This window comes from Sorex araneus, chromosome 6 (assembly GCF_027595985.1).
Source record: "Sorex araneus isolate mSorAra2 chromosome 6, mSorAra2.pri, whole genome shotgun sequence".
Lineage (NCBI taxonomy): Eukaryota > Metazoa > Chordata > Mammalia > Eulipotyphla > Soricidae > Sorex > Sorex araneus.
Window position 1 is genome coordinate 163,510,462 of NC_073307.1, and position 134,684 is coordinate 163,645,145.

General features: G+C 59.9%; 8 protein-coding genes across 13 annotated transcripts in view; 1 reads left to right on the plus strand and 7 right to left on the minus strand.

Moving 5' to 3' along the window:
* The window catches only part of MAP4K2 (mitogen-activated protein kinase kinase kinase kinase 2), an 11,562-nt gene extending 11,367 nt beyond the window's left edge, over positions 1-195 (minus strand). For all 4 annotated transcript variants that reach the window (XM_055142380.1, XM_055142379.1, XM_055142378.1 and 1 more), the window contains exon 1: positions 38-195. In XM_055142380.1, coding sequence (XP_054998355.1) covers positions 38-133 — 96 coding nt within the window. In that variant the 5' untranslated portion in view covers positions 134-195. The remainder of the gene's footprint in view (positions 1-37) is intronic.
* Positions 196-401: 206 nt separating this feature from the next.
* Positions 402-5,562, minus strand: MEN1 (menin 1). 2 transcript variants are annotated; one of them, XM_055141700.1, is made up of 10 exons: positions 5,414-5,562; positions 4,632-5,092; positions 3,745-3,953; positions 3,464-3,592; positions 3,261-3,301; positions 3,068-3,155; positions 2,373-2,509; positions 2,100-2,232; positions 1,635-1,799; positions 402-1,547 (listed from the first exon to the last, which is right to left on the minus strand). In XM_055141700.1, coding segments are annotated over exons 1-10 (1,842 nt in total). In that variant the 5' UTR covers positions 5,416-5,562; the 3' UTR covers positions 402-1,070. The 2 variants fall into 2 exon arrangements, with proteins under 2 accessions (XP_054997675.1, XP_004618452.1); XM_004618395.2 differs by having other exon boundaries at positions 5,402-5,553.
* Positions 5,563-13,298: 7,736 nt separating this feature from the next.
* Positions 13,299-31,624, minus strand: CDC42BPG (CDC42 binding protein kinase gamma). Of its 2 annotated transcripts, none has more exons than XM_055143251.1 (37): positions 31,149-31,624; positions 28,980-29,071; positions 28,806-28,889; positions 28,361-28,456; positions 28,041-28,189; positions 27,667-27,760; positions 27,314-27,514; positions 26,971-27,219; positions 26,543-26,622; positions 25,831-25,907; positions 25,643-25,723; positions 25,346-25,425; positions 25,082-25,261; positions 24,741-24,833; positions 24,547-24,668; positions 24,403-24,475; positions 24,011-24,117; positions 23,807-23,921; positions 23,435-23,583; positions 23,259-23,347; positions 23,098-23,150; positions 22,916-23,011; positions 22,769-22,828; positions 22,531-22,636; positions 22,254-22,387; positions 22,004-22,143; positions 21,839-21,920; positions 21,324-21,540; positions 20,507-20,569; positions 19,822-20,421; positions 17,893-17,990; positions 17,723-17,807; positions 17,491-17,611; positions 17,213-17,330; positions 16,887-17,010; positions 16,695-16,780; positions 13,299-15,174 (listed from the first exon to the last, which is right to left on the minus strand). In XM_055143251.1, the coding sequence occupies exons 1-37, from the start codon at positions 31,306-31,308 to the stop codon at positions 15,118-15,120; spliced, it is 4,611 nt and encodes a 1,536-aa protein (XP_054999226.1). In that variant the 5' UTR covers positions 31,309-31,624; the 3' UTR covers positions 13,299-15,117. The 2 variants fall into 2 exon arrangements, with proteins under 2 accessions (XP_054999226.1, XP_004618571.2); XM_004618514.2 differs by having other exon boundaries at positions 25,346-25,437; positions 31,149-31,623.
* A 5,554-nt stretch (positions 31,625-37,178) lies between these two features.
* Positions 37,179-54,424, minus strand: EHD1 (EH domain containing 1). The gene is made up of 5 exons (XM_004618398.3): positions 53,751-54,424; positions 50,521-50,618; positions 41,115-41,527; positions 39,065-39,229; positions 37,179-38,765 (listed from the first exon to the last, which is right to left on the minus strand). The coding sequence occupies exons 1-5, from the start codon at positions 54,152-54,154 to the stop codon at positions 38,241-38,243; spliced, it is 1,605 nt and encodes a 534-aa protein (XP_004618455.3). The 5' UTR covers positions 54,155-54,424; the 3' UTR covers positions 37,179-38,240.
* Positions 54,425-67,725: 13,301 nt separating this feature from the next.
* On the minus strand, positions 67,726-81,615 carry ATG2A (autophagy related 2A). Its single transcript, XM_055142859.1, has 41 exons — positions 81,206-81,615; positions 79,684-79,849; positions 79,436-79,588; positions 79,250-79,352; positions 78,804-78,939; positions 78,615-78,713; positions 78,157-78,253; positions 77,913-78,068; positions 77,682-77,822; positions 76,982-77,237; positions 76,752-76,896; positions 76,573-76,665; positions 76,130-76,291; positions 75,792-76,035; positions 75,551-75,647; positions 75,310-75,469; positions 75,091-75,233; positions 74,868-75,007; positions 74,613-74,773; positions 74,340-74,490; positions 74,023-74,222; positions 73,855-73,935; positions 73,660-73,766; positions 73,480-73,572; positions 73,005-73,075; positions 72,798-72,874; positions 72,531-72,701; positions 72,322-72,448; positions 72,041-72,246; positions 71,637-71,845; positions 71,415-71,550; positions 70,775-70,984; positions 70,494-70,595; positions 70,327-70,411; positions 70,126-70,243; positions 69,966-70,038; positions 69,783-69,865; positions 69,571-69,692; positions 69,338-69,492; positions 68,443-68,595; positions 67,726-68,333 (listed from the first exon to the last, which is right to left on the minus strand). Exons 1-41 carry the CDS (start codon positions 81,374-81,376, stop codon positions 68,097-68,099), a joined length of 5,790 nt encoding a protein of 1,929 aa, XP_054998834.1. The 5' UTR covers positions 81,377-81,615; the 3' UTR covers positions 67,726-68,096.
* A 5,921-nt stretch (positions 81,616-87,536) lies between these two features.
* PPP2R5B (protein phosphatase 2 regulatory subunit B'beta) lies at positions 87,537-94,418 on the plus strand. Its single transcript, XM_055143054.1, has 14 exons — positions 87,537-88,340; positions 88,632-89,096; positions 89,479-89,675; positions 90,090-90,191; positions 90,639-90,731; positions 90,847-90,977; positions 91,578-91,637; positions 91,738-91,846; positions 91,987-92,040; positions 92,121-92,171; positions 92,274-92,393; positions 93,157-93,284; positions 93,419-93,520; positions 93,705-94,418. Exons 2-14 carry the CDS (start codon positions 88,898-88,900, stop codon positions 93,853-93,855), a joined length of 1,497 nt encoding a protein of 498 aa, XP_054999029.1. The 5' UTR covers positions 87,537-88,340; positions 88,632-88,897; the 3' UTR covers positions 93,856-94,418.
* A 92-nt stretch (positions 94,419-94,510) lies between these two features.
* On the minus strand, positions 94,511-95,661 carry GPHA2 (glycoprotein hormone subunit alpha 2). The gene is made up of 4 exons (XM_055143055.1): positions 95,627-95,661; positions 95,310-95,431; positions 95,042-95,226; positions 94,511-94,939 (listed from the first exon to the last, which is right to left on the minus strand). Exons 2-4 carry the CDS (start codon positions 95,404-95,406, stop codon positions 94,838-94,840), a joined length of 384 nt encoding a protein of 127 aa, XP_054999030.1. The 5' UTR covers positions 95,407-95,431; positions 95,627-95,661; the 3' UTR covers positions 94,511-94,837.
* Positions 95,662-97,222: 1,561 nt separating this feature from the next.
* On the minus strand, positions 97,223-118,008 carry MAJIN (membrane anchored junction protein). The gene is made up of 7 exons (XM_012934952.2): positions 117,908-118,008; positions 116,114-116,159; positions 108,464-108,555; positions 106,220-106,283; positions 99,528-99,600; positions 97,863-97,980; positions 97,223-97,328 (listed from the first exon to the last, which is right to left on the minus strand). The coding sequence occupies exons 1-7, from the start codon at positions 118,006-118,008 to the stop codon at positions 97,283-97,285; spliced, it is 540 nt and encodes a 179-aa protein (XP_012790406.1). The 3' UTR covers positions 97,223-97,282.
* Positions 118,009-134,684: the final 16,676 nt, after the last annotated feature.

Genomic DNA, 134,684 nt, shown 5'->3' on the forward strand with positions numbered 1-134,684 from the left:
CCCCCCACACACCCCGCGCCCTCCCCGCCGCGCGCACCTTGTACACGTCGCCGTAGGTGCCGGCCCCCACGCGCTGCAGCAGCTCGAAGCGGTCCCGCGGGTCCTGCAGCGACACATCCCGCAGCAGCGCCATGGCCCGGCGCCGGGCGGCCGGCGGGCGCGAGCGGCGAAGCCGGCGCGGGCGGCGCGGCGCGGGGCGGGGCGGGGCGGGACGGCGGCTCCGGGGCCGCGGGGGCGGGGCCGGGGCCCGGGGCGGAGCCGCCGCCCGGCCGCGTGGGGGCGCCCGCGGGACCAGCCCTGCGCGGGCTCCAGGGTCCCGGAGCCCCGGACGGGGAGGGGAAGGGGAGACTCATCCCCGCCCCACCGGCCGCTTCCCACAAGAAACACAAAACTTTTTTTTTTTTACAAAATGTATTTATCTTCCTTAGAACTGAAAAATAAATCTATGTACAAAACAGGAACGATCCGGCTCCCTGCACCCAGTCACCCCCCCCCCACCCCTGCAGGTTTCTTCCGGGGTCCTCGGAGTGGGTCTGGGCGGGGGAGGTTCCCAGAGCGTGGGGAGTGAGGTCCGTGCTGATGTGGGGCCAACTAGGGTTCGGGTGCGGGGCTTCAGTCACATGGGGGGGGAAGGGGGGGCATTGCGGCCCAGGATCCTGGCACCGGGTGGGGGAAGGTGGCTCCCCAAAGTCTGGAAGCACGCCCCAAGTTCCTTGGGGAATGAGGGGCTTGGTAGCCAAGTGATGGAATTCCGGGGTGCAGAAACGTACTCCTAGGGCGGGGTGGGGTTCTGGGGTCCGGCCGGACCTGTGCTTCTGGGGTGAAGGATGCCGCCCGGCCCCGCAGGCTGGGTGCTGCCCTGAGCGACACCGGTCGGGGCTGGGAATAGCAGCAGCTGCCCGGGGCCCGACTTTCCAGTGGCGGCCGCGAGACCGAGGCCAGGCCGGGGAGGCTGTTTGGGGCCCCCTGGGGTTCTGGGGTGGGGTGAGGGGCAGGGCCCTTGCCCGGGACTGGGGGTCCCCTCCCTCGTCTCGGATCCAGTCGGGGCGGGGGGCGTCAGAGCGGGCCCTTCAGAGCCCCTTGCGCTGCCGCTTGAGGAAGGACAGCGTGTAGTCGCTGGGCGTGGACACCTTCTGCTTCTTCATCTGCACCTGCGACTGCGCTGTGAGCTGCAGCTTGATGGCACTCGAGTTGATCTTGGTGGCGACCAGCAGCTCCTTCATGCCCTTCATCTTCTCGCTCTGGAAGGTGAGCACGGGGCCTTCGGGCGGCGGGGAGGCCGAGGGCGCGGGCGCTGGTGCTGGGCCGCTGCCTTCTGGGCCCCGGGCTGGGCCGGGGACTGTCCCGGGGGGTTTCCGAGGGGGTCCCTGCGCGGCCCCCGGCCCCGGGCCCTTGTCCAGCGCTGGCTTCTTGGGTGGCGGCGGCTCCTCCGGTTTGGACTCACGGCGCGGGCCCCGCCGCCGGCCTTCCCGGGCCTCCTCGCCCCACGGCTCCTCGGCCTCCGCCGTGTCGGCCTCCCGGCTCACAATGCGGACCTTCTGCCTCACCTGGCAGCGGGAGGGCTTCGGGGTCACACCCGCCCCACCCCCACCGCCCCCGCCCCAGCCCCCTACCCAGGGGAGGCGGGTCCTCACCTGGCCTTCGAAGCGGCCCAGGGACTGGACCAGGAAGGTGGCCCAGCCCACGTGCAGCACGGGCGTGGGGCTCCCCTCCTCCCACTTGCAGATGCCGTCATAGAAGCGCAGCAGATGGGCGAAGCACTCGGGGTCCTGCAGGGCGGAGCCCTGGCCCGGGGGGCCCTGTGGGAGGGGGACCCAAGTTGGACCCCTCGGGCCAGGAGGCTCGGCTGGCTGGAGCGCAGGCTAGTGGGCGCCAGCCCGGGCTTGGCCCCGGGACAGGTGGAGCCGGAGCTGACAGGTGTGACCCTGAGGCCGAGCCACGACACCGCGGCCTTGGGCTCGGCTGTGCCCGTGTGGGTGGGGGGCAGGGGTCCTCCCTCCCCTCACCCCAGCCGCTCACTAAAGCAGGGCACGGCCAGCAGTGAGAGGGTCGTCCTCTCCGGGGGACCCCCCCAGAGCCCCCCCCGCAGGCGGCTTCACCTGGCTCTGCTCCGCCCGCTCCTCGCCCGCCTCCAGCAGGCTGGCCGCCTCCTTCAGCAGGTTGGGGATGACGTCGTTGGCCACCTCGAAGAACTCCTTGTAGATCTCCTCGTCTTCTCGGCAGTAGTTGTAGCTGCGGGAGCACGGGGCACTGAGGGGCTTCCCAGGGGGCACCCCGCACCTTGTGGGGACTGTCCCCGGGGGCTCCCCGAGAGGGTGCTGTGTCAGCCCGGGGCGGGGGTGGGGCGGGAGGGCGGGGACAGAGAGCCTCACTCCTGGATGACTGTGGCCGTGTCCGCCCAGGCCTGCAGGGCCTCGCGCACGTTGCGGTTGCGGCAGTGGAAGCCGGCCAGGTACATGTAGGGGTAGATGTGCTCGTCCCGGTAGTAGGCCTTGGCCGAGGCAATGCCCTGGGGGAGGGACGGACGGAGCAGGGGTCTCAGGCATACATCCCGCTGCCCACACACAGCGGCACAGGAGAAAGACCCCCAAGCCCCCCCTCCACCCCCCGGTCCCTGCCGGTCAGCTTTGCCACCAGGCACTCCTGCCTGGCTCTCAGACAAGGCCCGTGCCAGGCTGCAGGGCTGGGGACCCCATCTGAAGTCAACCTAGGGGATGGGGGGCCGCAGGGCACACCCCAGTCCCAGCCCCTGTCCCTCTCCCCTCCCCGCACAGGATGCTCACACCTGACCGAATCCTCTGCAGCAAGGGTGCTGAGAGGCAGCAGGAGGCAGGAAGCAGGGTACGAACCCAGGCTGTGACCCCGGGGAGGGGGAGCCCAGAAAACAGCCCCTGCTCCCCAGCGGTCATTCCCCTGGGGTACCATGTGGTAGGTTTTGGGGGGCTGGGGCTACGATCATCATCCACTCACCCTCCACCCCAACCCACCACGCTGCTCCTCTCTTCACCTGTCCCCGCCCTAAGTTGAAGGCCCCTGCGCCCCCCCACCTCAGTGCAGCTGTGCCCACCTTGTGGTAGAGTGTGAGGGGGTCCGGCCGGCCGGGGGTGGGTTCCAGCTCCTCCAGGTCCGCCAGGTTCCCCAGCGCCATGGGGTACCTGGGAAAGAGCCATGAGTGAAGCTGCACCCCCCCCCCGCCCCAACGCTGACCCCGGGCTGGCCACGACTCCCGCCGAGCGGCCTGGCCGCGGCTCCCGACTGACCTTTCCAGATGTCCCAGGTCATGGAGCAGCCACAGCAGCTTCTAGGGGCCGGGGAGAAGGGTTGGATCAGGGGTGCCCGAGTGGCGTGCAACACCAGCAGGGCCCGACCCCCGGAAGCCTTCCTGGGCCCCCTCCGGCCTTCCCAAGAGCCCCGGCAAAGGGGGGGGGGCACCATGAACTCCGGGCACAGGGGCCCCCCTCACCTGCTGCAGCTGCAGCAGCTCCAGGGAGTCGGTGTGGAGGTCGATGGACGGGTTGATGGCGCACACCATGAAGGCCACCTCCATCTTGCGGTCACAGCGCATGTAGGACCCTTTCAGGTACAGCCAGCTCTAGGGGAGACGGAAGCCGGGCTGGGTGCCGCGCCGGGACCCCAGCCCACACGGGCTCTGACTCCCTCCCAGGCACGGCGAGCGGCCGGCGGCGGGAGCGTGTGTGGCCGGGAGAGCGGCCAGGAGAGCACAAGGTGGGGGACCCCCCATACCCGCTCAGCCACGCCCGCGTTGACCGTCTGGCCCCTGCGGTCCTCGTTGCCCTTGCCATGCCAGGTGACCTCTGCCGTCTGCTCGCCGTTGGGCCCGAACACCACCCAGGCGTGGTCCTCGGACAGGGCCAGGTGGACGTCGCGGAGCCCCAGAGCCTGGCAGGCACCCACCACGGCGAAGGCCACGCCGGAGCTGTCCAACTTGGTGCCTGCGGAGGAGAGAGGGCGTGAGTGGGGGTCCCTCTGGACGCCCACCTGCACCCCAAAACCTCAGCTACCCCTGTCCACCATCCCTCCTGGCCCCCAGGGCCCTCCCCCCAGCTGAGGGTCCATCCAGCCTTTGACGCTCCCCGCAACCAGAGCGGTACTGCTCTTACTTTGGGGGCTTTCTCATTGTGCCTGGAAGGGTACGACAGGGCCAGCAGAAACACTGCCACACCCCCTAGTGGGGACCGGAACTTCTCTGCAGGCCTGTCTGGGCTGGGAAGCACCTGAGATTCCTTCCCAGCGCCCCCCCCCCAGCCCCCAGCCTGCCTGGAGCTCCTGGGACCCGCCCTGAGCCTTTAGCTCCTGGAGGCCAAATCTCCACCTGCGTCTTTTCAAAACACTTTCAGAGCTATTGTTCCATCACCGAAAATGTGGCCAGCTTTGGGTCCCTTAAGCCCCCCAAATCTGCTTCAACCCTGTTCCTCTGGCTGGGAGGACCTGCAGTAAATGATGGGGAGCGGGGGGAAGTCCCCAGGCCTGTCCTGGGCACCCAGCTTCCCATCTGGTGTCCGCAAGGGCGCTACCTGCAGAGGCGGGTGGCCAGAATCACCCCTTCCAGGGCCAGAGCCGAGGGGGGAGCCCGTGGGGGGAGCCCGAGCCGAGGTACCCCGCCCCCCCACCTGTGATGAAGCTGAAGAGGGACTGGATGTGCGCCCGGTCTTTGAAGTAGGAGCGGCTGAGGCTGTTCCAGATGACATCGGAGACCTTCTTGACGAGCTCGCGGCTGGAGACGCCCCCCTCGCGCGGGTACAGCGACAGGTCCACGGCGCCCCGGATCTGCGCGGTGAAGCGGGCGTAGAGGGCGGCGATGATGGACAGGTCGGCCACGGGGAAGTAGGTGAGGCCGCCGGGGGGGTCGGGCGCGGGGCTGGGCTGGAAGGTGAGCTCGGGCACGTTGGTGGGGATGACGCGGTTGACAGCCAGGAAGTGCTCCACGAAGCCCAGCACCAGGGACAGGAGCACCAGGTCGGGCTCCTCCCGGCCCAGCTCGGCGGCGAACAGGCGCACCACGTCGTCGATGGAGCGCAGCGGGAAGAGCGTCTTCTGGGCGGCCTTCAGCCCCATGGCGGCGGGCCTGGGCCTGCGGGAGGGCCGGGCAGGGAGGGTCGGCGTCCCCGCCGCGCTCAGCCGCCTCCCATCGGCTCCCGCACTCGCCCCGCCGAGCCCCTGCGGCCGCCGCTGCACGGCCTCCTCCCCCCCACCCGGCGCCACCAGCCGCGGCTGCAAAGGGGGTGCGCCCCTAGGACGCCCGCGAGCACCCTCGACGGCCGCCCCGGCCCATCTGCACCTCCCCGGGGCCCCGCACCCCGACAGGCCGCCCCGAAGGCGCCCCCCAGGCCGAGCCCCCGAAATCCCAGGGCGCGTCCTGGCCCGAGGCCCCCGCGCCCACCTCCGCGCTTACATCCCACACAAGGCACCGCGGCGCCCGCCGCCCGTGGCCTGCTGGGAAATGGAGTTCCGCCCCGCGGGCCGCGCTGCCTCCCGGGAAGTGGAGTCTCGGGGCCGCCCCGCGGCGCCCGCCGCGACACACTCGGCGGCGGCCCGGCCTGTGCGCGGGGGCTGACGGGAGAGACGGTCCCGCGTGCCGGGCGCCCCGGCGGGAGGACGAGAGGAGGCACCGCCTTCCCGGCGCCTCAGTGATTGGCTCCCGCGACCCACGCGGACGAGGTGGGCCGAGGCCCCGGTGCATTCTGGGGAATGTAGTCCGCGCTCTGGCCCGCTCCCAACAGTAGGTTATTGTGCGGCGTGGGGCTGAAGGCTGCCTTCCAAACCCGCTGGGGCTACTGTGTTCAACCTCTGAGTCGGAGAGATGCAAATACAAACCCTATTCTAGGTCTAGCAATTGGGTGGGGGATGAGGGGGGCTAGCTATTGGGCCACACCCAGAGGTGTATGGGGGCTTGGTGCAGTGCTCAGGCTTCAGACCTTAACGCGGGACTGTTCTCTCTGGCCCCTTCCCAAATTTTCATGAGAAAACTTAACACGTGCAGAGAAACATCTAAAAGACCATGCTGGGCCGGAGAGATAGGCAGCGGGTAGGGCGCTTTGCATGCCAGCAGCCGCCCTGGGTTTGATGCCTGCTTTGATCCCCTGAGTCCCACAAGGAGTGATCCCTGTCACAGAATCAGAAGTCAGTCCTGAGCACAGTCGGGCACGGCAAGACCATTGTTGGGGCGCCAGAGAGCTCAGCCTGCTGAGAGCATGCTTTGCATATGGAAGGACCTTGGTTAATCCTCTGCACCCCTGGTTCCCTTCTGCCAGGATAGAACGGGAATAATCCTCAAGCATGTCTGGGTATGACCCAGAAAACAAACAAAATAGGACCATTATTGGAGCTCTTCTGGAATGGCCCCCATCCCAACTTTGGGGTGAGCTATTTCTTTTTTTGGTTCTCTCTCTCTCTCTCTCTCTCTCTCTCTCTCTCTCTCTCTCTCTCTCTCTCTCTCTCTCCCCCCCCCTCTTCTTTTCTCTCATCCCACATTCACATCCCACATAGAATTAATATAAGACTATTTAACTTCAAAAGAATAAATAAACAGGGGCTGGAGCGATAGCACAGCGGGTAGGGCATTTGCCTTGCACGCAGCCGACGCGGGTTCGAATCCCAGCATCCCATATGGTCCCCTGAGCACGGCCAGGGGTAATTCCTGAGTGCAGAGCCAGGAGTAACCCCTGTGCATTGCCAGGTGTAACCCAAAAAGAAAAAAAAAAGAATAAATAAACAGACCAGATAAAGGACCATTCTCAATAACGGTAGAAGTTTGAAGAGAGGGCCGGAGTGATAGTACACGGGGAAGGCATTTGCCTTGCACACCACTGACCTGAGTTCAATCCTCAGGATCCCATATGTTCCCTCAAGCACTTCAGGAGTAGTTCCTGAGTGCCCAGCCAGGAGTGACCACTGAACATCACTGGTTCAGTGATGTTACAAAACAAAGAAACCAAACGAACAAAACCAGAAGGTTGAACCGAATAGCGCAGTACATGGAAAGACATAGTTAGGGTGTATCGTTGCATAAACAAAAGCGGCTGAACTCTAGGTATGACACAAGAATATTTGATTACATCTTATTTGCTTTAATTTATTTAACCAGCCAGATGGCAAACCCAAGGCCTCACACCTGCAAAGTGTTCTGTGCCCTGCTGCTGTGCTATATGCCCGGCCTCAGCGTTAGTTCGGGTTTTCGGGGCTAGAGCGAACTGGGGGGACTGGAGCACCCAGCGTCCAGGAGGCCACAGCTCAATGCCCACCACATACATTCCCCGGGGTACTGGCCGGAGTGACGCTGAACACCGAGCATAGGGCGGGACAGTAGCTCCTGAGTCCCCTCATACCCAGCCCCCCAGCAAAACAAAGTGAAACACAGGGGCCACGGCCTGGGGTGATAGTACAGTGGGTGGGGCGCTTGCCTTGCACGCAGCCAACCTGGGTTCAGTCCCCATATCCATATGGTCCCTTGAGCACTGCCAGGAATAATTCCTGAGTGCCAAGCCAGGAGTAACCCCTGAGCACCGCTGGGTCTGACCCAAAAAAACAAAGTAATTTTTTTTTTTTTAATTACAGAGGTCAGTAAAGTAGTAGAGTGGTCTGTTTTGTTTTTCATTTTGTTTGGGGTCAAACCATATTTGACCATGCTTGGGAACCACTCCTGGGCCAGTGCTCAGGGGTTGTGTTCAGGGGGTGCGGCAGCAAAATTTAGGGGACCATGTGCAGTGCTGGGGATAGAACCAGGGGCTCCTACATGCAAAACATGTCCTTCAGTCCCTAAAGCTATCTCCCAGCTGGTGATTAGTTGCTACTTTTTGATTCAGGTTTTGTTTTTTGTTTGTTTATTTGTGTTTTGCTTTTTGGGTCACACCCGGCGATGCACAGGGGTTACTACTGGCTCTGCACTCAGGAATTACCCCCGGCAGTGCTCAGGGGACCCTATGGGATGCTGGGAATCGAACACGGGTTGGCCACGTACAAGGCAGACGCCCTACCTGCTGTGCTATCACTCCAGCCCCTGGCGATCGATATTGAGAATGTGCCGTGATTAGTCCAAGGCTGCCCTTTGGGGGAGCTGGATGAGGGAGTTATGGGGGTCTGCTGCCTCCGAGCATCTTGCCAGTCTTGTTGTCATTTTCCTTCCTCCCATTTGTTTGTTTGGGGGCCACTCCTGCCCTGCGCTCAGGGCTCGCTCCCTGCGGTGCTCAGGGGATCTGATGGGGCGGCAGGGACGGAGGCCTGGTCGGCTAGACAAGCGCCTCACCTTACCCGCTGTACTCTCTAGCCCGCTCCCATTTTTCTTGAACCCAAGCCCATGAGCTTTTTCTCCCAAACGGCTCTTTTTGTTGTTACTGATTTGGGAGGCTGCACCCAGTGGGACCAGGAATAAGGGCAGATGGCTTGAGCTCTGCGGAGATTCTGGGTGGTCATGTTAGGGGAAGTTTGGGACCCTGGGAGATGGTTCAAAGGGCTGGCGTACATTCTTTGCATGTTGCAGGCCCGGGTCTGGTCCCTGGCACTGCATGGGAGCCCGGAGCTGATAAGAAAGAGCCCTCGAAGGGGCTAGAGAGATGGTACAGGGGTCAGGCATTCGCCTCGCATACAGCTGACACCAGTCTGATCCCTGGCCCTGCATATGGTCCCCCGAGAACTGCCAGGAGTCACCCCTGGAGTGAGCCTTGAGCACAGCTGGTGTGCCCCCACGCCCCATCCCCCCAGAAAAGATGGCTCAAAGGGCTGGAACATATGTTCTGCACACAGGACTCCCCTCCTCCCAAGAAAAGAAAATGATAATGATAAGACAAATGTTTCAGGGACAGGCTGGGGCGTAGCTCATGGTAGAACACTTGCTTTGTGTGGGCAAAACCCTTGGGTTCATCCCTAGCATCAAGAAATAATCATAGTAATAATTAAAAACAAGGGGCTGGAGCGATAGCACAACAGGTAGGGTGTTTGCCTTGCATGCAACTGACCCAGGTTCGATTCCCAGCATCCCATATGGTTCCCCAAGCACCGCCAGGAGTAATTCCTGAGTGCAGGGCCAGGAGTAACCCCTGTGCATCGCCAAGTGTGACCCAAAAAGCAAAAAAAAAAAAATGCATTTTGGGAGCTTTGCAGTTGAGGGACAAGAAGAGTAGGAGTAGTTGGGTAGTTGGGGGGGGTGCACGGAGTGACAGTACAGCAGGTGGGGTGCTTGCCTTGCACACAGCCCACCAGGGTTTGATCCCCAGCACCCCATATGGTCCCTTAAGCATGTCAGGAGTGTGTCTGAGCACAGAGGCAGGAGTAAGGCCTGAGCAACACTGGATGTGGCCCCAAACCAAAGACTGGCGGCTGGAAGGGCGTGTGCTGAGTTGTATAAATAGGACAGAGGCCAGCCTGTGGCGTCCAGATAAACAGGGTTCCCCAGGGCCAGCTCTGGCCTGTACTGGGGGTGCCAACGGGGCTAGCCACAGGAGCGGAGGCCACTGGGCACCCGCAGGGGCAGCACTGTGCTATTGTCCCCTGCCTGTCATCCTTGCACGCCTTTTTTCAGCTCAGTGACGCTGGGCTGGGCCTGGGCCGTCCACACTCAGTCACACGCACCGGGCCAGAGAGAGAGGACAGCGGGCAGGGTGCTTGCCCTGTGTGCAGCTCACCCTGGCTCAACTCTGGCACCGCATAAAGGCCCTGGAGCCCCAGCAGGATTGATCCTGAGCACAGAGTCAGGAGTAAGCCCTGAGCACCTCTGGGTGTGGCCTCAAAAAAAAAAAAAAGAAAGAAAATCACGTTTTGCAGAGACGGGAGAAAGAGAGAGCTTTGCATGCAGGAGACCCCGGTTCAACCCCCTGCCCTGCACAGTCCCCCCAGCACCACTAGATGTGACCCTCCCACCCTGGGTCAGGAGAAGCCCCTTAGCACCACCAGGTGTCCCCCCCAAATGAAAACAGAGCAGACTGCCCCGCCCAGGCTGTTGGGGTACGGCCCTCTTTTTCCTTTTGCTTTTTGTTTTGGGTCACACGCAGCGATGCTCAGGGATTACTCCTGGCTCTGCGGTCCTCAGGAATTACTCCTGACAGTGCTCAGGGGACCCTGTGGGGTGCCGAGGATTGAACCTGGGCTGATTGCATGCAGGGCAAGCGTCCTCCCCGCTGTACTGTCTGCCCCTGGGGGATGTTTGGGAATTCTGGGGACTTAAACCCTGGGCCATGGCCACAAGAGGCCTGTGCTTCACCGCCCAGTGGCACCCCAACCCTAGGAACACAGTTTCACTCAGTTCCATGCTTAGCAGAGCGTTAACTCCCTCTACAGGGTGCTCACCTCACCGCTATTGACCTGGGCTGGGGAGCGCCTTGGAAGGTTAGCAATCCATGTTGCTAAGAGCACCCCTCGAACCCCATTGTGACAACGAGAAACGTCTCCAGGCATTGCCAGATGCCGCTGGGACCTCAATCCGAGCATACGGTGTAACAGGTCCTGGGCAGATCGGCCGGGAATGGGTCAGTTGCACTCTGGGTGTTTTGGGTTTTGGTTTTTGGGTGAAACCCGATGGTGCTCAGGATGTGCACTCGGGAATTAATCCTGGCAGGGCTGGGGACCACATGGGATGCCGAGGATCAAATCTGGGCTGGACAGATGTAAAGCCAGCGTCCTGCCCCCTGTACGCCCTCTGGCCTGCATCCTGGGTGTTTGACAAATATTTGCTGAGGAAATAAAGATGTTCACTTGAAGGGAGCCTGTGGTGGATCTGGAGTTGGGTGTTTTGGGGGGGAGGGAGCACAAGAGGAGGAGGAACAGCCCATGTGGAAACTGGGACCAGGATGTGGCTTTCAGGTCGTGACTATCTGACATGTGAAGCTTGGGTTGGCACCTGGTATTGCAAAACAAACAAAAAAAAATGTTTTGGGCTGGAACCATAGTACAGCAGGTGGGGCACTTTGTTTGCATGTGGTGACCCAGGTTTGATCCCCAGCACCCCGTCTGGTTCCCTGAGAGCACTGGGAGAGACCCCTGAGTGCAGATCCAGGAGCAATTCCTGAACATCCCTCAATCCAAGCATACAGAATAACTGACCTGGGGACCGTCTTCCCGAGAATTTCAGTTCACGGATCTGCCTGGAATGGATCCTGTTGTATGCTGGGTTTTTTGGGTGTTTTTTGGGGGGTAAGTTGGGGGCCACATATGGCAGTGCTTAAGGGCTTACTCCTGGCCCTGTGCTCACAAGTGATCCCTGGCAGTGCTTGGGGAACCTGCACCAGGAATCAAACTGGAGTTACCTAAAAGCAAAATCAAAAGGCATGGATGGACCTTAGAAGCAGGAACCCGGGTTCCACCCTGGCTCTGCAAAAAAAGAGGAGCTGGAGCGATAGTCCAGCCGGGAGGGCCCCTGCCTTGCCTTCAGGTGCTGCGGGTTTGATCCCCGGCTTTCCAGGTGGTCCCCCAAGCCCACCAGGAGTAATTCCTGAGCACAGCTAGTGTATCCCAAAAACTACAAAAAGAAGAACAAAGAAAGTGGGATGAAAAGGTGCAAAGAACTGGGGTTCTTGCTTAGCCAGTGAGAGCCCACAGCTCTCTACACGGTCCCCCAAGCCTGGCAGGAGTGAGCACTATGCTGGGAGTATTCCCCTCTACGCGCTGCTAGGCGTGGCCAGAAACCAGACAGACAACAACCCCATGGGCCTGGGGCTGGAGAGGAAGTACACGGGCCAGGGCTTGCCTTGCCTGCCACCTCCCCTGTCTGTCCCCAGCTCTGCATATGGTCCCTCAAGCACAGCCAGGACAATGGTCCTTTCTTACTGTTTTTAGGGGGTCACAGGAACTATGCTTTGTCTGGCTCCTGGCTCGGCACTCAGGGATCACTCCTGGCAGGACTTGGGGGCTTACATGGGGTCGGCTGTGTGCAAAGCAAGTGCCCTACCAGCTTCACTACTGCTCTGGCTCCAGGACCGGTCCCCAAGCACTGCCAGGCAGGGCCCAAGTCCCCTCCCCAAACGCCCAAATGAAACAAAAGTCCCACAAGTCAGAGACACAGTACAGGGGCTAAAGCGCTTGTCTGGCATGTGGCCAACTGCAGTTTGATCCCTGGTTCCCCAAGCATGGCCGGGGGTCACTCCTGAGCAGAGGGCCAGCCAGGCATAGCCCTTGAGCACCGCCACGTGTGTCCCCAACTCCCCCAAGTGCCCCAACGAAAAATGATGGTGCTTGAGACTGAGTCTCAGGACAGATGATGAGGCTCAGTGGACAAGCCCTGTCTCCATTCCTGAGCTCAATCCCTGCGGACTGGAAAGATAGTACAGTGGGTAGGACACTTGCCTTGCACACAGCTGACCGGGGTTCGATCCCCAGCATCCCATATGGTACCCCTGCACCACCAGGAGTAACCCCGGAGCAAAACAAAACAGAGAGAGAGGCGGGGGGAGAGAGAGAGAAATATGATTCTTAAAATAAATGAAATATAGGGGCTGGAGCAACGTACAATGGATAGGAAGCTTACCCCCATGTGGGTGACCAGGATTTGATCCCAGCACCTCGTAGGGCCCCCTAGCCAGGCAGGAGAGATTCCTGAGCGCCGAGTCAGGACTAAGCTTTGAGTACTACCAGCTGTGGTCCAAACCTCCCCCTTCAAAAACGATATTATGAACCACATGTGCAGTTTAATAATGCTTAGCAGCTACATTATGAGAAGACACAAGTGAGATTAATTCTAGCAATATAGTTTGTTTATTGCCAACAGATGCAAAATGTTACTTCAGCATAGAGTCAGCATAAAAATTTAGTGCTAACTTTTTTTTTCCCTCCACTTCTAGTGCGCGAGAGCCGGCAGACAGTTGCTACTTACCCTCATCCCCTGAGGTGCTGGTGAACAGCAGGAGCTCCCGACCTGAGGGGTTCAGCTCCTCAGTATGGGGGCAAGAGTGAGGGGCGGGGGTAGGTGGGAGAACTGGACCATGGCAGAAGGCCCAAAGAATGGAGCAGAGCCCGAGACCACCTGACTTGCTGACATTTGGTCACAAGTTCAAATCCCTGGCATCCTACATGAGCCCGCCCTGGCAGCTGCTGTCTGCAATTCCTGGTGCCGTGATTGATTATAAGCGTCATAAAAAAGGATGTGAGGGGCTGGAGTGATAGCATAGCGGGTAGGGCGTTTGCCTTGCACGCGGTGGACCCAGGTTCGATTCCCAGCATCCCATATGGTCCCCTGAGCACCGCCAGGAGTAATTCCTGAGTGCAGAGCCAGGAGTAACCCCTGTGCATCGCCAGGTGTGACCCAAAAAGCAAAAAAAAAAAAAAAAAGAAAAAAAAAGAATAATAATGGAGAAGTGTCTTGTTCGTGGGAAGAGGGAACTGAGAGGCACGCTCTGATCAGACGGGGACGGCGGTGTACCAGTCACTTGCGTTCACTCCGAGCGTCTGCAAGGGGGCTGTGGCTGCCGTTTGCAGCTCGCAGGCAGGCCAGTGGGGAGCGGGAAGCCTGGGCGCTCCCGCAGGGGGAGGGCAGGGCTGTGGCCTGGGCAGAGGGTTAGGGACTGTGAGAGGTGGGTGAAGAAGTGTGTAAAGGAACCGCTCTTGGGTGAAGGTGGGACTAGTCGGGAGGGGCAGCGTTGGCAATGGAACTGCAGGGGCCTAAGGCCCAAGGTGAAGGGATGCAGGTTACAATCCTGGGAGGCTCTCAGGAGGAGGGGGTTCAGGGCACAGAAGGCAGGAAGACAAAGGGTACAAAGGGCTCTGAAGCCCTTTGGGGAGGATGCCAGCTTAGTCCTCACACTGGCTCTGCACTCAGGGATCACTTCTGGCAGGGCTTGGGGGACCCTAGAGGGTGCTGGGGATCAAAATGGGGTAGGCCACGTGCAAGGCAAACACCCTCCCTACCCATGATCTACCCCTTCAGCTTCTTCAGTTTTGTTTTCAATGCCAGATTTTTTAATTTTTTTAAATTTTTGGGTCACATTGGCAATGCACAGGGTTGCTCCTGGCAGTGCATGGGGGGACCATATGGTATCCTGGGGATCGAACCCGGGTTGGCAGTGTGCAAGGTACACAGCTTTCCCGTTGTACTATCACTCCAGTCTCAGAGAATATTTTTTATTTTGGACACAGTTATAGCCAGATGTGTGTTTCATCCTGATCCCCCCTGAACCCCGGGAGGAGAGAGGCAGGCAGGGAGGAGGATGGCTTCGAAAGTTCTTTATTGTTTCCATACTGCCTCATGGAGTCAGGCCTGATCCCAGCTGGGAACAGAGTGTCTGAGAGGATAAATACTTTTTTTTTTGCCCCCCAGTTATCAGTAGGGGAAGTTTAATAAAAATAGCAATATAATAACAATAACAATATGATCAATAATAAAATGCCCCTAAGGCTCCCTAATACACAGTTGGCTGAAGCTTGGAAAGGACCGCCCATTTCTGGGAAGGCCAGATATGCCCGCAGACCATCAAGGATGCCCGTCTCCCCACAGGCAGCCCTTATAAATACCCTCCCATGCCCTTGCGTCCCGCCCTGTCCTCTGGGCGGATGGCAAACAGTCATAAGCCCCGATCTCCCACCCCACCAGCCGCTCCTCTCCTGTTCCCCGTCTTCTCTCCTCTTCTTCAAGGTCCCCCCATGTTCCTTTCTCCTTCCTCTTCCTCCTCCTTCTCCACCTCGTCCTTCTCCTTCGACTTCCGCCTCCTCCCATCACTCTCCCTTCCCTCTCCTTCTCTCTCCCTCCTGACTCACTTTCCCTTCCCTCTTTTCCTCTCCAGCTCTCTCCTCTCTGGGCTCGGAGCGTGGCTTCTCCCTGGCCCTGAGCAGACAGGGATGTGCCCTAATGTGGCGTCAAACATGGCTCGACAGTCCTCAGTCAGGACCCCCGGTTGCCCCGGGAACCCCATCTTTGTCCACCCTGACTCTTAGAGGCCTTCTGATACTTGGCACTGGACAGCGGGCCCCGCTCGGGTACCCGGGCCAAATGGGGGCGTATTCTGTCCCCAGCAGCGGTCATAGGTGGGGGCTGAGCAGAGGGGAAGGAGCCAGCCCCGAGTCCTGGGGCCCCAGCCCGTCTCCCTGTCTCTCGTCCGGACCCGCCGGATTCCGGCCTCCTTCACGCTCTCTGCTCTTTCCGCGCTCTGTTCAGGATTGGGGTGGACCCTGCAGCGCAGATCAAGGGGAGCTCTCGGATTCGGGGGCCGGGGGGAGGCTCCGGGGCCGTTCGGAGACCTGGAGGAAGGGGAAGAAGTGAGGGCTGGGGGGTGTTCCGCGCCCTCCTCCGTAGCAGCATAGTGACAGAAGAACCTGGGGCGCCGACATGACCCCGGAGTCCACATCTGAGCCCCGTCCACCCCCACTCCCTCCCCTGCAATCATCAAACGTGCTGTACTCGGTAGCACAGTGGAGAGGGCGTTTGCCTTGCACACAGCCAACCTGGGTTCAATCCCTGAGGATCTAAGATCTCCTGAGCACTGCCAGGAGTCATTCCTGAGTGCTGAGCCAGGAGGAAGCCTCAGCATCGCCAGGTGTGACCCGAAAAGCCAAAACAAAAAACAAAAACCAAAAAATAAAACCATGCTATACTCAAGAAAAAAAAAAACCAGAGTCCAGTGGCCAGACGCCCCATGAAAGCAGGAGCCGTGAGGACGGGGCTGGAGCGAGTAGTGTGCCCAAGGGGGCAGCGGCAAAGCAGTGAGCAGCTGCCCGGGCAATGAGGGCAGCCTGGGCGCACCGCTGGAGGGAAGGGGGAACGGCACCCTGTGTGGGGGTCAGCAGGGCAAAAGGCTAAGGTGAAAAAAAGTAAAGCAAGTCCCAAGGCTCTGGGGGCCGGACGGGCTGAGAGCAGGGGTGGTGGCTGACACCGTGGCACCTCCCAGCAGCGATTTCTGAGCCCCTCATGCAAGGGGCTGCATCCTCCTGTCCCCCACATCTCTCTCAGGGGCTCTGCTGAGGATCCCAAGTAGGGGGCTGCAGAGAATTCAATGCATACTCAGAGTACGCATGCTCCACACCGCATGGTCCTCAAAATGACCCCTGGGCACCCCAGAGTGTGCCCCAGCCGCCGTATAAAAGCAGCCCAGAATTCCTCCTCTGTGATATGTGCGGCTGGCATTACCCCCGACAGGAGTCCTAGTCACAGGCTCTTTTTTTTTTTCTTTTTGGGTCACACCTGGTGATGCACAGGGGTTACTCCTGGCTCTGCACTCAGGAACCACCCCTGGCGGTGCTCAGGGGACCATATGGGATGCTGGGAATCGAACCCGGGTCGGCTGCGTGCAAGGCAAATGCCCTCCCTGCTGTGCTATTGCTCCAGCCCCAACAGGCTCATCTTTTTTTTTTTTTTCTCACACCCTGCGGTGCTCAGGGGTTACTCCTGGTTCTGCACTTAGGAATCACTCCTGGCGGTGCTGGATGTGTGTGTGTGTGGTGGGGGGAGGCGGGGAAACCATATGGAATGCCAGGGATGGAACCCGGGCCAGCAGAGGGCAATCCACTAAACTATCTCTCTGGCCTGCAAGCTCAGCTTAAAGATGGGACCAGCACAGGGAGGGGGGGTGTCCGCCCAGGGACCCTCCAAATCTGAGCGGCCCCACAAGGTTCCCACCTCCAGGCCCCGCTGGGCGCAGCTGCTAAGGTAAGAGTTTCTGTCCCTCATGCTCCCGGGCAGAAACTTGGCTTGGCCAGGGTTCGGCCCTAGGTGGCAGCATGGCAGAGTCCCAGGACAGCGAGGGGATGGCCCCAGAGCTCACCTGCACCAGCGACACTGCAGGGCTCAGAGACGCCTGGGGGCAGGACACAGACTCGCTGGACAGAGACGTCCAAGGCTTCCGTTTCACTGTGCCAGGAGTAGGATAAGAGGGTCAACACGCAAGGTGAGATCTGGGGGAGCCAGAGCTGGTCGGGGCTTCGCTGGGGGTTGGGGGGTGTGGGCTGGTCCTTACTCGAGTCGGCAACGGCGCTGAGCATTTCACTGCCCATGGAAGCTGGGCGCCGCGGGGCTTCCGAGTAGCTATGGGGTCGCTGGGAGCCTGAGCTGCGGCCACCTCGGCCCTTCTCTTCAGGAGCCTGTTGGGGTGACAACGCGAAGGAGCTGGTCAGGCACGACTGACCAGGGAAAGGAAAAGGCAAGGCGACCCCCAGCCCAGGTGGGCGAGGCACGGTCCAGGCTTACAGGTGACCTGAGGCCTGATTGGTTGGAGAGCACCTGCGGACCGGTGATTGGCCCAGCCTCACAGAGGGAGCTCGTGATTGGCTCCCGAGCACTCACCGAACTCAGATTCCTGGCGGAGGACCTCCCATCATTAGGGCCCACATGCACCAGGTGGTTAAAGTTGGTGGGCGCTGAGATGAGCTTAGAGCGAACAAATGGGTCCTTCAACATCTCCCTGTGGGGCGGAGGGGGTGGAGCAGTGGGGATACTTCAGGGGCCTCTCCTCTCCCGGGACCGGTCTGTCCGGAGGCGGGGTTAGCTTTAGCCCCGCCCGGACATAGCCCCACCCCCACGCGCAGGCCCCGCCCTGCAGCAGCCGTGACCCGCAGGCACACCTGCGCTGCTGCTGCCGCTGCTCCTCAGACACGCGGAAGGAGAAGCGGCGCTTGCTCTTGGTGCGGAACAGCTGGCGCCGGCTGTTGTCCGTGAGCTCGGGGATGTCGAACTCGTCCTTCTCTGGGGGGGAAGCAGAGAGCTGGGCGCTGCTCCCAAGCCCCCAGGGGGACCCCGTCACCCATCCCCTCCCGGCCGTGTTGCCCCCGTCGACCCGCTCCCACACCCCCTCACCTGCCAGCTGGTTCCTGAGGTAGGTCAGGCGGACCTTCTCGGTGCCGTAGAGGAACAGGGAGCCCTCTGGGTTCAGGGGTCGCACCTGAGGCAGCGGCCACGGAGGTCACGCCCGGCTTGAGCCCCGCGCGCCCACCCAGGGCCGGCGCCCGCCCGGGGACCCCCCTCACCTTCTTGAGGGGCACGGTCTGCACCCATTCTGCGCGCCTCACGTCGAACACGTCGATGGCGTTCTCACTGAACACTGTCAGGTAGGGGACCGCGTAGCCTGCAGGACGAGGCCACCCCTTCCGGTCACCACGGCAACGCCCCGTGCCCCGCCAACACGGGCACCTCCCCAGCCCTTGGACCCTGGGGGCCGCCCCACCCGAGGTCACGCGAGCTCAGAGATAACCGTCCTGAAGGGCTCACGGACCGGGCCGTGCCGGGCATAGTTCTAACCACTCGGCATACTTCCCTCAGGCAGTCTGGGGACACACACACACACACACACACACACACACACACACGCTCACACACACACACTCACACACACTCTCACACACACTCTCACACACCTCCCCCGCCCCAGAGAAGCTGGTGCTGCAGACCCAGCCCATCTCCTTCCCAGTCTGCACACTTGGTTGTGTTTTTGTTTTTGTTTTTTTTTGCTTTTTGGGTCACACCCGGCCATGCACAGGGGTTACTCCTGGCTCATGCACTCAGGAATTACCCCTGGCGGTGCTCAGGGGACCATATGGGATGCTGGGAATTGAACCCGGGTCGGCCGCGTGCAAGGCAAACACCCTCCCCGCTGTGCTATCGCTCCAGCCCCTTGGTTGTGTTTCTGAGCCGGCCCTGGTGGTGCTGAGGGCGCTGTGCCGTACTAGGGATGGAACCCGGGGCCTCCCCGCTAAGCGATCGCCCCACATCTCCTCCCTCTCCTGCACCAGTTTCCCCTGAACACGCCAGTCTCCCCCACTGGTCCATGTGTCTGTTCATTCATTCATTCATTCATTCATTCATTCATTCCTTTAGAGGTCCAGTGTGTGCTGCCCGGGCTGGGGACTAGCTGTGAGGGAGGCACTGGTGCGGGTCCATTCTGCAGGCTGCAGGTCACCAGGGGGCGGGGCGGGCAGAGGTGGGGGAGCGGGGGACAAGTGACAGGCAGTCCAGGGCTGGCATCAGGAAAACAGTATAGACACGCAAGGCCTGAGGGCAGACACACCTGAGCACCCATCCAGGGTAGTTTTGTTGTTGTGCAAACAGTGGAGTCTATAATTACACAGAACCAGACCGGACGGGACCGCCTACCACACACCGGAACTCGGAGACATGGGGCAGAGGCGACCACCATGCCCATATGCAGGACACAGTTAGCCGAAACAGGCGCAGTGATGCCAGACCATACTGCCAACCAACCACAGCACGGGCTGGGCCGCACCCTGTAGTGTGCAGGGCTGACTCCTGGCTCTGTGCTCAGGGATCACTCCTGCTGGGAGTGCCGGGACTGAACTGGGTTGGCTGTGTGCAAGGCAAGTGCCTTAACCCCTGGACTCTCTCTGGCTCTGGTTCATTTTGCTGGTTTGGATTTCGAGCCACCGTGGTGCTGGCGAGTGAACCCAGGCGTCCCTACACGCAAAAACCTGTGCTCAGCTCGGCGAGCCCCTCCCCACCCCTGCCAGGCCCAGGATGTAAGCCGACTCGGTGAGGAGTTTGCCAGGTACAAAAAGAAGAGGAGAAGAAGTGGCATAGAAGGGCATAGCATAGGGCACAGGAGGACAAGAGCCAAGAGCAAGCCCTGAGGGGCCGGAGCGACAGCAGAATGGGCAGGGCTCTTGCCAGGGTTGATCCCTGGCACCAGATACTGTTCCCCAAGCGCTGCCAGGAGTGATCTCTGAGCACAGAGCCAGGACTGAGCCCTGAGCACCGCTGGGTGTGGCCCCAAAACAAAACAAACAAAGAAGCTCAAGCCCTGGCAGGGGAAACTCAGGCTGGGAGGACACAAGGGCCTTTAAAGCCACTTTCAGGAGTTTGGGGAAGACCGAATTTTCCTCTGACATGTGGAACAACCTGCTGGTATCTAACCACCCCCAAACTTCCCCCAGAGCAGGTCTTACCCCAGCCCGTGGGTGCTGCCGGCCATGGCAGTTCATGGGCTCGAGACTTGCGGCCAGCGCTGTCCACGTAGACCCCGGCAGTGGTGAAAAGCAGCAGAAACTCGCTCAGGCTCAGCTCCACAGCGCCCAGCGCCTCGCCCAGGCCCCCGCGGGACGGTGGCAGCTCCTCGGGCACTAGCCCGGCTCCCAGAGCGATGGGCGCGGCCTCATTGAGCAGCGGGTAGAGGGTGAAGGTGCCAGCCGCGCCCACGCACAGCCGATCTCCCAGCAGCCCCAGGCTCTGCACGGGCGCTGGTGCCTGCAGCTCGCGGATGCGGCGCTGCCAGGGCCCCGGGCCCGGGCCCAGCTGGTAGCACAGCACCTGGCGCTTGACGGCCACGCAGAGCACGGGGGTGCGGGCCTGCAGGATGCGCCCGGCCGCCAGCGCCTGGCAGCCCCGCGACTCCGGGATCTTGAATCCTGCTGCGTCTGCGCTCTCCAGCTCCGTCAGGGCAAAGAGGCGGACGCTGGGGCCGCGGCCACAAAGCACTGCCAGCAGGCCCGCCGTGGGGCTCACGGCCAGACGCTGCACCCGCCGGCACTCTCCCACCTGGAAGATGTCTGTGGGATCACAGCAGGGGGTGAGGAGGAGACGCCGCAGCACTGGCCCCCGGGGCACCCCTGCCCGGGCCAGGCCGGCACCTACCATTGCTGCGCAGATGGACGACAAAGAGCCCCTCCTCGGTGCCCAGGGCGAGTCGGTCCTGGTCTGGGGGGACAGGGGGACGAGGTCAGAGGCCGGGTGGCAGCCCCCACCCATGCTACACGTCACCTTCTCCTGCAGACCTGGGAACAGTGACCAGTGTCCCTGCGACTCTGGACCCCTGTCTCCTTCTGGCTCTAGCAGGGCAGGGCTAGGGGGCAGGAGAGAGGGCGACCAACCACCCCAGCTGGGAGATGCCCCCTCTCGGGCCTCAGTTTCCCTGGATGGAGAGTGGGGACAATGGGATGTGTTCCTCAGAGCTGCTCAGGCGGCACAGGAAGCGGGCACACGTGGGCAGAGCCCCTCACCTTGCTTGACCTGGGGGCCCGGCCCCCCCCTGCAGTGTCCCTTGAGGCTCTCGTCCTGTGGGCTCGCCCAGAGGGGCCCCCACTGGCCAGGGCAGAGGCTGCCTCAGGCACCCACTGCCCTCTCTAGCCTCCCAGTTGAACTGGCAGCCCTGTAGGAGCCAGAGTTGGGGTCCCCGGTTACCCCACAGCTGAGGCACAGAGTCACTCCTGGTGACAGCCGGGGCCTGCTCAGGTCCAGCAGTGCTGGAACAGAACCCGGGGCCCCCACATGCCAGCCATGTGCTCCAGCCCCTGGCATGGTCCTGCCGCCCAGAAAGCCACTCTCGTCACTCCCAAGGCCTCTGGGGACAAGCTGAAGCCTGGAAATGGCTCGTGGGACCCAGGCCTCCCGCGCCTGGACCCCCGAGGAGAGCGGGGACAGCAAGGGGTGGCGAGCCCGCGCTGTGGCTCACCGAGCACGGCGGCGCAGAGTGTCTGTGCCAGCAGCGGGAGCCCATTGTCGTAGGCCTCCTTGAGCGCGTACACGGGCCAGGGCCGTGGCCGCGCATCCTGCAGCAGCCGCCGCAGCTCGCCCAGCACCTGCAGCCAGCGCTCCCGCTCCTGCGTGCTCTCGGCCAGCAGCAGCACCACGCACGCGGCCGGCGGCACCGTCAGCTGCGAGGCTGCCACCTGCGGGCAGGATCCAGGCCAGTGGATGCCGGGGAGGGGGCCAGACAAGCACCCGAAGGCCCCCGAGGCTTGTCGGGGGCCCCTCCCCCAGGCCCCAGGGTGCCCCCCAAAGCAGAGACATTCCAGCCAGGAGGAGTGGGGTGACCGGGAGGAAGCGGGGAGCGGGAGTTCTGAGCAGAGGGAGCGAAACCCAGCAGGCAGGATCAGAGAGTGACCGGGGGGCGGTCACTCAGAGCAGCGGGGTGCTCACAGGGGCGCAGGAGGAGCCAAGGGCCAGCGCTCCCCGCCCCACACGTACCCTGAAGATGCGCGGCACGTCCTTGGTCTGGGCGTGGATGACGTCCGAGGCCAGGACAGGGGTGGCTGAGAACTGAGGGTCTCTGTGAGGACCCCAGAGCGGGTCAGAGCCGCTGGCCTCTGGCCACCTCCCTGCTTCTGGCGCCTGCCCCGGCCCGGCACCCACCTCAGGTCCAGAGCCTGCAGAAGGGCGCCGCTGGCCGGGCTGAGCCGCGAGTCGGGGGCATCGAACAGCAGCAGGCGTGAGTCGCTGAGGGTGGCGAACACCCGCTGCCAGCCCCGCCGCACCCCTGAGGGCCGGGGCACCTGCAAGGAGCGCCGTGACGGCTAGCCTCCCGGCGGCCCCCCCCCTGACCTCTCCATGGTGTGTACCACCCCAGCCTGACACTTGGCCAGCCCTGCTGCCCCCAACTCACCGACAGGAAGCCCTCGTAGGCTGTGCCCGTGCCCGTCTCAGGGTGCACTCCCAGGCCCGTGCGGAGGAGGTCGGGGGCCACGGGGCAGGGGGGTGCCTGGGAGGCACAAGCCCAGTGACAGAAGTAGCCGCAGACTGCAAGGAAAGGGGGGACAGGGGGGTGGCGTGTGGCTGGTGGGGGCCGCGCTGGCTCCAGTGTCACCAGCAGCTGGGGTGAGACCAGAGAATCTGGATCATGGTGGGGGACATGGGGCCGGCGGGGGGGGCGGGGCGCTCACCGTCACAGCCCAGGCCCTGGCGGGCCAGGCCCAGCATCAGCGACGTGCAGCGCAGGCACTTGGTAGGGGCGGGGAAGCTCCGGGCGCGCAGCGTGTGAGAGCCGGGCTGGGGGGCAGCAAGTCACGGCCCTGACGCCTGGCCACCCTCCCCCACCAAGCCACCCCAGGGGTCAGGCAGGGAGGGTGACCCCTCAAAAGTCCCCTCCTCCACCCTGTACCCCCCCCCCCCGGAGCTCACCTTGGCGGGGAGACTGTCTGTGGGGGTGGTGGCCGAGGCCGGCGCTCTGGGCAACATAGCCTGAGGGATCAGGGGTAAGCAAAGGGGTGAGGCGGGCCCTGGCAGAGGGGAGCCGGCCCCCCACCGCGGACGCCCTTCTGTCCTCACCCCCAATCGCAGGCTGCGGCGGCCCTCGGGCCTCAGCTCTGGCTCCAGCCCCTTCGGGGACTCTGCTGAGACGCCGGGGTCCTTGGAGGTGTCTTTCTGCAGAGGGCCAGGGCGAAATCCAGGACCTCAGGCTCCTTTCCGGGACGGGCACCCCCACAGCCAGCCCCGCGCTGGGGTCTCACCTCCGAGTTCCGGAAGGTCAGGAAGGGGATCAGGGCGTTGAAGGGTCTCGAGTCTGCGGAGAGAGGGTGGGGTCACTGCTGCTCCTTCTGGGGAGCCCGGGCACTGCCACCTGGGCCCGGGGTAGGGCTGGCTCTGGGACGGGTGTGCCCACGCTGCTCACCGCCAGCCCCGCGGGCCCGCAGCTCCTCCCGCAGCGCTGCCAGTTCCTGCTGCAGCCCCTGGTTCCGCTTCTCGGCCTCCTGCAAACGGCTGTGGCGGGCCAGGTGGTCAGGGCTCGCCCGGCCTCGCCGGGGTCAGAGGGTCCCTCTGCAGCCCCCCGTCGGCCTCGGCCCTCACCTCTCGCTCTGCAGCTGCGCCTCCTGCGCCCGCGTCAGCCGCTCCTGCAGCGCCTGCTTGGCGCGGATCTCGGCCTCCAGGGCCGACTGCAGCTCCAGCCGGGCGGAGGCCTCCATCTTCTGCAGCCGCCGGGCCTTCCACTGGTGGTCCTGGGGGCCAGTGCACCGCGTCAGGCCCCGTGCTCCGGAGCACATGGCTTCTCGTGGCCCTGGCGCCTCCCCGCGCCCAGGGAGACAGCCCCAAGGGTGGAGCATGGTGGTGGCCCACGGTCTGAGCACAACCTGGAGCGGCTCGAACACCCAAGGCCTCGGCCCTGCTGCCAGCTGGAGCTCGGGGTCCCGCCACCCCCTCCACCTGGGGCGCGGGGCTCACCAGCGGCCGCGAAGGGAGCGTCTGGGTGCCCACGTTGCGCAGGGACTCGAGCTCCTCGGCCATCTTGGTGGCCAAGGCCTGCAGGTAGCCCCTGGACACCTTTTCGTCATTCACCCTGATGGGAAGGGGCAAGGGTTAACGGGCCGGGCCGCTTGCCCCCCCCCGCCCCCCCCCCCCCCGCCCAGCCGCGCCCACCCCACCCACCAGCTGAGGATGTCGGCGATCTGGGCTTCCCAGTTGCTCTCCGTCTCCTGCCGCTCGCCCTCCAGCCGCTGTTTGCTCTGCTGCTCCCGCTCCAGCTCTTCTACCAGCTGGGGGCCGGAAGGACATGGGGCTCCCAAGGGTCCGGCAGCCTGGGGACACCCCTGCTTGCCCACCAGCCACAGGCACTGCCGGGTGGACACAGCCTGCCCCAGGCACCCCGAGCTGTCGGCCTCTCCCCTCCGTCCCTGTCCCGCCATCTCTGTGCCTCTCCCCTCTGTCCCACCACCTGTCCCCGCTGTCTCCCCTCCCCCGCTGTCCCACCGTCTGTCCCCCCCCACCCGTCCCACTGCCGTCCAGTCCGTTTGCCTCTTGCCCCCACCTGCCCGGCTCACCCGTTCTTGCTCCCTGCTCAGCCTCCGGTTCTCCTCCTGCAGCCGACACAGGGCCTCCTCCTTGCCCTGGGACCTGGGGAGCAGAGGGTGACTGCCTGGTCCCAGCCTGGCTCCCCCTGCCCGGCCTCCAGGGACCCTGCTCACCCCTGGCCGCGGGCCTCTTCCAGCTGCGTCTGCAGGGTGGCCAGCTCCCGCCTGAGCTGGGCTTCCTGGGGGCCACCCGGGGCGGCCCCTGTGCCATTGGTCTCTGCGGCTGTGTGCACGGTCTGGAGGACACGGCGCGCAGGGTCAGGGGCCTGGCCCGGAGGGACATGTCCCGGGCGGGGAGGAAACCTCACCTTGGCTGGCGTGCGCTCCTTCTCGGGGCTTCGCTCCTTCTGGGTCTGCAGCTGCGAAACCTCCCGACTCAGCGTGGCCACCTGTGCCTGCAGCTGTGATGGACAGGTCTCCAGTGCGGGGCTGTGCCCTCTGCCCGAGCCTGCACCCCGCCCGAGTCTTACCGCTGAGCCTGCCCCCCCCACCTGCTGCAGACTCGGGTGGGGGGCATGACCCTCTGCCCACCCCACCGTCCCCAGTGTCCGTGCCTCAGGAAGGAGAATACGCAGTCCCCCCAGGCAAGAGCCCTGGCTTCCGGCCGGCCACCTGCCACCAGCCCCCAGCCCCTCCCCCCAGGGCTCACCTCCCTCCGGGCCCCCTGGGCTTCGTCCAGCTGCGAGCTCAGGGCCTGTGCGCGGCTGGTCGCGGCCTCCTCGCGCTCCTGCGCCTCGCGCAGCCCCCGGAGCAGCTCCTCCTGCCGGCCGAGAGCGCCGCGGAGCTCCTGCGCCTGCGCCCGCAGCTGGGCCTGGGCCTCAGCCAGCTCCTGAGGGACGGGACACCGAGGGCTCAGGGCCTCCTGGACCCGCGACAGCGTGCCCAGACACTCAGCCCGCTCCCCCCGGCTCACCTGCCGCAGGTGCTCGTGGCGGCCCTCGCCTGGGCTGCCCATGGGGGGCCGCTCGCTCTGTGGCCCGGGGGTCTTGCCGTCTGTCAGCGTTTCTGCCAAGAATCACCCCTGAGGCCCACACACCCTGACCCCCCCGGGCCTCAGCCGGTTCCCCCTGGTGGAGTGGGGGTGGGGAGGGTGTCCCGAACCCCCTTCTACCAGCATATTCTGGGAACAGAAGCCCCGCCCGCAGCGCCGAGCCAGGCCACGCTCGTGGACAGGGGCCCGCCTGTGCGGAGTGGGGACGGGTGGGGGTACCTGGCAGCCTGTCCCGAAGCCTCTGCACCTCCTTCCGCAGCTGCTCCAGCTCCTGGCGGTCTGAGGGGCTCTGCAGGGCCTCTGCAAGGAGGGGCGCCCCCAGCTGAAAGCTCCCCCGTGGCAGCCCGTGCCCCCCGCCGCCCCTCAGGGAACCTCCGTGCGGCCATGGCCTGGTCGCGTGGACGGACCTTGGGGCGGGTGGCCCAGCTCGGCCTTCTCGTGCTCCGGCGTCAACACGGGCTCCGAGCTGCTCCTGGGGCCCAGGCTGGGGAGAGAGGACAGGGCGAGGCGCTGGGTGGACACCCCCTCCCCCCGTCCGAGGCCACCCCGCAGGTGACCACCCAGCATGGTTTCCCCTGGCCCTTTATGAGTCCTGTGAGCCCAAATGGTTCCCCAAAGCTTCAGCCTCAGTTTCCCAAAAAGAAGTCCACGTCAGGAAGCCCTTCTCACACGAGGCTCTGTGAGGTGGGGGTCAGATGAACCCCTGGCACACTCCTCTCCGAGTCGACCCCCCAGGGTTACAAATGAGCGAACGAGGGGGCTGGAGCGATAGCACAGCGGGTAGGGCGTTTGCCTTGCACATGGCCAACCTGGGTTCAAATCCCAGCATCCCATATGGTCCTCTGAACACCGCCAGGAGTAATTCCTGAGTGCAGAGCCAGGAGTGACCCCTGTGCATTGCCGGGTGTGACCCAAAAAGAAAAACAACAACAACAACAAAAAAACAAAAACAAATGAGCGGACAGGGCACAGAGCGAGGCTGAGCAGAGGGCACAGCTCCCCGAGGTCAGCCTGGGGGGGCGTGCTCTGTGGGGGCACTCGGGGGCACTCGGAGGCAGAGCCCTGAGGGGAATGGGCCCAGCTTCAAAGGCCACCCTGGTGCGGGGGAGCTGTGCTCACCTGGCAGAGGTGTAGGTGAAGCCGACAAATGGCAGTTGGTGGCCGGAGAAGGCCCCATGGGACGGTGGTGGCAGGGTCCCCTGAGCGACGAGAAGGGAGATACAGAGTGAACGGGCCTGAGGGGGCATCCTGGGGGGCCCAGTCCCCTACCACGCTGCGTGGCTCTGAGGCTTGAGGACGCGCCTCCCAGGCATGGCTGGCTGTCCTGCCCCTTCCCCAGCTGCTAATGGGGACGCTAGGGTCAAAGGTCACCCACGGCCCAACCTGTATCAGCTCAAGTGAGCCAGAACTCCCAGGAGCCTCTGGGGTCCAGAGGCCTCATCCCAGCCCAGAAACGGCTGTGGGGACCGTGTGCGATGCGGGGGACACGGCTGGTGGGGGAGGGGGACGGGGAGGGCCCGCGGTTTTCCAGAGGGACCCGCACTCACCGGGGGGCTGACAGTGTCATCATCCACGTCAAAGTTGGAGGTGTCCATGGGCCCCTGTAGCTCGGGGATGTAGGGGGCGGTGCTGCTGGCCAGCCGCTCCCAGTCCACGCCCTCGAAGAAGGGATGCTTCCGGAAGTCGTCCAGCCCCCCTCGGCCCAGCCGCTCCTCCTGGCGGCACAGCAGCTGGCGGATGAGGTCTCGGGCGCTGGCTGGCACGTCGGGCATGTCGGGCGGGAACTGCAGGTGGTCCTGCGGGTTGGGGCCAAGCGAGCGGTGATTGGAATCCGGGATCCCCTCCTCCTCGCGGGCCCCCCCCCGGGACCCTGGAGCCCCCCCGCCAGACCTCGTGGTTCATGATCTTGCCGTAGGTCTCCACCAGGGACTCCGCGTAGAAGGGCGTCTCCCCGAAGAGCAGCTCGTAGGCACAGACCCCCAGCGACCACCAGTCACACTGGGGCCCGTAATGACCTTTGCCCTCCTCCATGGCCTGCAGGATCTCGGGGGAGATGTAGTCGGGCGTCCCCACGGCCACGGATGAATCCACCTGTGTGGGTGATGATCATGGCCCCGGGGCCCTCACCACAGCCCGGACTGGGTCTCACCCCCACTGCCCCGGGTTGGACAGCCTTTCTCCCCCTGGGGGTCTGCACCCCACAGCCCGCAGGAGCCCCCCGGGGCCCAGGGTGGGGTTCTCACCATGCCACTGTTGTTGAGGCGCAGGCAGGAGCCAAAGTCGGCCAGGCGGATGTGCCCGTTCATGTCCAGGAGGACGTTATCCGGCTTGACGTCCCTGGGGGGAGGGAGGGAGGGGGACAGCAGGGGAGGGGCTTGACCCGTGTGTGGGCTGGTGGGTGGCACCTGGCACAGGTGGGGGTGTCTGTGGTCTGTGGTCGGGCCGGGCCGGGCCGGGCCCAGAGACGATCCCGCCCCACCCCGGCCAAGTTGCCTCCCATCAGGCACGTCCCTGGGCTAAGCTCTAACCTCAGCGGCCAAGCGAGCACCCCCCACCGCCCCAAGCCCGTCCCCAGCGGGGAGCGCGGCGGCTGCTGGGCTGAGGCCACTGTCCCCACCTGTGCACGTAGCCCAGCTGGTGCAGCGAGTGGATGGCCAGCACCATCTCGGCCAGGTAGAACTGCGCCAGCTCGGGCGGCAGGCGGTCCTCGAAGCGGCTGAGCAGGGTGAGGAGGTCCCCGCCGGGGTAGTAATCCATGACCAGGTACTAGGGGCCGGGCCGGGCGGCAGTGAGGGGGGGCATCTGCCTCGACCCCCTCCCGCTGCCGGCTCCGGACTTGGGGGGGAACGCGGCCCTTCAGCGCCCCCCCACAGGACGGGGCTCTGCGCTCTCCCCTCGCACCCGGGCTCCCCCCGCCTCTGTCCTGGGCTGCCTCACCAGGTATTCCTCGTCCTGGAAGGCATAGTGCAGGGCGGTCACCCAGCGGCTGTCCCCCTTCACCAGGACATCCCGCTCCTCCCGGAAACAGGCGGTCTGCAGCAGGCACGAGAAGCAAGGAGGACGGGGGTCAGCCAGGAAAGCCCCCGACCCGCACACGGCCTGGACAACACACCTGATCGAGGAGCCCAAGTCAAGGGGGCCTGTAGGAACCCAGGGCCCTGCCTGTGGCTCTGGGCCACAGTGTTCTCGCCAGGGAAATGGGAGCAAAGCAGCTCCCTCCCAAGGAGGGCTGACTGGGAGCCAAGGAGGGAGGAGGTGGGTGGGCATGGGGGGGCGGCTGCTGCCCGGTCCACGTCCAGCCCCAACCCTGAGACCTCGCGGGCAGCCTGCCCTCACCGCCCACTGCTAGCAGCTACCGCGGTTTGCGGACCCCCAGACTGACCTCGGCCCTCTTTAGCATTTCCCACTTGTGCAGCATTTTCATGGCAAAGATCTGTCCGCTGTCTTTTTGCCGGACCACCGCCACCTGCAGCCAGAGACGCCAGGTCAGCCGGGGCTACCCTTTTACTCCCTCCGGCCACCAGCCGCCCCCTCCCCTCCCGGCCCCCACACTCACCTCCCCAAAGGCCCCTCGGCCGATGACCTTCAAGATCTCAAAGTCATCTCTCTGGAGCCGGAGCTCTCTCACCTTCGACACGAAGGGGCCAGCTGGGGGGCAGAGAGGGCACTCAGGGACCCTGCAGTGGGGGCCTGGCAACCCGCACCCTGGGGGAAAGTCGGGAGCAATTGCCGGGAGGGCCGGCCTGGGAGACGCCCCCAGGGGCGGCTGGAGCGAGGCCCCTTCAGTTCCCACCAGGGGCTGTTGGGGTGAGCCCGGACCTTAGACCCCCCCAGCCCTAGACCGTGCGCGGCCTCCGCACCTGGGGCGCTGGGCCCTGGACCGCGGCCCAGCCTGCTGCCTGACCACTCGGACGAGGGGGATACTACCGCACCCCAGCTCACGGTTCTAGCCCCCAGCAGGTCCACACTGAGGCCTGTCTTGGGGAACTGGACAGACAGCATTCCTGGTCCTCGGAGACCTCCCTGCCGGCGGGCGGCATGGGGGCAACCCTGCGGCCCAGAGGCGCCCGGCCGAGGCCAGGCCAGGCGGGGGTTCTGCAGGGCTCCCCACGTGCCCCATCACCGGGCAGGGAGACGTCTGCCCAGGTTCTCACAAGACTCCAGAAACGGAGCCAAGGGTGTGGGTGCCCGCAAGCAGGTGTGGGGGGGCCCCGGCACCTCCTGCACTGGCCCCTGCTGCAGCGGGGGAGTCAGTCCCTCCAGCCCCCCTCCAGGGCCTCCCTCGGAGGACCCACGAGGCCGAACAACAGCGAACAGCTGAGTTGGGCCCCAGGGGCCATGGGACTCCCTGCCTCAGTTTCCCCTGCCAGAAGGGCCACTCCCTGGGAGCTGGGCGGGTCTGGGGGAGGGAGAGAGAGCGGCCCCACAGGTTTGTCAGGCAGAACCCCCGCAGCAGGGGCGGTGTGCACACCTCATTACCAGAATTAATCGTCTCTCGCTGCTGGGGGACAGCCGCCCCCCTCCTGGGGGAACCCAGGCCGGGCCCAGCACCAGGGAGGGGCGCAAGCCAGGGGCCCAGGGCCGGGGACCCTCAGGCCAGGCTCCCTGCTTCCCTCGCTGGCCCCCGGGGGCCCAGGGGCTCCGGGCAGCCACAGGGACAAGTTGGGGCAGCAGAGCGTGAGTCACCACAGGCGAGGAGTTACTGGGGAGATGTCAACACGGCGCACCCCACCCCCCGTGCCGGGGTCCCGCACAGGCGCCCGGGCAGGCAGGGAGGGGCGCATGTGGGCATGTGTGTGTGCGCACACGGCCACACGCGTGTGGGCGTCCCAGGGTGATGACAACACGGTCACACACACCCCTAAGGAGCAGATCCCCCCAACCGGCAGGACCCAGGGGCGGGGCCTGGGAAAGCCTGAAAATGGGGCCAACTTGTCGGCCCGTCGGGTGCTCCAGCTGCTCAGGGAGCCGGGGAAGCTGGTGGCCCCCTGGGCACACACAGACCGTCCCCCCACCCCCGTCCGCGGGGCCAGCTGGGTGTGACCAGGGAACCCTGAGGCTGGCACCGGAACCCACACTGGGTTCAGGGTCACCCCGGGCCAGCCACTCCCAGTGACTCAGAGTTAACCAGGAAGGGGCACAGACCCACCCCCAGTGAGGCCCCCCCCTCCACCCCACCTGGCCCTGGGGATCTGCCCGCAGGAAGCCTGGTTGGTGGCCTGATCCGAGGGACTGAGGTGGATCTGGAATCGCGTCCGGGCGGCTCTGTCTGGGGGCCGAAGCGCCCTATGCTGGGGGGTGGGGGTCAGGCGGAGCGGGGAGGCCTGTGTGGGTCTGCGAGTGGCAGCTGGGCTCCGTGTGTGTGTTTGCGGGGGTCAGGAGGGGTGATCTGTCAGTGAGGAATCCTCTAAGTGACTCTGGAGGCGATCTGTCTGTCTGGGGCTGTGCCCGGGTCACAGCTGTGTGTCCGCAGAGCTCTGTGCTCTGGGCACATGCCGGGGCTGCAAGCGGAGGGAGGGAATGCGTGAATCTGAGGGAAAGCTGGGTGCGGGGTCCGGGGGGCACGTGTCAGGGCCAGGACGGGGTGTCTGCTGGGAAGGGGGGCGGGCCGGTGGGTCAGCTGCACGTGGCGCGCGGCGGGCCCAGGGTCCCGGCGGTGGGCGTGTCTCGGGGCGCGCGCTCTCCCCCTTCCCTTCCCGCGGCGTCCCCCGCCTGGACCACTCACCCCAGCTCAAGAACTGCGCCACGTTGCGCTCCCGCCGCAGGGGGGCGCTGCTGAGCTCGTGGTGCAGCCCCAGCAGCAGATCCAGGAGGCCGTCGAGTCCCGGGCCGGCGCCGGCCTCGCCCCGCGCCAGCTGCTCCAGCGCGCGCAGCCGCCGCTCCATGGCTGCGGCCGCCGGAGCCCCGCGCCTGGGCTAGAGCCGGGCCTCCCGCATGCCCGCCCGTCTGTCCGTCCGTCTGTCGGCCTGCGGGACGTTCCGCCCGCCGCCACCCCCCTCCCGCCGTCCCCGCTGTCACCTTCCTCCGCGGCCGCTGCGCGCCCTCACCTGGGCGTCGCGCCCCGCCCCCCGCCCCGCCCCCCGACGGACGGGCAGGTGCGCGGCGGCCAATGGGAGAAGGGAGAGGGCGGGGGCGGGGCCAACCTCCGGCCAGGAAGTGGGGGGGCGGGCCCCGAGAAGTGAGTCCAGGGCGGGGCGGGGTGAAGGAGTGTCCCCGGGGCCCGGGAAGGCCGCCTGGGGTCCCGCGCCACGCCAGGGTCCCCCTCTTAGCGGGGCCCTCGGCGACGGGAGGAATGACCTGGGCACAGCCGCTCCCCTCGCCCCTGGGGCCGCGGCCCCGCTCCCTCCGCTCAGGGGCGAGGGGCTGGGTCGCCCGCGGCCCCGCAGCCGGATGGGAGTTGTAGTCCGCTCCCTCTCCGGGTGGCCGCCCTGGGCACCCCCTTCCAAATCTGGCTGGCCTTTGATTTTGGTGCGTCATTTTTTTTCTTTTTTCCTTACATTCGATCAGGGAGACAGGTTAAGAGAGGCAGGGATGGCTCCACCCATTTGGCAGATGGACAGACTGAGGCTTGGAAGTACGAAGGTGGCGGTCCCCGGTGCTGTCCCCTGCAGCCCTTGGGGCTGGTCACTGTCTGAGACTAAATCTAGGGATCGAGCGGGCCCCGCGGCGATCGTGCGGGCCAAGCTGGGCTGGACGGGTGGGTCTGGCCAGCGCGATTTCTGATTTCTGCCCAGCCATCTTCAGCTTTGCTGCCCCAAACCATAGGACCGTGGGTCTGTCTAAAGCAATTGGTGGGTGCGGTGAACACTCTTCTTTCATTGAAAGATCTCTGGAGGGGGGTCGAGGACAGCCGAGTGATAATCCAGCGGGGAGGGTGTTGGCCTTGCCCACTGTCAACCCAGGTTCCATCCCCAGCACTGCCAACGGTCCCTCCGGGTCCACGGGAGTGATCTCTGAGCACAGAGCCACGGAGTCAGCCTGAGCCCTGCTGGTTGTGCGCCCCCTCCCCCAATATCTGTGCTTCCCTCAAAGGCGAGCCCAGTATTGGAGCCCCAATGGGGTCAGAGGCTCTCTGCTGAGGGTGCGGCACTAAGCCAAGGGTCCCTGACAGTGCACGGGCGTCAAAGGGGGTCGCGTTTGCTCCTGTCCCCTGCTCTGCGGTTGAGGAATTAGGGTTAACAGCCGGACCGTGTCACCCAGGACACTCAGCTGGGCTAGGGGACCGTGGGTTCAAGCCCAAACCTGAACATCTTGTCACTGCTTCTGTGTCTCCAGACAAGAGTTGGCGAAGTCCATCTGCCCTCACTCACCTGTGTGTGGCATATCGGGTGCCATCCGGGGTGTCCCGGGAAGGGTCCACCCTTATAGGCCACAGGGGGGCGCCAGAGGCCGGCGGAATGCACGATGCTGGTGCCTGCGGCTGCATCTCCTACCACAAGGTGGGAAGGGGAATGGGTAGAGGGCCTCATCCCGTGGTCGCCCACAGTGGTCCCTGGGTCAGTGGTCAAGGGGCTCTGAGTCCTGGCTCACTCTCCATCCCGGCTGCCCCCCGAACCCTGAGTTCTTACAGCCCCACAATAATGACCGGAAGTTAGTCGTGAACCCGGAGCCCTGCCAGGTTCTTCTGAGTTTGAGATCTGCGGGTTCACCGCGTCTGCTCGGGGGTCTGTGTCCATCCAGACCCCCCAGATGCTGAGACCAGAGACAGCTCCTGCCCTGTCACGGACTGTGTTTCCTCCAGACAGCGGGTGTAGACTGCCTCTGCCTTCTCCCTCCGTACTGCAGGTCCCTAACATGCCCCTTCTCTCTGGCAGGTGTAGGCGCGGCCTCCCTCCGTGCCTTGTGATCTGTGACTGTGTTTCAGTTGCAAACCCGGAGCGTGAAGTAACTCACAATAAACTAGAGCAATCTGAATTCTTTTTCCTGCTTTTTGGGTTACACCTGACGATGCCCAGGGGTTACTCCTGGCTCTGCACTCAGGAATTAGTCCTGGCAGTGCTCAGGGGACAATATGGGATGCTGGGAATTGAACCCGGGTCCACCTCATGCAAGGCAAACGCCAAACATACTATCGCTCCAGTCCCAAACCAGATCAATTTGAACCCGGTGCCGAATCCAGGAGACTGTGGCCCTCGGGTCTGGGCCCCGGGCTCGGCGACATGTGCTGAAGCAGGCCCTCTGTGCCACTTCTCACCATGCCCTGGTGCCAGGCTCCGTCTCCTGGTCTGGAGGGCGTCTAGCTCTGCCCCAGGGTCAGAGGAGCTGGAGCTCGTCCTGCACAGGCACACCAAGGGTTCCAGCGCCCCCACCCCCGTGTGTCCCCCAACCCCAAACAGACTCAGGCTTGGCGGGTCCCGGTGCCACCCGCTTGTGGCGATCTGTCCTCTGTTTCCGCAGGTGCCAGCCTGTCAGGGCCTCGACACTGGCCCGGGGAGATCTGCTCTCAGCCCTGGCCGTGCTTGGGGGCCGCCCCCAGAGGGCTCCAAGGAGCCCATCTCCCACCCCCCTCCGCACCTTCTTCACACTCCTCCAGCGCCCGCTCCTTGCCCTAAGCCCCCCACCCAGCCAGAATTGGGTTTGGCTGGTCCCCTCGAGGTGGGGTCTGACCCCTGCTCCCCTCTCCCCACCCCTCCCCGGTCTGGGGATGAAGCAGGGTGACCTGAAGTCCTCAGTGCCGCTGCCTGGCAGTGTGTCAGTGACTTCTGATCCCACCATTGTCTCTGGATCCTTCTAGAAGAGGGGAGCCTCCCTTAACAGTACCTGAGGCTGGGGTGGGGGCGGGAGGTGCCAGCCTTGGGCTCTGTCACTGCCCAGCAGCGCCTGGGCAGCAGGTGGGGCCACCTGTGGGGCCGAGCTGATGGCCTGAAAAGAGTGAGGGTGGTGGGTGGGGGCTGGGCGTGGCAGCCAGAGCATGGGGACCCCCGGAGAGGGTCAGGGCTGCCCGAGTGTTCTGGCCCAGAGCACAGCCCTCGGCCCATCTGTGGCTTCCTGTGCCCGGAAGCCGGTCCTGCTGGGCCCACCTGCCCCGGAGTGGGAGTAGAGGGGCCGAGAGGCCCACGGCTGCCTCGCTCACTGGGGTTGTCGGGGGGCTGATCGCTGATGAGGAGCCAGGAAATATTCTTTTGTTTGGGGGCTGCACCAGCAGTGGTGCTCAGGGCTGACTCCTGTCTTTGTGCTCAGAGGTCCCACCTGGCTGAACCATCTGGGGTGCCGGGGACTGAACCTGGGCCACGTGCCCTCCCCCTGAACTATGGCTCCCTTGAAATGTTTTCACTGGGACTGGCTGGGAGGGGGGCATGCTGGGCTTGGGGGGGCCATTCAGGGGGGGGCCCACCCACGATGCTCCTCCCCAGCACCCCTGCCTGCCGCCCAGGCAGCGGGGCGCATCCTGCCTCCAAGAAGCCCACGGCTGCAAACGGGGCGCAGATGGTAATCCCATCTCCAAGCTGCTCCCCAGCAGACGGGCTCCCACGCTCGAGCCTCGCACCCCACGTGCTTTTATCATCATCAATCTCTCCCGGTACACAGGAAGCCAGGCCCGAGCCCCGGGGCCGCCACCCCTGGGCGTCTCCCCGTCTGCGGGGAACGGTGTGTCCAGCGCATGTTCTGGGAGCTGGGGGGGTGCTATTCTCCCGCCTCTCTGTCCCCGACCCTGGCCAGGCGCCCTGCGCTCGCTGAAGGTGGCCGGGCCACAGGGAGGCAGAAGGCAGGGGCCACCCCACCACCGGCGCTGGAGGAAGCAGGCACCGGACGGAAGGGCCGGGTCAGGCCTGGGACTGGACCTGGGTCTGTCCGCCCTGGGCCCCCCTGCATCTGTGAAGCAGCGCAGTCCCGGAGGGGGGAGGGGCGGCTGGGTGGGGCAGGGCTTTGGGAGGTGACAGCCGCTGGCGGGCTGGAACCCATCACGCTTGGACCAGAACCGGAGGGCTGAGCTGGCGCAGGGCAGACCAAGGGGGTTTACTGCCCCCCTAGTGAGCGGCTGGGTCTGTGCAGGGCACTGAGGGTCTCTCCCAACAGTGCCAGCAGCACACACCTCCCGGGACACCCGTCTGCAGTGATAGCCCTTGCTGAGGTCCCGGGCTGTCCCCAGCGGGACTGCGCTTCTCTGCACGGCTTTGCTTCTCCAGAACGGGGGTGCGGCTGGGGCAAGGGACACACACAGGGCCAGGCCCGAGGCTCCACACCAGCAGCACCTGGCCTGGCCTTGGGGACTCTCACGAGGGACCAGGCGGGACCTGGTTAAAGGGGGCGCTGAGGGGGTGGGGCAGGGCTTGAGGCGCACTCCTCGCACCCGGCAGCCCTGCTCTGTTTCCTGGTACCACATCGTTTCCCGAGCATCGCTTGGGAGCAAACCCTCCCTCCGTTGCCCCTCCAGCTCCCAAGGGCTGAGATGCCCATAGGAGCGCTGGGTGGCACTGCCTGGTCTGAGCCCCTCCCCAACTCGGGGCTGAGAGCTGGTGCTGGGTATTTTTGTTATTTTTAAAATATTTTGTTTTGGGTCACACCCGGCCATGCACAGGGGTTACTCCTGGCTCATGCACTCAGGAATGACTCCTGCTGGTGTTTGGGGGACCATACGGGCTGCGGGGAATTGAACCCGGGTCAGCCACGTGCAAAGCAAATGCCCTCCCCGTTGTACTATCGCTCCAGCCTTTTTGTATTTTAAGCTTTTGGGTTACACCCGGTGATGCTTAGGGGTTACTCCTGGCTCTGCTCTGCACTCAGGATCATTCCTGGCGGTGCTGGGATGGGATATGGGATACCCAGGAGATCAAACCTGTGTCGGCCGCGTGCAAGGCCTGCAAGGCAAGTGCCCACACCCTGCCGCCTTTTTTTTTTTTTAATTTTTTTTTTTTTTGCTTTTTTGGGTCACACCTTGCGATGCACAGGGGTTACTCCTGGCTTTGCACTCAGGAATCACCCCTGGCGTTGCTCAGGGGACCATATGGGATGCTGGGAATCGAACCCACGCCCTACCCGCTGTGCTATCACTCCAGCCCCCCCGCCCCCCGCCCTGCCGCTGTTTTGTTCCTGGGCCACACCCGATGATGCTCAGGGTTTGCTCTTGGCTCTGCCCTCAGGACCCCTCCTGATGGGGCTTGGAGTGCCACATGAGGTGCCAGGGATCAAAACCAGGCGGGCCGCGTGCAAGACAAGCTCCTGGGCACAGCACTGGTCTCCCTCCAGGTTTAAAGCCCACCCCACCCCACCCCACCTGTAACTGGGCACCCTCATGGCTGTGAAGTGAGGCCCCATGTGGCCAGCCTGCTGCACGGAAGGGGGTGGTCCAGGTACACCAGAACCACGATGAGGCTTGGGGGCTGGGGCTCCCAACTGGGCCACCAAACCCAGGGCTCGCGCCTCGGCACCTGAGGCTCCCCCCACACCTGCGCCAGCCAGCGCCCCTATCTCTGTCCCCATCTGCTCCTTTGTCTGGCCGCAGGTGGGGCCCAGCCCTCCTAATTGTCCTCTTGTCCCTGGCTATCAGCGCTCCTCCTGCCGTCTAGACCCCTGCCTGCGGCGAGCAGAACCCAGCGCCCGGCTCCACCCACGGCCGTCCTGAGGGGAGTCCAGTGCCGGTGCTGGCCGGGACCCGAGGGGCATGTCCCCCGCCATCAGAGGGCCCCCAACTACCCACCAAGCACTCAGCGCACAAGGCCCCCCCCTCCCGAGGAGGGTGCGACGCTGCCCTAGGTCTGGCCCTGCGCCCCTGAGCCCCCCGCCCCCCCCCCCAGGAAGGACGCCAGAGCCGAACTCTGCACCATTCAGTGTCTTTAATGCAAGAAAAGTCTCATCTTTAGTTGCTTTTGCTTCCACAGGGGTGTGGAGAAGTCGGTGCCCGAGCAGTGGCGGCCCGTGAGCTGGCACCGCTGTCCTCACCGAATACCATCCAGAGTGTGGTCAAGGCCACGGGGGTCCCTGGCCACTGGGACCCAGGGGGGTGGAGAGCAGCACGTCCCTGAGGCCCCCATGGGGTGACGGACGCCCCGACCTGTGGCCCCGCTCCAGGTCCCAGCGGCTGACTCGGGCTAGCCGGGGTCAGGGGGCACGTCCGGGTCCTGCCTCTGCCCTGGGCCTGAGCGGGGGGCATTGGTCCCACATCTCCCTCCCTCCTGCCCCCCGGTGAAGGAGAGGGGCCTGGTCCCTGTGGCTGGAGCACCGAGCAGCCCAGACTCCTGAGGACATGTCCCCCCACCACCCCCCGCTGGGGACATGGAACTGGCACAGCGGGCGGAGGGGCGGCACTAGAGTGTGGACAGGCCGTCACAGTTTGCCGATGGGCGTCCGGGAAGGAGAAGGCCCGGCCAGTGCGCGAGGGCCCCCACGACCCGCACAGCCTAGCTTATGTTTTTCTGGAAGACGTTTCTCACAGGGGCCCCGACGGTGGGGCCTGGAGTAAGACGGAGGCGGAGGGGTGGAGGGCGAAGCGGGCCGGGCAGGGGCGCCTGAGAAGCAGCTTACCCCAGGCAGGGGGCGCGGGGGGGGGGTGGGGATGGGCGGGCAGAGGAAGGGGGTGCCCCCAAGGTGCTTGGCGGTGGCTGGAGGCGGGGCAGAGGGGGCGGCTGGGCGTGCGCGGGGTGGCCAGACGGAGGAGGAGGAGGCAAGAAAGAATACTGCCTCGAACGTTATATATTAAAAAATATCCACAGTTCTTGTGCACAAAATTCCAGCCTTCCAACCCGAGCGCCACCCGCCTCCCCCGGGGCCCGGGAGGCCCGGAAAGAAAGATGGGGCGTCTCCTCTGCGCGCCGGGCCACTGGGCTCGGCCTTTATGGACCGTGAGAAGCGGGGCGCCTCCCCTCCCCCGCCGCGCGGCTCACTCGTGCCTCCGCTTGGACGGCGGGACGAGGTGCGGCGGCAGGTCGGCGGGCAGCTCGTGGCCCTCCAGCTTGACCTTGATGAGGTGGTTGGCCAGCGCGAACTCCTCGTCATCCAGCAGCCCGTCCTTGTCCACGTCGGCCAGCTTCCAGATCTTGCCCAGCACCGTGTTGGGCAGCTTCGACTTGACCATCTCCTTCTTGGCGTTGGCGCCCGTGATCTTGCCGTTGACGGGCGAGAGCGTGTAGAAGATCTCGTCATAGGTAGGCTTGTCCTTGCCCACCACCCACTCCACATCGTCGATGCCCTCGCCGGCCCCTTCCCCGTAGCCGTGCCCGAAGGGCCCGTTCATGGTGCCCTCGAAGGCGCCGCCCTTGACGGCCTGCGAGGGCATCAGCGACTCCTCCTGGCGCACCATGACCATGAGCCGCGCGATGTCATTGGCCAGCATGTCGTCCACCGTGTCCAGCAGCTTGGGCTTCAGGGCCTGGAACTTGCTGAAATCCTGGGTCTGCAGCAGCTCCTGGGATGGAGGGGGTGCGGGGGAGGGGGATCAGGGCAGGCTGGGGTCCCTCCCAGGGAAGGTTCCAGAACCTCGCAGCACGCCCACCCCCCCTAATCCCCGACACCGGCGCGAGGCCAGCACCTCCCTCCCAGGGCTGCGGCCAGGCTGGAGAGAGGACGCAGGGTGCCTGGCACCACTCCCCCTCATCGTCCTGGTGAGTCACCGCATTCCCCCGCCAGGAGTCACGGCCTGGTCAGCTCCCCTGCGCGGGTGGGGTCTGGGCCGGGCCGGCGGCTTCCCCGGGGGAGCCCCCGCACCTGCATCTTCCGGAGGCTGGGGAAGTCGCCGGGCGAGATCTGGTGCTCGCGCTCGATCTTCTGGTAGATCTCGCCCAGGTTGTTCACCAGCTCCTTCTTCTTGCTCTCCTTCCCGAACATGTTGGGCATCTCCTTCTTGAGGGAGCTGATGATGTAGGCGTGGACCTGGGGGCAGGGCGGGGGTCAGCGGGCCCCCGGGAGGGCCTGGGCAATGCCTCACGCACCCGTCCCGGGGGACTCGAGGTGACTCAGGGTTAGTAACCCCACCGGGCTGTTTGGTAAACCCCACCCAGCAAGGGTGCCACGCCCCTCGTTCCCCACAGCAGGCGGGAAGGCTGGCGACCCTCCAGGGCCCAGCCCTCAAATCCGTCTGCCCTGCCAGGCCTCGGCCAGCGGGGCCCAGCCGCCGAGCCAGCCAGCCTGAGTGCCCGCCCCAGGTCACCTCCCTGCTGACCGTGTCCGCCCGCCCAGAGCACCCGCCAGAGGCCCCTCACTGCTCTGCCCCGCAGTGGCCAGCGCACCCTCATTTCTCACTCCGCAGTGGCCAGTGCATCCTCATTTCTCACCCTCTAGTGGCCTCAGGGGCACAGATAAAGCCCGTAAGCAGGAAGGGTCTGGGGGGCAGGGGATAGGGCGTCCCAGGTGGGCGACTGCACGCCTGCAGCCAGGGGGTGGCCCTCGGCTGTGGGGAACAGGCGGAACCCCGGGCCTGAGACGGGGCCCCTCTCCGCTGCCCGGTGGGGGCCAGCCCCGGCTTTGCTCAGGGTCCTTTCCTGGGAACCAGCCTCACTCCCAGGGAAGGTTCCAGAAGTGAGACCTTCAGGAATGTGTGGATCATTTTTCGGGGGAGGGGAGAAAGGGACACACCCAGAGCTCTCGGGGGACCGTGCAGTGCCGGGGATGAGCCTTGGCGACCACACGTGGCCTGAGCACGGCCCCCAGAGCCACACACGCCCCCAGCAACGCCCGTGACGCGGCATGTGAAGAGCTGGAGACTCTGGACCCGGGCTGGGGTCCGAGGATTCACACTCCGCCAGGGACATGCAGGACTGGAGTGGCCACTGCGAGGGGCAGGGCGGAGGGTCACTGCTCTGGCCCCGGGGCTCCGGACTGTGTGGGTGTCTGGCCCTGGGCCGAGTCTGCGCCACACACAGCGAGGCCTGCGGGCAGGACGAGACCGGGCACCGACAGCTGGCGCCACTCCCTGGCCAGGTGACTGTTTTGTTTTTGTGTTTCTGAGTCACGCCCGGCAGGTGCCCGGGGAACCCCACAGCGCCAGGAACCGGACTCGCGTCTCCCGCCTCATTGGTTTAGGTCTAGGGAAGCACAAGGTACCCAGGATGGAGCCCGGGGGTCTTGCAGGCGAACCCGCACTCAGCCCCCCAGCTTTCTTCTGTCTTGGGGTCACCCCCAGCAGTGCTCAGGGGTTACTCCTGACCCTGCCCTCAGAATCACTCCTGGCGGTGCTTGGGGACCGTATGGGATGCTGGGAACCGAACCTGGGTCGGCCGCGTGCAGACAGGCGCCCTCCCCGCCGTCCCAGCCCGGGAGCTCTCGGGGTCTGACAGTGACAGTGACAGAGCACATGATGCCCCCACTTCCTCTGTTCTCTGCTGCTTCTCACCAGACTGGGGGTGCTCGGGGGACCCTGCGACAGAGCCGGCTGCTCTCTGCTCCCCACTTGACAGTCTGGGGTCATTCCTCCCAGGGGTGCGAGGAAGCGTCCCCACCCCCAGGGTGCCCGGCAGGCTCTAGGCCTGAGGTGTCGGGGAACGTGCACAGGCCTGGGGGGAGGGGACACCAGCTCTCGCTGCCTCGCGAGCGTCTGCAGCAGAAAGTGCGGCAACTGCACCACAGCTGCCCCTTCCTCCGGGCATCCCGCTGCCCCCTCGGCTGCGGGCAGGGGAGGGCCCTGCAGTGCCAACAGAGCGGGGAGGGAGAGCCACAGGGCCCCGGGTGCCCCCGCCACACCTTCCTCCCGGGCACCCCTGGCTCTGCAGCCGGGTCTTGGGCACCCCGAGCGGGGGCTGGGAGCCCGCCCTGCGCCTACCTTGGCCAGCCGTGCCCGCTTGATGAGGTCGTTGAGCTTCCGGAGCGCGGCGTTGCGCGGCAGGCTCTGGATGTCCTTGAACAGGTCCTGCTCCTCGGCCTCGAAGAGCTTGCGGTTGTCGGGGATGAGCAGCGGGTGCGACCAGAAGGAGCCGATGTAGACGCGGACCACCTCAGGGGTGTTGATGATCTTGCCCAGCGACCACATGAGGGCGCCGTACACGCGCATCAGCTGCTGCGTCTCGATCTGGTCCGCCTTGTTCAGCACCACCCGGATCTTGTCCTCGTGGTTCTTGAGCGCCTTGATGACCTCCGAGAACTCGTCCGAGATGTCCAGCTTGTGGGCGTCGAAGAGCAGGATGATGCGGTCCACACGCTCGGCGAACCACTCCAGCACGGCCGCGAAGTCGTAGCCTGCGGGAGCAGCGAGGGCTGAACTGCACGAGGGGAGGGGGCAGCACCGCACCCTCAGGGCAGGCCTGCTGTCCCCCCACCCCCACCCCCGCGCCCTCCGCACAGCTGTGACACCCGCAGTGTCTTCAGGGCCCCAGGCCCCCGCACGTGCCTCAGCATCGCCGGGCACTGCTCCCGGCCAGCTCGGGGCTCGCAGGCCACTTGCCCTGAGGCCCAGCACGTCTCTGCAGCCCATGGCCGAGCGAGATGAACTCCGCTCTCCCTCCTCCCCAGCCTCCTCCCACTAGTCCCTGAGGCCCCTGGCGACCTCTGCGACTGTGGCCCCAACTGTGACCGGAACCTTCCCTTTAGACAGAGCTGGGGCCGGAGCGATAGCACGGCAGGTAGGGCGTTTGCCTCACATGCGGCCGACCTGAGTTCAACCCCCAGCCTCCCATAGGGCCCCCTGAGCACTGCCAGGAGTGATTCCTGAGTGCGGAGTCAGGAGTAACCCCTGAGTATCACTGGGTGTGACCCAAAAAGCAAAAAATCAGAAACAAACAAACAAACAGCTGCTGGGGCCAGAGAGGGAGCTCAGGAGGTCAAGCATGAAGCATTCCATCCCCGGCACTACCAAGGGTCCCCCGTGTGTCACCAGGGCTGATCCCTGAATGCAGTGCCAAGAGCAAGCTCTGAGCACTGGCAGGGGTGGCTCAGTTCACCCCCTGCCCTCCCCCCAGCTAAAGGAACAGAGCTGCCTGGCTCCTGCTGCACGGGGCCCCTTAACCATTTCCCAGGCTCTCTGGCCGCGGGGATGCACTTGGAAGGTGTCAGAGCCCTTTGCCCTTTTCATCTACCCTGAGGTCTGGAATGCGTGATGTGACAGCAGGAGGTGGGGCAATCACCTTGGGTTCAGAGGTGAAAGCGGCACTTCCCCATCAGCCGCAGCCTTGGGTGGAGATTTTGCCCTGTAAACCATCAGGTGTCTGTTGGGATCGATGGACTCGGGGGTCTCTCACTGTGGCTGGTTGGTTTGCTATTTTGCAACAATGCCAGTTCAGTCACTTCTGTGGCGCTGGGATTCAAACCCAGGGCCTCGGAGAACCCAGCCAAGAACTCAACTGCTGGCCACATCCCGGCTCAATTGTGCCTCTTGAAAAACATTTCTAGGGCTGGAGAGACAGTTGCCTTGCACACAGCCGACCTGGATTCAATCCCCCTCACAGTCCCCCAAGCCCACCGGGAGGGGTTTCTGAGCACAGAGCCAGAAGCACTGCCTGAACATCGCTGGGCGCGGCATCCAAATAAGACAGAACGACCAACGCGACAAGAAACAAATCCTAAACACATTTCCAGTGGCCAGAGAGATCGCACAGCTGCTAAGGTTCTTGCCTTACTTACACGCGGCTGGCTCGGGCAGGAACCCCAGAACCCCAGATGGTTTCCTGAATCCTGCACGCGCAGCCAGGAGTGAGCCCTGAGCACTGCCAGATGCGGCTCAAGAAACAACAAAAATACTTGAAACCGGGCAGGAGCGATGGTACAGCGGGTAGGGCACCTGGCTTGCACACAGCTGACCCGGGTTCGATTCTGGCACCCCATATGGTTCCCTGACCTCCACCAGGAGTCAGAGGGGGAAGGGGAGGGAGAGAGAGAGAGAGAGAGAGAGAGAGAGAGAGAGAGAGAGACCCCAAAAGAGTAGTAACGTTTTCACTTTGGGGAGACCAGGGTGTCTGCCCTGATCTCACACCGGGGTTCAATGCCCGCACCCCAAGCACCACGAGGGGTCACTGAGCCCGGCGCTAGAGAGTCCCTGGGCACTGCTGGATGTGCCCCTCCCCCATTTGGGTCAGAAGACCAGGGCTGGATCCCTGGGGCCATCAGGAGAGGTGCCGGGGTAGCTCTGAGCACTGCTGGGTGTGGCCCCAAACGTTTCCAGGGGCGCTGCGGGCTCTCACAGTGAGCACTGCGGTGAGCTCAGTTCCCGGAGCCTGAACCGCCGCGGGCGCTCCGGACAGCTCCGGACAAGCTTCCGCGCCCGGCTCGGAGTCCCTGTCCTTGGCCTGCTACCCACAGGCCACGTCCATGTGACAGCCAGTCCCGCAAGAACGTGTGCGGCCCTGCCCCCAGACCTGGCGCCGGGTGCCCGGCCCCTAAGTGCCGGGTGTGGCCCCAGGGGCCCCTGAGCACCGCCAGGAGTGGCCCCAGCCCAGGAGCACTGCAGGGCGTGGCCCCGCAACTTATAATAATAAAGAGCACTTTATACGGACAGCTGCCATTAAGAACACTAATTAAAGGCCCCACCAGCTGCCCCCCCCTTGCGGTGTACCGTGGGCCGGGCGGTCTGTCTGTCTGTCTCTCCCCCCACCCCCGGCATCTTTCTAAATAAAACTCTTTTACTTCCAAAAACCATATTGGTTCACAAGAGGACACTCAGAAAACAAAGCGGCCCACTCCGGGGGAGAGGCGGCAGCGGAGCTGAGCCAGCGGCCGGGCTACAGGGCTGAAGGTGGCAGGGACGCGGGGGCCGGGGGGACACAGGGCAAAGGGGAAAGAAAACGACGAGTGACTGGCAGCCCCTCACGAGCAGCTTATTTTTCACTTATTGAAGCTTGGGGGGCCACACCCGGTGGTGCTCAGGGACCGTTCCTGGCTGTGCTCAGGAGGCACTGCTGGTGGGGTTCAGGGGACCAGATGGGGTGCTGGGGACTGAACAAGGGTGAGGCTCACACACAAGGCAAACAGACTGACCCCCGTGCCACCTCTTGGGCCCCTTGTCATCATTTTATTACTTTATTTTTTGAGGGGGTTATTTTGGGCCACACCTAGCAGTGCTCAGGGGTTACTCCTGTCTCTGCACTCGGGAATTATTCCCGGTGGTGCCGGGGATGGAACCCGGGCTGGCTGCGCGCGAGGCAAACGCCCTCCCCTTGTGTCATTTACAAGTCAACAACTGGGTGGCCAGGAGAGGCCCCAAGGGCTGGAGCACACGGTGCTCCCCAGGTCCATCCCGGCGCTGTGCAGTTCCCTGAGCTCCTCCAGGAAGCAACCGGAGCACAGAGGCAGGAGCAGCCCCCAAACACAACAAACCGGGCGCCAGTGCGGCAGCCCAGCAGGGAGGGCCTTGCCTTGCACGCGGCACTCCACAGGGTCCCCAAAGCTGCGCCAGGAGTGACCCCTGAGTGTAGAGCCAGGTGTAACCCTTGGGCACTGCTGAGTGTGGCCCCAAAACAAAATACCCTGGGTGAGTGCTGGCACCGTGGAGCGCACAGGGCAGCCGGACCCCCGGCACCAGGCGCCACATGCATGAGCGGCCGAGGGTCTGTGAGCTGCGGATGTGCAGGCTCCATGCTGGGGACCCCTGAGTGCGACACCCCCGGGGCCTTTATCCTCAAGCCAACAGTGCCCTGGGCTGGCCGTGCCCACCAGCTTGGACACTCCAGGCAACCCCGGCTCCTGTCTGCTCAGCACGGCAGCGGGCGAGGGTAGCCGTGGGACCCCTGGGAAACGGGCGCTGCGCTCAGCCACCGGCCCTCTTGCAAGGCAGAACTGGGGGCCTCCCAGCTCCCGGCACGGGGGCCAGATGCAGGTCATTCCGCGCCTGCCTCCAGTCACCACCTCAGGCCGCTGACTCCAAAGTCCTAGGTACTTGTGGACAGGGAGCAGCTGGCAGGGTCAGGGGGCCCCTGCGCAGAGCCGTCAGCAGAAATGTGGACTCGGACCGGAGCCGGGCGCGGCGGGAAGGGGGCTTGGGGTCAGCCCGGGCCTTTTATGGCTCGCGCCGCAGAAATGATGACTCAGATGGCGCAGAGGGCGCCGCTCGGCAGTAACGGGGCCCCAGAGCTCCCCCCGCCCAACTGTTTGTCCTCAGACCGCCCCCCATTGGGATGACCGCACGGCTCCGCAGCTGGGAGGTGGACAGGCCAGCACTGAGGTACTGGGAAGAGGGGCGCCCCGACGCGCTGGCCGGAGCCCATGTTAGCTTTGGCCCCGGAGCCAGAACAGCACGCGGGGAGCTGAGGTCACCCCGGCTCCACCCAGCATGGTGGGGGGCTGGGGGTGTGCTCTGGGGAGGCACCATCATGCCTGCCCAGGGTCAGCCCGAGCCCCCCGCCCCGCCCCCAGCTGCTCACAGACCCGGTTATTCGCCCGCACCTCGGGGCCCGAGCCAACAGGGCTAAGTCCGTTTTTGCAGGTGAATGAAATTTCCTGTTTATCAGGGAAAGTGCACCCGCTTTCGGAGAGGGAGACACGGTGGCTGGCCAGGCACGCCCAGAGGTCACGGGAAGGGTCACGGCACGCTGGCTTTGGGGGTGAAGGCGGCCGGGAACCAGCACTGGGGGCTGCCCAGAGCCTGCGCACCACCTCCAGGCTGTCTGCCGGAGAGCCCCGCGGCCTTCGGGCATCGACCCGGTAACGCCACCGTCCCTTCTAGCGCTGGACGGAGAGAGAGGGCAGGGCGGAGACAGACCTGGGCAAGCCCCCAACACCCTGGCCCCGGGGAGCACCAGGGGCCGCCCTGGCAGCGCGGTCCACTCAGCCTCTGACCTGGGCATCAGGTGCCCCCCTAAGGGAGAGTGCCCCCAAGCTGTGGCACCCGGAGACTGTGGTACCCGGTGACAGTGGATCCGGACAGGGGTTCTGGTGCCCATCCCCATGGAGACAGGGAGACACAGGGGGCCCGGCCCTGCAGGAAGGGCAGTGTGTGCCAAGGTCCTGGGTCCCTCGGCAAACAGGAAGGGGGTCGCACGGCCACCCTGCGTCACCCTGATGCTTCGCGCCTGCAAGGTGTCCACAAACATGCGGAGACAGCTGGGGGGCGCAGACTCTCCCAACACCCACAGGTCCTGGGCCGAGGGCAGCGGTGGGGGTCCGGCCACCCTGCCCACCCCGCCCGGCGTGGGTGCCACGCGCAGGTTGTTCCACAGCAGCTGGGGAAGCTGCTCGCTCGCTGCCCCAAGCTTCTAGAACACGAACAATGGAGGGCTTGTCTCTCGTCCACGCTCGCTTCCTGCCATTCAGGCCGGGGGCCCCGGTATGTGTCGCTCCGGCTCGCCACCACACACAGCCCCGAGTCCAAGGCGGGCTGGGCCCCCCGAGAGGGCAGAGACAGCGCCGAGGGCTGCGCCCGGACCGCACAACAAGCTCCCTGTGTGCGGCGGTGGGGGACAGACCCGGGGCCCCACGCACGGGGCCGGGGCCGGGCTGCTGAGCCTCGGGCCCCGCCAGGAGAAGCCGGTTTTATTGTTTGCGTGCAGAGAGCTCGCGCCATGGCCCGGGTGGGGTAAGGGATGACAGGAAAGTGCACTCGCGCGTACACACACACACACACACACACACACACACACACACACACACACACGCACGCACATGGGCAGCTCCCGACAAGGCCTCCCTCCCGCCTCTGGATGCTGAGGCTGAGGCTCCCGGCTGCAAACATGACGGCCGAGGTGCCACTGAGCCCACAGCGCACGCGGGACCCCTCAGAGGGCTGCCGGGACACTGAGGGGGTGAGGTGACAGTACCGGGGCGGGTGGGGGTGCCACTGGCCTTCCCCGGCATCACAGAGGGTCCCCGAGCCCCTCCAGCAGTCAGGACTGAGCCCCGAGCACCGCTGGGTGTGGTCCCCAAAACCCAAGAAGAGCCTCGGTGAGTCACATGGTGCTCCGGCCCCGCTTCCCCGCACGGGCAAACCTGCGCGGGCCACGTCGGCCGCAGGCTCGGCCGTCCTGGGCAGCTGCCCTCTGGGCCTCCGTGCCAAGCTGCGCAGGCGCCCCAAGGTGCTCAGCCCCGACAGCTCCAGGGCCTTGTGTCTCGGACCCCCGCGGCGCCCGCGGCTGACAGGGTGGGACTCGTGCCCCAAATATAGAGCAGATGCTCGCAGGCGGCTGGGCCAGCTGTCCCCCCGCCTGACAGGTGCGGCACCAGCAGGCCGGCCCTGGCCATCTGCTGGGGCCCAAGGCCATCCCCTGGACCCAGGAGACCAGCAGGGGGGCTGGCCAGAGGGACCCTGGAAAATGCAGGGAAACCTGGGGCGAGGCTGTGCCCCCCTCGATGGCCCAGCCAGGGAGACGCTCCCAGGCGGAGCCTGGGTTGTGCCTCGGGTTGGTCCCCAGTACCCCAGGTAGGACCCCCTCCTACAAGCTCCCCAGTGTAATAAAACGTTTAATAAATCAAACGGAAAAAGGTCTTCCTCGGGGCCAGAGCAATAGCGGGTTGGGGGCCTGCCTTGCCCGCAGCCCGCCCGGTTCAACTCCTGGCACGACTAGGGTCCTACCAGGAGCGAGCCCACAGCACAGCTGCGCGTGGCCCCGAAACATGAATGATTAAGGGGGGGGAGGGAGAGAGAGGGGGAGCGAGGAGGGGGACGGAGAGAGAAGGGAGGGAGGGAAGGAGGGAGGGAGGGAGGGCGGGCGGGAAAGAAGGGAGGGAGAAAAGGAAGAAGACAAGGTCTTCCTCGGTCTAGACGTCAGGGTCCCAATGAGAGGCGGGTGGAGAGGGTGACATGCGCCAAGCCAAGGGCACAGCCCCAGGTGCCCTTTGGAAGGCTCCTTATCAGCCAGCCGGGCTAAGGGCAGCAAGTGCTGACACGGGGGAAGTCCCGGGCCGGGGCGCAGCCTGGGCTGCCCGCCACCGTCCCCAGGGAGCCCTGGGGGTGTCAACTCCATCCTGAAACGCTCTGGGCAGGCACAGGCAGAGGAAAGGTCGGGGGGGCCAGGCCGAGTAGGTGGGATCGGAAACACGCCTGAGTCACCCCAGAAGACTGTTCTCGGGGCGAGGTCGCAGTCACCGGCCAGGAGCCCCCTGCTCTCGGCTGACCCCCTGCTCTTGGCTGACCCCCCACTTTCTGTGGGAAAAATCTGCTCCCCAACCCCCCAGGCCATGCTGCCCTGCTCCCCTCCCCTGCACTACCGTGGGGCCAGTGCCGGGAGTGGGGGCGTCACCCAGGTGACAGCGCTGGCTCTCAGCCACCTCCCAGTCCCCGCCCCTGCAGCTCACCCCAGCATGGGGGGCCTGAGGGGCTCTGACACCCCCCCCTGTGCAGACCACCCCCAGTGGACCAGCCTTGTGGGCACTACTCCCTCAAGGGACACGTGGGCAGGTGACCTGGCAGGGAGCACCCAGGGGTTGTGACAGCCCCCGGGGTCCCTCCGCCCTGCCGAGGCTTCGGAGAAAGGGGCCTGGAACGGAGAGATAAAACAGCTGGGCTGGGACGCGGGCGGGAGCGGGCAGAGCCCTCGGTGGCCCGGCTGGGGGGGACGAGGAATCCTCCGGCGTCGCGCCCGGCAATGGCCAATGGCGAGGCCTTGGCTTCTCAGGCATTTCCTGGAAACCAGCTTGGACCGAGAACAGCAGTTAATGGAGAGAAACCCAGCAGCCCTGAACGGGTTCTGTTGCTTTTCTTCCCCTGGTTTTGGGCCACCCCTGGCTGTGCTCTGGGGCTACTGCTCCCGGCCTGTGTGTGGCGATTTGTTTTCTCTTCTGTTTTGTTTTGGGCGCACGCCTGGCAGTACTTAAGGGTTACTCCTGGCTCTACATTCAGGAATTACTCCTGGTGGTGCTCTGAGGACCACATGAGATGCCGGGGTTCGAATCAGGGTCGTCTGTGTGTAAGGCGAGTGCCCTACCCACTGTCCTATCTCTCAGGCCCCTGTACGTGGTGATTCGACCTGGGGTCAGCGGGCTGCAAGTCAAGGGCATTAACCTTTTTTTATTTTTGGCTTTTTGGGTCACACCCAGCGATGCACAGGGGTTACTCCTGGCTCTGCACTCAGAATTACTCCTGTCAGTGCTCAGCGGACCATATAGGATAATGGGGATCGAACCCAGGTCATCCACGTGCAAGGCTCTGCACTCAGGGATCACTCTGATGGGACTCGGGGAACTATGTGGGATGCCGGGAATCGAACCCAGGTTGTCTGCATGCAAGGCAAATGCCCTCCCCACTGTCCTATCTCTCCTGCCCGCCGTCCACACTCCTTGCTGCTGGCTTCACTGGGCCAAGCCCGGCCCCGAGACAATGGGCCATGGAAAAGATCTGCAAGGGTTTTTTTTTTTTTTTTGTCTGGGGGCCACCCCCAGTGGTGTGGAGGGCCCCCCGGGGTGCTGGGGATCAAGCCTGGGGCTCCCTCATGCCAAACTCATACTCCAGCCCACGGGTCCTGGCCCCCGAACTCAAGATGTGCGAGATGACAAGCAGAGCAGGACCCTGTGCTGAAAGGATCCAGCAGGGTCCCGAGTTGGACCCTATTCCTGTTCCACACGCTCATGAAAATGAAGCCGCGGCCTTTGCCCTTGGCCCACTGGCGAATACACGCTCCCGCCCCCGGCCAACAAAAAGTTTCCCAGTCCGGGACTTTCCTCCCGGCCTCAACGAGCAGAACCAGCAGCTGCAAAGGCCCAAAGGCCCACCACAGGCTCGGCCGGGCCATGGGGCCAAGGCGCTGACCACCGCCACCCCCCTCCCCCCCGCAACCGCTTCCCCATGGCCGGCCTAGACTACTGGCCGGCATCCGAGCAGATGCAAAGCCTTCCCACGGCCCCTGCGTTCACAAGCGCCCGCCTGCTTCTCCTTTCTGGCTGGACGCTGCTGCTCTCGCATCCGGCCGTGGGGATTTACGGAGGAATGCCCCGGGCTCTCGAGGCCAAGCATTTGCACATGGACAAAGGTGAGCCTGCCCCGGGGGAGCCTGGGCGCCCTCCCCCCTCCCCCACCCCCACGGGCAGCCGGCCAGGCCCAGGAGCCCAAAGCCCAGACCCCGAGTGAGTTGTGATGACCTCGCAGGTCCCCAGATCCCATCCCCCCCTTCCTGTCCCCCTTTCTGGCAGACCCCAGGGAGCTGGACGGCCTGACAAGCACGCCAGACTGGCCGAAGGCCACCCCGCGCTGGTCACCTGAGCCAAGGAGGCTGCAGAGGAAGGCGCGCCTGCGCCCGCCCCCTGCCCGGACAGACGCAAACGTCCTCACGTGAGCCGGGAGAGAGCGACAGAGGACACCGGCCCGGCCTGCTCACCTCTGCTGATCCGCTGCTTCTCCCCAGACAGGATCCCCGGGGTGTCGATGATGCTGATACTGTCCAGGACGGGGTTGGGCAGCTGCGCGCACATGAACCTGCAGGACACGAGTGGCCGGAAGAGGGTGTCAGGGACACAGGGTCCAGCGGCAAGCACGCGCTCCCGGGCTCCCTAGCAACATCCCCGCCCCCCCCTTGGCCCGCTTCCTTTCCGGGCGCAAGGAAGAGACTGTCCTGGGTGGCCACTGGCAGGGAGGCCAGCAGGCGGCACCCACATACTTCACCGGAAACCCCCTCCACACCAGCAGGCTCAAAGCAGGGACCCGCATCAGCACTTCTCCCGGGGTTCCTTCCTGGCCACTGGGTCAAGAGTTCAGGTCCTTGGGCTGGAGCGATAGCACAGCGGGTAGGCAGCCGACCCGGGTCCGATTCCCAGCATCCCATATGGTCCCCTGAGCACCTCCAGGAGTAATTCCTGAGTGCAGAGCCAGGAGGAACCCCTGGGCATTGCTGGATATGACCCAAAAAGAAAAAAAAAAAAAAGAGTTCAGGCCCCAGGGGCTCCAAGCTGGGCCTGGCAGAGCCAGGCAGCTGCCTCGGGCACCACCAACTCCAGGACAGAAAGAGACGGTGACGCCCTCCCCAGCCCCCAGAATTCCATGCTGAGATGTCAAGCCTCTGGGTAAAGCCCTCCCCAGCAGGTCCCAGGGCGGAGGCACTGTCCCAGGTACAAGACAGTCCCGGGGTCCTGCAGCGGGCAGGGAGTGGGGGCGGCAGACCCCCTTTCTGAGTCAAGGCAGGAAGCCGCAGAGGGTCTGGGGGCTCCGTGCTCAGAGCAGCCCAGAACCGCCAGGGGCGCTCCTGAACCGAGAGCAGAGCCGCTCCCGTGGGCCAGGAAAAAAGCAGCCTTGAAAGCCTCTGAAAAAGGGCTTGTGAGGAGAGAAAATACTGAGCCTTTGTCTGCAGGACACAAGCCTCAGGCCGCCTTCCCGAGTGGGGAGCACCGCATGGGGAGCACCGAGACAGCTCAGCTTCTCCTCTGACCCGTGGCCCAGAGGCTGGGGGCAGCGGGCCAGGGGCAGAGGCGTGGCCCACGGTGCCACTGAGCCTGGCCAACTGACCCGCAGGCCTCACCCTGGGGGCCAGTGAGTGCACTGGCCCTGGGGTGCAGTGCAGAGGGGACCCCGAGGGTGGAGAAGGAGCCCCAGAGTGCCTGGGTGACACGTGGATGGGGCGGGGGGGGGGGAGGGGGGCGGGCATGCAGGCCACCCCCGGCCCCTGCCTGGCCCAGGCTGTGCTTGGCGTTGCTGGAGGCAGAAGTGGGCGGGGCGGTTTCGAAACCAGGTCTCTAGGGGCGACCCGGACACCCTGCCCGCCCGGCGCCATCTGATTTTCATCTTCCCGCAGCCAGCTGGGGCGAAAGCCCGGGTCAGGTTTATGAGTCAGTGGGTCTGGAGAGGGGCCCGTCCAGGTGCCCCGGTGACTGGCCAGGACGCACCCAGGCTGGCAGCAGGAGCCGAAGAGGCCTTTCCCCAGGGCCTTCGGGAGCGGGCACCCACACCCTCCCCGCGCCTGCCCTGGACCCCAAAGGGCCGCTATGGGGGGTGGGGGGGGACAGCAACAGGTGTTCGTGGCTGAGCTTGGGTCACTCGGCCGCGTGCAAGCAGAGCTGGGGCGGGGGGGATCGCCCCCAGACTCAAGGTGTCCGAGTTCTCCTGTAGCTCGGGAGAAGCAGGTCCTGTGCTTTCCAGAAAGTTCTGCTCTCACAACTCAAAAGTGGAGACGGGCTGGGGCGGGTGCTCAAGGGGTACAGAGCCAGCGAGAGGCCCTGAGCTCCAGCCCAGCGCTACCCCCCCACACACCCAGGTGTGACCCCGGCAGGGAGGGAGAATCAGGGCCCAGGCTGGGCTGAGTACTGGTGGCAGGGCAGGCTCGGCCAGCTCACCAGGACGGGCCCAAGCACCCTCTGGGAGTAGCCTCCGGGCACCTCTGGGTGGGGCCCCCAAAGGACAAACTGAATAAGTTCAGCGCTCTGGCCCCAGGCTTCGGGAAGGCTGTGGGAAAGCATCCGACAATGCTAGGAATTCCCTGACTGCGCCTAACTCTCCGAGGCCGAGCCAAGAAGGCCTGCCTCAGGCCCCAGGGCCCTGATAGCCTTAAAGCAAGCTCCAGAGAGGCGTGCAAGCACACACACACACACACACACACACACACACACACACACACACACACACACACACACACACACACACACACACACACACACACACACACACACACACACACACACACACACCCCCCACCCCCTCAGTGTGAAAGAGGGAGAAAGTCACCGCAGAGCCAGCAGCTAAGGTCAGCTGGGCGGAGGCCCCCAGGGAGCCGGTCCACCCTGCGAGCTGGACAGGCCCCATGGAGGAATGCACCAGGTGGAGCCCCAGGCGGAGAGAGAGGCCAAGGACGTCCTCCCTGCCCGCCCTGGGACCCAGACATCAGAAAGGGGTGTGTGTGGGGGGGGTGTCACTCTGAATGGTGGTTGGGGACAGACCTGATTTGGGGCAGACTGCTACGAAAGTGCGCTGGGGTTGCTATGGAAATGCGCCCTGGGCGTTGGCCCATCACAGCATCTGAGGGTGTGGGGGGAGGCCCCGACCACCCTCTCAACTGGGGGAACAGGTCCCAGCGGCCCCGGAATGGGGAGTCCTGGCCGGGCAGGCGCTGCTGCCTGGGCCGCTTCCCCACACCCCTGGCCCCGAGCAGGGGGAATCTGCACCCCCCCATCTGGCCAAGGCCTCCGGCTGCCCCAAACTCGGCGGCGGATCCTCCTACCCGTCCCTCCTACACACGCCAACCCCCGCCCCGGGAAAGTCCAGCGGGCGCCGCACGGGACCGGCTCAAAGTTTCACCGGATTTTTCCATGACACTGAAGAACTAGGTCCGGGACGGGCAGGACGGGAGAGGGGGCAGGTCCGAATGAATGAGGGCCCCCGGGGAAGGAGCCGGGGGGCCCGTTAGACCGGCCCCAGGGAGAATCGGGGGCGTCGGGGGCGCTCGCAGCCCCCGGGACCCCGGGAAGCTTTAGAGGGAGGCGGCAGAGGACCTCGTTCCGAGGAGGGCGCGCAGAGGGTCCGGCAAGGAGACAAAGGACGGCGGGGGCGGCGGCGGCCGGGCGGCGGCCCCGGGAAGCTCCCCACCCCGGCGCCCTGGGCAAGGGGGGCGCGGGCTGGGGGTACCTGTTGAGGAAGGCGTTGCCGAAGGCGTTGAGCTTGCGGAAGGGGCGCCGCGGGTCGACGACGAGCGCGTTGCCCGGCACCACGCCCTCGGTGGGGCCGTGCATGACGGCGATGAAGGAGTCAGTGGTGGGCTCGGGCCCGATGCGCATCCCCGGGAAGTCCTGCTCGATCAGGTGCCGGATGAAGGTGGTCTTGCCCGTGCTGTACTGGCCCACGAGCAGCACCATGGGCTTGTTGTCGAAGTCGGCGTCCTCGAGCGCGGGCGAGTGGAACTCGTGGAAGCGGTAATGCTCCTCCAGCGGCAGCAGCTTCTGCGCGTACAGCTGCCGCAGCCCCTCGGCCACGGTCTGGAAGAGCTCCGGCTCCTTCTTGCGGCGGGCATCCTTGCTGACCCAGCTGAACATGCTGCCGGTCGCGGAGCTGGACGAGCTGGCGGCTGCCGGGGAGACGGGCGGCTGAGCGCGGGACGAGCTGCGGAGCCGAGGCGGGGCCCGGCCGGCCGGCGGAGGGGCGGAGGGGCGAGGAGGCTCAGGGGCCGGGGGCGGGGGACGGCCCGCACTGCGCAGGCGCACGGCTCGGCCCGCGGAACGCCCTCTGCGGAGTGCCGCGCCAGGCACGCGGGGCGCGCTTTATAGCGCGGGGATCAGCGAGCAGCCGGCGCGGGCGCGCCGCCGCCACAGCGCCGGGAACCAGCGCGGTGGGCGGGGCGGGGCGGGGGCGGGGCCCAGGCGCGAGCTCCGCGCCACGTCCTCCCCTCCCCCGTCTCCCATTGGCCGGCTCGAAATCTCGCGAGCCCCTCTGGCCGTCCCGCCCCGCTGCCACGGCAACCGCGGGAGGGAGGCTCGCGGAAGAGCTGCGGTTGAGCAGGCGGGAAGTGGGGGGCGTGTGCGGCGGGGGCACGTCGCGCCCCGTTAGCCACCCCGGGGGGCTCCGGCTGCAGGGGCGTCGGGAGCGTCGCGGGGCCCCGGCGTCGGGCGCCCTGTCTCGCCCCTGCTCCCCGGACGCTCCCGCTCATCCCCTCACCTTCGATCGGCTTTGGTTTCTTGGGGAGAAGGAGTGACAGGAAAGAGGCAGGAGAAGAAACGGAGGGAGCAGACATCCTAGGCGGGGCGGACTGGGGGAAGCGGAGGCCGCCGGGGAAGGCAGGCCGCCGCCGGCCCGGGGCTGCCCTCGCCCCCTCGGGCCTGGCAGGGGTCCCTGGCCGCAGCTGGGCACGCCGGTGGCGGAAAGGAGGGGTCACCCTAAAAGAGATGCGAGCGGGAGGGGAGAAGAGGAAGTTGAGGAATTTGAGGAAGTCAATTCGGAAACCCCTCGTGCCGGGGGTGGGGGGGAAGTGTGGGGCAACAGTGAAATCTTGTGGGAACTTAGGGGGAATCAAAGAGTCCAAATACTTCCGCTTTCCCCGCAGGGTCACCGCCGCTGCCGGCTTCCTGGGCCCCGGGGGTCTCCTTACCGGTTCCCGGCTGTTCCATCAGGCTCACTCCCCCGCCATCGCCCTCACGCAGACCCACTAGCCCGCCCTGCCGTGGAACCCGCAGGGGGTGATGTCAGAGCGCGGGTGCTGTGATTGTTATGTAACCGGTATCAGACTCCAAAGTGCGGAAGAGGGTTCCCAGGGCCCCTCGACAGATGTGCCATGCGCCGGGGGGCTTGGGGAGATCCAGGGTGGCAGAGCACTTGCCCTGCACACCGCCAGCCCGGCCCAGCCTAGGCACCATGTCTGTTCCCCAGAGCCCTGCCAGGAGTGATCCCGGGGCACCGTCAGGTGTGGCACCCCCCAAACCTCCACAAAACCCAGAAAGTTAAAGTGTTCTGGGACCTGGAGGCCTCGGGTCCGACTTTCAGGGAACTCGCCCCCTCCCCCGCGCCCTACAGGCAGGGTCCAGTGGGCAGATCCAAGGGGACAGAGAAACCCATAGGAGACTCAGAGAACTTTAGGGGAGCTGAGTGGCATGGGAGCCCAAGGAGCAAGATTAGGAGGTTCACCGGGTCAAAGGTTGTAGAATCGTTGTAGAATCTAGGGGTGTCTTGCCTGCCCCGTCCGGCTCCCCTGTGGCCCTGGGCCCCTGCCGGCTGCTTGGCCTTGCATTTCATTAACATTCTTTCCACCCATCACGGGGACACACAAGCCATGAGACTGTTGACTCCTCAAAAGAGGATATTGAGACCCAAGGCAGGGCTGGCACGGAGGCGGGGTGCAGGGGGTGCCTCCGGCGGGTGCAGCCCAGACTTCCTGGGCCCGCCTAAGGAACCCTCAAAGCCTTCCTCCCTGGCTTGGAGGGATCCACCCCGGAGATGCAGTTTCGGGGCTGTTCCAGGGCGGGGCAGGGGGCCTGGGGACCCTGAAAGAGGCAGTTGTTCTGGCCTGAATGAGCCTGGGCCCCGCAGCTGTCCCGCTGTCCCGCCTCGGTCTCCCCAGGGCCCTGTGTGCTGGGAAAGCGGGGCCGGGAGACGGGCAGACACAGTGTTCCCGGGTTATTTATAAGCGGAGCTGGCCCTGCTGCTGGTGCGGGCCGGGGCTGCTGGGAGGAGGATGCGCTCATTCGGGAGGACGTGCTCATTCGGGAGGCGGCGGGCAACGGGGACTCGTCACCCCGACTTCACACTGGCACTCGGCTGCTCCCTTGTTTCCAGCGGGAAAATACCTGGATTTTCCGTGGGTGAATCAGACAATGAATAAAGCATTTTAGGCTCCTCCTTTTTCATTTTTTTGTTTGGCCACACCCAGTGATGCTCAGGGGACCCGCAGGGCCTCCTGCCTGTGGACGCTGGGCCCAGACACCCCCACCCCTCCCCTGCCTCGCTCTGTCTTGGCTCGGGTCCTCCGAGCAAGGGGTTGAGGAGGGGTTCAGATATTTCCGTTTATCTCAGAAACGCGGCCCACGCTTCACTCCATCATCCCTTTTCTCGAATTCACAGACAAGCGCTTGTACAAGCCAGGGTTTGTGAGGAGGGGTGGGGGAGGGTGGGGCGTGTTTGCCTCTGGGTGTCCCTAGAGTCAGCTGTCGGCGCGCGGAAAGGGGTCACTGCTGTCTCATAAAGCTTGGTCCCCTGGTGCCTGGGCTAGAGAAGTTTCCACGGGTCCCTCAAGACAAAAAGAGAAAAACAGAATTTTTCTCCAAATACGGTCATTAGACGGGGAAACCCCTGAGCCCATAGATTTTGGCGCACGCAGGCGTGCGCCTTGGTGCAGCTTCTTGCTTTTGGCGGCGCAAAGCTCAGTTTTGCCAGAATGACGTGCAGCGCTGGGAGAGTGGGACAGTGAAAATTCGGAGGGTTGAGCAGAGGCTGTGCATGCTGGAGGCCCAGGTTCTAGTCCCAGCACCAACCACCTGGTCCCCTGAGCACTGCTGGGCGAGTCCCCCAAGCTAAAACACAAACCAGGGGCTGGGGTGGCGATAGTACACTGGGAAAGGTACTTGCCTTGGCCCCCGCCTACCCAGCTTCCACCTCTGGTCCCCCTGTGGCCCCTGAGTCCCGCCAGGAGTCATCCCCGAGCGCAGAGGAGTAAGCCCTGGGCACCGCTGGGTGTATCCAAAAGCCCACACACACAGACACATGCACACACACACACAAAAAAAACAAAAACAAAAACCTGGGATGTGGTTCCTGCAGGCTGGGGGTAAGGGGACTTGCAGTTCGTGCCAGGGGGCTCCCACTGGCCTCTCACAGGGTGTACGGCCAGGGGCCAGGCCGCGGTGCTCCAGGGGCCTCTGCAGCTGTCCCAGCGTCCTGGTCCCCGCAGCCACCAGGCCAGTCTTGCAGGGGCTGCTGAGACGAGAACTTCAGCTGAGGGGAGGGGCCGGATGTGCCCAGTCTCAGGTGAGCCCACAACACCTTGGCCTGCGGGCGGGGGCTGGGGCCCTGCATGAAGGCGCTTCTCACGTGTGCAGGAGACAGCTGCCTTCTCCCTGGTCCCATCAGGGGCCCCCCAGCGGGGCCTGCCCCCCGCTCCCCCACCGCGTGCTGCTGTACTTACCACCAGGGCACAGCGTGCTGGGACCCTCCTCCTGGCCCCGCGCTGACCTCACACCCCCTGGCTGTCTGCAGGGCAGCTGGCTCGGAGGGGGGCAGGTGCGGGCCCACCGGCCTTCTCTCACTTCCCTATTTTTCTCGGTAATTCTGACTTTGGTTTGGGGGCCACACTCAGCGCTGCTTGGGAATCAAACCCCGGACTCACGTGCGTGAGTCAAGTGCTCTCCCACGGAGCCGCACCTCCAGCCCCCCAGCTCCCTTTTGACCGCGTGCTGGAACTTTCTGTCCTGCCCCGAGTAGGGGCGAGGGCACCAGGCCAGCTGAAGGGCCCGAAGGCCTGTCCTGCGACCCTCGTGGAGGGCGTGCTGGGGCTGGCCCCGCAGGAATGCGGTGGGCTACGGCTGGCAGCCGTCCTCCATGGCCAGCCGGACGCCTGACCCTTGCTTTCCTGACCGTCCCTGGCTCCCCCGAGAGCACGGGGGTCACCGAGATGCCCCCGTGACCCGATGAGGGTATCCAGCGGGCCCGGGGCCTCTGTCCCATCACGCGTCATGCTCAGGCTGTGGGGCTTTTCCCCAGGGTCTGACCCGTTTCGGGAGCTCTGCGGAGCCCAGGGAAGGGGGTGGGGAGGGGTAAAGCCAGCATGGGGTGGGGGGCGGAGGCGCCACCAGTTGCACCTCAGCAGTAGAGGGCACCCTGGTGCTGAGTCCTCACTCCTGGGTTCTTTTATTCCCCCCGCCAGGGGTTTGGTTTTGGGGTCACTCCTGGCGATGTTCAGGGTTTACTCCTTGCTCTGCGCTCAGGGGTCCCGCCTGGCAGTGCCTGGAGGGCCGTATGGGATCCCGGGGACCAAAGCCCTGGTGGGCCACGTGCAAGGCAAACGCCCTCCCTGCTGTCCCGTCTCTGCAGCTCCCAGCCCTGAATTCTGCCTCCTGGCCAAGTGCTCCCCGGAGCCCCCAGTAAGCGCCGGCCCCGTGGCCCTGATTTCAACATCCGGACTCTGGACTTCTGGCCCAGAGCACTGCAGTGAGCACGGCCTTCCTCGGAAGCCATGAGGCATCTGGCATTCGTGATGAGGCAAGGAAGACCGCGCTGGCCCTGGCCTCGGCTCCGGGGCCGGCCCGCCACTTCCTTCAGGCGGCATCTGGACACCGGAAGGAACCAAAGTGCGTCTGGGGATCTGGGTCAGGTACCCAGTCAGCAACTCCAATACTGGACACAGCGTGACCTGGCTACACACGTGCACCCCACGTGCACGCACACACACATGCCCACATGCACACATAGACCCCACGTGCACATGCAAACATGCATATACATACACCCCATGTGCACAGACACATACACTCCACCTGCACACACACGCACACCCTGTGTGTATGCACATACACTCCATGTGTACATATATGCTCCTTCTCATGCACACACTCACACTCACATACACATGCACATATACTCGCACTCCAGCACACATGTTCTTACACATGCTGTCATGCCTGCACATGCACTCTTGCTCACACACAGTTACACATATACACACTTGCGCCTACGTGTGCACACACAGGTTCTCATCAGGGGGGACTTTGCTTCCGGGAGACATCGGCGATGTCTGGAGGGGCCTGGGGGTTACAACTTGAGGGGATGCTGTTGGCCTCTGGAACTGGGAGATGCTCTCACAGGACAGCCCCCCACAGAGTACCCTGACAGGCACCCGCATACACACGTGCACACGCACACATGTTCACGCACACTACCGGCTTTTATCTAGAGACCATGAAGCAAAAGGGCCAAGTTCGAGGCTGCTGCTCGTCAGCAGGAGTCCGGGTCCCTGGAGCAGCCGCAGGTGGCACAGGGACACACCCGTGTCAGGGTTCCTGGGTCGGTCACTGAGCGGCCGCAGGGCAGCTGTGTCAGCTGAGTGGGCCAGGGGTGTCCCTGCCTGCTCTGTGGACGCTGCTCGGAGGTGCTGGACACGCCCACTGAAGGGGGCGGGGCGGAAGGCGTTGGCGCTGATGGAGTCCAGGCCGGGGACAGGCGCCCCTGCGGCCTTCTGTCCCACTCCCTAAGTCCAGTCTTCGTTGCGGGGGACGGTGGACGCCGGCTTGCACCGCAGGCCTGTAGTGCCCTAATGTGAAGCTGAAGGGCCGGGAGATGGGGGTCGGACGCTTGCCTTGCACCTGTCCCCCAGTTCCGTGTGGCGCTGGAGCATCGCTGGGGGCAGCCCTGGAGCCCTGGGGCTCTTCCAGCTTGGCCCTGGACCACACCACAGGGGCCGAGCAGCCCCGTGTCCTCAGGCCCTGCCATTGAACCACCAGCCGGACCGGCAGGAATCCTGGGACAGAGCTGGAGACGTGGCACAGAGGGTGGGCGCTGGCCTTGCGCAAGGCCACCCTGGGTTCCATCCCCGGCTTCTGTGCGGTCCCCCGAGCACCACCAGGAGTGACCCCTGAGCGACAGCCAGGAGTAACCCCTGGGCACCGCCGGCTGTGACTGCTGCCATGAAAACAAACATTGTTCCCCCCCCCAAAAAAAAATCCCAGGAGAGACCCTGGATCCTCTGAGCACAGTTTGGGGACCCCACCCCCACCCGCCGCCACACATACGCACAAAATGTCAAGCTGAGCGTGGGGAGCGAGATCATGGACGAAAACACGGACTTTGTATACCGAGACCCAGCTTCTACCCCTGGCTCTGCATGTAGTCCCAGGAGTTCTTCTGGAGGGGTGAGGGGTGGAGGGTGGGACCCCAAAGCTAAAAATAAATAAATAAATAAATAAATAAATAAATTCAAGCCGGGTCAGGCCAGAGAGATAATCCAAGGGTTAAAGTGCGCGCTTTGCAAGCACCCGACCCGGGCTCCATCCCTGGCACTAAGTGATCTCCTGAGCACTGCTGGGTGCGGCCTGGCGGCCCCTGACCCCATGGGTTATGGCTGTGGAGGCCCCTGGCAGGGTCCAAGCAGCACCATGTTCTCAGGCGCTGGCACCGACTCGCCAGCCTGGAGGGCCCTGAGCCCTGGGCGGGGGAGGGGCGACAAACTCAAACGCAAATGTCAGGTCTTGAGAGTGAAGATGGCTCCCGAGCGGGCGTGCTGGGACATCGCGGCGTTGCCCCATAGCCACCGGATGTGGTAACTGTGAGAAATGCCGTTTTCCTTTGAGATACATGTGGAAATATTTACAGGGGAAGGGCCGCAGCGGAGGCAGCTCACTCTTAGATGGTTCAGGAAAAAATGTGTGTGTGTGAGAGAGAGGGGGGGTGGGGGTGATTAGCTTCTGGTGGATCCAAGTGAAGGGGTGTGGGTGTTCCCAGTTTTCGGAACATTTCCAGAGTGCTATAAACAAGATAGCGCAGCCGGGAGCGACAGTGCGGCGGGGAGGGCGCTGGCCTCGTGCACAGCCGGCCCCGGGTTCAGTTCCCAGCATCCCAGACCCCTGGCTCTGCTGCGTGTGGTGCCTGAATGCGGAGCCGGGTGTAACCCCCCTGAGCACCCTTAAAACAAAACAAACAAAACAATGATAAATAAAAGTAGAATAAAGCATGTGCCATTCAGGCGTGTAGCTCGGGGCAGGGATAAGGACAGGGGCATCGTGTCCAGCTTGGCTGACTGTGCACACTCAGGAGCCAGGCCCCCTGGAGCTGACAGGACATGGCATCCCGACCCTGTACTCAGCAAAACCATCACCCGCCCAGGGCCCAGGGGGCTTGTACCTGCGGGGCCAGGCAAGGAACGCTTGTCTAGGGTGGGGTCCCTGCAGGGCACACTGCAGGGGGCAGAGATGGCAGTTCAGAGATGTCCCTTTGATTGGCAGCTACAGCAGGGGTCCTGCTAGCTCTGGCCACATACACGCTATTTGTTCTCTTTGCACACGGCGGTTGCTGATGTCCCACCAGGAACTCCTCTGTGACAGGTGTGATGAGTGCCCAAGACCACGGACTGTGAGGCTCTGACAGTATCCCTGAGAGGCGACTAGGGAAGGGAGAATTGGGGGGGGGGGTGGAGAGCGGGTTGAAGGCAGAGAATCTGGAGACCGATGGGCCCCCGCTCCTCAAGACGTGGCCTGGCGCGCCCCCTGGTGGTGGCTTCAGGGAGCGAGGCGCGTGGCGGAGCAGCCGGGACAGCCCCTTCCTGCATCTTTATGTCCGTGTCAGACCTGTTCCTGGACTTCCCCTGGCAAGGTAGGACTCAGGTCCACCTTTCTTGGAGCCGCAGACAGTACAGGTGTTATGATGCTTCTCTCGCGAAGCATCCGGCCCCAGGGTTCAATCCCCAGCTCAGCCGTGGGTCGCTGATGAGCACAGCCTCAGGAAGAGCCCCCAGCGTCGCTAGATGTGCCCCCCAGCCCCAATTCATCACCGGCAAACCTTTGCGGACGAGGGCCGCCCAGCTGTGCGGGATGGGTGGGGACTGTGGTGACATACATCAGGGCCTCTGCCTGGCACTGCTCCCACTGCTCCAGGTACCCAATGACCCCCAGGACCCCCCACCCCTGGGCATCTTCATTCGCAGGGTCCGCCTTCAGTTCTGTGTGCAGTGATGAAGCCCCGACTCAGTGCCGGTCCCTGAGCCTGCAGGAGGCAACGTGTTGGGGCCGGAGGATGGATGTGGCTCCAGCGGCTGAACACACACACTTGCATGTTCAAGCCCCAGCACGGTATGACCCCAAAAAAAACATTGTTCCTACAGCAGAGAGAGGGAGAGAGAGGGGGGGGAATAAGAGAGAGACAGAGAGACAGAGAGGGAGGGAGAGAGAGAGACAGAGAAGGAGAGAGAGGGAGAGAGAGGGAGACAGAGGGAGAGAGAGAGACAGAGAGAAAGGGAGAGAGAGTGACAGAGAGGGACAGAGAGGGAGAGAGAGGGAGAGAGAGATGGAGAGAAAGGGAGAGAGAGTGACAGAGAGAGGGACAGAGAGGGAGAGAGAGAGAGGGAGAGAGAGAGAGAGGGAGAGAAAGAGAGGGAGAGAGAGAGAGAGATAGAGAGAGAGAGAGAGCACAGCGGGTAAGGCGCTTGCTTTGCACACAGCCCACCCAGGTTCGATCCCCAGCATCCCATATGGTCCCCTGAGCACCACTGGGTGTGGCGCCCCCCAAAAAAGAAGAAAGTCAGTGGTCACTGCTCCCTGGGGGCCACAGGCTGGGGGGTCCTGGCCATCAGCCTGGGGGTGACAGTGGTGCCTGATGCCCCCTTAAGCCACCCAGAGCCTCATGGGAGCCGCGAGGGGCCGGCTTCTCTCCAGCCGTGGGTCTGTGAACTCTTTTCCCTTTTCCTTTTTCTTGGCGGGGTTAGTTTTGGGCCACACCCAGCTGTATTCAAGGACCATTGCCGGGTCTGTGCTCAGGAGTGACCCCTGGCGGTGCTCAGGGGACCAGGCATGGTACAGGGGACACAAAGTCGAAAAAGCAAACGCCTTAACCCCTGGACGATCTCGCCATCCCCCTTTTTTCGTTTTAACTTTTGGGCCACACCTCACCTGGTGGTGCCCAGGGCTGATTTCCAGCTCAGTGCTTGGCGGTCACCCCCGGCGGTGCCCAGGGGACCCCATGGTGCTGCTGAGTGAACCCGGGGTTTTTGCGGGTAAGGCACGGGCTCCCTGTGGAGCTGTCCTCTGACCCCGACTTGAAGGCCTTTTATATTGTCCTTGTTTAAAATTTTAGTTGTTTTTGGCTTGTTTGGGGACCACATCTGGCGGTGGTCTGTGGCCCCGGGTCACTCCTGGCGAGGTTTAGGGGTCCATCTGGGGTGCTGGGGATGAAACCCACCTTGGCCGTGTGCACGCCAAGGGCCCTCCTCGCTGTTCTGTCTCTCCGGGGCTGGCTTGCGGGTTTGGCTTGCGGGAGTTGGTGCAGACTGGGCAGGCCCAGGGCCCGCTGGGAGAAGGCTCCGGGTCAGAGGTGATTAGGAAACAGTGTCCCAAGGGTCAGCGGAGGTGCCAGAGGCAGGAGGAAGCCCAGGGGGTCCCCCACCGCAGCCCGCGTTCTGACAGCCCCATTCTGCCGGGGCCTGGCTCCAACCCCAGCCCGCCTGGGTGCCCGTGTGGATGGTGTTTTCTGGACTTTGCCTCTCGGAGTCTGGGATGGGCGCAGGATAAGATAAGCGCCCTGAGCCCTGAGCACTGCTCGGACTGAGATAAGGGTCCTGGGAGGGGCTGCGGAGCTCTGCGTGTGCTCCCCGAGATTCTGAGCAGACAACGGGGGAGCAAAATCACACGTGGGGGGTGGTGGTGGCGAGAGACAGTGCCGCAGGGTCAGCCACAGTGCCTCCTGTTTGCCATGTTCCCGGTCTTCTGAGATGCTGGGGCGTGCTGTGTGACTTCTGACGGACGCGTACCCTCTCTGTCTCTCTGTGCCCGAATCTGTGCAGCACTGACGGAGGCTCCGTCCCGGGCGGGGGAGCACACGGGAAGGACAGGTGACCCACGACCCACGAGGCAAAATGGACTTATTTCCACCCTCCAGGACTAGGCCTGGTGTTTTTTTTTTTTTTTTTTTTTTTTTTTGCTTTTTGGGTCACACCCAGCGACGCACAGGGGTTACTCCTGGCTCATGCACTCAGGAATTGCCCTTGGCGGTGCTCATGGGGACCATATGGGATGCTGGGAATCGAACCCGGGTCGGCCGCGTGCAAGGCAAATGCCCTACCCGCTGTGCTATCGCTCCAGCCCCCTAGGCCTGTTTTTCTTCCTCTGCAGCAGAAAGCTTTTTTTTTTTTTTTTTTTAGATAATTAAACGTGATGGGAAAATAGAAAAACTGTATTTATTTATTCGGGCAGGAGGAATCACTCAGGTAGTGCTCAGGCGCTGGAAGCTGACCCCGGGGCTCCTGCCTGCCAAGCACGTGCTCAGCATCTTAAGAAGCTTCTCCGGCCCAGCAGAAACTTACCCCAGGGGCGCGTTCCACCGTGCGAGCGCCCCACGGCGGCGGGGACAGTGGGTGCTGGAGCGAGGAGGGGCCCGCAGTCTGTCTACACAGTGGCTCCCAGCATTGTTTTTTTGCGGGGGTGGGGGTCACATCCGGTGGTGCTCAGGGGCTCCTGGCTCTGAACTCACTCCAGTGGTGCTCAGGGGACTGTACGGGATGCCGGGGGTCAAACCCGGGTCGGTGTGTGAGAGGCAGGTGCTGGTAGCACCTGTTGTACTATTGCTCCCGTCCCCCGGCTGTGCTGGGGCACAGGGCCAGGGGTGCTGGCTGGGGTCTCCTTTAGAGTAGGGCCTGGCACCCGCCTGCGCCCCCTAGTGGCCACACTGGCCACGGATGGTGTTCCCTGGGGTGCGAGATGAAAGCTCAGGACCTGCGAGCACCATTGGGCTCACGGTGGGGGGAGGGGGAGGGAAAAAAGGCAGAAATCAGCTGGGGGGGGGGCAAAGACAGCGCTGAGGGGGAGCCCCGAGGGGCACTGGGATGCCCCACCGCTTACGATTAAGCGCACCTCAAGACATCTTTGGAGGCTACAGAGACCTGGGCAGGGACTGAACCAGTGAGTCAGGAGGGAGCCAAGGAAGGCGGGAAGGGTGTTTCGGCACAGGGAACAGCATGGGCAAAGCCCAGAGTGCACGGAGTCAGAGCGGGCAGCCCAGGGTCCTAAGAAGGGAACCGGGAAACCGGGCCTGAGATCAGAGGGAACGGGGGGCCGAGCATGACCCCTCTGGGCCTCCCTCCCCCCCCCCGACCCCTGACCTCCCCCACCCCGTCCTGGAAGGCCGGTCGCGGTGGCTGGCATGGAGGCGAACATAACTGTGACCTATGGAACTGGCAGCCAGAGGGAAGCGGGCACTGGCTGTCAGTTCATAGGTCAGAGCCCTGTGCACTGTGTCTCGGCGAGCACGGCAGGCGGGGCCCCTCTGCAGACCGAGGCCCCACCCCCGGTAACAGCAGCCCCACTGGAACCAGAGTCGACTTCCACATGGAGTTGCTGTTACACGGGGTGGCGGCCCATCCCGCGGCCCCTTTATGGGGCTCCTTATCGCGGGGCCCACACCCACAGCCTGCCGCCAGCCCAGCGCAGGGCGAAGTCCAGCTCCGGAGTGGCCCCGCTGAGAGTTGCCCCCTCTCCCCCATGTCCCTGCCCCCCACCCCCCACGCTTCATCCCCAGGCAGACGGAGCTCCAAGGACCAGGTCCGGCCGGCCCCGGGTGGCGGGGGGGGGGTGTCGGGGGGGCGCCGCCTCTGCCCTGGTGCCCACTTCCTGCCTCACAGGCCTTTGCGCCCCTCCAGGGGTCCCGGAAGTGGGGGTTTCCTTGGACAGCAGGAGAAGTTGGGGGTGAGAGGCAGCGAGGATCAGGGGGGAGAGTGGGCAGAGATCTGGGGGTGGTGACAGGAAGAGAGGCCCCCAGTGGCGGGGACGGCGGCAGGAACTCGGGATGCGCTGGGCCAGGCCTGGGAGAGCTTGGGTTGGGGCCGGGTGGCCCGGAGGAAGCGGCCCAGCCTGGAAGCGTTCCGCTGGGACGGGGCCCAGGGGCTGTCCTGCGCCCAGCCTGGCCCGCGGTCTCTGATCCCTCTGTGGAGGAGCCGGAGGAGTCTGAGCCGGCCCAGGCCCCAGAGCCAGTCTCACCAAGGTCAGGAGACATGGAGAGGAGCTGGCGCCCAGCTCCCGGGGGGTATCGGCCATGTCCCCCTCCCAGGCCCCCCTCCCCCGTGCCAGAAACCCACCCAAAAAGGCCAGGAAGCCGCCCAAGGTTATAGGGTAGGACTCCAGGCGCCCCACCCTGCTACCCCCCTGCAGGGCTGCAATTAAGGGGATAACTGCCCCCCACCCCTGGGCTCCCCCACAGGGACCCTGCGCCTGGGAATGAAGGAGCCACGCAGGTGCCCCACTCCCAACGGCCAGCAGGAGCCCCTCAATTCCCGTCGCAGGGGTCAGCACCTGCCCAGCAGGAGTCCTGGCTGCTCAGCGCCCCTCGGGAAACTGAGGCTGTGTCTGAAGGGGCAGGACTGGCACCCACGCCAGTCCCCCAGGCTCCGTCTCGCTTCCTCCGAAGGCGGTGGGCCCAGCAGGATGTCCGCAACCCGGGATCCCGACTGCCCGCTGCGCAGGCCCTTACCTGGGTGCCTGGCTGGCCTCGAGCACGAGGAGGAAGTGGGGACACCCCGGGTGCAGGGCCTTTTGAGCCGTTGGCCGCGCCCCGGGCAGAGGTTAATGATTACCCCGCCGCCTGTCAATACTGATCACCAGGGCGGTTCGAAGGACGCAAACTGGACTGTGCCCGGGCCGGCTGGGGCGGTTCCAGGAAGCATCAGCCCTGAGCCCCCCACACCCTCGTGGCACCGGCCCCAGCCCCCCAGTCTGTTGCCCGAGTGTCTGCCCTGCACCCACCTGGCACCCGGCCCCACATGCGGCCAGGGCCCACACCTCGCTCTGCCACACCCCCGGGCCCCCCAGCAGAGGGGACACCACCACAGCTGCTCCCCCGAGGCCGCAGACGATCCCCGTGGGCAGGGCCTCAGTTTCCCCATTGTCCCCGGGCACGAGCCCTTCCACGCAGGGAGCCCTAAGGGCAGGCTGGCTTGGGGGTTATGGCACGCCCCACTCCAGTGTCCAGAGCTGGGACCCCAAGGCTGACGGTCGCCCCAGAACCCCCTTAAAAAGGGCAGGTCCAGGTTCCTCAAGGCCTGCCTTACTTTCTTCTCGTTTTAGGTTTGGGCTGCCACCAGCAGCGCTGTCGGACCCTGCCACCTGAGCCACAGCCTGGGCTGACCGCAGGGTCCTTGCAGCAGCTTGGAGGAACTGTCCAGCAAGGACCCGAGAGCCAGGAACCAGGGGCTGAGCCCCCAGGACCCCAGACAGGCCCTCCCGAGTCCAGGTGGGGCTGGAAGTACGGAGCCAGGTGGGCCGAGACCGCTGTCCTTCGCCCGGCTCCTGCCAAGTCCCGGGGGCCCAGGACATGCCCCAGGGTTGGCCTGGACGGTTGCGGCCTTGGGAGGGGCAGGGTGGGTGTGGCGACCCCTGGCCGCCAGGGTGGGGACCTGGACAGCGGCCAAGGTGGGCCGGGCAGGGACACGGGACAGGCTGGCGGCGGGCAGTTTATTCCACTTCATGCAGAGACTGACCCACTCGAGGAGCTTAAAAATAATACATTGAACACAGGTGTCTGGCCCGCCTCCCAGCGACGCGGACACTTGGCTGAGGAAGGTCCGAGGGTCCGAGGGCCTCTGTCCCGGGCCAAGGCAGCAGTGTGGGCCCAGGTGGGGGGGGGGGGCGCAGCGGCCTCTGGCCCCGGAGGGAAAGTGCAGATTGGAGCGGGCGCCCCACCCCGTGGGCGGCTCCTTCCTGGTCCATAGGGCCACCCGGGGCGCGGCCGGACTCCGGGAGTCACCGGGGCGGGCCGGCGGGGCGGGGGCGGGGGGCAGCGCCCGCGGGTCCCGGCGCGCCCCGCTCAGTCTTGCGTCTCGTCCGAGCGCCACTTGAGCGCCTGGTCCTTGTGTGCGTCGGGGCGGATCTGGTTGCGCATCCCGCCCAGCAGGCTGGACGTGGCCTCCGTGGCCAGGATGAGGGGCTTCACCACCGTGGGGGGCAGCTGGCGGATCACGCCGCCCACGGCGCCCGTCAGCCCCTTCTGCTCGTGGCCCCGCGACGCCACGTCACAGATGGTCTGGGCGGTGTCCAGGATGCCCTGCGGAGGGGACTGTGAGTGCGGGGGCGCGGGGGGGGGGGGGGAAGCCAGGGTGGGCGGGGCGGGGGGGAGCCAGGGTGGGCGGGGCGGGGCGGGGCGCCCTCATTACCTCGCGGACAGTGTCGTAGGCCTTGGCCACGCCCTCCCGGAGGTCAGCCGGCTGCTGGCCCCTCCGCAGCCTCCGGCCTGAGCGCTTGTCCTGGAGGGAGCGTGACACGGGGACTGCAGGCGACAGGATGTCGTAGACGGTCTCGGCGGTGGCCTGGGGAGCACGGGGTGGGGGTGGGGTGCTGCGTGAGGACCCACCTCGCCCCACCATAGGGTGGTGTCCCAGGGGCTGCAGGAAGAGCACTTCTTTTTTTTTTTTTTGGTTTTTGGGTCACACCCAGCGATGCACAGGGGTTACTCCTGGCTCTGCACTCAGGAATTACCCCTGGCGGTGCTTGGGGGACCATATGGGATGCCGGGGATCGAACCCAGGTCGGCCGCGTGCAAGGCAAACGCCCTACCCGCTATGCTATCACTCCGGCCCCAGGAAGAGCACTTCTGACGGGCCCCCAGGGTGCTCCATACCCTGAGCCCAGCTTCCCGTCTGTCCCGCCCCCGTCCAGGCCTGGCAGTGACCCTCAACTGTCCCCCCAGTTCCTGCCCACCGCCCCTCTGCTCCTCGCCAGCATCACTGCAGCCCTTGCCCACTCCCCCTGCCCAGACCCCAGGAGGCTCCGCAGCGGGCAGCCCCCCACCGTGCCCGCCCCCCGTGGAGAGCTGGGCCAGCGCTCAGGGGTCCCCTCCAGTGTCCCTGGGTCTGAGGACACCCAGCCAGCCTCAGGCTCAGTGTGCCTGTCTGTTAATGGGGCCAGCGCCCCTAGCTGGGGGCCGGGGTCCCTCGGCAGGGGCGTGCACACTGTGGACGCTGGAGACCCAGAAAGGAGAAGCAGCAGAGACGGCGTGGCTGGCGCCGGGCCTGGGCCACGCCCCGCTGCTGCCCGCGGGCGCGCCCTCACCTGGATGGCCTGCACCAGCCGGTTGCTGAGCTCCAGGGCGGCGGAGGCCGTGGACGAGCCAAAGGAGGCGGCGCCGCGCTGCAGGCCCCGCATGAGGCGGCCGTCCTTCCGGTACTGCTCGATGGGCAGCCACAGCAGGTCCCGGAAGCCCTGGACTGTGGGCGCCGGTCAGGGGCGCCCCCGGCACCCCACACGCGACCCCCTCCCCCGCTCCCCCGGAAGCGGGTACTCACAGAGCTGGACCACCGAGTGCATGGGGCCGACGCCCCCCAGCAGGCCGGGCAGCTGGTTCCGGCGGATGTCCTGCAGCCACTCGTTGAGCGCGTAGCCCAGGACCTTGTCCACGCCCAGCAGCCTGCGGGCACAGCAGAGGGCCGGGGTGGGCAGGGTGCCCCCCCCCCTGCTCCGGGGCCTGCCGTGAGGCGTGGGGGGTCGGGGGGCTCACCCGTGCCGGTAGCACAGCCGCTTCAGCTTCAGCTCGGAGCAGTTGAGCTGGGCCAGGCCGATGAGGAGCCCCGCGAAGGTGCCCTGGCGGGGAGACGGTGCATTCCCGAGAGGCGGCCCAGGCCCTGTGGGCACAGGCCCCCGCCCCCCCCACCCCCGGGCTCCCGCACCGGCCGCCACCTACCACCTGGTCCATGGTGACGTGCTTGCCGTGGTAGTCCAGCCAGATGGGCACCTCAGACGTGAAGCGGAACTCCCTGCAGGCGCCCCCGGGAGGTCTGGGGTCACCGAGTGGCCGCCCTCCCCTGCCCCGCAGCCCGCCCCGCACCCCCGGGGGGTCCCACCTGAAGTAGATGGGCTGCTGCTCCGTGGATGGGGTGCCGAGGGCGGCCTCGGGGGCCCCCGCAGTCTCGGAGCCCTCAGGCTGCCCATCCCGGGGCTGGACCTGGGCCTCAGGGTGAGCTGGGGACAGGGAGGCACACACAGGTGGGACCAGGATGCCAGGGCAGTGCCCCCCCCGCCCGCCGCCCCCCGCGGGCTCTTACCCTCCGCACACGTGTCCACAGGGACCAGGGGGTGGATGCCGGCCGCCAGGCTGGAGAAGAAATCCCTGAGGAAGAGCAGCGCGTCCTGCAGGGCAAGGAGCCGGGTTGGGACAGGGCCGGCGGCAGGGGGGGGGGTTCACTGGCGCTGCCCCCTGCAGCCCACTCACCTGGTCCACATTGAGCCGCAGCGGCATCAGCGAGACCCGCAGGCAGCACTCGGGGCCCCCCAGGTTGGTCGTGGGGGCCACGTGCAGCGCCTTGATGGTGAGCTGGGGGCACAGGGCGAGCTCTGGGCGGGGCAGCCTCTGGGCCCCCCGCCCTGCCCCGAGGCCCGCCCCGCTAGCCTTGTCCGTGACACACGCGCGTATGTGTGCAGGAGCACTGTGCCCGAGTCCTGCGCGCCTGTGGGCCCCACCCAGCGCTCTGCGTGCTGGCCACGCCCACGCACCATGTTGGAGTGGGCGCGCCGGGGCATGTGCTCGCTCGTGTGCAGGTGCAGGAACTTGTTGATCTGCGAGGCTGCCAGGCGGTCGCGGACCTCCAGCTCCTGCACGATGAACACCTGGCGCGACAGCGGCCGCTCCTCCAGCTCCCGGCCTGGGCCGGCGGGGGGCTCGGCGGGGGGCTCGGCCGGGTACACCTCGTGCTGGAAGCTCATCTGCAGGCGGAGGGGACCCAAGCTGTGAGGGCGAAGCCACCCCCGGGCCCCCCGCCCCCCCCGCCCCACCACGGACACCGGCACCCCCCACGCCCGAGTCCCACAGCCCCGACGCCTCACCCCTGAGGCTGTGGTCCCCGGGAATCACTTGCTGCCTGCCCCCCTCCCCGCCCTCCCCTCCCGGGGCACAGCCCGGCCTGCACCCTGATCACGACAGCCCCCCTGTCCAGCCCTCGGGCCTGACAGGCGTTGGCTGGGTGCCGAGCTGACCCTCTGCCGGCATGGCAGAGCCCCTCCCTTAAGCCTCACCTCTCCAGGGCTGCCCCCTCCCCCGCTCCTTAGCCCTCATATGCGCCAGGGCAGCCGCTGGCCCGACTATTCCCGAGAGCCTTCCAGATGGGGCCCTTCCCGCCGCCCGTCGGGGCCGCACCTTGCTGAGCTGGATCTCCATGAGCACGTGGTGCTGCCTCCCGCTGCCCCCCTGGGTCCGCCAGGAATTCTGGGGCCGGTTGGCGCCAGAGCTTCGGGAGGGGGAGCCCCGGGGGGCCCCGAGGCCAACTCTCGTCCTGCAGAGGGACACGCCCAGCTGAGGCCGGGGGTCGCCAGGACCCCGGCCCGCAGCGCCGCGACCCCGCCCCGGACCCAGGCTCACCGGTGGCTGGGGTGGGCGCCGAAGTCCCGGCCGCCGTAGAGGTGCCAGACGAGCGACACCTCGCGCAGCGCCACTCGGGTGCAGGGCACCGGGAAGTGGGCCGGCGCCCGCAGCAGGTCGGTGCTGCCCAGCGGCCGCGAGAAGTGGCCGTCCTGCACCACGATGGGGCCCGGCTGCAGCTGGGTCACCACAGGCTCCCCGTCCCGGGGCTGCGGGGAAGGGGGTGCGGTCAGTGGGGGGGCTGCAGACCCCCGAGGACCACACTGGGGCCGGCCACTCGCCTGGCACCCAGGTACAACCTCCAGCCGAGCGAGGGCTGGACCCCACCTCCAGCCTCTATCCCGGCGGGGTCTCCAGAAGGGCCCTCCCCCCGCGCCCCCCCTCCCCAAGGGCCTGCCACCCACCGGGATGCCCAGGCCGGGGGCGTCCAGGATGCAGAACTCGTCGCTGTCCAGCGTGTCTCCGTCTGCCTCCTCTTCCTTTTCTTCCTCCTGGGGCTCGGAGCGGGATCCCGCGGGGTCGGCGCCCGGGGTGGCGGGGGGCTGGGCCCCACTCCGTTCACCCGGGAACAGGTAGACCGACACGGGCGAGGCTCGAGGCAGGGGGCCGCCTGCGGAGGGAGCGGTCGGTGGGGGGGGGCCACCCGCCAGGGGCCACTCCCCACGCCCGGGGGCCGCCCGCCCACCTGTGGGCTGGGCCAGCTCCTGCAGGCCACGCTCGGGGTCCAGGAGGGCGTCGGCCAGGTCCCGCTGGTTGATGACGGCCGTCTCCACCGGGGCGCAGGCGGGCAGCGAGGCGGGGCTCTCCGACAGCTGGGGGCGGGCACAGTGAGTGTTGGGGGGTCGCCGGGGCGCCTGGGCAGCAAGGGGCCGCCGGGGGGCTGGTAAGCCTCACCTGCACCTTCTGGCCGGCGATCTCGGTGGGGCTGGGGGGCCGGGCCGGGGGGTGCAGGTCGCCCGAGCCGGTGACGTACTGCAGCAGGTTGACGAGCAGCGCGCAGGAGTCGGCGCAGCTGTGCACGTGCACCACGTTGTTGGAGCAGCGGAGCTCGAACCGCGGCTGGCTCTGCGGGGGCAGGGGGGCGAAGGTGGGGGGGGCGGCGGGGCCCACCCGGTCTCCCTGCCCCACCCCCCGCCTCGGCCACCCCGTCTGACGGCTCACCAGCTTGCCCTCCGTGTCCCCCTTCCAGGTTTTGATCACGAGCTCCAGCAGGTCGACATCCAGGACGCAGACGTAGTCTGCGGGAGAGCGGGAGAAGGTTCTAGATGGCGGGGCTGCTGCGGCAGGGAGAACCGGGGCTTCCTAGGGGCGTGGCCTGCAGGGGGGGTGTGTATGGGGGAGAAAGGGGGGCCCCCGGGCCCTGCCCACCTCGCCTCAGGTCCAGGCTCTCCACCTCACACTTGTCGGACAGGTACAAGGCCGAGTCATCCAGGATGAACCTGGGGCACAGCAGGGCTCAGGTCAGGGGGCAGACGGGCCTCCTCGGGCTGGGGATGTGCCCCCCCGCGCCCCCCGCACCCCAGGCCACCTGCTGCTGCCTCTCACGGCCACAGTCCAAGCTCCGTGATGCAGCGGCAACATGACAGAGCCCCTTCCGGCCCGGACCCCCACCAGCCGCCGCCCCCCAGTGTCCACGGGAACCCCCACTCCCGGCCTCACTTTGCCTGTGAGACCGGGCGGGAATCTGGGTGTTTCCGGCGGGTCTCTGGCTGTTTCCTTCACTCTGGACACTGGCTCCCCCCATTTCCTCAAGCCCCCGGGAGGAGGAACCCCTTCGCTCCTGCCCCGGGGCGGCGTCCCACATGGCCAGGAAGGCCCCGCGAGGCCCCAGGCGGGCGCTCACCTGAGCAGGAAGGTGGACGTGTCCATGATGATGTTGCTGGACAGGGAGAAGCTCTCGGCGGTCAGGAGCACACGCACGGGGAGGTAGAGGGGCCTGGGGGGCCCACAAGGGTCAGGGGTCATTGTGAGTCGGAACGGGCTCCACCCCGGGGCGACCCCCGCCCCTCCCCACACCCCACACCTGTAGTCCACAGCGCAGGACAGCAGGTGCGTGTGCAGCACCGTGATGACCGTCGGGGGCAGGTAGCCCAGAATGGAGTCGTCCAGCACGTCGAGGAACTCCAGCAGCTGTGGGAAGGGCAGTGACGGGGTTGCTGTGCCCGGTCCCCCCTGCCCGGCCCCCGCCCGCTGTCCCCGCCCAGGCCCCCGGCCCCACCTGCGAGTACCAGCTCTGTCCTGGCAGGGCCGTGCGGTGGCGCAGGGTGGCGTGGTGCAGCCGCAGCGTCACCAGGAACTCCTGGGGGGAGGGCCGCGGTCAGAGAGGGGGTGTCTGGTCACCCGGGGCGGCGGCGGGGGAGGGGGAGGTCCGGAGTGACTGCTGTACCTTGATGTTCTTGTGGGGGTCCAGGTGGATGCGCACGGCGGTGGACAGCATGTTGGGGGCCCGCCCCTGCCCCTTGCGCCCCGAGGCTCCGCGCTCCACCACCCCTTCCTCCGACGGGTAGATGGTGGCAGCCAGCTGGGCCGGGGGCGCGAAGCTGGGCAGCTCCAGCTGACTGGGCAGCGGGTAATCGTCCACAGCCGCTGGGGAGGGAGCTGGTGAGCCCCGGCCCGCCGGCCAGCTCCGCCCTCGGCCCCCCCCCCCCGCCCCACCTCTCCCCACCTCCGCCCGCCCGGGAAACTGGCCCCCAGCCCTCACACCTCGGTGGTACAGGGCGGCCTTCTCGGCCTCCAGGCAGAAGTAGCCGAGGCCCGGCTGGCCACGGTACTGGGCGACGTTGAACAGGCTGCCTCGCTCCACGTCCAGCACCAGCTCCCCATGGGCGGCCTCCAGGCGCCTCCCGGCCTCATCCTGCCGGGGGCACAGGCCGGCCTCAGCACCTCCGCCCTCCCCAAGGGGCCTGGCTCCCACGCCCCCTGCCGAGAGGTGCTGCTGCTGCTCGGGGTGCAGGCAGGCCCGGGCGGCGCCCTCACCTTGGTGTCACAGAGCGCGGTCACCCGCCCCTTCAGCACCGTCACCAGCGTGGAGAAAGAACTCTGGGAGTGACGGCTGGGCGCCTCGGGGGCGGGGGGCTGCGGGCCCGAGGGCGCCCGAGCGGAGACGAAGGGGGCATCCTCATCCTCCGAGTCCGAGTCTGGGGACAGGAGGGCGCCGTGTGGGCCAAGAGCCCCGAAAGGCCGCCCAGCCCCACCCCGCTCCAGGGTGCCCCCCACCCCGCCCCGCCATACCCAGCTTGAAGGCCGACTTGCACATCTTGAAGTGGTCGCTCCAGAAGCCCGAGGGGTCCTGGTCGCCTGGGGGCTGGGCGGGGGATGGGGCGCCGGGCAGCAGGTCTGGGGGCTCCCACATGAGCAGGTCGTTGTTGATCCTGAGACAGACGGACAGGCCGATGGCTGGGTGTGTGGGTGAGGGGCTCCCCTGGGCGCCCCCGCCTGCCAGCCCCGCCCCCACCTGTTGTAGAGGCTCTCGTAGAAGTCCTTGCTGGGCAGGAAGATGTGGGCGCTGGGCAGCAGCAGCTCCAGGCAGCAGCGCGACAGGGCCAGGGCACGGCTCTGGAAGGCCCGCATCTCCTCGGCGTCCCCGGGGATCACCATCTGGGGGCGGGGCGGGCACCATGGGACCCCGGCTCCCCGTGGGGAGAGCCCGAGGGACGCGGGGGCGCGGGCTCACCTCCTCCGTCTCATACATGGTCCGCTTGGCCGAGAAGGGCGAGGGCTCCGGCTCCCCCAGCTCGCACGGGCTCTCGGCCGACAGCGCCAGCTCCTCGGCCCTGTCGGGCGCCGCCTCCCACTGCGCGCTGCTGAGCTGGGGGTGCAGGGTCACCACTACCCTGCCGGGAGACAGGCCCGTCACTGCCTGCGGCCCCGCGGTCGCCGGCCATTCCCCTCCCCGCCCCCGGGGCCTCACTTACTGGGGAAAGAAGCACTTGCCCCCTGGGTTCTCGGGGTCCGGGGCTTTGGAGGCGCGCAGGCAGGGGACCGGGGGCTTGTCTCCGTCCTTATAGGTTCCTGAGGGAGAGAGGAGCTGTCCCAGCTTCTCTGCTTGTCTCCCCCCGGCCCCGTGCCAGGTGGGTGCCCGGCCCGAGACCCTGCGAGCCAGACTCGGGGGAGCCCTGAGCCCACCCGCCACCCGCGGCGGCCCCCGAGTCTCACCGTGCAGGTCGGAGCAGGTGAGCTCCAGCCGGGTGGGGGCCGGGGGGCCGGGCCCGCTGCTCAGCTCCGAGCGGAACTGGGGCTCAGTCAGTTCCAGCTGCAGCTGCTCTCCCCGGAAGCTGCGGCCGGCCCAGGGGTCGCGCTCAGGCCGCAGGTCAGCGATGGGGAAACGCAGCCGCAGGGTGGCCCGGGGGGCAGAGAGACGGACCACAGTCTGCTGCTCGGGGGCCGGCGGGGCCTCGCTCTGTGCAGGGGGGGCAGGGGGGTGAGCAGGGGTGTCAGAGCTGCCTCGGGGCTCCCGCTGCCGCCCCCCCGCCGGGTCCTGGAGGACGCCTCACCAGCAGGCCTGTTGGGGGCGGCTCCGCGGGGGGGACGCTGGCCTGCCGCAGCAGGACCGTGAGCCGGTGCAGGGCCCCCAGCTCCACATCCGCCTGGAAGGGAGCCAGGTCCAGGGCCAGTTCCGAGTGGCAGTGGCAGGCCGCGGGGCGGTGGGGGCGGCTCTGAGGGTGGGGAGGGGTCTCAGGTCAGCGAGGGCTGGGCAGAGGGGAGAGCACAGGACGGCCAGGGGTCCCGAGCTACATGCCACACCCAGCAGGGCACCCAGAGGGCAGTGGGGGACCCTCACCTCTTCTGCGGCTCAGAGCTGGACCTGTCCGCACCCGACCCCGAGGAGCCAGGCTGGCCATGCTGAGCAGGGGAGGGAAGGTGCGGGGACCTGCAGGAGCAGGACGCGCGGGAGGGGCCCGGGGGGACAGGACAGGGCCCCCAGGCCTGGCATTACCTTGGACACGCGGCGTAGCGTCTGTGTGTGGCGGAGGTGGGCACAGGGCCGGGATGAGGCCTGGGAACCCGCCTTGCCCGGGAAGCTCAGGATCTGGGGGGGACACGGCAGGAAGGTCAGGCCAGTGCCGGGGCGCCCCATGCCACAGACCCGCCTGGCCCCGCTGGCCCGGCCCGCACCTCGGTGTACTCGGGCTCCTGTGCGCCCCTGGGCCACAGACACTCGAGCACCTCGAGCTGCCCGAAGTGGACGTCCGAGCTGGTGGTGCGCCGGCCCCGGCCCGTCCGCAGCTCCCAGGACAGCTGCACGGCTGTGCCCGTCAGCCTGCGGGGGAGACGCCGGTGTCAGAGTGGGGCGGCAAGGGGGACGCAGGGGTTCTGCTCGGGGGCCCCCGGCCTCGGGCTGGTACCGGACGTGGCTGCAGGGACAGGCCGTCTGGAAGCGCGGGCGAAGGTGGTGGAAGTCACGGGAACCAAAGGGTCCATCCTTGGTGGCTTCAAACTCGGCAAAGAAGTGTGTGGCGAGGTCGGGCAGGCCGGAAGCCGGGGCCGGGGCCGGGGCCGGGGCTGACGTCTGGAGCAAGGTCAAGGTCATACCCCCCAAGGTCATCTTTAGCAGCGAGTCAGGGCGCAGGGTGTCCGGGAGGGGCGCGGGCGCCGTCTTGCCTGGGGCCGGGGGGACAGACACGGGCTTCAGCAGGGCAGGCGCCAGGTGGGGGCTGGGGTGGCCTGGGCCAGCCCCTCGGACACCATCTAACCCAGGGGCCTGCCTCCGAGGAGCGGCGAGCACAGGGCTAAGCTGACTGCAGCTCCGCCTGACGCCACCTCGGACGGCACGAGGCGAACTGTCTGAGCAGAGCCAGGGACGTGGCCGGGCAGGCTGAGTGTGGCTTTGCGAGAGTGAGGCCCGGGTTCGAGTCCTGGCACTGCACGGTGTGGAGAAGCCTTGACGCTCCACGGGCCCCGGCCCTCCAAAGCGACCCCCACACCAGCACCCACCCGAGAGCGGACACGGCCCCCCGGACAGCTGACCCGACGGGGCCTCCGGCCCTCACGTCAGGTCAGGGTTCCGTCCCCACCGCCCCCAGGCCGAGGCCCCCTGGTGCTCACCGACGGGGCGGGCCTGGGTGGAGAGGCGGCGGGCGCTGGCCTCACTGCGCATGGAGGACGCCAGGTCCACGTCAGAGAGGGACAGGTCAGACACGGCGGACATGGCGCTGCTCGTGAGGCCAGTCATGGAGAAGAAGAGGTCTGCGGGCCGGGGCTGGGGGTCAGGCGCGGTGATGGCATGGCATGACCCCCCCCTCCCCTCCCCGGGCTGCCCAGCGCGCTCACACTCACCAGTGCTGTCCAGGCTGACGAGGGGGTTGAGGGGGTCGGGGCTGAGGGGCTCAGCCCCCGCCTGCAGCTGCTGGTTCAGGTCCTGCTCGATCAGCCACAGGTCCTCGGCCCCCAGCGGGCGGCTCTTGTTCAGCTTGTCGGCCAGGCCTGGGGTGTCTGGGGGGGGGGGCGAGAGCCCGCCTCGGGTGTGGGTCACCTGCCCTCCCCGCCCCCCCGCCCCCCCGGCTCCAGGAAGGCGCCTCACCTGGGAGGTTCAGGGCGCCCAGCAGCTCCTGCAGCTGCTGCAGCTGGTGCGGGCTGAGGAGCAGATGCAGCGAGCCCAGCTGGCCGGCCACCTCCAGCTGCGGGCGGGGCAGAACGGGGGCCATGCTCGCCTCCTGCCCTCGTTTGGGGTGTGGGGGGGGCAGGGGCCTACATCCTACCAGGGAGTGACGGGCCCTTCCTTTCCTCAGGTCCCTGCCGGGCTGCCTCCCGGCTCCCCCACACCCCCGGGCCCTCTCGCCCAAGGAGGCTGACCAAGCTGCCACCAGACAGTTGGGTGACTGTGGCCAGAGCTTCAGTCCTCTAGCCGTGGAGGAGACAGAGAATGTCTCCCCAGCCCCGACTCGGGCCAGCCCTCCCACCCCTCTCCCCGCGGCAGACCTCGCCCCAGGCAAGATCTGGGTCACTAGGGGAAGGGTCGTGTCCCGGCACGGGGCCCACCTTGGGGCCTGGGAAGGCCTCGTTCTGCTTCAGCTTCACCGTCAGCTCCATGTACCCAGAGCAGCTCCCAATCTGCAAGGGGGGCGCGGGGGGGTCCTCCTAGGAGGGGTTCAGAGGGGAGCTCAGGGGCTGTGGGAGGCAGGAGGGGAGGTCAAGAGGGCTCCGGGGTGCAGTCGGGAGGGGGCGCACCTGTGCGGGGAGCTCCTCAAAGTGCAGGCGGACCCCCGACAGCTGCAGCAGCTTGTGCAGGAAGGCGGGGGGCTGGTGCACGTCCACGGGGGGCGCCTGCCCGGGCTCCCGCACCGCCTCGTCACAGTACTCCAGTCTGGGGAGCAAAGGGTCAGCTGGGGCCCGGCCACCCCGGCCGGAAGCCCCAGGGCTGCAGCGCTGCCCCCTCTCAGCCGGACCACGCTCGCTCACTCTCCGGTGTGGCCCGATCCTCGGGGTCCCCCCAATTCTGCTCCGCCTGGTCCTTGCCTGCCCACCCCCCACTCAATGGCCACCTCCTAGACCCCGACACTTGCCCAGGCACTTCCCAGCAGCCCCAGCTGGAATGTGGGGGGTACATCACGTGCAGCCGGCAGCCCCTCACCCCTCTTCCTCCTGACAGCCCCCCAGGGCTGGCCTGTCCCTACCTTTGCACATGAACTTCCACGGCCATGCCGTGCTCCCCGTCCCTGGGCTGGTGCTCCACCCTGACCACAGAGTCCAGGAAAGTCACCTTGACCCTGCGCAGCACTGCGGGGGGAGAAGAGGGCGGCAGCAGGGGTCACGGGGCTATCCGGGTCTGCCCCGTGGCCAGAGAGGACGTGCCCACTCACCAGTCTCGATGGTCTGGGCGAACATCTCCAGCCCCTCCAGGGGCTGCGGCGGCTCGGACGGTTGGGGCAGCTCGTCCCGCAGACACTCCTGGGCGAGCTGCATGCTGGTGGTCATGCGGGAGCCCGTGCTCTGCCACTCGGCCGCCCCAGGTCCTGCACGGCACGGCACGGAGGGGCCCTCAGAACGGCTGGGGGAAGGGGGGCGGACAGCCCTACCCCCGCCGGGGACCCCCTCGCCCCGCGCTCACCTGGGCCAGGCCGGCGAGGCTGCAAGGTGAGCTGGAGGCCGGACACGCGCACCGTGCAGTGGTCTGTGAGCAGCGCGGCCCAGGGCACGGCCACCTCGATGGCGCCCACAAAGCCTTCCACCAGCTCCAGGGGTGACTCCACGGACTCCAGCACCTCGTTCACCGACTGGGAGGCAGGAAGGTTGGCTCAGGAGACCCAAGTGCGGGGGACAGAGCCCGCACCCTGCCCGCTCCCCTTCCCGGCCCATGTCCCGCCACTCCATCAAATGGGCTTGATCTCGGCAGCCCAAGGAGAGAGCGGGCGATGTACGCGGGTAGGGGTGCGAGGAGTTGTCTCAATGGCGAGAGGCAGCACCCCCATACTCACTAAGCACCCAGGAGAGGCAGAGCCTGAGGCCATTTCCCGGCACTCCAAACATGTGGGTGCACTGTCGCTCTGAGGCCCAAAGCTGCAACCCACCAGCCTCTCCGCAGAACCTCAAGGGCTCTGGGACTGGCAGCCCGGGGAATCTCAGGAAACACGGTGCGGACAAACGCGCACAGAGCTACAAGGCCTCAGGTGGCGTCCTGTGATGCAGGGGAAACTGAGGCCTGGGCTAATGTAGTGGGGCGTCCACTGGGCTACAGGCCCAGCAGGGGTGCAGCTCCCTGGGAGGGGGCAGGAGGACAGCTGCAAGCCAAAGAAAGGCTTCAGGACTGGGGTCTGCAGCCAAGAGCCACTGACCCCCAACCACCTGGGAAGGGCCGGAAGAGCCCCTCAAGCCAAAGGTTTCCGGGCCAGGCTGTAGGGAGGCCAGGGAGCCGCAGGAGGGCTGACCCGGGGCCGGCTGCTGGGGCCTCCCACTGGCGGTGCCTTCCCGGGTCAGCTGAGCCCTGAGTCACCGCCCCTCGCCGCCCCCAGCCCCAGCTCTGACCCAGACCTTCCCCCTCGGCCTCCCAGCCCCACGGGGTCCCCTCCCGGCCAGAGGTCGGCTTCCCCACGGGTGGGGGGGGGGCGGGGGTCCGGGCTGCCCCCGACCCCCGAGGCCCCGCCCCCGACGCCCGCTGGCTCCGCCCACTCGCCCAGAGCAGGAAGTAGGCGCACGAGGTGTTGATCCACACGGCGCTGACGCGGTTGTTGACAGCCACATCCGGAGGCGAACCCCACCCGCCGGGCCCCGAGGTCGGGGCGCCTCCCCTCCGGGGCCTCGGCCGGGCTCCCGACCCCCGGCTCCCCGCTCGGCCCCGGCTCGGCCCCCGGGCACCGGGCACTCAGGCCCCCCGCGGCTGCGCCGCTCCTGGCGCTCTCGGGACAGGTGACAGCCCCGTCCGGCCTCAGTTTCCCCTCTGAAGTGAAGGCCAGGGCTCTGCCCGCCCGGCAACAGGCTCCGGGGGCGCCCAGCGCCGGCCCCGCGGACGCCCGCACGCCAGGACTGCCCGGACACCTCTGGCCTCCCGGCGCCTCGACCTCTCCCCGGGGCTCGGAGGCGAAGCCCCCGCCCCCGCCGCCAGCCCCCTCGCGGGCCCGGGCGCGGTGCCTCACCCAGTTCTCCAAGTGGATGTCCCGCAGGGCAACGCTGCCCTTGTACAGGTCGAGACTCAGCTGCTCCAGGCTGAGGTGCTCCTGGAAGAAGTGACCTAAGTAGTGGTGCAGCAAGTAGCGGCACACTCGCTCTTTCACACAGTTCGACCACGGCCACAGCCATCGTGACATCTCGGAGCGCGCCGGGCCGGGCCGCCTCCGCTCGCCGCCCGCCGGCGATCTCTGTCCGGCTGGCGCTGTTCACGAGAGCCCCCGGCTTGCCCCACCGCTTCTCACGGCGCCAGGCCGCGCCCCCGGGCGCCCGACCACGCCCCCCGCGCGCTGCCATTGGCCATCGCGGAGGGCGCGATCTACTGATTGGCCGCGGGGGGCGGGGCCTGCGGGCGCGCAAAGGGACAGGACTCTCCGCAGGATAGAGTGCTCCCAATTTTGATTTACGCTTGCGTATGAATTCCGTGTGGGAGGACCTTTAACCTCCCTTCCTCGGGCTCTTCCAAAGGCTGTGGCTGGAGTTGTCAGCGCGGCGAGGAGTGCGCATGCTCCACTTCTGGGCGGGGAGTCGGGGAGGATTTAAAGGGACAGTGTCTCCTCAAACTTCGTGGTACGCTTCCCCGAGGGATAAAGTGAGTTGGTGTGAGAGCCGCAGCACACTTCAGTAGAAGTGAGTGAGGGCTTAAACATTTGCATAAGCACTTTCCCTCGCTTTGACTCTTTCCACGCTCCTAAACCCCCCTAAGCTAAAGATCATTATCCTCACTTGGCAGTTAAGAAAACATTTTATCAAGAGCTGCAGGGCAGCCAACAACGGCTCTTCCCACACAATACCTGGGATGGTTGGCAGATCAACTGACCCACCCTTCTGCCTGCTGCTGCTTGGGGCCGCAGGCCCTTTTCTGAAATAATTAATCACAATTGTTTTCAGATCTCTAATCTGGAAATCAGTAATAAACGGATTTTAACTCCCTTGGGGTCAGTTGTATGCAGCCCGTGAGCTAGGAAGGATTTTTCCAGTTTTAGAAGTGGGAGAAGAGATGGGTACGAAGGAGGCAGAAGGAGCGCGGGCTGGTGCAGGCTTGCCTGCGGAGTGACCAGGGTTTATTCAGCACCGCTCGCGGTCCCCTGAGCATCACTGAGAGTGATCCCTGGGCGCAGCGGGGTGTGGTCCCAAACAAACAAAAACACACGAACAGGATTATGACCATGTCTGAGCATCAGGGCATTCACTCCTCAATGTCTATAAATCGAGCGGGGGCTGGAGCGATAGCACAGCGGGTAGGGCGTTTGCCTTGCACGCGGCCGACCCGGGTTCTAATCCGAGCATCCCATATGGTCCCCTGAGCACCGCCAGGGGTAATTCCTGAGTGAAGAGCCAGGAGTAACTCCTGTGCATCGCCGGGTGTGACCCAAAAACGAAAAAAAAAAAAACCATAAATCGAGCGGCTGCAGAACCCCTGAGCCCCATGGCCCTACAACAATGCTGAGGGGCGGCCTCTGAGACCACAACTTGGCCCTGTCAGGAAACATCAGCCATTGGGGCTGGAGCGATAGCACAGGGGGTAGGGCGGTTGCCTTGCTCGCGGCCAACCCGGGTTCAATTCCCAGCATCCCATATGGTCCTCTGAGCACCGCCAGGAGTGATTCCTGAGTGCAGAGCCAGGAGTAACCCCTGTGCATCGCCGGGTGTGACCCAAAAAGCAAAAACAAACAAACAAAACAACAACAACAAAAAAAAACATCAGCCCACTCCACACAGCCCTATTCCCTGGGGGAGGGCTCCCCACAGGTCACTCACAACCCTGCCCCAGGTGAGGGCTCCCCACATCAAGGCCCTTTCCCCCCCACCCTGAGGGATCCCCATCATCACAGCCCTACCCCCCTGGGTGAGGGTTCCCCACCCAGAATCATCACCCACAGAGATGCTGCAGTTAAAGATAAAAGGCAGTTGGAAGCAAGTCCTGTCTCCAAGTGTCCCCAGCGGAGCCTGTGACCTGGGCAAGACTGTCCAGAGATGGAGGAGCAAGGGGTGAGGGAATTTCAGGAATCATCAGGGAAGGTCCCAGGCTGGGGAGCTGGCGAGTCGAATGGTCCCCCAAGAAATGCCAGTGAGGGGGCTGGAGTGATAGCACAGCGGGTAGGGCGTTTGCCTTGCACGCGGTAGACCCGGGTTCGATTCCCAGCATCCCATATGGTCCCCTGAGCACTGCCAGGAGTAATTCCTGAGTGCAGAGCCAGGAGTAACCCCTGTGCATCGCCGGGTGTGACCCAAAAAGAAAAAAAAAAAAAGAAATGCCAGTGAGTGCAGCTGAGCCCAGTGGGAGCCAGGCGCCGCCGTGTCTCCAGGGGTGTCCATTGCTGTCACGAAGAACAGACGCAGGGTTTCGGGGGAGGAGTGTCGGGCCTGGGGTGTCCATTCTGGACATGCTGGATCTTGATCCCCAGCATTGTATGGTCCCCTGAGCATCACCCCCACCCAATTTGAAAAAAGCATAGATATCAGGAACCGAGCCTTGGCCTGTTACCTCATCTGCTCTTTGCCACGTGCTCATGAGTGAAGCATTATGAATATTCCCATTTTACAGAAGAGGAAAACTGAGGTCATCCATGGACCTAACAACTTGATGAACAAACAGGCAGTCTTGGTCCAGGGGCAGTGGGCACGGCAGGGTCTGTTCTGAACTCTCTGTAAAGGTGTCCTCTAGGTCACTGGGGAGGGACACAAGCCTTCCCTGCAGTGGAAATGGTCTGCCCAGGGTGTAAAAAGTTGGGGACGCTTAGGTGGCTGCTTCCTGGTGGGCTTTTCTCCAGCGGGGCTGCACCCACTTCTCACTCACACGCTGGGGCCAGGTGTCTTAGGGCAGGTGCCCAGCCGGTGCCATAGGACAGCGGGGAGAGCTCTTGCCTTGCAGAGTGACTGACCTGGGTTCGATCCCCGGCACCGTACATAGTCCCCGGAGCCCCACCAGGGATAAACCCTGAGCACAGGACCAGAAGGAAGCCCTGAGCACCTCTGAGTGTGACCCCAAAACAAAAACCTAAAAAGAGGAGGGTGCTGGCCAGGAATCCATCCTGGGCCTGACCCCCTGACTTCGGCCAAGGTCCTTCTCACACCTGTCAGCTCAGAGAGTGTCACCCCCCTCCCCCCCAACCAGGCACTGTCCTCAGCGAGGGCCTGAGGGCAGAGATAAAGCATCAGCTGGGAAAGATGATGTTAGGGCCGGGGCAGCTTTTGTGAGCTCAGGTCCAGCCGCTGAAACAAATCCCCAGATTCTGGGGGTGGCGGTGGATGGGGGTGTGGGAGCTTTCACTGAGCAACTGGACCCCAGGGGTAGAAGAGAGAGAGAAATGGGGAGTCTGGCTTTGCCTGAGGGTTCGGAACTTCCTCATGAGATTAGGTGGAAACTCAGGTAAACAGAGGCTGCAGGCGGGGCGGGGTGGGGCAGCCCTCTTTACCTCTTTCTGTGACTCCCATGAGCACCTCTAGGACGGGTGGGGCAGAGGGGAAGGGATTTGGTGGCAGCCTGGGGACAGTGGCCTGAGGCTGGGGCTGTGTGGAGGGGCCTGGGTTTTTCCTGTGTACAAGGCACCAGGGGGACCATCTTAACCATCTCTCAGTGCGCAGTTCTTGCGGGAAGCGGAGGCACATCCGTGTGACTTCAGAATGTTTCTTCATCTTACAAAACAGAAAGTCACTCATTCAACAGCACCCCAGCATGGGTGAATGTGATGTCAGGTAGATAAATATTATCTTTATTAGTTTATATTCTAGGCCGCATCCAACAGTACTCAGGGATTACTCCTGGTTCTGTGCTCAGGGATCTCTACCGCAGTGCTGGGGGGACCGTATGATGTGCTGGGAACTGAATTTGGGTCAGCAGCTACAAGGCAAGTGCCCCACCCTCTGTACTGTCTCCCCAGCCCTGGGGATCTTATTATCTTTTTTTTTTTTCTTTTTGGGTCGCACCTGGCGATACACAGGGGTTACTCCTGGCTGTGCACTCAGGAACCACCCCTGGCGGTGCTCAGGGGACCATATGGGATGCTGGTATTCAAACCCGGGTCTGCCGCGTGCAAGGCAAATGCCCTACCCGCTGTGCTATCACTCCAGCCCTGGAATCTTATTATCTTGATAAAGATGATTTGAAAAGGACTTGGGCTGAGCCACAGAACAGCAGGTAGGCGCCTGGCTGGCACACGGCACACCGGGGTTGATCCCAGCATCTCGGAGCCCTGCCAAGAGAGATCCCTGAGCACAGAGCCAGGATTAAATCCCGAGCACTACCAGCTGTGACCCCAAAACAAAAACAACAAAAAGGGAAAGATAGTCAGGCTACACAGGAGCTCCCCAAGGTCCCCCAGGAGTGATTCCTGAGCACAGTTGTCTGTGCCTCATCTCCCTCAAATAAAGGAAAGAGATTTGGGGGGCCGGAGTGCTAGTACAGAGGGTAGGGCATTCGCCTTGCATGTGGCCGACCCGGGTTCAATCCCTGCCATCCCATATGGTCCCCCAAGCGTCACCGGAAGTAATTCCTGAGTGCAGAGTCAGGAGTAACCCCTGAGGACAGAGTCACATCGCCGGGTGTGACCCAAAAAGCAAAGAGATTTTTCGGAGCCAGAGAGAGAATATAATGGGGAAGGTCTTGCAAGCAGCCGACTTGGGTTTGATCCCCAGCACCCCCTGTGGTTCCCCGAGTACCAGCAGGAAACCCTGAGCACTCCTGTGTGGACCAGATACAGCCCCCCGCCCCCCAGAGTAAAGAAAGAAAAGCCGTAGCAAGGTTGCACCCTGCAGGCCCCAGCGCTGTTTCTAGGTGCGGCGGGAGCACCATCTGCCTCAGGGACTCTCAGCTCATTCCTCTAGGCTCACGTCGAGTGCCCCCTCTGCCCACTGCATCACCGTGCCAAGGTCAACCTGGTCCTGAGACTCGGGAGTCTATGGCCTGGCCCCTGGCCCCTGATCTCTGAGGCTAGGCTGTGTGGCCTCAGGTGAATACCTTGCCCTCTCTGGGCCTCTGGGCCCTGGCCTGCCCTCCCCTCACGCGCTGTGCAGGACGCAGAGGAGCCTTCGCGCCTTTGCAGGGAGTCTGGGTCTCTCTCTGATGGACGAGAGTCCTGAGGACCAGGTGGAAAAACTGATGGAGATTCCTGTCTGTCTGTCTGTCTTTGTGTTGAAGGGCCACACCTGGCAATGCTCAGGGCTTCCCTTGGCTCTGCACTCAGGGAGCACTCCTGGGGGTCCTGGGGGTGCTCAGAGGACCATATGCGGTGTCAGGGTAGGTAAAATGCGTAGGACCAGCGCCCTAACTCCTAGCTTAGCTCTCTGAGCGAGGTGGGGGGCAGTTCTCCAAGGCCCTTCCCCAGTCCCTCTCCGGTAAAACGGTTGATTGGGGTATTTTGTTCCTTTGCTTTGGCCTCTGGGTCACACCCAGCGGGCTTGGGGTTCCTCCTGGTGGTGCTCAGGGTAACACGCAGGGCTGGAGTCGGACCCAGGGACTTCCCACTTGCAAAGCGCACACACTAGTTGTTTGTGCTCTCTTCCCAGCCCCGGTAAGGAGAGGCGTTTTGTTTTGCAGTGCAGGGGACCAAGCCCAGGGCAAGTGCTCTGTTGCCAAGCCGCGGCCCCGCTCCCCACGCTTGGGTTCTGTTACTTGGGCGAGAGGGCAACTCAGACACCCAGGCTCTCTCTGCGGCCGAGAAGATGCGGGGGGCTTCTGTGAGGGCGCAGAGTGGTCTCCCACGCTCTGGGCAGGATGGGGAAGCCTCTGGAAGCATCCGGGTCTCCACTCCTCATTGCCCACCTTCACACCTGGCATGGACCAGTGCTTCATCCGGACGAGCCTGCCCGGTGCCAAGTTCAGTGCGAGGCTTGGACTTCACACAAGTACAGGGGTCCAGAGGCCTGGAAAAGGGGCGCCGGGGTGCAGGTTGAGCACTTTCGCCCAACTCTGGAATGTCACTGGTGACTCGGGTACCCTGCAACTTTGAAGGAGACCCACCAGCGCGGCTTAGGGTCCTGGCCCGGAGGTTCCTGCAGGGAGGCAGGAAGGCCAGCTGGCCTGAGGTCGGGTGGCCATGCCAGAGGAGCCCCTGCTCCACTGTTCTGCCAGTTGAAGGCTGGCCCTTTAAACCCCAGAACATGATGTCACTGTAGACAGCATAGGGACGGGAGGGGGACTGCAGGTCTGAGGTCGGACTACATTTCCCAGCAGCCTCTGGTGCACCACACCCCTCCCGGCAGCCACTCGCTCACCGCAGACTTGTTAACCAGTCCCGTGCCGGTTCCGTGTGTGTGTGTGTGTGTGTGTGTGTGTGTCTGTGTGTCTGTGTGTCTATGTGTCTGTTTGTGTGTGTGTCTGTTGTGTCTCGTGTGTGTATGTCTGTGTCTCTGTTTGTCTGTGTGTATGTCTGTGTGTCTGTGTGTCTATGTGTCTGTGTGTGTGTGTCTGTTGTGTCTCGTGTGTGTGTGTGTGTGTGTGTGTGTGTTTTGGGTGAGGATAGGATTCCCAGAAGGGTGGATATGGGAGATGGAGCAGGCCCCCTCTCTGATGCCAGTATCCTGGCACCTCCCGAAGCTACAGTGCAGACCCTCCGAGTGCGCCCCCTCCCCGTGCACGCCCCTCCGGCCCCGGCGCCCGGCCCCGGCTGAGCCCCATCCCTCTCGGCTCGCACATCCCGGGCGGCCGCAGGGATCACCCCGCCTTTCGCGGTGGTTCAACCACCCCCTTTAAGCGGGGCTGGAACTACAACTCCCAGCTGCCCCGGGAACTCCCTGACGCAGCCCCCCGCCCCCCAGCCCGCGGGGAGGCGCGGGCCGGGCGGGGGGAGGTGACTTGATGTCATCCTGAGCCGCTGGGCGGCGGGTGCCGGTGCGCGCAGAGCCCGGGCTCCCGCGGCGGCGCGGCTCGGACCCCGGCTGCAGGCAGAGGTGGGCGCGCGGCCCGCCCGGAGCCCGCGCCCGACTCGGGGCTGACGGGGGGCATGCCCCGGGCCCCCCGGAGCCCGAGCGGGAACCCCGGAGCGCCGCCGCCCCGCGCCCGCGCCCCGCGGGAAGCCACTGCGGAGGGGCCGTGAGCAGCGCCCCCACCCCGGCCCGGGAACGGCCCCCGGGGGCGGGCTGCAGAGTGTGAACCTCGGAGAAGTGAGTCCCAGCTGGCGGGGGGCCCGGGGGGGCGGCGATGAGGTGCAGGAGGCCAGGGTGGAGGAGCTGAGATGGAGGAAAATGTGGGGCTCGGAAGGGGGGTGAGCACGGGTTCGGGCCGCGTTCTGGAGGAGTCCCTGGCCTGGACCGGCAGGGGTGAAGGTTGGGGTCCCGCAAGGCCCGGCCGGGAAGGCTTGTTTTGGAGGGGCGCCTGCAGCCTGGGCTGGGGGTCTGCCCGGGGCGGGGAGAAGCTGACCAGTTCTCTGCCTCTTTCTCGCCGACTTTGCACAGCGCCTGCCGGAGGACCAGGGTGGGCGCCCTCACTCCACGGGACCCCCCGAAAGGACCCGAGACCTGAGCCGGCCTCATCTCTACCTGCCTGCCCCCCCAGGACTGGACAGTTGCCGGAGGCCCTGGGGGGGGGCCCAGAACTGTAGTTGTGCCCCCCCCCCAGCCCCGCAGAATGGGCCCGAGTTAGCCAGCACGTTCGGCACCGGCCCGGCCCAGAGGGCACCTCGGGGGCTCTGAAGGCTTGACTGACTGCGCAGACCACCGCCATGGAGACGAAGCTGCCCCCCGCCAGCACCCCCACCAGCCCCTCTTCCCCCGGGCTGTCGCCCGTGCCCCCTCCGGACAAGGTGGACGGCTTCTCCCGCCGCTCGCTGCGGCGCGCCCGGCCCCGGCGCTCACACAGTTCCTCGCAGTTCCGCTACCAGAGCAACCAGCAGGAGCTCACGCCGCTGCCCCTGCTGAAGGGTGAGCCCCCCGCACCCCCAGCCTCGCCCGGCCCGCTGCTGACGCATGGCCTGACTAGCCTGTCCCCAGAGGTGGGGCAGCTGGAGGTGGCGTCATGGGGGGGCAGGCCAGGGCAAGGGTGGGGCCGGCAGGGCAGGTTCCGGGGGCCGGGAGCAGGTACCGGGCCTGACTCACTAGGGACGGGGCTGCCCCCCAAGCTGAGTGGGGGGCCCCTCGAAGCCCCGTGCTCTGGCTCTTGAACACGGTACCTCCAGACCCCCTGAGGAAGGATCGGGACCGGGACCTGCCTCTCGGTGCCCCTGTGGGAGGAGGCGTGGGCGCTCCTGCACCCCAGGGCTGGGCTGGTGCTGGGGTCCCCGGCTCAGCTGCCGCCCCTGCCCAGATGTGCCCGCGGCGGAGCTGCACGAGCTGCTGAGCCGGAAGCTGGCCCAGTGCGGGGTCATGTTCGACTTCTTGGACTGCGTGGCTGACCTCAAGGGGAAGGAGGTGAAGCGGGCGGCCCTCAACGAGCTGGTGGAGTGTGTGGGCAGCACCCGGGGGGTCCTCATCGAGCCGGTGTACCCCGACATCATCCGCATGGTGAGCACCCGGAGCCCCACATCTAGGGGAAGCCTGGGGGACCCGGGAACCCTGCTGACCTGCTAGTGTAAGAGCCCCTGCACCGGGGATCCCCCCAGCCCCCCTTTTGCTGATGCCTTCCAAAAGTGAGGGGGCGTGTTCACCCCCAAGGCCCCTCCCGCCCCAGGCCTGTGTCTTCCATGCACCCCTCTCCAGACCGGAGCTAGGCCTCGCCCCTTTTATCGCCTGGCAAGCTCAGAGGCCCATCTTGGTCTCTGTACCCCCCGCCCCATGCCCCATGGGGCTGCACCCCACTTCTAGCCCAGGGCTTCCAGAATCAGGAGCACAGGAGCTGAGGCTCGCCGGCCCCCTCAGAACGACGCGTGTGTCGCTGCTGTAGGGCCCTTCCTTAGCAGGGTCTGGCTCTCTCTGCAGATCTCAGTGAACATCTTCCGGACCTTGCCGCCCAGCGAGAACCCCGAATTTGACCCGGAAGAGGACGAGCCCAATCTTGAGCCCTCGTGGCCACATTTGCAGGTGTGAGGCGGGTCTGCTGGGCCCTGAGTATCTGGGGAGAGGGAGGAGGGCCTGGTATACCCTGAATTGTCTGAGAGGGCATGGGGGGGGCTGTCAGTGAACCCCTCTTTCTCAGCCCCACACTGCACAGCTGGTGTATGAACCCCTGTTTTTCTTGGTCCCATACCACATATTTGGTGTACGAGTTCCCTTTTTCTTTTTCCTTTGGTTTTCTTTGGGTCATACCCGGGGATGCTCAGAGGTTACTCCTGGCTCTGCACTCAGGAATTGCCCCTGGCGGTGCTTGGGGGACCCTATGGGATGCTGGGAATCGAACCTGGGTCGGCTGCGAGCAAGGCAAACGTCCTACCTGCTGTACTATCGCTCCGGCCCCGCCTCCTTTTTCTCAGCCCCACACTGCGAGGCTGGTGTATGAACCCCTCTTTTTCTTGGTCCCGCCTTGCGCAGCTGGTGTATGAGTTTTTCCTTCGCTTCCTGGAGAGCCCAGACTTCCAGCCCTCCGTGGCCAAGAGATACGTGGACCAAAAGTTTGTGCTGATGGTGATGTGGGGTGCCCGCGGGGGGCCTGGGCAGGGGCGTGGAGAGAGGGTGGAAGCCCCCTGGGCTCTGCTCAGTGTCTCAGCTGACCGCTGACCCCCGGCCCCGGGTCCCGCAGCTCCTGGAGCTGTTCGACAGCGAGGACCCCCGGGAGCGGGAATACCTCAAGACCATCCTACACCGGGTCTACGGCAAGTTCCTGGGGCTCCGGGCCTACATCCGCAAGCAGTGCAGCCACATCTTCCTCCGGTGGGTGTGCGGCAGGGCGAAGGGAGCCGCGGGGGGCGGGGCGGGGGGGGTCCCTGGCTGTCCAGAGCTGTGGCAGTGGGCAGAGAAGTCACCCTGTGTCAGGGTCTCGCTCCCTGGCCGCCCTCTTGCTGGGTTCGAGGGAAGGTCCAGAGTTCTTCCTCCAGCGGGGACGGGCTGCCTGTGCCCCATCGTCAGGGCCTGGTTTTGGGGAGTGGCTGGGCTGGAGTCAGAGTCGGGTGAATTTGGGGGGGCGGTGAACTTCCACCCGTTTCTGACGATGGGTGCAGTGCGGCCTCGCGGGCAGGCAGTTCCGGGTGGCCTGGAAACGTGAGCTCCGCCCTGGGGGGCCAGAGTCAGGGGCTCACTGAGCCTCAGTTTCTGCGCCTGCACAGGGGGTCTGGGGGTGCAGTGATGATGTGCGGGTGTCGTCGGTGGCTGCTGAGAGGAAGGGTGACGGGTGTAGGCTGGGTGGGCACCAGGGCACGCGAGGGCTGGGGGGGGCGGGGGGCGGCTGCGGCGGGCTGGTTGTCCCAGAGAGGTTGAGCGGGTCTTGGGGGGGTCGCTGAGAGGGGCTGAGCCCGCTGCCCCGTCTTCCTCCAGGTTCATCTATGAGCTTGAGCACTTCAATGGCGTGGCAGAGCTGCTGGAGATCCTCGGAAGGTGCCTCCCGGGGCCGGGGCCGGAGCACCCCGTGTGGGGGAGGAGGGACCCGCCCGGTCACCCAGCCCCACCCCCTCTGCTCTGCTCCCCTCCCCGGCAGCATCATCAATGGCTTCGCGCTGCCCCTGAAGACGGAGCACAAGCAGTTCCTGGTTCGGGTGCTCATCCCGCTGCACTCGGTCAAGTCGCTGTCTGTCTTCCACGCCCAGGTACGGCCCGGGGGGGGGGGTCCTGCCTGGACAGCCCCTTCCCGCTGGCCTCTGGAGGCTGGCCTCTGCCTCCCACGTTTGCCGGGAGCCCTGCTGGGGCGCCGGGCTGACCCGTCCCCCCTTCTCCCCGCCCCCTGCAGCTGGCGTACTGCGTGGTGCAGTTTCTGGAGAAGGACGCCACCTTGACAGAGCATGTGAGTATTGCAGGGGTGGGGGGTGGCTGGCCCCCGCCCCGCCCCTCCGAGCCTGACCTCGGCCTGCGCCTCTCCCGCAGGTAATCCGGGGGCTGCTCAAGTACTGGCCGAAAACCTGCACCCAGAAGGAGGTAGGAGAAGGCCGCCACGGGAGGCTGGGAGGCCCGGTCTCGGGGGAGGGGGGAAGGCGGGGGTGGCGCTGGACACTGCTATCCCTGTGCCCCCCGCGCCAGGTGATGTTTCTGGGGGAGATGGAAGAGATCCTTGACGTCATTGAACCCACCCAGTTCGTGAAGATCCAGGAGCCCCTCTTCAAGCAGGTGGCTCGCTGCGTGTCCAGCCCCCATTTCCAGGTACGCTGGGGACGGGCAGGAGCGGGGGCTGCAGGCGGCTCGCTCCTCTGCTCTCACGAGCTTCCCCGTCTGTGAAATGGGCCTCAGGTGGGGGGATGAGCATTTGCAGCGAGGTCCAGATGCTCGTAGGACGGGTGGGGTGTCGGCCTCGCATGCAGCTGACACCCGTTCGATCCCCACTGCTGCCCACGGTCCCCCGAGCCCCACCAGTGGTGGTCCCTGAGCACAGGAGTAAGCCCTGAGCACCGAGGGGCGTGCCCCCAAACCCAGAAATGAACGCTCCAGTGACAGAATGATGCGGCCAGGAGTGGAGGGCCTGGGTGGTGCCCCCAGTCCACTCTTCTACTGCCCTGGGGGTCCCTTAATGCAGCCCAGCCCCCTGGCCTCCCTCGTGGACTCCCCCAGTCACAGGCCCACCCGTAGCGCACCCCTTCTTCCAGCCCCTGAGTCCGTACTTGAGTTTATCAAGTGTGAACAGTAACGATAAGTCTCACAATGAGACGTTACTGGTGCCCACTCAAGCAAATCGATGAGCCACGGGATGACAGTGACAGTGAGAGTGACCATCCTAGGGCTGGCCGGGCTGAGCCCAAGGGTGGGCAGTGCGCGCCATGGCCGGGTCTGTGTTCAGTGGAGCGAGGGGTTGGCCGGGTTTGGGACGCTTTGGCCTTGGTCCCTCCAGTGGGTTGACATGCCCCTCTAAGAGGGGCAGTGCCCGGCTCTGGGGCGTTTCTCGGACCCTCCCCGCCCTGTGCCCGGCCAGGTTGCAGAGCGGGCTCTGTATTTCTGGAACAACGAGTATATCCTGAGCCTCATTGAGGACAACTGCCACACTGTGCTGCCTGCCGTGTTCGGGACCCTCTACCAGGTGTCCAAGGAGCACTGGAACCAGTGAGTGTGCGAGGGGCTGGCGAGGGCCCGAGGGCGGGGCAGAAGGGCAGTGCCCACCGAGATCGGGGACAGGGGGGAGGGGACACAGGTGAGTCCCGCTGAAGCTGCCGCCTCGCCCCCCTCCGCCCGCCAAGGACCATCGTGTCCCTCATCTACAACGTGCTCAAGACCTTCATGGAGATGAACGGAAAGTTGTTCGACGAGCTCACGGCCTCCTACAAGCTGGAGAAGCAGCAGTGAGTGCACCCACGGGCAGGGAGGGGCAGGGCTGGGGTGGGGGGGAGCAGCCTCCTAGGGAGCCCCCCCCCCCCCCCCGCCTTCTCCCAGCGGCAGTCCCGGGGACCCAGCACCTCTGCAGTTGGGGGGTGGAGGCTGGGCCCTCGCGGGGTGCGCGGGAGCTGCCTGACCCTCTCCCTGCAGGGAGCAGCAGAAGGCCCGTGAGCGCCAGGAGCTGTGGGAAGGCCTGGAGGAGCTGCGGCTGCGCCGGTTACAGGGGAGCCAGGGGGCCAAGGAGAGCCCCCTGCAGCGGCTTACGGCACCCCAGGTGGCTGCCAGCGGGGGTCAGAGCTAGGGAGCCCCCAGAGGGGGAGGCACCAACCGCAGAGCTCTCGGTCCCTCCACCTTCTCCCGCCCAGTGGCCCAGAGGGTCAGCCCTGGCCTGGCCCGAGCGGGCGCGGACGGCAGCCCCGGGAGGGGCGAGCAGGAGGGGGGGGCCTGGCCCGGCAGCTGGACCCGCGGGCCTCTGGCGGGCCTCGACCAGGGCAGGCTGGGCCAGGGGGCCGGCGGCGGCAGGGGCGCATCCCGCCAAGCTCGGCTCCAGCCCGTAGGCAGCTCCCCCTGCCCCGCCCATCCTTCGGGTCAGGGCCCTCGGCCCCTTCGCCTGTCCACCCCGTGCCAGGGGACCTCCCTTCCCCGCTGCGGGACCTGCTGTCTATTTATTCTCCCACCTGACCCCCAGCACAGATGCTGTCCCGGGCCGGGGGCCCTTCCCTCCTCGCCCTGTACTTCCTCATCCCCTTTTTATTTATTGGGCAGGGGGAGGGCTGAGGGCACAGGTAGAAGCTTCCCGTGGCGGCGGCGGCGAGGTGTGGCCCCTTTCCCTGGCGGGGTAGATTAATAAAGAGAGAAACTCGCTGTGGGCTTGCTTTATTGGGGGGCACAGCTGGGGGGAGGGAAGCGGGCAGGAGATGGGCCGGCCGAGACCACTGTCCTGACCACGCTGAACCCTGAACCCCAAGAGGGCTGGAGCTGGAGCCTCCCCCCATCATTTTTTTTTTTTTTGCTTTTTTGGGTCACACCCGGCAATGCACAGGGGTTACTCCTGGCTCTGCACTCAGGAATTACTCCTGGCAGTGCTCGGGGGACCATATGGGATGCTGGGAATCGAACCTGGGTCGGCCGCGTGCAAAGCAAACGCCCTACCCGCAGTGCTATCGCTCCAGCCCCTCCCCCCATCATTTTTAAGTTACTGGCTGGGCCTGGGGAGCTTCTAGCCTAGACCCCAGTGAACGCCCCCTGCCAGGGTGGGATGTGGGTTGGGGCGGTGTGATGGGCTAGTAGCGGGAGAGGCGACACATGTCACATTGGCAGGCCCTGGCCGTGAAGATCTCAAGCTCCTCCTTCCGGGACCCCCCACACTGCAGCTGCACCTTCACCTGTAGGGGAGGCGGGAATGCGGTGTTCGCCGGGTTTCCTCCAGCCTCTGCACACACACACCCCCCCCCCCCCCCCCCCCCGACTCGCCACCGGCCCCTCACCTTCCTCAGGCCGCTGATGGTGCAGCACTGCGACACGGAGGTGATGTTGTGCCGGTAGCCGCTGGCCGCCAGCACCGAGTGCCGGGACGGGAAGGCGCTGGACTCGCAGTGGCCTACGCAGGCCTGGGCCATGTGCGCGCCCTGGCAGGTGCCTTGGCGGTCACTGCGCACCGTCACGTTGAAGGCTGTGGGAGACGGTGGGCGTGTCGGGAGCCCCTAGGAGGGGGGAGCCTGGCCCGGGGCCCGCCCCTCGGCTGGGGGTACTCACGGTACAAGCGGCAGCCTGGGGGGGCTGCCTGCTGCCCCCGGCCACCAGTGAGCACCAGCAGGCTGAGGAGCAGCGCCTGGAGGGCCGCCATGAGCATCGGGACCCGGCGGGCGGAGGTGTCTCTGGACGGGTGCAGAGGGGGGGCTGCTTTTAAATACTGCGTGTCCCTAGGGAACCGGGGGTGGGGTGGGGGGCTGACCCGGCACAGCAGCCTATGAGCCGGGCTGGCTTCGGTGCATCCTCCCTCGGGATGGCCCCCACCCGGGGCACAGACCCCCGCCTCCCTCGTCTGTCCCGTCCCGCCTCGCCCAGCTCACGGCTTCCAAGGCCCGGGAACGCGCCTCCTGTGGGTCTCCAGCCCTGGAACCCGCCGGGGCTCTGGGTTTTGGGGTTTTATCTGCCACACAGGAGCCCCGCCCCCCTGGGGATCAGCTTTCGGCCTGCCTCCCGCCTGAGGCCCACCTGGGAGAGTTCCCGGGAGCTGTGGCAGGAGAGGGCTGGAGGCTGGGCTGAGGGTTTTCCTTGCGGGTGACCCTGGGCAGGGTGCATGACCTTCCTCAGCCCTGCCTGTCCCTCACCTTACAGAGGAGGGTCCCGGGGACAAGGGCACAGAGTGGGGGTGGCCTTCTGAGGTGCTTGGTGGCAGGGGCGGGGAAAAACGGGGGTCCTGAAGGGGCTTCAGAGCTTCCCTTTCAGTGCCTCGGTGGTGGGGGGCCCGGCTGTAGCCCCACACCTTGAGCCGGGAGGCCTCTGCCCCTGGGGAACGGGCAGCTGCTCGGCCAGGAACTCTAAGCCCGACTCCCCGCTGACCGCTGTGGCAGCCCAGGTGGAGGGAAAGGGACCAAGGCCACACTGGGCCCACGTCTGCTGTCCACGTGCGGTGCTGGGTTGCGCGGGGACCGCGGGGCTGGGGTGGGGCAGAGGTCAGCGGGAGCCACCTCCCCCGGGCTGGCCCCTGGCCTGCTCAGCCCCTCCGACCCCTTTTCTTGCAGAGGGGAATGTCAGCTTCACAGCACCGGTGACTTCGGGGACAGTGGGGACAAGGCCTCACCACACACTGTTCCCGCCGTCCTCACGCTAGCTCCCCTCCCCTGCGCCGGGCCCTTGCCCACAGCTGGCCCCGACTCCCGCTGCTGACCCCGGAGGAGACACGCTCCATGGGGCCGCTTCTTCCCAGACGCCTCCTGTCCCCTAGGGAGGGCTTCGGAATTCACGTGATGCCCCTAAGTCCCACCTGGCCACGGTCCCAGTCTGCCGTGCGGGGGGAAGCCCTGGGGTTCTGGGCCTTGGGCCTTGGTCCTCGGGGGGCGCTAAGCAGGGCTGCCCCGCTCTTCCCCAGTCACCAGATCTGTGGCCCAGTCCAAAGCCAGAGGGAGCGGCGGGGACGGATATTTGTTATCGGGGAGGCAACCAGGGAGAGAAGATATCTGAGCACCAGACACGGAGCTTTTTTTTTTTCACCACACCCGGTGGTGCTCAGGGATCACCCCTGGCAGGGCTCAGGGCACCATATGGGGGACTGGGGACAGACCCAATTTGGCTGTATGCACAGCAGACGCCCTGCCCGCTGGAGTCTGTCCAGCCCCAGGATGGGGAGTCATGCCCGGCCCCGTTCCCCGATCCTCAGGCCGGGGAGCTGACGGCCGGCCAGCGGCCAGGCACCTACCCAGGGCCCCCAAGCTTTACCCTGCTCTCCCCATTTCACTGAATTCGACCAATAACTTCAAAAAGAATTTATTTTCATTAGGACCCTAAGTGCTAGATACAGAAGACCTAAACCAGACCTCAACATTTTTCAACTAAAACTTTTAAAAAATACTCTTGTGTGTGTGCGCATGCGCGCTTAAAATGGAAACAGGAAATGCAAGCATCCCACTATAAAGAGGCAAATGGCAGGATGGGCCCAGCAGCCTCGGGACGGCGGTCCTCCTCGGTGAAGGGCCGGGCGCACGGCTGGCCCTCCGCATGGCAGCTCACTGGCTGCTCTTCCTGAAGAAATACCGGAAGGGGAAGAGGGAGCTGTGGGAAGGAAGCAGAGCAGGTGGAGGCTCCAGAGGTCCCCCGCCCCCCCTCGCTCCCAGGTCCCATTAGCGCCCCATTAGCCAGGGCACTTTTGCTCTGGGGAGCCACAGCATGGAAATTCGAGTCCGGAGCAGCATTAGGAAAGGTACCCAAATTAGATTATGCTCAGGAGGCGAAACAGGGGAGGATGCAACGGGCTGGCTGAGCTCAAGGCAGAGACCGGATCCACTAAGTGTCCTCCGAGGAAAAGGACTCAAGAGCCGGCCCGGATTCCGAGGGCAGACTGGAGGCGCTCTGGTGCCCGCGTGGCTCTGGCCGGCCAAGGGCAGCATTCGGGAACTGGCCCCAGGGCTGGGCTGGGCAGGGCCAACGGCAACGAGACCTCATCTTCGCCATGTTCACAGTGAAGACCACTGTGTGGACTCCCTTCCCTCCTCTCTTCGCAGGCAGCTTCTGCAGGGGGCCCGAGGGCTCCTCTCTTCCCGTCTCCCCGAGGCCCAGCGAGGGGATGGCAGGAGAGAACTGTCTTACCTGAGAAACCCGAAGAAGCCGCCTGTGCTCGGCCCTGCAGGTCCTTGAGGTGGAGGAGGACGGTTGTGCTGCAGGCGGGGGCTAACCTGCGCTGCGAGGCTGTCCTCCCACTTGGAATCTGCAAAGAGAGCACTCAGGCAGGGGCACTGGGCCTTGGGCGACTTCCACGTGGCTGGAGAGGCCGGCATGCACTGCGGTGGCCTCTGCTCCTTCAAGTCAATGTCCTTGGGGTCACAGGACAGGGAGGGCATAGTGGTGGGGGGAAGGGAGGTGGGGAGAGGTGAAGCACTCACCAAGAATGGGGTTCACCCCAGGGTGGTCCATGGAACCACAGAGGGGTCCCTGAGCACAGAGCCAGGAGTAAACTCTGAGCACTGCTGGGTAGAAAAAAGGAAGAGAGGGGACAGGAGGGAGGGGAGGGAGAATAAAAGAAGGAAGGAAGGAAGGAAGGAAGGAAGGAAGGAAGGAAGGAAGGAAGGAAGGAAGGAAGGAAGGAAGGAGGGAGAGAGGGAAGGAAGGAAGGAAGGAAGGAAGGAAGGAAGGAAGGAAGGAAGGAAGGAAGGAAGGAAGGAAGGAAGGAAGGAAGGAAGGAGGGAGAGAGGGAGGGAGGGAGGGAGGGAGGGGAAAGGAAGGAAGGAAAGAAGGAAGGAAGGAAGGAAGGAAGGAAGGAAGGAGGAAGGAAGGAAGGAAAAGGAGGGAGGAAGTGAAGAGAAGGGAAGGAAGGAAGGAAAGAAGGGAGGGAAGGAAGGAAGAAGGAAAGGAAGGAGGGAGGAAAGATGGAAGGACAGAAGGGAGGAAGGAAGGGAGGAAGGAAGGTTCCCCGCAGCCCCGCAGGCAGCGCTGTTCTGATGTGCCTTGGTTTCCAAGGTCAGGCCTTGAGACTTTCCCAGGGCGCCAGACCCAGCCCACTGCTCCCCTCCAGCTTGGGGTGCCTTCAGGCTACACTGAACCTTTTTTTTTTCGCTTTTTAGGTCACACCCAGTGGTGCTCAGGGGTTACTCCTGGCTCTGCACTCAGGAATTACTCCTGGCGGTGCTCAGGGGACCATATGGGATGCTGGGGATCGAGCCCGGGTCGGCCGCGTGCAAGGCAAACGCCCTACCCGCTGTGCTATCACTCCAGCCACTACACTGAACCTTCATCCTGGGTCAGAGCTCAGCAACGGGAAGGCGCCCCCTCGACACGCGCTTCAGCCCGTGCTGAGATTCTTCAACCAGAGCACGATGGGCCAGAGCGGGAGGAAAGAGCTTCCAGGCATTCTCCCCCCGTGCCAGGGAGCATGTCACTCCCATGGTCTCCGTGGAACAGCACCTCACAGGGAAATGTCCAAACAGTGGGAATGTCCTGAGAGTGGCACTCCTGAAAGGAAAGCGCTTGTCTCCCTCCCCCTCTTGGGGGCTGGCAGGCCTCCAGTGCTCCAGGTAAGCAGATGACCAAGGGGCATGGCCAAGGGGAGAAGGCGTGTCGCCACCAGGCTCAGCACTCTGACTGGGACACTCATCAGAGAAGTTTCCTCTTGGGACTGTTTATGAGGTCCATGACAGATCCATGCTCAGGGAGCCACGTCACGCCAGGTATTTAATCCAAGGTTTGCACAACATGCAAGTTACATGCTCTACACTTGAGTCATTATTAACGAATAAACGGGAATTTCTCAGAACTTACCCTGTTCCTGGCTGACAGGAACATCCAAAGCTGGGGTACCCTGCCATGCTTGCTGGGTTTTTCTTTCCCTGTTCTGATTAAAAAAAAAAAAAGAAAGACTAAGGGAAGTCTTAGAGACTAACCCCTTACACCCTGGTCAGGTGAATGCTATTTGCTAGTGAACTGATTTCTCGTTTGTGCTAGGACCGGGCTTCTGATCACCCAGGTAGCTTCTCCATTTCCTCCCACTGGACTGGCCTCTTCCCATCTCAGCTTCCCAGCCCTGTCCTTCAAAACCGTAAGAGCCAACAGGAAACCAGGCTGGGTTGAACTGACAATCCCATATGGACCGACGGTCGCCAAGGGTAGAACCTTGTTTCAGAAATCATGAGGTGAGGGCTGGAGTGATGGTGTAGCAAGGAGGGCACTTGCCTTGCGTGCAGCGAACCTGGGTTTGATCCCTGGTTTCCCATATGGTCCCCTGAGCCTGACATGAGTGATTGAGTGATTCTTGAGTGCAGAGTCAGAGGTAATCTCTGAGCATTTACCAGATGTTTCCCTGCACCACGCCCCCAAAAATCCCTAACAGAAATCCGAAGGTCTTGGGCCAGAGAGCTCAATGGGCTGAGCACTGGCTTTGCATGTGCGCCTGGTGCTGAAAGCACTGCTGGGAGTGACCTCTGAGCACTGCTGGGAATGTGTGGGGGGGTGGGGAGGGGAGGAAGGAACGAAAGAGAGAAAGAAAAAAAGGGAAGAGAAGGGAAGCAAACAGGAGGACCTTTCCTGGAGGAAATGTATACTCTAGGAGGTCAAGTGACGTATGAAGGAGAGTAAGAGTGCCACGGGACCAGCGCATGAGTCCGCTGAGGGCGTCAACAGGACGACGGGTTGGTGAGTCAATAAAGGCGCCACATTGGGGGCTGGAGCGATAGCACAGCGGGTAGGGTGGTGTGCCTTGCACGCAGCAGACCCAGGTTCAATTCCCAGCATCTCAGATGGTCTCCCGAGCACCGCCAGGAGTAATTCCTGAGTGCAGAGCCAGGAATAACCCCTGTGCATCGCCAGGTGTGACCCCCCCAAAAAAAATAAAAGAAGCAAAAAAAAAGGCACCACATGGGGCTGGGGCAATAGCGCAGCAGGTAGGGCATTTGCTTTGCACGTGACCGACCCAGGTTCGATTCCCAGCATCCCATATAGTCCCCCGAGAACCGCCAGGAGGAACTCCTGAGTGCAGAGCCAGGAGTAACCCCTGTGCATCACCGGGTGAGACCCAAAAAGAAAAAAAAGAAGACACCACAAGGGGAGATATATTTGAAAGAAGCCTTGGCAGGTGGGTGGAGCTGTCAGAACGGGAGTGAGGCGGCGGTCAGAGAGCAGACCATTCGTGGCGCGGACACGTGCACACACGGCGCAGGCAGCCAGCACGCTGCAGTGCAGACCTCAGTACTTTCCCTTGTGCTTCCACTTTATAAAAATTCCTTTCACTTTTTGTTTTGGGGTCAAACCCAGCAGTTCAGGGGTGACTCCTGCCTCGGCGTTTACGGGAACCACACAGTGCCGGGGATCAAACTCAGGCCTCTGGCATACAAAGCATGTACACCTGGGGCCAGAGCGATGGGACAGTGGGGAGAGCGCTTGCCTTGCACATGGCTGACTCCGGCTGGATCCCCAGTATCCCATATGGTCACCCAAGCACCACCAGGAGTGATTCCTGAGCACAGACCCAGGAGTAACCCCTGAGCATCACTAGGTAGGGCCCCCAAAACAAAACAAATAAAAAGGCATATACACTAGTCCTCTAGTCCTTTGATGTCCCTTGAACTATCTCCGTGGCCCATCCTTTTTACCTTTTATTTTTTTGTTTACAAACCTTTTTTTTTTTGTTTGTTTGGGGAGCAATCTTTGGAAATCTAGAGGGGCACCTCCTCCCTGTGACCACTATCTCACATGGCAGAACCTTGCTACCCAGCAGAACTGCAGAGTACCTTGAGCCACACTGTGTGTGAGGAATTCTTCAGAAGGGGCTGCAGAAACTGTCAAGGTGGGTCTGGGCAGCAGATGGCAAGCCCATGGATAAAATGAGATTGTAGCCCCCCTCCTATCTCTGAGATGCACTTTCCAGAAAGCCCTCGAGTCCCAGACCACCTAAGTGGCTATCTCAGTCATATTCCTATCAACGTTAGTGCAAACTCTGGGGGAGAATGGAAACCATCTTGGACTTCTTCTAGATGGATTGAGAGCAGATATAGAAGGCTCAGCTCTGATATTTTTTTTTCTCTTTTTGGGTCTCACCTGGCATTGCTCAGGAGTTACTCCTGGCTCTGCACTCAGAAATTAACCCTGGTGGTGCTCAGGGGACCATAGGGGATGCCAGGGATTGAACCCAGTTCGGCCATGTGTATGGCAAATGCTTACCAGGTGTTCAGAGGCTCCTTCTGGCTCTGTGCTCAGAACAGAGCTCAGGGGACCTTGTGCTGCCCCTGGGGATCAAACTCTTTTGCAGGCCTTCTGCCTGCAAAACACACGCTCCAGTCCACTGAGCTCTTTCTCTGGCCCTCTGCTCTGATTTTTTTTTTTGGGGGGGTCACACCCGGCCATGCACAGGGGTTACTCCTGGCTCTTCACTCAGGAATTACCCCTGGCGGTGCTCAGGGGACCATATGGGAAGCTGGGATTAGAACCCGGGTCGGCTGCGTGCAAGGCAAACGCCTTACCCGCTGGGCTATCGCTCCAGCCCCTCTGCTCTGATTTTTAACTTAAAAGTATTAGGTTCTGGGGCTGGAGTGATAGCACAGCGGGTAGCGAGTTTGCCTTGCACGCGGTCAACCCGGGTTTGATTCCCAGCATCCCATATGGTCCCCTGAGCACGGCCAGGAGTAATTCCTGAGTGCAGAGCCAGGAGTGACCCCTGAGCATCTCTGGGTATGACCCAAAAAGCAAAAAAAAAAAAAAAAAGTATTAGGTTCTTACAAATCTATTAACAGTGATTTGGGCTCACATGACAGTGCGGGCCCTAATGAAGGCATCTACTCAAAGGGCCAAGGCTTTGGGCCAGAGGAATAATGGACCTCTGAGCCAGGGAAACGCCACTACAAAAGAACTGAGGTTTTTGGGTTTTTTGTTGTTTTGCTTTTTGGGTCACACCCAGAGATGCTTAGGGGTTACTCCTGGCTCTGCACTCAGGAATTACTCCTAGTGGTGCCTGGGGGACATATGGGATGCCGGGGATCAAAACCAGGCTGGTTTCATGCAAGGCAAAAGCCGGCCCTGCTGTCCTATCGCTCCAACCCCAGAATTTAGTTTTTGTATTCTTTTTTTTTTTTTTGCTTTTTGGGTCACACCTGGCAATGCACAGGGGTCATTCCTGGCTCATGCACTCAGGAATTACCCCTGGCGGTGCTCAGGGGACCATATGGGATACTGGGATTCGAACCCGGGGTCGGCCGCGTGCAAGGCAAACGCCCTACCTGCTGTGCTATCGCTCCAGCCCCCAAGTTTTTGTATTCTTTTTAATGTAATATTTTTTTTCTTTTTGGGTCACACCTGGCTATGCATAGGGGTTACTCCTGGCTCTACAGTCAGGAATTACTCCTGGCGGTGCTCAGGGGACCATATGGGATGCTGGGAATTGAACCCGGGATGGCCTCGTGCAAGGCAAATGCCCTACCCACTGTGCTATTGCTCCAGCCCCAGTTTTTGTATTCTTCTGAAATCTTGAGTCTTCTTAGACAAATGTCAGAGAGAAAAAAAAAAAAGACGTCCCTACCCAGTTTATAGGTCAGTATTATCATGCAGATGATATATTTCTCCACAGTAAAATTACGGTGCTCCTGATTTCTGAAATGAACCTGAGGTACCAACATGAAATTCCCAGAAACCCTGGCCCGAGGCGGCTGGCTCTGGAAGCCGGGTCAAGCAGAGGAGCCCATGGAGGGACACGCACACCCTTTTGTTTCACTACTGGGCCACTTATCTCCTCTCCCTATTTTTGTTTATTTGTTTTGAGGTCACACCCAGCGATGCTCAGGGCTTACTCAGGCTTCTGCACTCAGGGATCAGACCTGGCGGGCCCTGAGGACCTTACGGGGTGCCGGGGATCAAACCCGCTCTGTCCGGGCCCTCTTCCCCGTTTTCTCTCCTTCCAGAGACTGGAGCTCTGGGCCTGGGAGCTAGAGCAACAGAGCACAGGCCGGCTGCATTCTCCCCAAATACCTCCGAGGAAACAATCGCATTCACTCATGTGTGGGTTCGTCTGGGCCTGCCCTGCATGGGCTCACATGTGTTCAGACATGCGCAATCCACACTGACTGGGTTCTGACCCCCTGCTCCCCACTACCCCCCTTACCCCCTGAAGGGGAAAGAAAACATTCTGCTTTTGGACCACAGAAGCAAATTCAATCCAGCTCCAGTGACTTATACTAAGAGACACTGTGATCGCTCTAATTTAGCAGAAATCCTCTCCCTGGGAACAGGGTGTATGGCGAAGACGGTCTTCGGGCTTTGAGTCAAAATCAATAAACATGCTTCTCTCTTTCCCCCCTCCCTGAGAATTTTTCTAAACCAAGCAAGTACCGGGTTGAAAGGTAATTATGTTGGGTAAGAAGCTGTGGGTACTGTTCCTGAGGGAGACGGTGTGTCAAACTAAGAATAGGTAGAGAGTGAGGGAAATGTTCCTCTAATAGTAATTATCTTGGTCTTATAAAGCGGCTTTGTTCTCCAGAGCTTCGTGTACTTTTTAGTTCCTTGTACTTTTCAGTTTTTTCTTCTCCCCCAGATAAATGATGGGAGTATAGAACAGGGTAGCTGTGTGTCTAAAGTTACCAATGTGCCAGCAAGCCACGGCAGAAGGGAATCTTTACCCTGACCTGCCCACAGAGGCCTAAAAGTTCACTCTTCCCCCAGCTAACTAATTAGCTCCTGGAAAGAAGACAGCAGGATTCACCTAGGATAGGTGCCCCAGCACCTAGGATAGCACTTTGCAAACAGGAAAATCATTGTTTAGAAATGAGGATCACACGGGGCTGAGTGACAGTACGGCAGGTAGGGCCTTGAAGGCGGCCAATCTGAGTTCAATCCCCATTCCCCATACGGTCCCTGGAGCACCGCCAGGAGTCATTTCTGAGTGCAGAGCCAGGACCCTGCACATCACTGGGTGACTCCAAACCAAAACCAAAATACCAATAAGAAATGAAAATCACTTCCCTCTGCTACTTAAAATGGCACCTCCCATGATCTCTTGAAGGCGGCCTCAGGGCCTTCGAGATCAGTCCATGCCGGCATCTCTAGGGACCTTTCTCAACTCTGTGCGCTAAGGCCCAAGAGTCCTGGCTGGCAGTCACCGAAAGGCCCAGACTCCTTCTTGGCCAGAGCTCTGAGTGACTCTGGAGCCCTCCCGTGCCACTGGGTCTGGGTGAGGTTCTCCTTTCTGGTCCCACTGCCCCCTGTACTTCCTTTATCCCTGTACACAGGACAGTCATCAGAAATTAACTCTGTGTCCAGAGCTGAAGCTACAGCGCATGCGTTGGCCCTTCCTTCCCTTAGGAAACCGGGACCTCCCAGTCGGCCTTTCCAGGGGGAGTGTACGCTATCTTTGTATTGGGCACACCGCACATACGAAATCAAAGTCTGTTACATGAAAGCATATGCCAATACCTGAAAACTCAGCATGTCCTGGCAAGGTGGGGAGGCAGCTCTGGGTGCTTGGATACTTACGGTGAAAGCTACTCTGGAGAGACAGAGAAGAAAAAGGCAGGGAGGGATAGTGGAGCAGGGAGGGCATCTGTCTTGTACGAGGCCAACCTGTTCGATCCCTGGCATCCCATATGATCCCCTGAGCATCGCCAAGAGCTATCCCTGAGTGCAGAGCCAGGAGTAAGCCCTGAGCATCTGTCAGTATACCCGCCCCCCCGAAAGAAAAAGGGAAGGAAAAGACAGAAATTTGAGTAATATATAAAAAGGGGGGCTGGAGCATTAGCACAGCAGGTAGAACGCTTGATTTTCATGTGACCAACCCCCCGACATTCCATATGATCCCCTAACCACTGCCAGAAGTGATTCCTGAGCACAGAGCCAGGAGTAACCCCTGAGCACTGCCAGGTGTGGACCCAAAACAGAATTTTTTAACAAAGAAGGGTGGGAGTAAAATGGATGAGCAGGTACATGAAGGTATAAAGTATAAATCAAATACTATGGGGCAGCTCGGCAATACTGTAGGTGACATTTTCTCCACCCCTGATTGCTACGTGCCTGGTACACAGTGAAGCTAGATACCTCCAGGCCGGGGAGAAGGCTCAAAGGGCTGGGAGCACATCCTTTACATACAGAAACCTGCTTCAGCCCTGACGCCCTGACCCAAATTGGCAGCAACAAAACAGGCAAAAATAAGCTAAGGAGAAAATTCTACACTGGAGTCTACCTCAATTCAATACAGATCTATTTCCTTATCTCCACTTCAGAGAATAAGCAGCAGCTTTCGAAGTAGAGAGAGGAGAATCCTTTAACAAAAGGGCTCATAGATGTACAAATAATGCAGTTACTTTGGGGACAGACCGTGGCCAGGGTGGAATGGCTGGGTATGCTCTGAAGAAACCTGAGAATGAATTCAGTTGATTCATTTTGTGCTTAGGACCAAGATGTAATTCTAGGACCAGCAATCCAGACTGGTAGCGGGGCAGGAAGAGCCACCGGCCTCACAGCCTCCACCTGGTACTTACCCTCTTGGTTTCCATCAGGGGCTTCTTTCTGCTGGGGCTGTGGCTGGAAGTTCCCATCTTGGCCCTAAGGTGGGGGTGGGGGGAGAAAGCCCAGGAAATATTACTGGCAGCAGCAACATTACCACATTCAAGCAAATGTAGCCCAAATGAATATTTCAGCAGGTTGGCTATTTTTATACCACTCCTGGCCTGCAGAATAAATTGTGGGGCCAAATTCTCTTTGGGTGCTGCTCTAACTCACAAGAGAATCCAAAATTGAGACATTTAGCTACCTAGGGATTGAAAGAAGAGAAAATGTGATTCATAGCAGATATTTAATTTTTAAAAATCAATTGTGCATCAAAATCTGGAGGAAAGAAAAAAAATGAGGCCTCATCTCCATGGAAAATTCAGCTGAAAGAAAATGAGCAGAGCTTCACACCTCTGTGTACCCATCTGCCATGGAAAGTTTTCAAACTCTTCGCCGATATGTGGATCTGGAGGCCGCAGGGGTGCAGCTGCTTCATGGTCGACCCTCACTCATCCTGTATGTCTCGGGGGTCCCCCGCAGTCCCAGGAGAAGGGCAGCTGCTCACTGTAAACCTGGACTGAAACCTGGCAGGTGTCTGGATTAGTCCAGTAGCGCCCACTGAGTCCTAACGAGAGTGACTGACTTACTGACTGATTCCGTTTCTCAGAGAATTATAACAGTAACGGCAGCATTTTTTTCTTTTTGGGCCACACCCAGCGATGCTCAGGGGTTACTCCTGGCTCTGCGCTCAGGAATTATTCCTGGCGGTGCTGGGGGACCATATGGGATGCTGGGAATCAAACCCGGGTCGGCCACATGCAAGGCAAATGCCCTACCTGCTGTGCTGTCGCTCCGGCCCTAGTAAAGTCAGCATTTTATGATGATTAAAACACACACACACACACACACACACACACACACACATATGCATGTACAAACACAGACCCCTCCCAATAGTACAGCATCTCGTCCAACAGGTGACACAAGCCCTATTATTTATATGTTTAGAAGTTTTTTTTTTGTTTTTTTTGCTTTTTGGGTCACACCCAGCGATGCTCAGGGGTTACTCCTGGCTTTGCACTCAGGAATTATTCCTGGCAGTGCTTGGGGGACCATATGGGATGCCGGGGATAGAACCCGGGTCGGCCTCGTGCAAGGCAAGCGCCCTTCCAGCTGTGCTATCGCTCTGGCCCCATGTTTAGCAGTTTTAAGTGTCAAACTGGGGGCCTTGCACATGCAAGACAGGCCCCGTCCGACTGGGCCACACCTTCTGAGACAGACCTCGTGCACAGACTCATATTCTAGCTCAACTGCCTCTAACATAGAGTTCCAAAACCTTACAGCTGGCTGGATAAAACAGAATTGTGTCTTATCTGCTCTCACTTTTTTGTGGGGTTCTCTATGCCCCTGTACAATATTCTGAAACTTACTAACTCATGCCTTCTGACTATATTTTTTTCTTTCTTCCTTTATACATTTTTTTTTTGCTTTTGTGTCACACCTAGCATGCTCCGGGGTTACTCCTGGCTCTGCACTCAGGAATTACTTCTGATGGGGCTTGGGGGACCATATGGGATGCAGGGATTGAACTCAAGTCGGCCACATACAAGACAAATACCCCACCTGCTCTACTATTGCTCTGGCCTCTGACTGTATCTTCTGATAGGACATCCTTAGCAAGTATTTATTAAAAATATGTTGCATTCATTTTGGCACTGGTTAAATGTGGTAACTTTGTATACCAATATATGTTAACACTATTGTAACAATGTTAACTAAAATACAATTAAAAAATTAACTTAAAAATGGTTTGGATTTCAGGGCCTGAGAGACAGTGCAGTGGGGAAAGCACTTTCGATCCCCGACATCCCATATCTTCTCCTAAGCACTATAAGGAGTGATTCCTAAGTGCAGAGCCAGGAGTTAAGCCCTGAGCATCGCTGGGCATGGCCCCCCAAACAAAACAAAAACTGTTGGAAGCAATGGTAGAGGTCTGATGGCATTTACTCTCCTCCTTCATCCTGATGAAGAGAGGACTTCAGCACTGCTGAGGAAGTGTTCAGTCAATTGCAAGTAGCAACTGGCTTCCTTCCTTCCATCTATCCATGGGGGTAGGCAGGTACCAAATAGCACCAAGGAAGAAAGAATTTGCCTAAGAATAAGACTTGATCAGCACCATAGCTGGCAAAATCCAAGGAGAATTCAGGACTTGGCCTCTCTCCCCACCCACTGACCTGCCCAGACCTCGCCTGCTGGTGGAGTTGGGCGTTTCCATGTGCTTCCGTTTCCTCCTCCTGGCATCCACTTCTTTCCTCTCAGGGAGGGCCTTCAGAGAGGAAGCAGATTCCTGTTAGGCCTCCTTTGCCAGAGTTGCTCACACTTCATATGGCAATAGTGATGAAAACTCCCCATGTTTAATTGCCAAAGGCAACTCTTAACACCCGCAGTGCAAGTGAGAACATATATTCTGTTAAAGACAGTCTCAGAAATCTAGTCAGGGGTAGGGGGTGGGGTGGGAATATGGCTTCAGACAATTCCCATCCTACCTAGGCAGCAACTAAGGGACACAGTAAGACAAGACAAGAGCTGGACTTGTTTGGATGCTAGGAGGCCATTTTGATTTTGTACAGAAAAGGCAACTTACCAACCCAAGAGAGTTGTCACTTACTGGTTTCCCTAGAAAAATAAATTTGAATGTCGTAACGGATCAAAATTCTGTTTCACTTGAATTTCAGGCTACCATTTAGTTCTCAAAATTGGTCCTAGACAAAACCAGTGTATGTGCTTCTCCTCTGGATTTTTCCCCATTTTTCTTAGAAGTACAGTATCTTTCTCTCACTCTAAATGAGTGTGCATTTTCTAAAGTTTTATGGTAAAAGTTACCATAAACTGTGTACTTTTTGTTTGGGATCTTTTAAAATGTGTTACTTTTTGTGTAAATCTCCGAATATATCTTTTTTGGTTCAACCACAGAAATGCTACAAAGAGTTTTAAGTTCCCCCCAAATATAACAAATGATACAGTCACATGAAGCTATTAGTGCTTACAGAAGACCATGCCTCTGAGGTTTTGTCAAAGTACTGGAAGCCAGGACAGTTACTTTTCCTAATACTAGCATTCCTATAGACTGAAGGGAGGATATTTGGTATTAGAACAACCTGCTTTTGTTCCCTGTAAATATGTTGAAATTTATTCATGTCATTGTGTTTATAGGGGTTGGTTTATTTTTATTCTTAACGCATTCCATTGCATGGATATAAAATAATTTATTTTGTGCATTTCTGTGCTGGTGAACATGTAAGTTTTTATCAAGTATTTTTCAATCGCCAATATATTTTCTAAAGAATTTTTGTCTCAACCTATGTATTTTAGTTTCTTTCATGTAAGTCCCTTTGATTGGAATGACATCATGTGGTAGAGTAATTTAAACAAAGTCCACACTGTATTCCACAGTAGTTATTCTCAAAAATGCTGCATAAAAATCTGCTTCTACACATTTTCACCCAATAAAGATTGACTAAAAAGAAAAAAAAAAAGAAGTACAGTATCTTTAACTATTTCCAATTTGCCCATTTTTACAAGTGGAAAGGGCTTGGTTCACACTATATCTATCTATCTATCTATCTATCTATCTATCTATCTATCTATCTATCTATCTATATTGGCTTTTTGGTTCATACCCAGCTGTGCACAGGGGTTACCCCTGGCTCTGCACTCAGGAACTACTCCTGGTGATGCTGGGGGACCATATGGGATGCTGGGAATTGAACCCAGGTCAGCCGCATGCAAGGCAAATGCCCTACCTGCTGTGCTATCACTCCAGCCCCCACACTATATTCTTTTTTTTTTTTTTTTTTTGCTTTTTGGGTCACACCCAGCGATGCACAGGGGTCACTCCTGGCTCTGCACTCAGGAATTACCCCTGGCGATGCTCAGGGGACCATATGGGATGCTGGGAATCGAACCCGTGTAGGCCTCGTGCAAGGCAAGCGCCCTACCCGCTGTGCTATCACTCCAGCCCCCCCCCCACTATATTCTTATATGAAGAGCTGCTTAATGGGGATAATCCCTACTATGAAAAAGTGAAATTTCCAGCATTATTGACAAATGAAGAAATATTTTAAGGCAAGGCGGGTGTCCACTTACTCCTTTAAGGAAAAATAGTAAAAGCCCTCAGAGAGCAACAAATGGGTGACAACTTTAAGATAACCACTCAGGAGAAAGTCACCGATTACTCTAAAATAAGAGGAAGTATTTATAGAACTAGATCTTTCATTGAGTGATTACCGTCGTCAGCCTTTATGCTTTTTACCTCGCACTATTTATATACATAATCCTTTTAACAACCCAGTGAGATAGATAATATTGTTCTCTACCATGTCACTAAGTGCACAGAAAGATTAAATAATTTTTCTTGGGTCACAAAGCTATTAAGTGGCAGACACCAGGATTAAAGCAGGCAGCCTCATGTGGTGGTTGGCTCCTAAAATCTGGCTGATCATTTTGCTATATTCAGCTTAAACTGATAACCCATGGTGTTCAGTTTTCCCACTCTTCTCCTATGCTACCTGTACTTACGTCATTCTACTTACCAGGTGACAGGTTCTCATGAAACCATTTCGTCTCCACATATAGAGTGAAAACAAAGGGGTAGGGGACCAAGGCAACTTCCCCATGCCTGAATTTCAGGTGGGAAACTCTTTCCCATTTGCTTTTATCTGGAAAATGTTGAGGAAAGAAACAGAATTTCTGAATATTATATTTTTGTTTGTTTTTGGGCCACACCTGGTAATGCTCAGGGGTTACTTCTGGCTCTGCACTCAGGAATTACTCTTGGAGGTGCTCAGAGGACCACACGGAATGCCAGGAAGCAAACCTGTGTCAGCCTCATGCCAGCTAAGCATCCTATCTGCTGTGCTATCTCTTAGGAGTTCTATTTTAATAATAAGACTCTCTGTTTTCCTTGACTTAACCTCCAAAATGTCTATGAGTGGGTTGAGGGAGATGGCTCAAAGGATTGGGGTACCTGTCTGAAATGTGCAAGGTCCTGGGTTTGATTCCGAGAACTGCATGGCCTCCCCAGCACCTCCCAGTGTTGATTTTCCCAGGAATATCTCTCCCAGTCTCAATTTTCTCAAGAACTTCTGGGGAGGTCCTCCCAAAGAAAACATACCCCCTCCCCTCCACACACACCCAAGAACCAAAGCAAGTGCCTATGGGTCTGTTGCTTCCATTTGAATCTACAATGTGAGTTCATTTCTGTTGGGGAAAAAAAGGATACAGGGAAATACAACAAAATGTTCTGTGGCAAATGGCTGCAGATTATCCAAGTTCCCCAAGACAACACGAATGGAATCCTGAAAAAAATATTGGAAATGACTTTTACACTGTCTAGTGTTAGCCGGTCTTGATACTTAGTATAGAAATACCTCTCACTGCTCTTCAAGGACCCTGTATTTTATTAAAGCTGAACTATCTGCTCTTCTCTGAAATGTGCTTTTTACGTCTCCATTTCTATGCTTTTTCATAAACTGTTCCCTCTGTTCGAATTGCCCTTTCTACCTATTGGCATGTCCGAATCCTCTCTTACCCTTTAAGGTATAGTTAAAAAAGCATCTCTTCCAGAAAATTTTCTCTGATTTCCCAGGATGTAATTATTTTCATAAGCACTTCATGAGAGTTAACAATAGGCCTCTAATGATATTCCATGTACATAAGCAGTTTTGGTTTTTATTTTCAGGGCCTCCCAAATAGTGTTTGGGGCGGGGTAGTGGTGCTGGAGATGACTCCTAGTAACACCCAGATAACCAGGGCCTTGATATGGTGCTGCTCAGGCTGCGGTGCTGGGCACCACCAGAGTCACCCCGACAGTGCTTGGGCTACCAGGACCACACCTAGAAGTGATGGGAGGGACATGTAGTGTCAGGGACCAAATCAGGATTCCATACATACAAATCAAGCACCCCTGATCCCAAGTCTATCTTCCTGAGCTCTGTGTCACCTTATTTTCCCTACTGAGAAAAGAAGTTTTTGTTTGTTTTGGATCCACACCTGGCAATGCTCAGGGATTACTGCTGGCTCTGCACTCAGGAATCACTCCTGGAGGTGTTCTGAGGACCCTGTGGGATGCTGGGGATGGAACCTGGGTTGGCCGCATGCAGGGCAAGTGCTCTCCCTGCTGTACTATCTCTCAGCCCTTATGGGAGAACTTGTGGTGACTAGATACCTGTTTATCTCAGCATCCCTCTATGAGATCTACAATGAGAGGTTCTCAATAAGTGTATACTGAATGGGAGAGTAATGGATGTCAGGGCCAGGAAGCCAGCATGAAGGCTGGACAGCATATTTCATATGCTAGAGCCCTGGGATCTGTCTCTGGTACCAACGATCCTTCCAGCTCCACCAGGAGAGATTCTCCAGGCACTGAGCTAGGAGTAGCTCTTGAGAACCACTGGTGCTCAAGAAACTCCTTCTGCTGCTAATTATTCTGCTTCTGCTTAAGTTAAAACATTTCCTCTAGGGTTGAGAAGACAGCTCAAAGGCATTTAGGAAACCTGGTGTTCAAACCCTGGCATCACCTGGTCGCCTGAGCACCTCAATGGAAACGGCCCTTAAGTCCCCAAACCAAAAAATGCCATAAATATTTTAAGATTTTATTTTTAAAGAGAGACAGTACAGGGGGTTTTATTCAACTGGATTTGGTTGATTGGATTTGATTCTTCATACCACATATGATTGCAGGAGTGATCCCTGAGCACAGAGCCAGGAGTAAGCTCTCAGCACCACCAGATGCGGCCCCAGAACCAAAATAAATACATATAAATATTCACTTATTAGTCTCCAATTAGCCTACGTTATATTCCTTTTTTTTTTTTTTTTGCAGGGGTCGGGCCACACAAGCAGTTCTCAGTGCTTGCTTCTGACTGCCTCAGGGATCATTTCTTGGGGACTTAGGAAACCATATGGGGTGCAGAATGCTTAGGGGACCACATAGGGTGCAGGGATAGAATCCAAGTTGGTAATGATTAAACAATTTGGCATAAAAATGACGATTGGATTTCTCAAGTCAAATTCTAAATTCTAGTCCCAGTTTTGTATTGTCATTTCAACTCCTTTCCGCTATCTGCTCACAAGGGCTGAACCTCAGGGCCTCACACGTGCAAGCTGTGTGCCCTACCCCAGAGCCCTATCCCAGAGCCCTGTCACTTCATCACTTTTAAGTCTCATTTTCCTCAAGTCTGGGCTCAGAGAATAAACTTTATATTCTTCATATTCTCTGTACTAGCATAGTATCTAAAATTATAATTTTAATAACTAATAATTATTGAGTAATCACCATGACAACTACTATTACTGATTTCATATGCACTAATCAACTTAACACTCATTTGAAACATAAACATTTCAATAATTCCATTTTACAAGTGAGGAAACCAAGGCAAAGATAAAATATCTTCTTTTTTTTTTTTTGGAATGGGGCATCAGTATATGAATGCTGCAATGGCATTCTAGGGACTATCCTCTTTTTTGTGGGGGGGTGGTTTGGGCAACCGCCAATGGTATTCAGGAGATATTCCTGGATCTGGGCTCTGGAGTGACCCCTGGCAGTTCTCAGGGGACCACATGTGATGCTGGGGATTTGAACAAGGGTTTGTTTTGGGATCCAATGGAAGTGCCTTAACTCCTATACTATTTCTCTAACCCTGAGTTCATTGCTTAACCATTTGGTTAAGCTACAATAGATGATAATCTCTGCCTGAAAACTAGCGAATACAGCTTATCATTAACAATATTGTAAATCATAGTGCCTGAAATATAAAAAATATTTTTAACTAATGAGTATGAGAACATAAAAAACTCTTTCAAGACATTAATATAATAATAAATACATAAAAGGCTTTCTAGCTCATATTTATTGAGTTGCTAAATGGCAGGCATTGTATGCATATATTTTTGTTGTTGTTGCTGTTTTGGGGGGTGACACCCGGCAGTACTCAGGGCTTACTCCTGGCCTCCTGGCTCTGCATTTAGAGATCACTCCTAGTGGACTTGGGGGACCACATGAGGTACCAGGGATCAAACCCAGGTTGGCCATGTGTAAGGAAAATGCCCTACCCGCAGTACTATCTCTCTGGCCCCCAAACCAGAAATTATTTATTGACCGCATTGATAAAGAAACAGACTCAGCTGGAGAGACAGTACAATGAGTAGAGCCGCTTGCCTTACATGTGGCCAGTCTGGGTTCAATCCCAAAACTATATATGGTCCCCACCCCAGCACCACCAGGAGTTAGTCCTGAGTATAGACTGGGAGTAAGCACTGAGCACTGCTGGCTGTGGCCCCAAAACAAAAATCAACAAAAGAAACAGACTTACTATCTAGGCTAAAGTCATATTGTAAAAACAGAACTAGAATTCAAACCCAGGCTCGATTGGTTCTGAATTATTTTAATTTTTCTATGCTGCCTTGAATTTTTCTCTAACCAAATTTTTTTTTTGTTTTTGGGTCACACCCGGCGATGCACAGGGGTTACTCCTGGCTCTGCACTCAGGAATTACCCCTGGCAGTGCTCAGGGAACCATATGGGATGCTGGGATTAGAACCCGGGTCGGTCGCGTGCAAGGCAAACGCCCTCCCCGCTGTGCTATCACTCCAGCCCCTCTCTAACCAAATTAATGGTAGTGGAGAAAAATAAACTCTGCTCTACTCATAATTAAAATAGGCAGAAAAATTACTTATATAGTCCTATAGTCAAAATCACTGTCATCTACAATGTTTCTGTTGCCCTGCAAGATCTTTTTTATTTTTTTATTATTTTGCTTTTTGGGTCACACCCAGCGATGCTCAGGGGTCATTCCTGGCTCTGCACTCAGAAATTACTCCTGGCAGTGCTCGGAAATCCATATGGGATGCCAGGATCGAATTTGGGTCGACTGCGTGCAAGACAAACCTCCTATCTGCTCTACTATCACTCCAGCCCCTGTTTTGCAAGAGCTTAATATGTTTCCAACACTTAGCCAAAGAACCATAGGTACCTTTAAGATAAGGACTTAGATTTTTGTTCTCGTAGGGCTTTGTATCTATGAATTAAAAAAAAAAGTATTCTAATAAAAAGTATTCTAATACTTTTTTTCATTGTGCACTGTATTCTAATACTTTTAAATGTGGAATCTTATGTCTTTACAAACCATAACACTCAGAAATCATTCAATTGTAAGTCTAGAGAAGACTAAACTAACTTAAACCTCTCCTTGTATGAATGGGAAAATAAGATCCAGAGAGAGAACATTTTTGCTGAGGGTCACAGAGCTAGTGAGTGGTTCAGCCAGGACTGGAATCCAGAGCCCGCACCCAGAACTCAACTCCTCAATGTGCCAGTGTACTCGTTCTTGTTCTCTGTGGGACAACCTCAATTACAGGAGTAGGGTAGGAAAGAAAACTAAGTGGGAATAAAGTAATTGCAAATGTTTTCAATTAAAATGAAGACACAGCAGTCCTGTCTGTGTATTTACAGTTGAGTTTCCTGAACGTCAAGTGTTAGGCAGTGGTTGGGCCCGTGAATTTTCCCAGAGCCCGGGAAGCGGCAGCCTTCCAGAAGCCGCCACAAAAGAGCTGTCAGGACTGGGAACTTGGTAGAAAGAAAATAACTCTCAGCTTCAAAGGTGCTGACTCTTCAGCTGGAGAACAGAGAAAGGATCCAGGCTTTAAATTTCCCTAGAAAAAACAGCAACTTTTTTTTTTTTTTTGCAGAGGAAATATGGCAGGGAGAAGTTAAGTAATCAAGTGGAGGGTGTGACTCAGTTTGTAGGAAATAATTAAAATCTGGATATGGACACATCTTTGGCTAAAAGAAGAACTTTCCCAGAAGTTGCTTCTTTTCTTACCTCCAGCTCCTGAAAGATGACTTCCTTATTTTCTATCTCTTCTCCTCTAAAAGATAAACAGACAAGAGATACGTAAGAATCTGACAGCAGGACTCTATAAAGCAAAACTGACAGTCACTGAGAAAAGAAACATGACTCACAGTTGTGGAGGCTAGTCCAGTGCTTGGGAAAAAGTGGTCACCTACATAGTGTGAGCTGGTCCAAGACTATCCTAAAATACCTTCTCCATTAGCTATATTTTATGTACCCTGGCCCCTGAACTATCTGCCCAGCCCCAGTGATATTATATCTTCTAATACATGAATACAATCATCTTTCTATCTATTTAGATATTCCTTATTTAATGCCAGTAGTGTTTATTGTACAAATCTTGTATCTCTTGAATAAAAAGTTAAGCACTTTTTGCTAAGCAGCTTTTAAAAAAATGCTATTGTAAATGAAATTGTCTATTAATTGTCATTTCAGACTACTGCCGACATATACAAATATAACTGATTTTTGCTTGCATTCTGCAACTTAGCTATGTTTGTTGATAAGTTTTACGGGTTGTGTGTGTGCGTGGATTTTTGTTTGTTTTGTGTGGTTGTGGTACAGGGGATTAAATCTAGGTCTCACACATGCAAGGTTTATCGCTATATCCCGAACCCACAGTGCAGTCTTTTTGTTTTCATTTTTGTGTTAGGGTCATACCCAGCAAAGATCAGGAGACCATATGGAGTGCAGGAATCAAATCTTGACTGGCTGCATGCAAGGCAAGCATCCTACCCGCTGTACTATCTCTTAGGCCCCAGAAGTCTTTTACGTGGAGCTGGATTTTTGTTCCTTTCTCTTTTTTCTTCACACCCAGTGGTATTCAGAGGTGACTCCTGGCAGTGCTTGGGGAACCACATGATGCTGGGGATCAAATCCAGTCCTCTTGCAAGCAAAGTATGCACTCCAGTCCATTGAGCACTCTCTCTCTCTCTCTCTCTCTCTGGCCCACCCTTTTAAAAATGCATTGAAGCAGCCACACCAAGAGGTGCTGCAGGGGCCATGTGGTACCAGGGACCAAACCCAAACCCAGGTACCACAACAATTATATTCCTGGGCCCTATTACATGGGGGTTTTCGTTTTTGTTTTTTTTTTCTTTTTGGGTCATACCCAGCGATGCTCAGGGGTTACTCCTGGCGGCTCTGCACTCAGGAATTACTCCTGGCAGTGCTGGGGGGACCATATAGGATGCCAGGGATTGAACTTGGGTCGGCCGCGTGCAAGGCAAACACCCTACCCACTGTACTACTGCTCTGGCCCCAGTGTTTTATATGTTATATATATTTTATATATGTTTTACATGTTAAATCATTCTTGAATTCTGGGGTAAATCCTAGGAAACAATGCCAATCTTCTCCTCATTAAGCAATAGTTATTTTGATATACCATTTGCCAATATTTAATGCATGTAAAATACATTACAATCTATTAAAATAAGTACAATATTTTAATTTTTCAGTTTACTATTTATTTCATAAGTATTATTAGGCATTATGGTCAAAAACATTTTGTGATTCTCAGTAATTTTGAGTGCAAAGGAATTCTGATATAAAAATTTTTTTGAGAACCATTATCTACAAATATTTGCCATCACTAATTTTAAAACTTATAGTACAGAAAATATATCTATAGAATATAAAATAATAATTATCCCAGGTGCTACTTCACCAAGTCTTCTGGGCTGGGTAAAGACGCGAAGAGATAACCTATGGGAAGACTCTAATTTGTATTTGCAAAATCTTGGCTCCTGGCTTTAAAATTACCTGATGTTGTTGCCATATCTGATTTTGAATTTATAAACATTGGGTCCTGCATGAAGAAACCTCGTCTCTGGAAATGGGTAGGTAAAGGGTTTTAAACTCATTGTGTCCAAATGACAGCCTAAATAAAAGTAGAAATATTGAAGAATTAGAAAAAATTTAAAGATAGCTCTTTACATATGGAAAGAGAGCCTACCCAATCGTTAGTATCTCTGCATGAGTAAAATGTCAGATGCTCAGCACCACTGTTTACATACCAGGCTCAGTTCTGTTATTAAATCACCACCTGCACTATTCTACATGCATAGGAAGGAGATGTGTGGGGACAATCTCTACAAACTTGAAGTCAAAAGACCTAAGTTCAAGTTTTGTCATTTACTTTATAACCTTGAACAAATAAATTTTCTTTAGTTGAAACTAAAAACACTAACATCTGATGACTCATTGGACTTTTTATTATTATTAGTTTTTTTCTTTAAATATCTCTTGAATCTCTTCTTCTTCCTTTGCTCCATTTCTCTGGAACCTAGGACACTGTAAAGAAGGATCGAGTAAATTAATGAAACAATCCAAAGGATTCATCAATCAGTGGCACAATTAGGGATAATTCTGCCATTAACTTCAAATGAAATTAAGGAACTAGCATACCACCCAGCCACAGTCAACACAGTAAATAATGACGTGTACTAATTAATGCTTCCCCGTCATGCTCATAAATGCCTTATATTCTCTACTTCTCAACTATCCCTTGCCATCTATGACTGACCCATGCCCCAAGAGTGCCTACTACACATAATAATCTTACTTTTCCGGTTCCAAAATCTCTACTCTCTATGGAAAACTCACGAAAACATAGAGATGGAACAAAGAGGATGGCATATCTCTTCTCTTCCAAGATGGCATTTGGTATGCCTTCCTAAGTAGGAACCAAGCACACTGTGGTTTTCTAGGTCATTAGGACTTTTCTGTGCCTTTATTTATAAAGTAGTAATAAAAAACTTTGTACTTTCTGCCTATCCATATAGAATTTTAAATAATAAATAAGTGAGAATGAGAGATCCAGAGTTCCTGAGTATCAAATGCTACTTTATAAAATGTAAGATATTGATTTAAGAAACATCTAAGATGAAATGGACAGAACAGATACAAAATAAGAATAATTTAGGTTTGACTCTCAGCTCCCAAGTCCTTGTACTTAATTTCTTTGGTCTTTTATTTCCTTATTTACACAAACAACTAAAAGTAAGTTTTTGTCATGCCCTATTCTAAGTGCTCTACAAGTCATCTCAATTAATCCTCACAACAAATCTATAAGTAGTATAAATTTGATAGATTAAAAAACTGAGGCACTGAGAAATTTCTCTTCCTTTGGCTATCTATGAATGTTAAAACTAGGGATTTACATCTATGAACATTAAAACTGGAGCAACAGCACAGCGGGTAAGGCATTTGCCTTGCATGTGGCCGATCCAGGTTCGATTCCCAGCATCCCATATGGCCCCCTGAGCAAAGCCAGGTTTAATTCCTGAGTGCAGAGCCAGGAGTAACCCCTGTACATCGCCAGATGTGACCCAAAAAAGTAAAAAACAAAACAAAAGAAAAAAAAACTAGGGATTCAAACGGAGGGGTGCAAATTCAGATGCTCTTAACTATTTTTCTGCTATCCTTCCTGGAGTTACTAGGAAGAAAAAACAAGATAGTGCATATAAAATTATTTTGTAACTAGCAAAATGTTATACATGATGAAGGACACTTTCATTACTTTTTCTCTATATTACCTTGACCTGCAAGCAAACTTGTGGATGGTAGAGTCAAAAGATCTCTGTACCCAAAGGATGGAATTTCCCACAGTTTTCAAAGTTCAAATCTGGGGCTGCCAGTAAAGAGATATCCCAGTGTCTGATCTTGGCTGTTTGGGATTAAAATGACAGGAGGTTGGAGCCAGAGCCCTGGAGACTATTTAGACTAGAATTTTAGTCAAAAGCAAAAAAGGAGTAGTTGGTGCCAACTGCAAAGCTACCAGAGGGGAAATACTGTTCATATCCTGAGAAAAAAACTTGCTGATTCCCCATGCTGAAGGCCTGCCAGAAACTTAGGCTTGATTTGACAGGTGGGGTGGGTGTGATATTTGATGGTTTTTCAAAGTAGGCAAAGAGCTGACGTGATGAGACTTAGGTTGCTGCCACAAAAATTTAACTCTCAATTCTTCAGTAGGTTCTTTTAAAGCATGGTCACCTCTCCCACAGACTGAGGGCATCAGGGCAAAGGAAATGAAGGACACTTGCTGGAAATGACAAGTCAGAGAGGAAACTTCATGTGCTGTGCCACAGATGTCTGTCTGAAAGAAGTAAAAACAACCCTCTTCTAGTGGGGGCCGGTTAATTGCTGGCTGCCTGCTTCTGAAACAAACACCACACACTCATTACCTCATTTGAAAATAAAGATTAGACAGCATAATCCCAAACAACCACATGGTAGTAGTGGTTCAAAGATTTCACAAGGTTATTTTCCAACATGACGACTGCAGGCATGGTGACAGCGTGTCTCAGTGACTATGATTAAGTTCATAAGAGCTTTCAGATGAAAGGTCAGGCTCTCAACCCATTTTTTAGGTGATCACAAAACATGATGGCTTTAAAACAAAAGAAGAAAGAGATGGAGAGATAATACAGGGGTTAAGGCACTTGCCTTGGAGCTAACCCAACCCAATTTAAACCCAGCACCACTTATGGTCCCTGAGCACTGCCAGGAGTCACTCATGAGCACAGAGCCAGGAATAGCCCCTGAACACTGCTGAATGTGGCTCCAAGTCCCTCCCAACAAATCTAAAAGAAGAAAAGTTATAGGCGATATGAGAAAGATAAAGCACTGGAATTGGAGGATCAAGGTTTGAGTCCTCACTCTGCCTCTTATTAGTCATTAGACCTTGAACAATTCATTTGGCCTCCCCCTGTCTCAGTTTCTACATTTATGGAGATTTTACCAGCTCCTAGAATTGTTGTGGAGATTAAATAAAATAAAGATATAAACAGCACTTTGTTAACTCTAGAATATTATATAAACATTACTTGCTTGATAGATTTGAAGAATTTCATAATGTTTCTCTAAAAAAGTAAAGTTTCTTTCTTCCTTTTTTGGGGGGGTCTTTTTGGGTCACACCTGGAGATGTTCAGGGGTTACTCCTTGCTCTGCACTCAGAAATTCTCCTGGCTGTGCTTGGGGGACCATATGGGATGCCAGGGATTGAATTTGGATGGGCCATGTTGCAAGGCAACTGCCCTCCCTGCTGGACTATCGCTCCGGCCTCTAAAAAGAAAATCTGAAAGGAAATCGATTAGCTTTAACCAGTGAAAAATTTGACAAATCCAGGACTGGAGAGACAGTACAGTAAGTAAGGTTCTTGCCTTGTACACGGCCCATACGGTCCCGAGTTCTGTCAAGAGTTCCCTGAATACAGAGCCAGAAGTAAGCCCTGAGCACTGCTGTGTATAGCCCCCAAATAAAAAACTACAAAAAAAAAAAAGACAAATTCCAGTCCAATTATCTTTTTCAAAAATTCTCAATAATTGGGGGTTGGAGCAATAGCACGGCGGGTAGGGTGTTTGCCTTGCACGCGGCCTACCCGGGTTCGATTCCCAGCATCCCATATGGTCCCCTGAGCATGGCCAGGGGTAATTCCTGAGTGCAGAGCCAGGAGTAACCCCTGTGCATTGCCGGATGTGACCCAAAAAGCAAAAAAAAAATTCTCAATAATTAGGGAGAGAGGGAGAGGGAGGGAGAGAAAGATGGAGGGAGGGAGGGAGAGAGAGAGAGAGAGAGAGAGAGAGAGAGAGAGAGAGAGAACGCTCGAAGGGCTGGAGTACTAGCTTTGCATTTAGGAGGCCTTGGTTCAATCTCCAGTACTTGGTCCCCAAAGCATTGTCAGGAGAAAACCTCAAAGCAATGAGCTAGGAGCAGCCCCTGAGCACCAAAATCCAATCAAAGATTGCCAACAATTAGGTTTTTTTTTTCTTTTTGGGTCACACCTGGTGATGAACAGGGGTTACTCCTGGCTCTGCACTCAGGAATTACTCCTGGCACTGCTCCAGGGACCATATGGGATGCTGGGAATCGAACCTGGGTTGGCCGCGTGCAAGGCAAATGCCCTACCCGCTGTGCTACTGCTCCAGCCTCAAACAATTAGGTTTAAAAGGACAAGAGGCACAGGTGTTACGAAGAGACTTTTCCAAGGTTTTCAGCAATTTGTTCACATAAAGAAGCATCTGGGTCAGTGCATAGAACCTGAATCAGGGGCTGGAGAGATAGCACAGCGGGTAGGGCGTTTGCCTTGCACGCGGCCGACCCGGGTTCAAATCCCAGCATCCCATATGGTCCCCTGAGCACCGCCAGGGGTAATTCCTGAGTGCAGAGCCAGGAGTAACCCCAGTGCATCGCCATCGCCAGGTGTGACCCAAAAAGCAAAAAAAAAAAAAAAAAAAAAAAAAAGAACCTGAATCAAGGTTCAGTGCTACAAGAGAGTAGTGATATTGACTACTGAGGTAGAAGGTGATAAAGAAGAACTACCACTAAATATATGCAGTAATATTTGATGGAAAAATACTCCTCAGCTCTACACAAAAAAGAAGAAAATCTTTCATAAACGTTTACTCAAAATACATTTGCTGAGCAGATATAACATGACAAGCCCAGTAACCACTGTGCATGGGTCACAAAACAGGGAAGTCCCACACTTGCTCTGAATCTGACATCTGTTTTAGAAGAACCCTTTGTTTTAGAGGGGACAAAAGGGAAGTGACTTCATTCACTAAAGAAAAAAAAGGGGGGCTGGAGCAGCAGCATTGTAGTTAGGATGCTTGCTTTGCAAGCAGTTGACCTGTATTCGATCCCTAGCATCCCATATGGTACCCCAAACCATGTCAAGAATGGTCCCTGAGCACAAAGCCAGGAGTAATCCCTGAGTACCATTGGGTATGACCCCCTCCCGAAAACAAAACCAGACCTCCACAGAGTCACAAAACTTGGTGTAAAACCAGGATAAAGCACCCCTTTACTCCCACCCTCCTGGGCACAGGATGGCTGATTATTTTGCTTATCCATTTTCCATTACTACATGTCACTCAGTCATTTTATTAAATTGTAACCTTAGTAACTTTTAAAAATTATTTATTTATTTATTTATTTTGCTTTTTGGGTCACACCTGGTGATGCACAGGGGTTATTCCTGGATCTGGACTCAGGAATGACTCCTGGTGGTGCTCAAGGGACCATATGGGATGCTGGGAATCAAACCCAGGTCAGCCATGTGCAAGGCAAACGGCCTACCCGCTGTGCTATGACTCCAGACCCTGTTTTTATTTTTGTGCCATACCAGGCTGTGCTCAGTGATCACTCCTGGCGGGGTTCCATGGGACTGCATGGGGTGCCAGGATTGAACCTAGGTTAGCTGCATGCAAGGCACCTTACCCACTACACTCTCAACCCACTTAGTCACTCTTATAATTCTGAATGACTCAAGGAAAACTCAAAACAGGGTACTTGGCATCAAAACCAAAAAAGGTATCAAAACAAGAGATTTTCTGTGCGCCAGAGTTATAGTACAGTGGGTAGGTCATTTGCCTTGCATGTGGCCGACCCAGGTTTGAACCCTGGCATTCTATATGGTCCCTCAAGCACCTCCAGGAGTAATTCCTGAGTAATTCCTGAGCCAGGAGCAACCACTGGGCATCGCTGGGTATGACCCTCCCCCAAAAAAAGATTTTCTGATTATATCTTAGAATTATTATCTTGAGATATGTAGAGGTTTACATTCACATTTGTCTTCAAGATCTATTTTCTTTCTTTCATCTGTATTATTATTATTATTTTGGTTTTTGATTATTTTGATTACCTCTGGTTCGACACTCAGGAATCGCTCCCAGTGAGCTCAGGGAACCAACCATACGGGGTGCCAGACATCCAATTTGGATCAGATACATGCAAAGCAAGTGCCTTATCCACTGTACTATCACTTTGGTCCCTCAAACTCTATTTTCAAAAGAACTATTTTGTTTCCTAACCTTGCAGCATGATTAGGAAGGTTAATAAAATAATGTATGTAATTGCTTATAATAGTATTTTACACATAGGCTACCTAAGAATAGTCCTTTTAAAAACAAAGTACAAAGTTTTAAGATATGGCATAGAAAGAGTTCTACTAATCTACTACTGCCTAGAATATCATGCTTATTCATGTTATTCTGTACCTTGTAGGTTCCTTCTCCTTACTCTTTCTGGTAGTACGTAATCCATAAAAGACCATTGGCCTTTGTTTAGGAATAGATTTGCCCTTGAAATTGTATCAGATTTGTTTTATTTCATTTTGAACAGGGAGGAATAACTAAATCCTCCATAGAAAGGTAGGAATATCTTCCTGAACTGAAATCTAAAGGTCTTAGTGGACAACTCAAGAGATCAGAAAGGAGTTCAAGTCAACGTTTTAAGTTATTTATATCTAAACGCCTCTCCTATGTCTTCTTAAAAGCTAATGGAAAACTACAATTGTTCTACAGGTTTAGGACCATAGGCTTCTGCAAAAGCAACATAATGGTATCTTATGTCACAACTCTGCCCAGTAGTGTGCTTTTGTTACATGAAGATCAACCTGTTTGTTTTCACATCATATTGAATTTATGATGGCAGCACTCTACAAATCCAACCAAGTAAAAGAACAAAAAAAAGAAAAAAGCATTTAGAAATAAATGCAGGACATGTTTTTGTGGCTAAATTGCCCTGAAGCAATAAATGTAGGGAAGGGGGTGGCCAGGCACATGAGTAGTTACAGAGGGTAAATGCTAGAGGTTATTCTTAGCTAGAGGAAAGGAAATCCTCTACACAACTCTAAAATGTATGCATCTCAAGGGTATAAGTGACAAGAAGAAAGAGACAGAGGGAAGTGTGAAAAGAAAACTAAAATAAACAGCTTTGTTCTTGGCATGAAAAGGGGGCAGATTCTTAAGAAAGAAAAGGAGAAAAATAAACATTTTTTAATATAAAAAGAGCAAATTTCACACAAGGAATTTAAAATATTTTACTATCTTTAATCTAATTCTGGTGCAATACTGAAGAGATTAAAACTGTTTTCACTATGTTTACAATATCTAACTACATAATCTAATTTGGTGGGAATCTTTTTTCTTTTTTTTGCTTTTTGGGTCACACCCAGCGATGCTCAGGGGTTACTCCTGGCTCTGCACTCAGGAATTATTCCTGGCAGTGCTTGGGGCACCATATGGAATGCCGGGGATTGAATCTGGGGTTGACCATATGCAAGCCAAATGCCCTACCCATTGTACTGTAGCCCCAGCCCTTCTGGTAGGAATTTTGCATGATACCACTACACCAGCAGCAATATAATCTGGTGAAGGTTAGACATCAAGTATAAAAACTAAAATTTTGCTGAATCATCCTATGTCTACAATTCCTGGAGCATGCGGCCACACATGTGGCCATACAACAAGTCCAAATTTCACAGTACTGATAGTCCAGTAGGAACACAGCAAATTGATTGAAAAAGTTACGAAGAAGCCCACTAAACTCAATGAGCAAAAACAATAACATAGAAGCCTCAACCAGCACCTAACAGCCCAGTAAGTTCTCAGACAATGATTTTAGTAATACCACTACGAAATATATGTGGTAGCAAGGAGATTATTTTGTGCTTGCTAAAGGGTCAGTCTTTTGGGGGGTGGGTGAAACTGGGGAATGGGTGGACGGGGAAAGTCACAGTGGTGGTGGGATTAGATTGCCGCTGGTGTAGTGGTATCATGCAAGATTCCCACCAGAAGGGCTGGAGCGACGGTACAATGGGTAGGGCGTTTGCCTTGCATACTAACTATACAGTCTAATCTGTGGGAATCTTTTTTTGGGGGCGTCACACCCAGCGATGCTCAGGGGTTACTCCTGGCTCTGCACTCAGGAATTATTCCTGGCAGTGCTTGGGGGAACCATATGGAATGCTGGGGATTGAACCCGGGTTGACCATATGCCTTGCACGTGACCGACCTGGGTTTGATTCCCAGCATCCCATATGGTCCCCCAAGCACCACCAGGAGTAATTCCTGAGTGCAGACCCAGGAGTCAGCCCTGAGCATCGCCGGGTGTGACCCAAAAAGCCAAAAAAAAAAAAATTAAGGAATTAGAGAGATAGAATGGCAGGTAAGGAGTTTGCCTTACATACAGCCAACCTGGATTCAATCTCTGACATCCTACATGGTCTCCCAAGTCCAGACAGGAGTAATCCCTGAGTGTAGAGACTAGAGTAAATCCTGAGTACAGGCTGGGTGTGGCCAAAAAGACAACCTCCCTGCAAAGATTAAGACTCAATAGGAAAGAAAATGAGGAAGGGAGTAAGAAGAGGCAGATGGGAGGTAACAAAGGCAGAGGTCAGGGACCTTGGGCACATCAGTGGGGCAGAGTTGAGATGTATGTATATGTCTGGAGCATAGAGCTGACAACAACACTATAAACTTGAGATGCAAATTACAGTAATCAAACTTAAAAATGTGCCTCTTAAGGATGCAGGCTGGGGCCTTTTGGAAAACAATATGGACGATTCTCAAAAAATTAGAAATTGAGCTTCCATTTGACTCAGCAATACCACTCCTAGGAATATATCCCAGAGAGGCAAAAAGGTATAGTAGAAATGGCATCTGCACTTCTATGTTCATTGCAGCACTGTTTACAATAGCCACAATCTGGAAAAAACCGGAGTGCCCAAAACAGATGACTGGTTAAAGAAACTTTGGTACATCTACACAATGGAATACTATGCAGTTGTTATAAAAGATGAAGTCATGAAATTTGCATATAAGTGGATTAACATGGAAAGTATCATGTTGAGTGAAATGAGTCAGAAAGAAAGAGACAGACATAGAAAGATTGCACTCATATGTGGAATATAAAGTAGCAGAGAGGTACGAGCTTGCATTGATGCAACTTCTGGCAGAAATTTCTCTGGACTTAGTTACTAAAATACTAAAATACAGAAATCCAAAACCGCATGGCCTCACGACCTCATATCTCTTCATTCTCAGCAATGGAAAACAAATTATCAAATGCTTGCTTTTCAGCAGGTCCGACTCTTGGGGGAAAACTCCAAACAATAATAGTGAGTTTTTTGTTGAAATATTGAATGTAATCAAAGTAAAGAGAAAGTAAAGTGAAATTTATCAGCTACACAAGCGGAGTGGGGGGCTGGGCAGGTGGAGGGGTGGGAGGGAGGTATACTGTGATTCTTGGTGGTGGAATATGTGCACTGGTGAAGGGATGGGTGTTCGAGCATTGTATAACTGAGACTTAAGCCTGAAAGCTTTGTAACTTTCCACATGGTGACTCAATTTAAAAAAAAAGATGCAGGCTGGGGATGGGAGGGAATCTGGGGACACTGGTGGAATAAAGTTGACACTGGTAGTGGATAGGTGTTGGGATATTGTATTCTTGAACCTCTATCATAAACAACTTTGTTAGAGGCTGGAGAAATAGCACAGTGGGTAGGGTGATTGCTTTGCACACAGCCAACCCAGGTTCGATTCCCAGCATCCCATATGGTCTCCTGAGGACCGCCAGGAGTAATTCCTGAGTGCAAAGCCAGGAATAACCCCTGTGCATCGCCAGGTGTGACCCAAGAAGCTAAATAAATAAATTAATAAATAAATAAATAAATAAATAAACTGTCACTGTCATCCCGTTGTTCATCGATTTGTTCGAGCGGGCACCAGTAACATCTCTCATTGTGAGACTTATTGTTACTGTTTTTGGCATATCGAATATGCCACGGGTAGCTTGCCAGGCTCTGCCATGCGGGCACGATACTCTCAGTAGCTTGCCGGGCTCTCCGAGAGGGGCGGAGGAATTAATTGAACACGGGTTGGCCGAGTGAAAAGCAAACACCCTACCACTGTGCTACAGCTCCAGACCAAATAAATAAACAACTTTGTTAACCACTATAGCTTAATAATATTTTTTAAATGACTCAACTATAGGGACTGGAGCGAGAGTACAACAGATAGGGTGTCTGCCTTGCACATGCTGACCAGAGTTTGATCCTTGCACCCATATGGTCCCCCATGTACTACCAGGAGTGATCCTTGAGTGCAGAGCCAGGAGTAAGCCCTGCACACCACCAGGTGTGGCCCAAAAGCAAAAAGCAAAAACAATAAAATTCAAACGTATTGTTAAAGCAAGATGGTTAAGCTAAATGATGTAAAAAAAAAAGTTAAGAACTAGCCTAGATTCAATATTAGCTTCATTTTTAATATGTATTTCCTTATAAGTATAGCTCTAAAATAATAGAATTAGGGCCAGATAGTACAGCAGGTAACATATGTGCCTTACATGCAGCCAACCTCAGTTCAAAGCCCCCACACAACGCCCTAAGCACCAAAAGGAGTGATTCCTGAGCACAGAGCCATGAGTAAGCCCTGAGCATAGCTGTCTATGGCCACAAAAGTTCCTCCCCAAATAAATGAAAATTAAAATCAGATATTAGCAATAAGAAATTATCTTACAGTAAGAAAAATTATCAGATCATAGGATTATAGTGAAGAACTTAGTCAAAACAAAACAAAAACCCCTCACATTTAGGGGCCAGATAATACAGTGCTAAAGTATTACCATTGTATGAAGGTATTACCACCTAACATGAAGTTGACAGGGACTCCATAGGTCCCCTGAACCCACAGGAAGTGATCTCTGAGTGCAGAGCCAGGAAAAATTCCTGAGCACTACCAGGTGTGAATCAAAAACAAAACAAAATGTTTTTAAAAACACATTTAGCATCTGTAGAGCATTTGTCTCACATGTGTGAAATCCTAAATTTGATTCCCAGCACCATAAAAAACACCCTTACATTTACAAAGCACCTCTTTTAAAAAAATTTTAAGTGTTTTTTTGCTTTTTGGGTCACACCCAGCAATGCTCAGGGGTTACTTCCATATCTGCACTCAGGAATTACTCCTTGCGGTGCTCAGGGGCTCATATGGGATGCCAGGGATCTAACCTGGGTCGTCTGCATGCAAGGCAAATGCGTTACCCACTGTACTATCACTCTGGCCCCCACCTTTAGTTTTTATAATGCTTCCCTATCCCTATTTCATGTAACACTGTAGCACTGTCATCCCGTTGTTCATCATTTACTCGAGTGGGCACCAGTAACATCTCCATTGTGAGACTTGTTACTGTTTTTGGCATATCGAATACACCATGGGTAGCTTGCCAGGCTCTTTCGTGCGGGAGGGACACTCTCGGTAGCTTTGCCAGGCTCTCCAAGAGGGACAGAGGAATTGAACCCAGGTTGGCCGAGTGCAAGGCAAGTGCCCTACCCACTGTACTATCGCTCCAGCCACCCAGATGAAAGAACATGATCTCATAAATAATAAAATGTTGTCTTTTCCTTTATCTATACACACATGCACAAGCATGTGTTTCTGAACTGCTATTGAAGTATGCAGGGCAGATTCAGCTTTTATCCTCCATGTTAATAGGTTTCCTAGTTCTTTTCCCCAGTGATCTTTTATGTGATTGATCCTCTCATTCTTGTGTCCATTCATTTATTCATTCAGTTCACATATATTCACACATGTACTACATTTCAGAAGTCTACTACATTCTTTTTTGTTTGCTTGTCTTGGAGACACACATGGTAGTACTCAGAGTTTACTCCTGGCTCTGCACACAGGGATCAGTCCTGGTAGTGCTTGGGGAACCGAAAGGGGGTTCCAGGGACTGAATCCACATTGGCCATGGGCAAGGCCAGGGCCCTTCCTCCTGTAATAGCTCTCCAGCACCTCTACATTCTTTATTTTCAAACTAGAGATAAAGAATTTGGTCTCTGTATACAAAGAGCCTGTAGATAACTTGAAGTGTGATGATCACTATAAAGGGATAAGGAACATGATCACTATAAAGGGATAAGAAACCTAACCTGTGGGGCTAGAGTGATAGTACAGCGGGTAGGGCCTTTGCCTTGCACACGGCCGACCCGGGTTCAAATCCCAGCATCCCATATGGTCCCCTGAGCACCGCCAGGAGTAATTCCTGAGTGCAGAGCCAGGAGTAACCCCTGTGCATCGCCAGGTGTGACCCCCCAAAAAAAAAGAAAAAAAAAAAGAAACCTAACCTGGAGCAAAAGTCAGGGAAGTCAAGTCTGGGTAGGTGGTTCATATCGAAAGTATGCATACGAGTTAGGAAAAATGGAAGCTTGTGAAGAATTTAGGCTAGGTACCAGAAACAACTGATTCCTCAGTTGGGAGAGAGCATGGCTCTTTCAAAAGAGAGATGTATAGCAACCTGGAACATTCTGGGTAAAGACAATGCTTGTAAGGGGGTGGCGGGAGGGATACTAGGAACATTGGTGGTAGAGAATGGGCACTGGTGGAAGGATGGGTACTCGATCACTGTATGATTGAAATGTAATCACGAAAGTCTGTAAGTCTGTAACTGTACCTCAGGGTGATTCATTAAATAAAAAAAGAAAAAGAAATTAAAAAGACAATGCTTATAGTAAGACCACACAGATAACAAGTTAGTCAGCACACATTTGAGATCCCACTAAACATAACACAGTGTTCTAAGCACTGACAAAGGAGCTAACAAGACAGACATAATTTCCTGCCCTTTTTAGGAAGAGGGCCTATCAGGGATTTAAATGTAAGGCCTCATATCTGCCAAACATGAGATCCACTTAGCTACATCTGCCTGTGATTACTTCTTTATTTATTTTGGTTTTGGGGGCCACATCTGATGGTGTTTAGGTTTTATTCCTGGCTCTGTGCTCAGGGATTACTCCTGAAGAGGATCAGGGAACCATAGGGGTGCCGGGGAACAAATCCAGGTCAGTTGTATGCAAGGCAAATGCCCTACCTGCTGTAACATCACTCCAGCTCCTGTGATTTCGTCTTTAAAGGTTTACCATGCAGGAGATACAGGAGGCAACAATAAAAATATAAGTGCCATCTGAAGTACATATTCCTAAGAAATTGTCACTTAAAATACATATTCGGAAGAAAAAGATATCATAAAGAATGACTATATTGAATAGTGTCTATAGTATAGGTTTTATAATAGAGAATGACTGAGAGGTGCTTTAGCTAGTATGACCAGCACAGGTCCCTCAGAGAGACCACAACTGAGTTATGGCCTTGAAGGAAATCACCACATAAGGCAAGGGAAGAGCAGCCCATGTAGAAACCTAAGCAACTAGCACAGATTCTTTGGGATGAATGGTTTAATGCCAAGCTGCTTAAATTTGGGGGCATGACCTCACGTGACTAAGGTAGGGGGTGTTGTTAAAAAAAATGATAACTGGGGCAAGAGAGATAGTATAGAAAGGAGGGTGCTTCTCTTACACATGGCCAGCCCAGGCTCAATCCCAGCATTCCATATGGTCCCCAAGCACCACCAGGAGTGATTCCTGACTGCACAGTGAGGAGTAATCCCTGAGCATCTCTGGGTGTGCTCCCCAAACAAAACAAACAACTCATGAATCCAAGGTGTTTCTGGCAGCATTCATCCATGTTGCATTTCTTGGGTGAAAGGGTAGAAAGTGGAAAAAGTTTCGTGGCTTTAATGGATAGAAAGAAAAGAGAGACTAGACCATAGAGAATGAAGAAAGGCTAGAGGAGGTTGAAGACAAAGAAATATAAGCAGTAGTAAAATTGCAAAAGGCTTATAGACCATTGTAAAGAGCTCATAATTAATATTAAGGATTCTATTTTTTTTGTTTTTGGGCCACACCCTGCAGTGCTCAGGGGTACTCCTGGCTCTGTACTCAGGAATCACTCTTGGAAGGCTTGGAGGATCATATTGGATGCCAGGGATCAAACCCAGATTGACTGTGTGGGAAGCAAGTGCTTTACCCACTGTACTATCACTCTAGTCCCTAATACTAAGAATTATATTTTATTTATTTTTGGCTTTTTTGTTTGCTTTTTGGGTCACATTCAGCAATGCACAGGGGTCACTCCTGGCTCATGCACTCAGGAATCACCCCTGGGGGTGCTCAGGGGACCATATGGGATGCTGGATTTGAACCCGGGTCGGCCGCGTGCAAGGCAAACGCCCTACCCGCTGTGCTATCACTCCAGCCCCTATTTTTGGCTTTTTGGGTAACACCTGGAGGTGGTCAGGGGTTACTCCTGGCTCTACACTCAGGAATTACTCCTGGTGGTGTTTAGGGGACCATTTGGGATGCAAGGGATCAAGCCCACGTCGGCTGCATGCAAGGCAAATGCCCTACCTGCTGTACTATCACTCTGGCCCAAATACTAAGGATTTTATAGAGAAGAATGAAATAATATAATTTATGATTCAAAAGTAGCAGTCGAGCTGTAGAAGTAGATGAACAGTAAGAGGACAAAATTTGAAGTAAGGAGTTCATTTAGGAAGCGTTTTGTAATGGTCCAACAGAAAGACACTGATTTTGACTTGGGGGTGTTAATGAAGAATTAGGTATTAGGTATTAGGTCCGTCAAATTTCTGATGGAACTGAATGTGGGTATCAAGGATGGTTTTATTACATTTTAGGTCTTTGCACAGGCTTTTTACTGAGATGAGAAGGAACCTAGGGAAAGATTCTGGCAGAGAAAAATCAATAGCTCTGTTTTGGTTAAGTCTGAGAGGCCTATTAGACACTTCAGTGAATAAGCTGAGGGGGCGGTCTCCCGGTGTGCAAGGGATAGGAATCAGGATGGAAATATAAATTTGAGTCATCAGTGTTTAGATGGTTTGGAGCTATTAGAACAGATGAAATCACTTAGGAATACTATTGAGAAAGCAAAGAGCTTTCCTTAAAGGCTGAAAGGGGTTGTGGATTCAATCCTAATGGGAAGGCACCCAGGGTTTAGTATCGTGACATGAGTCAGGAGTAGCCCTTGCCTCCAATACAAACGAGCTATGAGTTTGATTTTTACTTTTTTGGAGGGGGGCACACCTGGCAATGCTCAGGGGTTACTTCTGTCTGCACCAGAAATAACTCCTGGCGGTGTTTGGACCATAAGGGATGCTGGGGATTGAACCAGATTGGCCGCATGGAAGGCAAATACGCTACCCACTGTAGCTATCCTCTGGTTCCAGGCTGCTTCTTCTTCTAGTTCTTCTTCTTCTTCTTTTTAACCCTTTAAATGATTACATAGGAAATAGAAAGAATAAGAGCAGATCAAAGAGGGCCAGCACCTCCCATAGTTCCTGCAGAAGTTAAGAGTTGCCAGGAGATGGAAATGGACTGGCTTGGAAGATGCCTGGAAAACCCTCTGGGCAGGGTTCAGTGCATATATGAGGTAGAGGAAAGAGTAAAGGATGATTCCCGTTTGCTTGGGTGACGAGACGAGGAGAAGGAAGTACCAGTATACCAGCGCTGCAAAAAGAGCCATGGAAAGCAGACTTGCTGGGAGGGGCGGGGAGGAGCTGTGGCATTCACAGCAAAATATGCCTTGTCGAGGTGCCTGGCCCCGAACCCCAGATTCGTGGAGAGTGTGGGACCTGGTGTGTCTCCTCCTGAAGGGGTAGAAGGGGAAACAGGCGATCAGAGATGTCAAATGAAGCAGCCCGGGTCTGCACGTCTCTGCCCACCTGCCCCAGGCTTCCAGGACCCCCGCGAAGGGCGAGCAGTGGGCTCAAGGGATGTCATGACCCCCCACATTCACCTCCTGGGTCAGCACATGGGGGTTGGCAAGACGCGACAGCGGGGGTTGAGGTACCGCCTAGTCTCTAGGGTAGACCAGTGTGTGTGTGGGGGGTGAGACACAGGCCAGAGAGAAAGGTGGGCAGCGCGGGGCTGGGGACCACGGGGGGACCTGCCTGTCAGCCCAAGGCCGCCTGTGTGGGCGTCAAGGTTCAGGGGGCTGCCTGTGTGTGCCTGGCCCCGCACAGCAGGAGGCCGGCTGACACCTTTGCCCCCACCTCACTGAGGGCGGGAGGGGAGGCGGGGGGGGGGGGCGGGGAGGGCTAAGGGGTCCGGGGCTGGGAGAGTTCCTGAGGGGAGGTGCGGTGACTCCTGGGGGTGGGTCCCCTCAGTGGGCGGCGGGGAACTTAAAACAGACGCCCCCAAGCCAACCTCGGGGCAGCGGCCCCTTGGGCCGTTCGTTACCTCAGGAGCGCGGACCTGCGGGCTGAGCCCGTCTCTCTCATACCCTGACTGGGACTTCTTGGCTCGTCCTCAAAGCGGCCTTCGCGGGAAAAGCCACTAAGACAAATTCTGGGGAAAGGGCGAGCGCCCACTCGGGACGAAGCCGTTCCCCTCAGCCTCGCACCCGCGCCCTCAGCCGTGCCACCCGCCAGCCTTCCGCGCAAGCGCCGCAGAGCCCTTAGATCCGCCCACTGCGGCTCCAAGCCCCGCCCCCATGGCTATAGCCCCGCCCCCATGGTTACATGCCACGCCCCTTACGCTGGATCCTGCACAGCTTGCTTCCTCTGCGTGTGCGCTGCATCTCTCTGGCCTAGGGGTCGTGAGAGGTCGAGGCCTGGGGGAGGTCTGGCAAGTTGTCTCTGCTCCTGGGCGTCTTCTCCCGGCTTGTCCTTTTCGCTTTAGCTCCATTTTCGGGGTGTTCGGGTTAGGAATGGTGCATGGACTCAGAGGTCCTAGTTTATACAGAGAGTCCGGCAGGCCCTTCGACCTTGCTGGACACCGTAAAGCAGTAACACCCAATTTTAATGATGTTCGGAAACGGGGGAGAAAGGTGAGGCTCCAGGATTGGAACATAGGTCTCTCTGGTTCAAGAGTTCAGCTTCCTGATGAACAAATTCCGAT

Bases quoted from the DNA above. Each gene is read 5' to 3' on its own strand.
- MEN1 (XM_055141700.1), bottom strand. The intron at 2,510-3,067 runs GTGGGCACAGCT...TCCCTCCCCCAG, and splicing joins CCCTCACACTCTACCACAAG to GGCATTGCCTCGGCCAAGGC. The intron at 1,548-1,634 runs GTGAGGACCCGC...TCCCGCTGCCAG, and splicing joins TGGGCCGCTTCGAAGGCCAG to GTGAGGCAGAAGGTCCGCAT.
- MAJIN (XM_012934952.2), bottom strand. From the start codon at position 118,008: ATGAGTTTAAAACCCTTTACCTACCCATTTCCAGAGACGAGGTTTCTT. The intron at 106,284-108,463 runs GTCAGTGGGTGG...CCCCCACCTTAG, and splicing joins AGCAGGCGAGGTCTGGGCAG to GGCCAAGATGGGAACTTCCA. The intron at 99,601-106,219 runs GTAAGTACCAGG...TTTTTTAATCAG, and splicing joins CCCTGATGGAAACCAAGAGG to AACAGGGAAAGAAAAACCCA.
- PPP2R5B (XM_055143054.1), top strand. From the start codon at position 88,898: ATGGAGACGAAGCTGCCCCCCGCCAGCACCCCCACCAGCCCCTCTTCC. The intron at 89,676-90,089 runs GTGAGCACCCGG...CTCTCTCTGCAG, and splicing joins ACCCCGACATCATCCGCATG to ATCTCAGTGAACATCTTCCG. The intron at 92,041-92,120 runs GTGAGTATTGCA...CCTCTCCCGCAG, and splicing joins ACGCCACCTTGACAGAGCAT to GTAATCCGGGGGCTGCTCAA.
- GPHA2 (XM_055143055.1), bottom strand. From the start codon at position 95,406: ATGCTCATGGCGGCCCTCCAGGCGCTGCTCCTCAGCCTGCTGGTGCTC. The intron at 95,227-95,309 runs GTGAGTACCCCC...CGTCTCCCACAG, and splicing joins CCCAGGCTGCCGCTTGTACC to CCTTCAACGTGACGGTGCGC. The intron at 94,940-95,041 runs GTGAGGGGCCGG...CCTCCCCTACAG, and splicing joins CCATCAGCGGCCTGAGGAAG to GTGAAGGTGCAGCTGCAGTG.
- CDC42BPG (XM_004618514.2), bottom strand. From the start codon at position 31,308: ATGGAGCGGCGGCTGCGCGCGCTGGAGCAGCTGGCGCGGGGCGAGGCC. The intron at 28,890-28,979 runs GTGAGTGTGGGG...CTCTGGCTGCAG, and splicing joins GCCGAGGGGCCTTTGGGGAG to GTGGCGGTGGTCCGGCAAAA. The intron at 24,118-24,402 runs GTGAGCCGGGCA...TCCGGCCCCCAG, and splicing joins TGAGCAGGGAGCAAGAACGG to CTGGTAGAAGAGCTGGAGCG.
- ATG2A (XM_055142859.1), bottom strand. From the start codon at position 81,376: ATGTCACGATGGCTGTGGCCGTGGTCGAACTGTGTGAAAGAGCGAGTG. The intron at 77,238-77,681 runs GTGAGCACCAGG...CCCCGGCCCCAG, and splicing joins CACCCAGGCCCGCCCCGTCG to GCAAGACGGCGCCCGCGCCC. The intron at 72,449-72,530 runs GTGAGGCTTACC...GCCCGCCCCCAG, and splicing joins TCGCCGGCCAGAAGGTGCAG to CTGTCGGAGAGCCCCGCCTC.
- EHD1 (XM_004618398.3), bottom strand. From the start codon at position 54,154: ATGTTCAGCTGGGTCAGCAAGGATGCCCGCCGCAAGAAGGAGCCGGAG. The intron at 39,230-41,114 runs GTAGGCGCAGGG...CCCTGCCCCCAG, and splicing joins AGCGGGCACGGCTGGCCAAG to GTCCACGCCTACATCATCAG. The intron at 38,766-39,064 runs GTGCGGGGGCTC...CCTCCATCCCAG, and splicing joins CCAGCCTCCGGAAGATGCAG to GAGCTGCTGCAGACCCAGGA.